This window comes from Miscanthus floridulus, chromosome 5, assembly GCF_019320115.1.
Source record: "Miscanthus floridulus cultivar M001 chromosome 5, ASM1932011v1, whole genome shotgun sequence".
NCBI classification, from domain to species: domain Eukaryota; kingdom Viridiplantae; phylum Streptophyta; class Magnoliopsida; order Poales; family Poaceae; genus Miscanthus; species Miscanthus floridulus.
Window position 1 is genome coordinate 129,711,276 of NC_089584.1, and position 113,032 is coordinate 129,824,307.

General features: G+C 46.4%; 7 protein-coding genes and 1 pseudogene across 10 annotated transcripts; 4 read left to right on the top strand and 4 right to left on the bottom strand.

The window, feature by feature from the left end:
• Positions 1 to 4,752: 4,752 nt before the first annotated feature.
• On the top strand, positions 4,753 to 7,631 carry LOC136455334 (nuclear pore complex protein NUP62-like; annotated as a pseudogene).
• Positions 7,632 to 16,731: 9,100 nt separating this feature from the next.
• Positions 16,732 to 17,484, top strand: LOC136453578 (pleckstrin homology domain-containing protein 1-like). Its single transcript, XM_066454137.1, has one exon. It carries the CDS (start codon positions 16,864 to 16,866, stop codon positions 17,320 to 17,322), a length of 459 nt encoding a protein of 152 aa, XP_066310234.1. The 5' UTR covers positions 16,732 to 16,863; the 3' UTR covers positions 17,323 to 17,484.
• A 7,413-nt stretch (positions 17,485 to 24,897) lies between these two features.
• Positions 24,898 to 30,546, top strand: LOC136450756 (uncharacterized). The gene is made up of 3 exons (XM_066451349.1): positions 24,898 to 25,529; positions 29,091 to 29,379; positions 29,465 to 30,546. Exons 1-3 carry the CDS (start codon positions 25,052 to 25,054, stop codon positions 30,147 to 30,149), a joined length of 1,452 nt encoding a protein of 483 aa, XP_066307446.1. The 5' UTR covers positions 24,898 to 25,051; the 3' UTR covers positions 30,150 to 30,546.
• A 1,627-nt stretch (positions 30,547 to 32,173) lies between these two features.
• Positions 32,174 to 35,371, top strand: LOC136455335 (uncharacterized). The gene is made up of 6 exons (XM_066455408.1): positions 32,174 to 32,365; positions 33,642 to 33,983; positions 34,096 to 34,177; positions 34,312 to 34,471; positions 34,556 to 34,895; positions 34,971 to 35,371. Exons 1-5 carry the CDS (start codon positions 32,174 to 32,176, stop codon positions 34,755 to 34,757), a joined length of 978 nt encoding a protein of 325 aa, XP_066311505.1. The 3' UTR covers positions 34,758 to 34,895; positions 34,971 to 35,371.
• Positions 35,372 to 43,263: 7,892 nt separating this feature from the next.
• On the bottom strand, positions 43,264 to 57,722 carry LOC136450759 (RNA polymerase II C-terminal domain phosphatase-like 2). The gene is made up of 16 exons (XM_066451351.1): positions 57,217 to 57,722; positions 56,293 to 56,763; positions 55,788 to 55,998; positions 51,919 to 52,076; positions 51,765 to 51,835; positions 51,570 to 51,675; positions 51,403 to 51,492; positions 51,039 to 51,096; positions 49,755 to 49,885; positions 49,620 to 49,673; positions 48,926 to 49,022; positions 47,712 to 47,920; positions 47,513 to 47,593; positions 47,018 to 47,083; positions 45,797 to 45,870; positions 43,264 to 43,753 (listed from the first exon to the last, which is right to left on the bottom strand). The coding sequence occupies exons 1-16, from the start codon at positions 57,571 to 57,573 to the stop codon at positions 43,741 to 43,743; spliced, it is 2,247 nt and encodes a 748-aa protein (XP_066307448.1). The 5' UTR covers positions 57,574 to 57,722; the 3' UTR covers positions 43,264 to 43,740.
• Positions 57,723 to 59,426: 1,704 nt separating this feature from the next.
• On the bottom strand, positions 59,427 to 60,988 carry LOC136450764 (uncharacterized). Its single transcript, XM_066451358.1, has 3 exons — positions 60,611 to 60,988; positions 60,461 to 60,528; positions 59,427 to 60,240 (listed from the first exon to the last, which is right to left on the bottom strand). The coding sequence occupies exons 1-3, from the start codon at positions 60,986 to 60,988 to the stop codon at positions 59,787 to 59,789; spliced, it is 900 nt and encodes a 299-aa protein (XP_066307455.1). The 3' UTR covers positions 59,427 to 59,786.
• Positions 60,989 to 61,842: 854 nt separating this feature from the next.
• Positions 61,843 to 66,784, bottom strand: LOC136450763 (probable 3-deoxy-D-manno-octulosonic acid transferase, mitochondrial). 4 transcript variants are annotated; one of them, XM_066451357.1, is made up of 12 exons: positions 66,374 to 66,628; positions 66,242 to 66,284; positions 65,668 to 65,755; positions 65,316 to 65,435; positions 65,158 to 65,236; positions 64,892 to 65,008; positions 64,017 to 64,114; positions 63,469 to 63,559; positions 62,978 to 63,097; positions 62,815 to 62,885; positions 62,309 to 62,526; positions 61,843 to 62,225 (listed from the first exon to the last, which is right to left on the bottom strand). In XM_066451357.1, exons 1-11 carry the CDS (start codon positions 66,480 to 66,482, stop codon positions 62,341 to 62,343), a joined length of 1,122 nt encoding a protein of 373 aa, XP_066307454.1. In that variant the 5' UTR covers positions 66,483 to 66,628; the 3' UTR covers positions 61,843 to 62,225; positions 62,309 to 62,340. The 4 variants fall into 4 exon arrangements, with proteins under 4 accessions (XP_066307454.1, XP_066307452.1, XP_066307451.1 ...); XM_066451354.1 differs by having other exon boundaries at positions 62,087 to 62,225; positions 65,668 to 65,790; positions 66,374 to 66,784; XM_066451355.1 differs by lacking the exon at positions 64,892 to 65,008 and having other exon boundaries at positions 61,844 to 62,225; positions 65,668 to 65,790; positions 66,374 to 66,784.
• Positions 66,785 to 100,106: 33,322 nt separating this feature from the next.
• LOC136453579 (GABA transporter 1-like) lies at positions 100,107 to 105,836 on the bottom strand. The gene is made up of 6 exons (XM_066454138.1): positions 105,440 to 105,836; positions 103,496 to 103,726; positions 101,523 to 101,620; positions 101,213 to 101,399; positions 100,983 to 101,113; positions 100,107 to 100,849 (listed from the first exon to the last, which is right to left on the bottom strand). Exons 1-6 carry the CDS (start codon positions 105,558 to 105,560, stop codon positions 100,235 to 100,237), a joined length of 1,383 nt encoding a protein of 460 aa, XP_066310235.1. The 5' UTR covers positions 105,561 to 105,836; the 3' UTR covers positions 100,107 to 100,234.
• Between the last annotated feature and the right edge of the window lie 7,196 nt (positions 105,837 to 113,032).

Here is a 113,032-nt window from a genome sequence, read left to right on the forward strand (position 1 = left end):
CCAGCATGAGGAAGATGGGCATGCGGATCGGATAACTCATTAGGAAGCATTAATATTTATGACACCGAAGAGGTAGAAAATAAATTTTATTCCATAATTAATCTAATAGTACTTTATTTAGTAACATAAAGATTAGTAACTTTTTTTGTATGAGTTTAGTCAACTTGAAATAGTTTAACTTAGGACAAACTTATTTTGGGATAGAGGGAGAAAAAAAGATAGACAAAACCTAAATAATTTGAAAATAGTTTATCCTTCTCAATGCAAAGTATTTCATTATTTTTTTTATCTTCTATCTAAAAAGATCAAACTGTCCTTGATGTGGGCAAAATTGTTCAAAAATGTGGCAAAAATTTATAGGCACCGTGCAACGTACGGGCATATATCTAGTATTATATATATTACTCGTCACTAGTCGTTGATGATGGTTTAATTTTTTCCCCTCGAAATTAATAGCTTATCTTCCATTACCAGGTATTCTAAATCTATATCTTATTTCAAACTCAATCCAAATCTCGATTCATATGATTTAAAACGTGCCCACTTTGCTCAGGTCGGAATTATTTTGATCTGCCCTACCACGACCACAACCCCTTTTGTTCACCCAACATCTTCATGAGTCTTCTAAATCTCATTTTAAATCTTCATTTGGAAGAGTCATTTGAATAAAATCGTTTTCTATGTCTTTTCACTCTCTAACATTTTTTTTTCTATCTCATGCGTACTCTAGAGTCATTCTCGTCTTCTATATTTGGCTGACGAAAAATTCAGAATAAAGATGGCTATATTTGATAACCATTTAGAAAGCTGTTAGAGGGTAGTTTTTCATCAAAATCTCTATTCCTAACATTTAAAAATATATAGAGTCTCTCGAAGATGCTCTAAGAACCTATTGTTATCTCATTGTTATAACCCAAGGGCAGAGCTACGCCTCTTTTATTGGTTAGCTGACCCCCTATGGTTTTTGTCAAAATCAGCGAGAAATCACTATAGCACTGTGTATAAAACATAAAAAAATCCGAGACTACAACGTTGAAGACCTCGGTGGAGCTTTTGTTGGTTTCGCCTCTGGTTATATCCTTTCACATGCAACGTGTTATAACTCGTGTGCACCTACTTCTTGATTATGATTACCACGAGGATTTGCATCTAGAAACTCATATTTGTAAAGCTATACGTGTATGCAACTGCTGAAATTGGATTTTTTTGGACTAGCGGATATTCCTCACGAGCTGTCCGGACGACCCGGGAGCGTCTCTTTCATTGAAAGCTGAGTTTGAATTTTGTTTGCTAACGGGCATCCTACATGGACCACAAATAGTGCACTAATTTACGCCTTGCCCCCACATTCATCATGACCTAGCGCTTAGACTACCACACACGTTGGGATTTGCGATGCTGAAAGAGGAGAGAGAGCGTTGGAGCATCAGTGCCGATCATTGTGGCTATTAATACCGAGTTCAATTTTTGTCTACCTGAGGCTGTTCCTTTCCCCCAGTGCTGAAAGAGTAAAAAATTTTTCAACCGACCCGTTTGTCCTCCGCACGCTGAGCAATGAGCACTGAGCACTCACCTTCTTCACCTATCCACCAACATCATTCAGCCGTACTGCGTCATCGAGAGCTAGGCAAGCCCTGCATATAGGCGACAATGGTCTCCACGGCTACTTGAAAGGTCCTAATGGCTAGAGGGGGCGAATAGCCTAATAAATTTCTATAACAACATTAATAAAAGTAGTTAGATAATTATGAGGCGAAGCAAGTGCTCTGCTAGCCTACTCAAAATGCAGTCACCTACCACAATTCTAGTTTAGAGAGTATCTATTCACACCAATAGCTATGGTACTACTCTATGTTAGGGTGCTCTCAAAGGCTAACTAAAGAGCCACACCAACCAAGCGATCAAGCGCTCACAACTAGTTATACTAAAGAGCTTGATAACTAGTTTACGATAATGTAATGAGAGTGATCAAGAAGGTTATACCGCCGTATATGAAGGAACCAATCAATCACAAGGATGAATAATAATGAAGACCAATCACCTCGGAATCAATGATGAACATAATGATTTTTACCGAGGTTCATTTGCTTGCCGACAAGCTAGTCCTCGTTGTGGCGATTCACTCACTTGGAGGTTCATGCGCTAATTGGCTTCACACGCCAAACCCTCAATAGGTGTTGCCAACCAACATAAGATGAGGATCACACAAGCCACGAGCAATCCACTAAAGTACCTTTTGGCTCTCCGCCGAGGAAAGGTCAAGAACCCCTCAAATCACCACGATCGGAGCCGGAGATAATCACCACCTCCGCTCGACATCCTCGCTGCTCCAAGCCATCTAGGTGGCGGCAACCACCAAGAGTAACAAGCGAAATCCGCAGCGAAACACGAACACTAAGTGCCTCTAGATGCAATCACTCAAATGCACTTGGATTCACTCCCAATCTCACAAAGATGATGAATTAATAATGAAGATGAGTGGAAGGGCTTTGGCTAAGCTCACAAGGTTGCTATGTCAATAAAAATTGCCAAAGGTATGAGCTTCAACTGGCCATGGGGCTTAAATAGAAGCCCCCACGAAATAGAGCTGGTGTACCCCTTCACTAGGCACAACACGGGCAGACCGGACGCTCCGGTCGCCCGACGACAGCCACGTGTCCTGACTTCAACGGTCACTTGAGTTGACCGGACGCTGCGCTATAACTGACCGGACGCTGATCCTCCAGCTCCGGTAGTTTCCAGTAAGGTTCCAGAAACGCTTTTCGCCCACCGGATGTGTCCGGTCAAGCACGACCGGACCCTTCCATCGTCCGGTCAAAGACCCTAGCCTCTGAGCACTGCCCGACAACAGGACCGGACACACCTCATCAGCGTCCGATCGCTGAGCGACCCAGCGTCCGGTCGTTTGGTCAACGCCAGCATCTTCGTTGTAACAATGAACCGGACACGCCGGTTCCTCTAGGACCAGCATCCGGTCACCTTGTGACCAGCGAGACTAACTCCTTTTCACCTCTAACTTCTTTACCCTTGCTCAAATGTGCCAACCACCAAGTGTATCACCTTGTGCATATGTGTTAGCATATTTTCACAAACATTTCAAGGGTGTTAGCATTCCACTAGATCCTAAATGCACATGCAATGAGTTTAAGCATCTAGTGGCACTTTGATAACCGCATTTCATATGAGTTTCATCCCTCTTAATAGTACGGCTATCAAACCTAAATGTGATCACACTCTCTAAGTGTCTTGATCACCAAAACAAAATAGCTCCTATGGTTTATACCTTTGCCTTGAGTTTTTTATTTTCTCTTTCTTCTTTTCAAGTCCAAGCACTTGATCATCACCATGGTATCATCATCATTATGCTATGATCTTCATTTACTTCATCACTTGGAATGTGCTACCTATCTCATGATCACTTGATAAATTAGATTAACACTTAGGGTTTCATCAATTCACCAAAACCAACTAGAGCTTTCATGCATACACGCGCACCGTGACGGTAGCCCCACAACACGGTGCATAGGCGCGGCGGCGGCGGCCTCCGTGGCTCGGAGTAGGTGCATAGTCTATAGGCGTGGCGCGACGGCAGCCCCGTGTCACGGCATATAGGCGCGGATGACGGTGGGCTCCGTGGCTCGGCATAGCGAGGGTGACCATGACCCCCGCGGTGTGGTGTAGAGAGAAGAAGTCTCCGATGTTTATCCTTCTATGCATGTGCGAAGTGGTCATTCCCGGGGTCGATTTCGAGCAGATCCACCTAGGAGTAGTATGTATTCAAGATTTGGAGGAGGGCCTTGATTTGTGGATGGAGATCAATTTGGGCGGATTTTACTAGGGCGTCGGTGTTGACGGCAAGGGAAAGGTCAAGTGCGCGAAGAACTTCGAAAGGAAGGAGATGGTTTTTGAAACTTTGGGTCCCACCTACAGTAAAGCATTGATGTTGACCTGTGGCCATATATGGTTTGGGGCATCGATATGAGGTGGCATACCGAGATGTTTTTTCAGCACCGGTAACGTTGTAGCTAGTCTTATTCACCACACCATAGGGATGTGAGTGGATTGAATGAGGTACGAGTACAACAACTATCCACACGTGAGAATACCCAACACATCAGACCTCACCTTCCCACAAAAGCCTATTGGGTAGAATTTATTGGATTTCGTAAGGTAATCAACAGTTACCCCTACTTTGATAGCATAATTTTGTAAGGTACTCAACGCTTAACCCGTTACAAATTCTAATTGGTTTGCTATTAGGTGCATGTACAAAATTCTCCCCACAAATCCATAAAGAGGTAATATCTCCCATATACTCATTGGTTTGATATTTTTAATATAAAAATATTATTGCTAAGAAAATTATCTATTATTTTTTATGCGATTACTCTTCGTTGTCCTTTCTTTGTAGAAGTGATGACTGACTAAAAATGTTTCAAACATCACGTTTAAATTAATTTTCCAATAGTATCACACAAGTTCAAACTTGAATTGCTGTAATATTACATGAGCATAATCTTGCTAAATTAATACTAAGCCACCAGCCATAACATTTGCCCTCAGATCCTCTCTTACCTCTGCTAAGTAGTAACCCTATTTCAAAGGATTTCAAAAGGCGCCACAAAAAGGCAACCAAAGCGAGGAGCCCTCCTGCCCGCAAGACGACCCAAGCCCCGCAAGCCGCTTGGCCGTGGAGCCAGAGCGCGGCAAAACCACGCTAAAATCTCGCCCAAATCACCCCCTGCCCCAGCCATGGCGACCTCCTTCGGTTTTCGGCGGCTCCGCGGCCGCGGGCTCCACGGCCTCCTCCCCCTCCCCTCTCTCCTCCCACCCCATCCGCCTTCTCCTTCTCCAGCCGGCGGCTGCCTCCTCCCCTGCCCCCACCTTCGGCTCCTCCCTCTTTTCATCATCCTCCGCCGCCGCTTCCTCTGCCCCCACTTTCGGGTCCTCCCTGTTCGGGGCCTCGTCCGCCGCCGCGCCCGCCTCCTCCCCCACTTTCGGCTTTGGATCCACCCCCTTCTCGTTCGGTCAGTCCACGGCGGCCGCCTCATCGTCTGCGTCCTCGCCATCCCTCTTCGGCCAACGCCCGCATCCTCCGCCGGAACAACACCTAGCTTATTCGTCGCTGCTACCTCCGCCACAAGCAGCCCTGGCCTCTTCGGTGCCGCCTCCGCTGCCGCAAGCAGCCCCGGCCTCTTCGGTGCGTCCGCCACCGGCTCTGCAGCGACCTCCTCGGGTCTGTTCGGTGGTACCGCCTCCGCGGCGACCACCCCGGGCCTATTCGGCGGGACTTCCTCCGCAGCGACCACACCGAGCCCATTCGGGCCACCTCCTCCGCGTCGGCGACATCTAGTCGTTTCGTCGCCGCCTCTTCTGCTGCGTCCACCCCAAGCCTCTTCTCTGGAGCCGCCAGGGCTTTAACTTTGGCCGTCGTCGTCCGGTTCCACCACTACCACGGCCCGCCGCCCCGGCACCATCATTCGGCTTCTCGTTCAACTCGGGGGCGGCCGCGTCAAGCACTGCCTCCACCGCGACATCAGCACCGGCTTTAGGGTTTGGCGGCTCCACTGGCTCGTCACTGTTCGGATCCACCACCTCCGCGCCCCTCTTCAGCACCACCACCGCCTCTTCTCCAGCGCCTGCTGCGACCACCACGCCATCCTTTGGGGTTCTCTTCCTCGCCAGCAAAACCGCTTCCGCCCATCGTTTTGGCTTTACACCGTCAGTCAGGGAAGCCCGACTACGGGAACACGGCTCCTTCCTTGTTCTCATCTGCTTCCTCGAGCCCTGCCTTCACTTTCGCCAAGAGCACATCCACCACCACAGTAACCACACCGGCGTCCTCGCCCTCCACTGGCTTGTCCTTGGCCACTTTGCAGGCTGCACCTGCTCCCTCATTGTTCTCTAATACCAGTGCAGCAGGTAGCTCGTCCGCCACTACGCCTGAATTCTCGTTTGGTTCATCTTCGGCAGCTTCTACACAAACACAACTTTAGCTTCCGTTGTCTGCAACTGGTGCCTCCACTGTGCCATCAGCTGCTGCAGCTTCGCAACATCTGGGTCATTGTTCCCAACGCTGCTTCTACCATAGTTTCAGTTTTTTGCAGTGGCGCCATCATCGTCATCAGCAGCGGCAGCTACTGCCACTACCACCACTGTCCAAGTGCATCTACATCTGCAGGCATGACAACCACGGCTCCTTTGACTGGAACAACGGGGTTTCCAAATTTTTAATCTTCAAACAACTACACACAGCTTCTGGATGGTGTATAACCATGTTTTTCAACACTACACCATCTTCTGGATGAATAACCATGTAAGCTCACACTGGCATTTGGTGAGCTTACATGGTTATTCATCCAGAAGCTGGTGTAGTTGTTTGAATAAACATGGTTATACACCATCCAGAAGCTGGTGTAGTTGTTTGAAGATTAAAATTTGGAAACCCTGTTGTTCCAGTCAAAGGAGCCGTGGTTGTCATGCCTGCAGATGTAGATGCACTTGTGACAGTGGTGGTAGTGGCAGTAGCTGCCGCTGCTGATGACGATGATGGCGCCACTACAAAACTGAAACTACTGGTAGAAGCAGTTGGGAACAATGACCCAGATGTTGCAGAAGCTGCAGCAGCTGATGGCACAGTGGAGGCACCAGTTGCAGACACGGAAGCTAAAGTTGGTGTAGAAGCTGCCGAAGATGAACCAAACGAGAATCCAGGCGTAGTGGCGGACGAGCTACCTGCTGCACTGGTATTAGAGAACAATGAGGGAGCAGGTGCAGCCTGCAAAGTGGCCAAGGACAAGCCAGTGGAGGGCGAGGACGCCGGTGTGGTTACTGTGGTGGTGGATGTGCTCTTGGCGAAAGCGAAGGCAGGGCTCGAGGAAGCAGATGAGAACAAGGAAGGAGCCGTGTTCCCCGTAGTCGGGCTTCCTGCTGACGGTGTAAAGCCAAACGATGGGGCGGAAGCGGTTTTTGCTGGCGAGGAAGAGAACCCAAAGGATGGCGTGGTGGTCGCAGCAGGCGCTGGAGAAGAGGCGGTGGTGGTGCTGAAGAGGGGCGCGGAGGTGGTGGATCCGAACAGTGACGAGCCAGTGGAGCCGCCAAACCCTAAAGCCGGTGCTGATGTCGCGGTGGAGGCAGTGCTTGACGCGGCCGCCCCCGAGTTGAACGAGAAGCCGAATGATGGTGCCGGGGCGGCGGCCGTGGTAGTGGTGGAACCGGACGACGACGAGCCAAAGTTAAAGCCCGTGGCGGCTCCAGAGAAGAGGCTTGGGGTGGACGCAGCAGAAGAGGCGGCGCCGAACAGACTAGATGTCGCCGACGCGGAGGAGGTGGCCCCGAATGGGCTCGGTGTGGTCGCTGCGGAGGAAGTCCCGCCGAATAGGCCCGGGGTGGTCGCCGCGGAGGCGGTACCACCGAACAGACCCGAGGAGGTCGCTGCAGAGCCGGTGGCGGACGCACCGAAGAGGCCGGGGCTGCTTGCGGCAGCGGAGGCGGCACCGAAGAGGCCAGGGCTGCTTGTGGCGGAGGTAGCAGCGACGAATAAGCTAGGTGTTGTTCCGGCGGAGGATGCGGGCGTTGCGCCGAAGAGGGATGGCGAGGACGCAGACGATGAGGCGGCCGCCGTGGACTGACCGAACGAGAAGGGGGTGGATCCAAAGCCGAAAGTGGGGGAGGAGGCGGGCGCGGCGGCGGACGAGGCCCCGAACAGGGAGGACCCGAAAGTGGGGGCAGAGGAAGCGGCGGCGGAGGATGATGAAAAGAGGGAGGAGCCGAAGGTGGGGGCAGGGGAGGAGGCAGCCGCCGGCTGGGAGAAGGAGAAGGCGGATGGGGTGGAGGAGAAGGGGGAGGGGGAGGAGGCCGTGGAGCCCGCGGCCGCGGAGCCGCCGAAACCGAAGGAGGTCGCCATGGCTGGGGCAGGGGGTGATTTGGGCGAGATTTTAGCGTGGTTTTGCCGCCGCTGGCTCCACGGCCAAGCGGCTTGCGGGGCTTGGGTCGTCTTGCAGGGCAGGAGGGCTCCTCGCTTTGGTTGCCTTTTTGTGGCGCCTTTTGAAATCCTTTGAAATAGGGTTACTACTTAGCAGAGGTAAGAGAGGATCTGAGGGCAAATGTTATGGCTGGTGGCTTAGTATTAATTTAGCAAGATTATGCTCATGTAATATTACAGCAATTCAAGTTTGAACTTGTGTGATACTATTGGAAAATTAATTTAAACGTGATGTTTGAAACATTTTTAGTCAGTCATCACTTCTACAAAGAAAGGACAACGAAGAGTAATCGCATAAAAAATAATAGACTAATTTTCTTAGCAATAATATTTTTATATTAAAAATATCAAACCAATGAGATATATGGGAGATATTACCTCTTTATGGATTTGTGGGGAGAATTTTGTACATGCACCTAATAGCAAACCAATTAGAATTTTGTAACGGGTATAAGCGTTGAGTACCTTACAAAATTATGCTATCAAAGTAGTGGGTAACTGTTGATTACCTTACGAAATCCAATAAATTCTACCCAATAGGCTTTTGTGGGGAAGGTGAGGTCTGATGTGTTGGGTATTCTCACGTGTGGATAGTTGTTGTACTCGTACCTCATTCAATCCACTCACATCCCTATGGTGTGGTGAATAAGACTAGCTACAACGTTACCGGTGCTGAAAAAACATCTCGGTATGCCACCTCATATCGATGCCCCAAACCATATATGGCCACAGTGTCAACATCAATGCTTTACTGTAGGTGGGACCCAAAGTTTCAAAACCATCTCCTTCCTTTCGAAGTTCTTCGCGCACTTGACCTTTCCCTTGCCGTCAACACCGACGCCCTAGTAAAATCCGCCCAAATTGATCTCCATCCACAAATCAAGGCCCTCCTCCAAATCTTGAATACATACTACTCCTAGGTGGATCTGCTCGAAATCGACCCCGGGAATGACCACTTCGCACATGCATAGAAGGATAAACATCGGAGACTTCTTCTCCTCTACACCACACCGCGGGGGTCATGGTCACCCTCGCTATGCCGAGCCACGGAGCCCACCGTCATCCGCGCCTATATGCCGTGACACGGGGCTGCCGTCGCGCCACGCCTATAGACTATGCACCTACTCCGAGCCACGGAGGCCGCCGCCGCCGCGCCTATGCACCGTGTTGTGGGGCTACCGTCACGGTGCGCGTGTATGCATGAAAGCTCTAGTTTGGTTTTGGTGAATTGATGAAACCCTAAGTGTTAATCTAATTTATCAAGTGATCATGAGATAGGTAGCACATTCCAAGTGATGAAGTAAATGAAGATCATAGCATAATGATGATGATACCATGGTGATGATCAAGTGCTTGGACTTGAAAAGAAGAAAGAGAAAAATAAAAAACTCAAGGCAAAGGTATAAACCATAGGAGCTATTTTGTTTTGGTGATCAAGACACTTAGAGAGTGTGATCACATTTAGGTTTGATAGCCGTACTATTAAGAGGGATGAAACTCATATTGAAATGCGGTTATCAAAGTGCCACTAGATGCTTAAACTCATTGCATGTGCATTTAGGATCTAGTGGAATGCTAACACCCTTGAAATGTTTGTGAAAATATGCTAACACATATGCACAAGGTGATACACTTGGTGGTTGGCACATTTGAGCAAGGGTAAAGAAGTTAGAGGTGAAAAGGAGTTAGTCTCGCTGGTCACAAGGTGACCGGATGCTGGTCCTAGAGGAACCGGCGTGTCCGGTCAATTGTTACAACGAAGATGCTGGCGTTGACCAAACGACCGGACGCTGGGTCGCTCAGCGATCGGACGCTGATGAGGTGTGTCCGGTCCTGTTGTCGGGCAGTGCTCAGAGGCTAGGGTCTTTGACCGGACGATGGAAGGGTCCGGTCGTGCTTGACCGGACACATCCGGTGGGCGAAAAGCGTTTCTGGAACCTTACTGGAAACTACCGGACGCTGGAGGATCAGCGTCCGGTCAGTTATAGCGCAGCGTCCGGTCAACTCAAGTGACCGTTGAAGTCAGGACACGTGGCTGTCGTCGGGCGACCGGAGCGTCCGGTCTGCCCGTGTTGTGCCTAGTGAAGGGGTACACCAGCTCTATTTCGTGGGGGCTTCTATTTAAGCCCCATGGCCAGTTGAAGCTCATACCTTTGGCAATTTTTATTGACATAGCAACCTTGTGAGCTTAGCCAAAGCCCTTCCACTCATCTTCATTATTAATTCATCATCTTTGTGAGATTGGGAGTGAATCCAAGTGCATTGCTTGAGTGATTGCATCTAGAGGCACTTAGTGTTCGTGTTTCGCTGCGGATTTCGCTTGTTACTCTTGGTGGTTGCCGCCACCTAGATGGCTTGGAGCAGCGAGGATTGTCGAGCGGAGGTTGGTGATTATCTCCGGCTCCGATCGTGGTGATTGTGAGGGGTTCTTGACCTTTCCTCGGCGGAGAGCCAAAAGGTACTTTAGTGGATTGCTCGTGGCTTGTGTGATCCTCATCTTATGTTGGTTGTGCAACACCCTATTGAGGGTTTGGCGTGTGAAGCCAATTAGCGCATGAACCTCCAAGTGAGTGAATCGCCACAACGAGGACTAGCTTGTCGGCAAGCAAATGAACCTCGGTAAAAATCATTATGTTCATCATTGATTCCGAGGTGATTGGTCTTCATTATTATTCATCCTTGTGATTGATTGGTTCCTTCATCTATACGGCGGTATAACCTTCTTGATCACTCTCATTACATTATCGTAAACTAGTTATCAAGCTCTTTAGTATAACTAGTTGTGAGCGCTTGATCGCTTGGTTGGTGTGGCTCTTTAGTTAGCCTTTGAGAGCACCCTAACATAGAGTAGTACCATAGCTATTGTGTGAATAGATACTATCTAAACTAGAATTGTGGTAGGTGACTTGCATTTTGAGTAGGCTAGCGCAGCACTTGCTTCGCCTCATAATTATCTAACTACTTTTATTAAGTGTTGTTATAGAAATTTTATTAGGCTATTCGCCCCCTCTAGCCATTAGGACCTTTCAACGTAGCCGTGGAGACCATTGTCGCCTATATGCAGGGCTTGCCTAGCTCTCGATGACGCAGTACGGCTGAATGATGTTGGTGGATAGGTGAAGAAGGTGAGTGCTCAGTGCTCATTGCTCAGCGTGCGGAGGACAAACGGTCGGTTGAAAAAATTTTTTACTCTTTCAGCACTGGGAAAGGAACATGCCTCAGGTAGACAAAAATTGAACTCGGTATTAATAGCCACAATGATCGGCACTGATGCTCCAACGCTCTCTCTCCTCTTTCAGCATCGCAAATCCCAACGTTGTGGGTAGTCTAAGCGCTAGGTCATGATGAAATGTGGGGCCAAGGCGTAAATTAGTGCACTATCTTGTGTCCATGTAGGATTGCCCGTTAGCAAACAAATTCAACTCAGCTTTCAAATTGAAAGAGACGCTCCCGGGTCGTCCGGACAGCTCGTGAGGACTATCCGCTAGTCCAAAAAAATCCAATTTCAGCAGTGCATACATACGTATAGCTTTACAAATATGAGTTTCTATGATGCAAATCCTCGTGGTAATCATAATCAAGAAGTAGGTGCACACGAGTTATAACACGTTGCATGTGAAAGGATATAACCAGAGGCGAAACCAACAAAAAGCTCCACCGAGGTCTTCAACGTTGTAGTCTCGGATTTTTTTTATGTTTATACACAGTGCTATAGTGATTTCTCGCTGATTTTGACAAAAACCATAGGGGTCAGCTAACTCCAATAAAGAGGCGTAGCTCTGCCCTTGGGTATAACAATGAGATAACAATAGGTTCTTAGAGCATCTTCGAGAGACTCTATATATTATTTTTAAATGTTAGGAATAGAGATTTTGATGAAAAACTACCCTCTAACAGCTTTTCTAAATGGTTATCAAATATAGCCATCTTCTATTCTGAATTTTTCGTCAGCCAAATATAGAAGACGAGAATGACTCTCTAGAGTACGCATGAGATAGAAAAAAAATGTTAGAGAGTGAAAAGACATAGAAAACGATTTTTATTCAAATGACTCTTCAAATGAAGATTTATAAAATGAGATTTAGAAAGACTCATGAAGATGTTGTTGGGTGAACAAAAGGGGTTGTGGTCGTGGTAGGGCAGATCAAAATAATTCCGTACCTGAGCAACGTGGGCACGTTTATAAATCATTATGAATCGAGCATTTGGATTGAGTTTGAAATAAGATATAGACTATTAGAATACCTGGTAATGGAAGATTAAGCTATTAATTTCGAGGAAAAAATTAAACCATCATCAACGACTAGTGACGAGTAATATATTATAATACTAGATATATGCCCGTACGTTGCACGGTGCTATAAATTTTTGCCCACATTTTTTGAACAATTTTTGCCCACATCAGGACAGTTTTGATCTTTTTAGATAGAAGATAAAAAAAATAATGAACTACTTTGCATTGAGAAGGATAAACTATTTTCAAATTTATTTAGGTTTTGTCTATCTTTTTTTCTCCCTCTATCCCAAAATAAGTTTGTCCTAAGTTAAACTATTTCAAGTTTGACTAAACTCATACAAAAAAAAGTACTAATCTTTATGTTACTAAATAAGTACTATTAGATTAATTATGGAATAAAATTTTATTTTCTACCTATTCGGTGTCATAAATATTAATGCTTCCTAATGAGCTTATCCGATCCGCATGCCCATCTTCCTCATGCTGGCATATTTTTTGTTTGAACATGTGTTTTTTAAGAGACGGGTGAGCGCGGCACAAGGCGAGGGACAAGGAGGGCGCAGACGATAACCCTTTCTATTTTTTAATGTATATAAAGATGTGTCAATTGTAGAAGTCGGATACAGTAACCTCATAGATCAGATATCCAGCACAACAGAGAAAAATTAAGATATGTTAATAAATAAAGTCTTGCTGAATGTATAAATCGACAAAGATCATGACATAAAAAAATGACAAGTTTGGTTATTCATGCAACAATGGCCCCGTTCGCTTCGCTGAAAAAACAAACCGAAACACTGTTCTGACTGATTTGTTATAAGAGAAAAACATTGTTTCAGCTAAAAAATTAAGTTGAAAAGTACGGATTATAAGACAAATGAATAGGACTAATAGTTACCAGGTTCCTCACACACTAGCACTCTACAGCGAACACTGTCAATCTTGGGGCGTCACGTGGACATATGTAACGTCACCTCGCGTGCTTCTCCGAGGCGTCGTCCCTCTGGATTTCGCTGGGCTGGAGATCCGTTCGTCCAACTTGAGTCGATTTTTGCTCGTTCCCTTTAGCGTAGCTTTTACTGATTTTTTAACGAGCTTTCGTCGAGTTTGAGGGGGCGATGTGTGGGGGTATGCCCATGGGCTGCACCCCCAGGGATGACCCGGCCCACAAGGTTAAGGCATGCACAGCGCTGCTCGGTGTGTACCGCAATATATTGTATAGTACCAAATAGGCTACTTTATTTGTAACTCTACCTCCTCCAGACTATATAAGGAGAGGTAAGGGTCCCCTAGCAGATATGATCTATCAGATCGGATCTACATATAGATCAATACAATACACCAAAGACACATGACGTAGGGTATTACGTCGATCAGACGGCCCGAACCTGTCTAAATCGCTATCTCTGCGTCTTGTGTCACTATCCGGTTCCTGATTACGTGCACCCCCACCGATAAATCTACCATCGCGGGATACCCCTCGGTGGACTGCCGAGCATATTCTGTCGACAGTTGGCGCGCCAGGTAGGGGTGTGCGCTTGATCCATAGCGAGCCAGATGGACCTCAAATCAACAACGCATTCTCGTCATCAATCTCGTAGAGATCCATGCCGGTCGACGACAACGATTCATCGCTGCTACACCAGCACTCGCTACAGCAGATCCGATCTCGGAACCACCTCCGAGGTTGCCTTCATCAACAACTCACCGCCCGCCAGGTGTTCGTCGTCAACGCCGACCAGATAACGCCATACGCCGCCGACCAGACGCTCCGTCCAAAGCTAAGTCACGCTTTAATATTTTCCTAAATATTCTCCAATCTCCGTATATCGTCATGATGTTTCTCCGAACTGTTTTCTCCATGTTTGCTCTCCAAACGATTTTCCAAATCCCTGAACAGTCTTGTTGATGCTCGGACGCCTCCAGAGACGGTCCTGTCTCCGGCTCCTCCCTACACGTGCTACGGGCTCCGTGCTCTGTGTTATGGGTGGTCGGCAGCGACTCCTTGGTCACGCCTGTTCCTCCTACACGTGCACGGGCTCCGCGCTCGATGTTATGGACTATGGGCTAGCTAGGGCTGGAGACTCAGCTACACACTAACTGTTCGGGTGGTTTATATTAAACATAAATAAATTTTCGCTCCAACTGATCGCCGAGCTACATACGCCGTTTCATCACCATTACTGATTTTTCTCCAGAGTTCATATATTTTTACATCATGTACTACCTGTTCTATATGTTTGTATTGCAGGATCATCGTCCAGGTGATCGGATCACCTGGTGTTCGGACTTCTCCACCGATCAACTGGTCAGACCGTTTGGTTCATGGACTCCGTTGCCGACCAGTTGATCGGACTATTCGCCGGTCGTTTCTACTCAATATTCACTTCGCCGCCGACCAGACGACCAGACCGTTCGTCGCTCGTGCTTCATCGCCAGCGACGCCGGTTACTCCTCGGCCCTCGGATTCTTCGTGCTCGAGGACTAAGTGGGCACACTTCACCGTACGGACGTTGTCAGCTACGTCGGTGCTCAGACCTCGCCGCCTACGCGGGGCACTCCTCGGTGCTCGGACCTCGCCGTCTACGCCAAGGACTCCTCGGTGCTCGGACATCGCCGCCTACGCCGGGGACTCCTCGGCGCTCGGACCTCGCCGCCTACGCCGGGGACTCCTCGCTCCTCGGTGCTCAGACATCACCAACGACGCCGGAGACTTCTCGCTCCTCGGTGCTCGGACATCGCCAGCGATGTCGGGGACTCCTCGCTCCTCGGTGCTCGGTCATCGCCAGCAACGCCGGGGACTCCTCGCTCCTCGGTGCTCGGACATCGCCAGCGACGCCGGGGACTCCTCGCTCCTCGGTGCTCGGTCATCGTCGCCTACGCCGAGGACTCCTCACTCCTCGGTGCTCGGTCATCGCCGCCTACGCCGGGGACTCCTCGTGCTCAGTCATCACCAGCGACGCCGGGGACTCTTCGCTCCTCGGTGCTCGGTCATCGCCGCCTATGCTGGGGACTCCTCGGTGCTCGGTCATCGCCAGCGACGCCAGAGACTCCTCGCTCCTTAGTGCTCGGTCATCGCCAGCGACGCCGGAGACTCCTCGCTCCTCGGCGCTCGAACATCGCCGCCTACGCCGGGGACTCCTCGCCCCTCGGTGCTCGGACATCGCCAGCGACGCCGGGGACCCCTCGCTCCTCGGTGCTCGGTCATCGCCAGCGACGCCGGGGACTCCTCGCTCCTCGGTGCTCGGTCATTGTCAGCGACGCCGTGGACTCCTCGGTGCTCGAATCTTGCTACGTCTCGTCGGTGTGCTATCAAGCTGCTCCATGCTGTTCGAATCAGGGTGCTGATCTTGGACAGCACGTCTGGGGTCTTGATACGCGCATGTCAGACGACGTCGGCAAGCTTTCAGGCTTCTTTGATCCTGCTACAAGATTCATTCTTCATCTTTCAGCAGGCTCGGGGACTAAGTGGGCACACTTCACCTTGCGGTGAATGTGCTTGTTCTCATCTCGAGGCTACGCCCGGGGACTGGTTGTCTGCTTGGCTGGTTTTCTACTTTCTGACCCTGGCATCACGTGACTACGTCACCTACTGTCAGGCTCGGGAACTAGCTGTGGGGGTATGGCACCCAAGACATGGGCTGCGCCCCCAAGGGTGGCCCAGCCCACAAGGTTAAGGTATGCACCGCAAGACATTATATAGTACCAAATATGATAATTTACTTGTAACATTACCTCCTCCAGAGTATATAAGGAGAGGTAGGGATCCCCTAGCGGATAGAATCTATCAGATTGGATCTACATACAGATCAATACAATACACCAAAGACACAGGACGTAGGGTATTACATCGATCAGACGGCCCGAACCTGTCTAAATCGCTGTCTCTGCGCCTTGTGTCACCATCCGGTTCCTGATCACGCGCACCCTCACCGATAAATCTACCATCACGGGATACCCCTCGGTGGACTGCCGAGCATATTCTGTCGACACGATGAGAACGAGATCAAGTTAGGACACGGGGATTGACCGATGTCCGAGAGGAGCGATACGGAGGGGCGATGGTTTTTTCTTTGGTATCAGGTTGACGATTACTTTAGAGTTTTTCATGCTTACTCGTATGAATACACGTATGAAAACATTATCAAAGGACTGAGCCGACAGATCTCGAGATTCACGAAGTCACCAATGATGTCTCGCTGTTGACAGAGACGTCGCCTAACACTAAAAGTATAGCCCCGTTAAATTCAGAAATAAATCTAAAAAAATATAAGCACATGTAACAAATCGAGGACTTAAAACCCGGATAGACATGTTCCACCTTTATCTTTGATCAGTTCGGTGTAGAGATATAATTTTATTTGTACCTGACGATATATTCAGCAATTTAAATTCTAAAATAACTCGATTTAAATAAATAAAATTCTACAAGGAAACTTGTCTCGGGTCAGATCTCTGAACGCTGATCGCTCAGTCGCAGCTTGCAACCAATCGCCCTCTCTCGGCTAGATTATAGGGTTAGATTATAACGCGGACAATAATCCAGGCGACCAGGCGTCCAAAACCAACTCCCTTAATTCGCGAAAAAAAAGGGAAGGTCAGTCGCCCACCCGATCCGATCCCCAAATTCTCCACAACCCCCATGGCGGCGAGCTTGTGGCGGGCGGTGATGGGCACCGGCGCGGCGTCCACGGACGCCACCGACTCCGCGGGCGGCGGCGTCGAGTTCTGGCGCGCCCCGGAGCGCGTGGGTTGGCTGACCAAGCAGGGCGAGTACATCAAGACGTGGCGGCGGCGGTGGTTCGTGCTCAAGCAGGGGCGGCTCTTCTGGTTCAAGGAGTCGACCGTCACGCGCGCCTCCGTGCCCCGCGGTGTCATCCCTGTCGCCTCCTGCCTCACCGTCAAGGGCGCCGAGGACGTGCTCAACCGACCCTACGCCTTCGAGCTCTCCACCCCGCGCGAGACCATGTACTTCATTGCTGACACCGAGAAGGAGAAGGAGGAGTGGATCAACTCCATCGGGCGCTCCATCGTCCAGAACTCCCTCTCCGTCACCGACGCCGAGGTCGTCGACTACGACAGCCGCCCTGGCGACAAATGATTGATTTGTGAGCAAAAGGACCCGTTACACCTGTAACTCTGCAGCGTCTCTATGCTACTTTAACTTTGCAGCGTTTCTATGCTACTTAGTTTCGCACTTGTTATTGTTGTTTTGTGGATATGATCTGTGCATTTGTATAATATTTTGGTCATTGGGGAATAAGTTCGGGATCATGTACAGCGTGCTATCTGATACAGCACCGCAGATCGGTTCTCTACATTCAAATTTGTGCACTGCCGTTTGATTTGTTTGGTCAATTGTTTATAGTATTTGGTTACACCTCTGGACGTGTGAACTTACAGCGATCCAACAAGAAAATTTTCATGCTGCTTTTAATTTGCACCTTTGAGTGTCATATTAGCTTAGATCCATGATATTACTTGATTGCCCCTGTTGTCTTTGAACCATACTTGAATTGTATCTCATTTAGTTGATGAATTCTTGGTTTGCCTATTCTAGCAACTATGTTTCCTTGGCCATGATGATCTCAGAGCAATTATCTGCTTATTCAGGAAAGACCTCTAAGATTCTGTTGCCTTCTGCGCGAGCATATGAAATGCACCGGGCATTGGCTTCCTATACTGAAGGTCTAGACTTCAGTGTTACTTGTGATCTCATATGCTCGATTTGTGTTTTGAAAGCCATGTTGATGAAAATGGATTAAACTGTTGTGGTTATCTGTTCATCAAAACAGCTAGAAACACCGATCTTATAGCTTATTTGCAGATGATTTGGTAAGTCAGCGGATTGTCTTCCTCATCTTTAGGTTGTATAATGTGCTAATGACCTCAGCCTTATTATGTCAAAGGTGGATGCTATCATGCTATAACCCAGTGATCAACAACCCACTCTAATTTGCATGGTTGTGCTTAATTCACATTTAACTTATGCATCAAATATGTTCGCAATGAATCTTGCAATTCTTGTCCGTAGTGACTTAGTGTATCAGTTATTATTATTATCTCTGTTTATTTTGTTCTGAAATGCTATTTATATTCTTATGTATGACTCAAGGATACCTTTTGCATTGCATGTCTGTAAGACTATTGTCTTACCTGTGACTGCAACATTGAATTCAAAGTGTCGAATATTAAGACACATTCATCCTCATATTTGCAACAGTTTAGAATGGGGACCAAAGATGATAATAGATACTCTCTCCAGGCCTCTAGTATGAGTAAAAATACTTTGTCATTTTGGGCATGGCATATAACCTTTGACCATTGTTTTGTACTCGAATATATTTACAATCTAATTAATATATGAAATTATATAAGTAAATATCAAGGAAGACCTGTATGTATGACTTATATTTCCAAGCTACATATTTTAAAAGGTTGTTGATAGTCAAAGTTTCACATATTTGACTGGGTATTGTCCAAAAGGCCAAGTATTTGTGACTGAAACGGAGTATTATTTGATATTAAAGCATGTAAAGAAAGTTGTCAGCAAACCAAATGGTCTGTATCCAGATGGAGAATGCAAAGATAAGTATAATAGCTAAGTCATTATCTAATTGCAAACTTCTGCTGAGTTAGACTAGTTAGACCGCTGAAGTATGGTGGCAATGACACCCAGGTTCGAAGTCTGGCACAATCTTCTTAAGAACAGAATCAGGACGATGTTTCTCCTGGTCAAGTTTTTAAGGCTATTATCAAATTTTGATGCTTGTATCATGTGAACCTATTAACATAGGTTTATAACTCTTATCCAGGCATACTTGTGGTTGCCCCTTTTGTGAATTCTGTCAAATATGTAAGTTTTTTCATTCCTTGTGGAGATTTGTGTCCTCCTGTATACCCAGGGTTTCTTCATACAATTTAAAATCCAGTGTTGTTTCTGCTGTATACCATGTTACAAGTTAGCTGCCACATGTATCCAACAATACATTTGCCTCCAGAATCTCAAGGTTTTTGGGCTGGTACTTATGTAGCTGTTGCTATGCTATCGCATGTCTTGCTTTATAATATTTGTCCCGAATCATATTGTCCTTATTGAAATTTAAGTCGTGAAGCTTGTGAGAAACATTTGGAAATCTGCTGTTGATGCTATCTTAATTCCTCAGAGTTGGCCGTTTTCCGTTTCAGATCCCTTCAACTTCCAAGTGAACTCAGTAAGCACCAACATCATGTCTTATCTTCCCTGGACTTGATCAGATAGTCTACCTCTTCTTCATTGTTTCGTCATGCATCATCCTAATATAAATCTTGGTTCGTCAGACTGGAGCCGCTCATGGATACAGCATGTGGCAGAGCTCACGTTCATTTGCTCTGGTTTCTTGTCCTCTGGTTCCATCCTGCCCGTATTGAAGTGCAAGCATGCCTAAGTATCCTTGTGTCCGCGCGCAGCGCGTGTGTTTGCGGAGCACAAGCGCTATCGCACGCACGGATGACATTTTGGATGGCTAAAACCACGTACGCCCATCGTTAAGCCATAATGCGTACCCAACATACAAGGATCATACATGATTCATTAAAGGCTTAAAGTCATAATGCGTAGGTAAAGTACAAGGATCATACAGGATTTAGAACGCCTCACGCTAACTCTTTGCTCGTCCTCGAATAAAAATAAACGTAATTATGAAACAAAACTTCAAGGAGTAGGTACGATGCTAGTATAAAAGTTACTCCAAGTTGAATTTTAAAGTGACTGCCATGTTGCCTTGAGCGATTGAAAAGTGGAATTGGTCTGATACCAAGTCATCACTATCCCTCTATAAAGCGTTCTTAGAGTTTTTATATATTTTGCAAGAGAAAACATAGCTTGTACTTCTCCTTAAATGGTACTCTGTCACTCTGGTGTTTGAATTCTCATCAAGGCATTGATGCTTTACCTTTCTTTCTACTTTTAATAGGTGTATGTAGAGCTTCAGGTAGGATAAGAATAATACATACTTGCATTGCATATATTGCTAAGTCAAATAATAGATCCATAGAGAAATATGTCATACCCCTAGATCAAGATCTGCATGTGTTTGGTATATGATAAGAACTTTGGTGATACTCGTTGTCATGTATGATCTCTCTACGATTATTATACCTAAGACATGCCTATCTTTTCTTTTTCTTCTTTCCTTCTAATGCATGGGCCTCTATGTGCTCATATATCTTTCTTTTTCTATGTATAGACTTTCATGTACCCATTATTTTTCCAATACTTTTTGCATAACTCATGTCTCTTTTACAAAACTATTGGAGAGAGATTATACTTTGAACTTAGAGTATTTAAATGTGGGAATGAAAGGCATGCTTTTGTATACTTTCAGTGCAGAAGCAGCAAGTGTATGTGGCGTGTACGCGATCTTGATCATGGGGCCATGAAAATTTTCTCCAGAGCTCAATACAAAAAACTAATTCAACTCGCTTTTGCAAGCTAGACTAAGATGCCCTATGGGACATGCAATTACCCAAAAGCCTAGGAACATTTCGGGGATACGAGCTAGGTGCAAATTGTAAGGGCCTGTTTGGAACGAAGGAATCCAAAACACAGGAATAGGAAAAAATGCAGGAATAATGTATGATAAAAAGTGAAAAACTACGGGATTTCAAAACACAGGAACATAAAATTTAGGCTATTTGGAATACAGGAATTTATAACATAGGAATTGTAACATGTTAGGCAAATATGAGTACTTAGAAAGTATTAAAAGCACCTAACCTCATGTGAACAAGAATCTACTTTGCGCTGGCTGCTGCTTCTCTCTGTAGGTCAGCGCTTTGTCTCGGACTTCACGATAGGAAGAGAAACCAAGAGATCAGAGTGGATCTTCTGATTCCTACGTTTTGAGATGGGAAGCAAACCTTTCCTTAGGAAAAGGAAGTTGTAATCCTCCATTCCAAACGGACGGTGACGTCAGCAAAACAAATGAATGCTATTCCTTTGAAGTTCCTACGAGAAACCTGCAATCCAAACAGGCCCTAATTGGGGAGACAACCCCTCGGCTCCCTTTATTTGAATACAGACAACACCATAACTAATGGAATAACTGAGAATAAAACCCTAATTCCTATCTTTCCTTGTGCATTGGCTTCTCTTAACTACTATGTTGCAAGCAAAGTTCTCTAGCTCTCTTGCATTGAAGAGAGTTTTGTGAGCAAAGTCCTCCGGCTCTCTTACATTGAAGAGGGTTTGTGGGCTTCATGATCCTAATCAGTGCTATATCAGTCTCTTTTGGAATGTTCTATTACACATTTATGCAACATATCATGTAGGCCATGTATGTTTCTATGTTTCTTTGTTCACAGGCTGAGAGTTTAATGAATAATTGCATCAATTTCGGGCATTTTTAGCTTGATGATATATTTTTTTTGTTGGGATGGTTTGTATGGTTAAAAAAGTAAACTAAGATATTTTTTTATTTTACTTATGTGTTCCAAGAATACAAGGATGATGCAATCTTGGAATTTTGATTTGACTTTTTTTTGGGGCTATTGCTTTTTTGCCCCTATTTTGAACCCCAATTGTGATTTTACCCTCATTTTCTTCCACTTTGTGTTTTTACCCCTGCTTTTCCAAAATGAAGGTTCAGTTTACCCCTACTCCGTGAAAAGCAGGTAACGGTGTTAAAAAAGTTGAAAGATGACAAGTTTGCCCTTCCGAATATTGCGTTTTTGCTCCTATTTCAAACCCTAATTGTGATTTTACCCCCCACTTTTCTTCCACTTTGTGTTTTTACCCCTACTTTTTCAAAACGAAGGCTCCGTTTACCCCAATTCTTAACTCAGTTATCTACATCCGGATCAAAGCAATTAAAAATTAACAAAAACCCCGTGAAAAGACAAACTTACCCCTTATCTCTCGGTCGTCTCTCTCAGGGTCGTCCCTCTCAACGCTAGCAGGCAGCGGGTGGCTGGGTGCGACGGCAGTGGCGGCGGAAGGGCAGCGTCAGGCTGTTGAGCGGGCGCAGCGAGCGGGCGTGTGCGACCAGGCGGAGGAAGCGGCGTGGGCGCACGCGACTTAGCCTGATGTGGGTGCACAGCTAGGCACGCGACTCTGCTTGGCGCGGGCGCGCACAGCCAGGCACGCGGCTCTACTTGGCGCGGGCGCGCGTGGCTTGGCCGGCGTCGCGAGCGCGCGGCTCATGAAAGCAGCCGAGCATGGAGCCGAAGACCCGCCTCTCTCTCTCAACTCTAGCGGATGGCTGGGTGCGACGCTCGTGGAAGGAAGCGTGAGTCCATGCTCCCTTCCACGAGCGTCGCACCCAGCCATCCGTTAGAGTTGAGAGAGAGAGGCGGGTCTTTGGCTCCATGGTCGGCTGCTTTCATGAGACGCGCGCTCACGACGCCGGCCAAGCCGCGCACGGCCGTGCCAAGCAGAGCCGCGTGCCTGGCTGCGCGCCCACGTCAGGCTAAGCCGCGCGCGCCCGCGCCGGTTCCTCCATCTGGCCGCACGCGCTCGCTCGACGGCCCGAGGCTGCCCTTCCATCGCCACCGCCGCCGCACCCAGCCGTCCGCTGTCTGCTAGCGTTGAGAGGGACGACCCTGAGAGAGATGACCGAGAGATAAGAGGTAAGTTTGTCTTTTCACAGGGCTTTTGTTAATTTTTAATTGTTTTGATTCGGATGTAGATAACTGAGTTAAGAATTGGGGTAAACGGAGCCTTCGTTTTAGAAAAATATGGGTAAAAACACAAAGTGAAAGAAAGTGGGGGTAAAATCACAATTGGGGTTTGAAATAGGGGCAAAAACGTAATATTCGGAAGGGCAAACTTGTCATCTTTTAACTTTTTTAACACCGTTACCTGCTGTTCACGGAGTAGGGGTAAACTGAATCTTCATTTTGGAAAAGCAGGGGTAAAAACACAAAGTGAAAGAAAATGGGGGTAAAATCACAACTGGAGTTCAAAATAGGGGCAAGAACGCAATAGCCTTTTTTTGCGAGACCCAGTTACAAACATAGATGTTTACATAAATGAGCGCACACTCACCCCTATAAATACACGCATGCACACCTTACCCCTATGTGCACCTTCGAAGAACTGAGTTGGACCATCACACCGTGATTAAAGGGTTAATAGGCATATGGCTTATAGATTATTTTGGTATGCATATTTCATTGCAAGTAACAATATTATATACGTCCATTACATATATTTTTTTATAAACATGTTCACGATGCGCGTGCATATGAGATAAATGCACTATTTAAAATATTTTTTTAATTAACCTAATTAATCTAATTTAATGATGTGAATGATTATGTATTTTTTTAATAAACTTTGTCAAAACTAGATTAGTTCGATTTAGAATAAAACTAGGATGACTTGTAGTTTAAAATGGAGGGAGTAGGTTTGTAGTGCGTATCAAATGAATATAATTATGATCCATTTTTTACTGTTTAGTGTCGATGATTTCTTTATTAGATTTTTAATATGTTTATGGATTTATGGATTTTACGATGCTTTCCTTTTCATTCTTGTAATCCTGATGCATTACCTTTAAATTACATCATAATATGTTGCCTTCTATATTGACTTAGCACCTATAAAGAAAGCAATTTTTAGGCGATAACATACTAGCAACTTCCATAGACACGTGCGCGAGCATGTCTACTAGTTATATAAAAATGATAACGGTTTTAGTACAAAATAGGTACAATTAACCGATTGCAAAATATATATTTTTTAGCAAACACAATTTAAAATATAAATTTTAATACTATTTACTATAGATTGATCAAAGTTAAGCTAATTTGACTTTTTATAAATTTTATGATAATTATGTTCTTATATAAACGGAGGGATCCGTTCTAATTTATATATTGTTTTGATATTTTTAGATACATATTTTATCATGTAATTAGACATATTGTATATTTACACATGTATCTAGAAAAATTAAAACAACCTATAAATTTTATAGGTAACGACTTCAAAACGGCAGGCCATTTTAAACCCTGTTTGCACGGCCACCGCCCCCGTCTCCCTCCCTAGCGCATCACACGTGGTCCCACCAGTCTAGTACTGTTCATCTTCCCCAGCGCAACACACGCTCTCTCTCCTCCCTCTGGCAGCTACCGTTGTCGTCATCTTCCCTAACATCGATGGCCATGTGCCCACGCTCGCCCCACTCTCTTCTTCCCTAACTCCGGCTGGCTTAGAAGAGAAGGGGTTTTGGGGAGGCAGGCCGACCATGTGGTGGGGACGACTGGAGGGCGTCTTAGGGTCCTAGTGGCGGTGGAGACGGTCGGGCCAGGTCGGTGCGGGGGCGACATGGCGGCGTGACGAGGGATGGGGAGGGGAAGAAAAAGAGACCGCCATAGGCGCGCTAGGATTTTGTTAGAGATGAGGAGGGGCGCCGGAGAAGAAGGCGTTGGCGCGAGAAAGAAATACGTTAGTAGTAACCTAATTTAAAATATAATACAAACAACTCATCAATCCCCGTAATTAGTAATATAACTAATCAATCCCTGTATATTAGTAATATCCTAATTCATAGTACAATGCAAGCAACTAATCAATCTCGAAGTGACGAATTCTTTTCCTTCTCACCAGACACCCGAGGCCCCGAGCAGTAAACGGCGGACTCCAGCCGGACTTCAAAACCGCGTTGGATAGCCTCCGAAACCGCGGCTTGACTTGACTTGGGGGCTTGGGGCCTTGCTGTAACGTTGTTTGGTGAAGCCGCGACGCGCAATCCTCTCTCCCTCCCCCATCTCACCGTACCCCAACCCCAAACCCTAGGACGCAGCTACGCCGCCGCCGCCGCCGCAGCACCTCCACCGGCAGCAAGATGAGGCCGCGCGGCAGGGGCGACGACGTCGAAGACGACGATGACGAGGACGAGTACGAGGACATCACGCCGCCTCGAAGAACGCCAGAGCCCGAGGCCGACCCCGCCCCCGCCTCATCGCCCTCGCCCTCGCCCTCGCCTGCCCCGCCGCAGCGCGCGCGTGCCCCGCTCAGTAGCCTCGTCGTCAGGCCGCCGCCGCCGCCGCAGGAGAACGGCGGTGGATCCTCCCCGCCCTCACCCTCCGCCCGCTCGCCCTCTCCCAGCGCCGTCGGACACCGAGGCCGCGGGGCCTCGCCCCTGCGGCGACGGCGGGACTTCTCACCGCCGCCTCCCCGTGGTTGGGAGAGGCGCCGGTCGCCTCAGCCTCCGCCGCCGGAGAGGCGGCGTCCTGGGAGCCCGCCGCCCCAGCGCCGACGCTTCACTCCACCGCCCCGGTTCCAGCCACCGCGGCATCCGCGCTTCCACGATGAGCAGCAAGGTTTGTTGGAAACCCTCCAATCTTTCTATTTTCTTGTATAATGTCTCTTTATAAATTATATGGGAAGTTCGAACCAATTTAGTCGATTTGTAGTTTTCCGTTTGTACTATATTGCTGGATTCGCACACCAGTATTTACTTTACTTTATTTTTATTTGATTCTGATTAATATGCATTCTGTTCGATGCTGATGATTCCTTACCTTGAAGGATATACTTCTCTCTTTTTTTTTTTTATCGTTTTTGAAGGATGGATCTTCTTTATTGCAACTAAATGTACGGTTGTATTCCTTGTCGTGATATTGATTGGAAGTTATGTGATTAGGCATACTGACATAGTTGTGTGGCAATATATGTGGATGAAGTGTTACTTGTTTTAGGCTATGCAACACACGCATTTAAATTGCTATCCGCATGGCTGTTTCAATAGCAGCACCTTTTTATTCTTTTAGGGCTTCTGTATTGTGTTCAGATTTCATCGAGTGAAAGTTGTGCAATAGTGGTGTAGTGGATTAAAGTTATGTAGTTGCTCACATATATGTTTTTGTCTAGAGATGATTTTGGTTCCAGTACTTCAACTGTCATTTTGATTGCAAAGTTTACAAACAACACTGGCTGTTACTTGTTCTTGGTATCACATATTGGAAATCTAATGACATGAAAAGTTTTTGTCTGTCGGAATGTACTAATATTGTATGGGACGAATATAAATACTTTTGTGTGCATTAGTATTTAGTAGCTGAAGTTTGAAAAGATCAACTGCTTGGACCAGGAGCAAAAGAGAACAGATATGACATAGTTTCGCTGACCAATTTTTATATGTTTGAGGTTGTTGTTGTAAGTACTTCTGTTGCTTCTAATGGGTTGAAGCAGCTAGCAAATGCTATCTGAGTAATCTTTAATATTGGTCTAAAACTCAGAACGATATTTGTGGTTCATGTTGCTTGCTAGATTTAATATCAAATTACCATGACTCTTAGATGTGTTTTCCCCTTTCTGGATTATTGCATGATTCATTTACAAGAAGCCATGGAAGACATGTATCATGTAGCTGGCTTCATGTTTCATATTAATGATATCCAAGCTTGTTTCAACAAGCTTTGCTTGCATGATATGTTGTTGTCCTTGTATTATGCATGATTCCTCATATCTTAGGTGCTAATGTGTTGTGCAATTTGCATCACTCAAGCAGTGAACCCACGAGTAAATTGTTTTACCTGTTTCTCTCTTCTGTTTGATTTTATTTTATTGTAAATGTAGAACTGTGTTTTTTTTTCCGTTTGAACTGTTCACTAAACGGACTGCTCATCATCTTTGAAGTATAGTATGCATGAATAGACTGCTCATTATCTTGGAAGTGCGTACGCAAGATCTAGCATTTGAGGAACTGTGATGGAATACAGTTAAGATCTGTATAATTTAATAGTATATTAGTATTGTGTTACCATCATGATAATTTCATGGATAGTTGACATTATATTACTAATTACTAGTTCAGTTCATCCTTAACTTTCCAGCTTCCTACATTTACCAAATATAAGATGCCTTGTACCATGATTTCATCATGTTACACATTATGTCTCTCGAGTTCTAGCAGTATCCTGCCAGCTATCTAACTGCTAAATGGTTTATTTCATATAAGCTAATATATTATTGTTAAAGAACCATAATTCTAGGAAAACGTTTCACACAGTGTGAATGTCTGAAACCACCTGATATGCTTGAAAAATTGTAAATATCTTCTAATACTTTGCTGGCTTGGATGTCCAGTGTAATGGCCAAGCATTGCAAGCTCCAGTAAAATATCAAATGAAGTATGGAGTTTGCTGTTCTACTGGAACACTTTCCAACTTGAGTTGCTTGGATGCCATTCCTTTTCAAGATGGACATTATTGTTGATGCTTTGGTATTGTGCTGCCTGATGATTTGATTAAATTTGCCAGCATAGTGCTGTGGAAGTATTCTGCCTTGCTGACACATTTTGTGAAAAGGCAGACATATGTGCATGTGCAGTATGTTGTGCTCTGAAAAGGTTAGAAGTTTTGAGAATTGAGATAACATGGAATGAAGGAACGAGATGGACTTGAGGTCATTGTATTAACACAACTTGGGTATGCTAGTGTTTAGGCAATGCCTAGCAACATAATGAGTGGAATTAGCTTTGGGCATGGATATGTAGAAACTTGAGGAGAACATCATCAGTTGGTCCTTACTGTCATCAATATTTCAACTGTTGAGTTTTGGAGATCAGGGCAGAATTCAGGAAGCCGTGGAAGTGCTTATGTGAACTATAAATCGTGAGTTTGATGACGTTAATATGGAACTTGGATAATAGACATTTATATAATATGAATTCAAAAATGAACCCACCCTTTTGAGTTCTTTTTGGTAATTTGTGTTTTCTGCACAATGAGCCAAGTCATCAGGTATATTTTTAGACATAGGATTATGCCATTTTGTTTGCCGGTCTTTTGAGCAACTTGTTAGAGGCTTCAGAGACTGGGACAATGATGTTGGGAGAAGAAAGTAACTGGCTGCTCTAGAGGCTTGTTTGCAAGTGAATTGCTGGGCACATTCACATCTCCATGTTTGAAGCCTCAAGGGATGTTCATATAGCATCGATATTGGAGCTGTCTCTTGTGCAGTGTGGGACATTCCAACAACTACTTAGTATGCTTGTAAGCTGAAGTTGCTTTTACGGTTGAGAAACAGAACCAAGGTGATTGGTATGGAACACCACTTTGTAGCATTCACAGTGATATAACATGCCTGGTGCTTGACCTTTTCCCTGTTCAAGTTGGAATTCTTTGAGTAGGTCCCAGTCGGATTAGCTTCATGATACTTGATGCTTGCTTAATCTTGTGCAATCATGTGGAGGGAGAAGTATTTGGTCATTGGAGCGACCTGCTTGATTCTAGGTTGAGAAACAGAACCAAGGTGATTGCTATGGAACACCACTTTGTAGCATTCACAGTGACATAGCATACCTGGTGCTTGACCTTTTCCCTGTTCAAGTTGGAATTCTTTGAGTAGGTCCCAATGGGGATTAGCTTCGTGATACTTGATGCTTGCTTAATCTTGTGCAATCATGCGGAGGGAGAAGTATTTGGTCACTGGAGCGACCTGCTTGATTCTAATATTTGAGATGCCATCAAGAAGCTGTTGCAGTGGTCTATATGTCACATAGTTATTGACCTGTCAAATATTTGTTTAACTTGCAAATGGAAACGGGATCCTATATTGGCTAGAGGAACTAAGATTTTCTTAGCAACATCAACTCCACTCTTTGGACACGTAGCTACTAACTACATTGTGAATCACCAGAAGGCTGCTAGTTTCATTCAGTTGTGCTGCAGTGACAATGGTATTTCCTTCTCAGAAATTGTGGGCCTTCGCAATTATAACTTCGTTCAGCATATGAAGAGTAGCTCTTTTGAAAGTAGTTCTCATGAAGTGGTTGCCTGTTTCAGTTCCATGTGGCTGGTGTAAGCATTTCTTGCTAAACGTTAGTTGACTTTATCTTTTAGTGCTTATTTGGAATTTTTTTTATACTTGCTTTTCAGGATATGGGATGCATGCAGGCCCTTCGCCACCACGCCCACGCAGAGCAGAAGCCAGCAAATTTGATGATGATGTTGGTCCACGTTACACCCATGGATATCAAGGGGGTGGTAGAGGAGGTGCAAGGTTCCGAGAGGGTTCTCCACCATATGCAAGAGGAGGCCGATCATATGGGAGAGGCTATGGTGCTCCACATGGAAAGGATTTCATTAATATTGATGGGCAATATGTTCACCGAAATGACCCAAATCTGTCGCCAAGAGAAGGTGATTGGATATGCCAGAACCCTAAGTAAGTTGCTTTGTAGCCTGTCAAGTATGCTTTATTAGTTACTTAAATCTTGGTTTTCTGATTTTCTTCTTGCATTCTGTGTCAGCTGTGGAAATCTCAATTTTGCTCGGCGCACTCACTGCAACAACTGCAACAAGTTCCGCTATTCAGCACGTGAAGCATATGAGCCTAGGCGCAGTCCCCCCTTCAGGAGTTACCCCAGCCCTCCACGAGGGCCTCCAAGGATGGTTGGTCCACCTGGTGATCGTGCCCCTGCAAAAGAGATGACCAGGTACAGATCACCACCTCATGGTTGGGGAGCAAGTGATCCTAGGGCATATGCAGCTCGATCCCCTCCAGAACGTGCAGGACGGTTTACAGATCCATCACCTAAGGAAAGAATGGGCTTCCGTGGTGAGCGCGACCCAAGGGACCGTGTGAAATTTGAGTGGTCTGCAGCTGATGACTACATTCAGAGGGAGCGCCTACATGATGGTTATCTTGACAGGAGTCGGCGTCACTCAGGATCTCCTCGTGGTAACTGGGGAAATGATCTGCGTGACAGAAGCCGCTCTCCTCCACGGAACAGGCCTATGAAGAGTTCCTTCCCCGGCAGAGGTCGGCCTGACGACTATGCTGCTGATCTATATGCCAGCCGAGGGAGACCCAATGGTATGGAGGCTGGCCGTGGGCGTGGGCATGTTTACAGATCAGGCAGTGGCCCGTACCCTGGTGAGGGTCGAGGTGACCGACGTGCTGCTCCACGTGCTAGGAACGAAGATGGTTATTAAATCATCTTGATGAAGCTGTTGAGTGACGTCATTTTGTCTTAGTTGGTCAGGAAAGGAAAACCTTAGTCAAGCTGGAGTTGAGAATATCTGCAGCTTTTAATTTTTAAAGATCGTGCATTGTGTCCCTAAACCATGGTAACTGTGTTCCTGCATGTTGTTAAGTTATGATTGGTTTTTGTCATCCTCAGGAGCGGATCTTGTAAAGGGACGTAGACCCAACATTTTCTTCCAAAGGTTAGAAATTAGTAATAACTAGAAAGACGCGCGGCGTTGCCGCGCTCTTCGGTGAAGGGGCCAGCTTGTATGTGCTAGCTCTGATTCTGTTATCCTGTGGCTGTCACTTTTCGGTAATATACTATGCATAACAGCTACGTAACCTGAATAGAAAAGCTAAATTTTCTGGCAATTTCGGAGGAAATGATAGAACAATGCGGCTTGTGCAGTACAGAGGTTAGCAATGGTGTCACCCACCTCTTTTTTCCTTTATTCACTTTTTATTCTGGTGGCTGGTGCTTGCTATATATTTAGTTTTGTTCATGGTGTCACCCACCTCTTTTTTCCTTTATTCACTTTTTATTCTGGTGGCTGGTGCTTGCTATATATTTAGTTTTGTTCATGGCTAAATAGATGCTCTAGCTGAGTAGTTTAAGAATAGAGGGGAGGCGGATGATTTGCAACTTCTGGTAGTGATTTTCAGGCCTCAAATTAGATGATCTAGCCAAGTAAATTAAGAACAAAGGGGATGTCGATGGTTTAAAACAACTGAAATCTGGCTTATTTATAAACCCAATTAAATAGATCAAGAGTAGAAGTTGAATGAGGATTGTTTACCTTCTGGTTTCCCACACTCCTCTCTCACCCACGGGAGCCTCTGTAATCGGCAGTAAAACTGGTGGTGGGTTAAGGGTCAGGATTAGGCTTCTAAGCTCGCCCTGCACTTGTAGTTCTATCTTATAAAATACATGTAAGATTCTGCAAGTGCAATAAAGAAACAGAGAGGCCAAGAGGGTCATGGAATTAGAATTAGGAGGGAGCACTCTGCAATGAGACCAAATTAGGATTTTACAAAAAATGCAGTTGAAACAATTAAGATCCAAGAATATACTTGAGGTGTGGAGCAAGTGGTAGCTCAGCATATACACAGTAAAGAAAAGAAACTTGAAAGCAACATGTACTTTGAAATTATAATAAGATTAATGTGATTAATGCATTGGGCAGTTTGACAATTAATTGACAAGCAGCCGCACAATTCATAATAAAAGATACAATTTTCAGTGAATAATAACACATTGATGTTAATGGAATTTACAAATTGACATATGCAAAGTATCATGCAATCAAAAACAGATTTTATCGATGAGCTCCTTATCTGTGTATGATTGGCCTAAAAATTCATCATTTATTCCAGCATTTTGATTTTCCGCTTCTCAAATCCATATCATGTAAATGAAGGAAGTTTATTGTTATATGCATGTTGGAATTTAAGTAAGGGAAGTGTTTGAGCTAGCAACTCTGATGCATTTCTTTCCTTCAGTTGTTTGCGTACCTGTGTTATAGAGATGCTTGTTCAGAGGGATCGTCGTTGTCCACCACCAGCTAGGGAAGGTCTCAAGGTACAACAAGACGTAGTTGGCGTCAATGCTCTCCTTCTCCTCGTCGCTTTCCATATCTATTAGGTGAAGGACCATAGGGGTGCATGCTTGCTATGGCAGCGTGGACAATCCCACAAATTGCATTTCATCAAGCAGGCAGCGTGCACGACAGCTGCTGGCACTGGCACCATGCCCGGTCATCCGTGAACTGTCGTCGATAGGCGTTGTGCAAACCCAGCCACGACCGTGCGCCAATGCAGGCTTGCTTCACGACACGACCCACGGGAGCCGGGCTACGGTGGCGGCAGCCACGCACAGAAGCTTTGCGGTGAGGTCGGTTGTGTTGCGTGTGTTTCCTCGGCCTGCAGCCTGCAGCTAGACGTGGTCGCTGGCGGCGGCGGGGAGACGAGGCGCGCCCGCAGCCGGGCTGCGATGGCCCCTGGTCGCCTGGCCACGCGCGGCGGCCGGTACCTGCGCCTGCCGGGATGGCTTCGGGGTGGCCAGAGCCGCCACGCCCGCGTGGGACCGGGCCGGGGTCGCTGGGGCCTCCGCTCGCGCTGGGATGGCCACGACCGGAGCGGGTGGGACCGCTGCGCTCGCACCCCGCCTACGCCAGGATTGCCGGTGCCTCTGGGGCCCCCACCCACGCCAGGATGGCCGGGCGCCCCGTAGTCACGGCCGCAAGGCAGCAGTCGTAGGCGGAGGGGACGAGTCCACAGTCCACGGGTACGCGAGCATTCGCGATGGCCCGATTTTGCGGCGTAACAGGTAGATACCCACGAAGACCTTGATCCGACGGTCGATTTTACTTGTTTGCCAGATCGAACGGTTGATGGGTTAGCGGGTGACGTGGCACTATCGGGTGCCCGCTTTTGGAAGAAGGATTCCTATACAGTGATTTGTGTAAAAAGTTTGAAATTAGTGTTATCAAATAGCCAAATAGCTTGATGTTAGAGTTTGAGAACTCTCTAAGCATATGTAGCTTGTGTAAGCCACAGTGACAACTGCAGAGCATATCCGATCCTACATGCATCTTGGGGCTACTGCACGATGGGCCTTAGTAGGGCACTCAATCACTCGGTCCCCCAGTCACATATGACATGATCACTCAGTCACAGCCATCTGTTCACTCAGTCACTCATGTAACTCAAGAATTCATGTAATCCAGGTACTCGGTCAAAATCCGCATACATTTATTCATGAATGCCAAGAATATTTGGGTAGGTACTGCATCGGGAGGTAGCAAGACAATGAAAATTGTGTACTCCATACAAAAAAAAAAAAAGAGAGTTAAACATCCTGTTAAAGAGAACCATTCTCACCTCATGATTCATCAGGCTGGATTCGGTTAAGAGAATGATGAAAAGAGCAATATATGTTTTTATTTCTCATGTCAGAATACATATATACATAAGGATTAATTTGCATACCTGGTCAATATCAGCAGACTGATCATTAATCATCTCCATATGCTTTTTCTATCGTTTCATTTTCGTAGCTCAATCAATTTCCATTAAAAAACGATATTTTGTCGGCCGAACAATCAACACCACCTTATACATGTTCTTCTCGCTAATAATGTAAGCAACTGGTTCAGTTTATGAGTCTTTAAAATCATGCTGCAAAACAGCAAAACCATGTAAACTCATCTGAACTGGCACGTCGACATCTGGTTGGACACGTGGGCCGCCTGTCCCACATCCATCTTTCCCATCACCAGCAATTAGTAGCAACGTATCGCTTTCGTTTCGTCTGGGACAGGAAGCTAGGACCGTCCGTAGCTGGTGGGCACCGCCGTGCTGCTGAGCTAACTGCCAGTCACCACGACCACACAGCCACACAGCCTGACAGACACCCCGCGATCTGCGTGCCACTGCCACACACGTAAAAGCCACTCCAGAAGTGGCCAAAGCGCAGTGGCCGCCCGCAGCCCGCTTGCGTTGCGGAGGTGCACTGGCACTGCGCAGCTGACGACGACCCGGCACGGCACGCCGCCTCTTTCCGCGTAGGCTGGCCGCCACCACCACCATGCATCCGCCGAGCTCGAAACCGATGGAAGTCGCGGGCGTGGCGTGCCGCGCGGGCCCGTCCAGGCAGCAGGGCGCGCACGCGGGCGTGGGAACACGGCGTTGCCGTCGGCCCCGCCCCGTTCGCCGCTCGAAGAAGGCTGCTCGTCGCGTCGCTCGGGGTCGGGGAGCCACTCCCGGCGCAATCCCTGGGCGAGGAGGCCGTGGCGCTGGAGGTAATCCGATGTTGTCTTGCTGTAGGTCGTTGGCTTGTCACCACAAGCTTCGATCGCGAATTCGCGATCACACATTCACACAACTATATGAAGTCCATTGATTTTGGTGCAGGTGGGTGAGGATGATGATCTGGACTCCCTTGTTTCTGCCGAAAACCTCTTGCCTCCCGCTGCTGCTGCTGCTGCTGCTGACGGTATGAGCTCTACTCCCAGTCGTCGTGCGAATAGCCGTTTAAGAACAAGAGGTTCATGTCAGTGGTGTGGTTTATACGGACGACAAAAAACACTAAACTAACGTTGGCACGTCTCGTGAATCTGACCTTGCCAGTTCCTGAGGCCAGGACAGTGCGCGTCAAGTTCGTGCTGAGGAAGCAGTGCGCCTTTGGCCAGCAGTTCCTCGTCGTCGGCGACGACGCGGCGCTCGGACTTTGGGATCCGGCTAAGGCGACTTGGTTTGGTCAGAAGGCCACGTCTGGACGGCGAACACGGTGAGCTCTCCGGTCACGTGCGTAAGTGCGTTCCTTCAGCGACCCTGGGCCATGTGAGTCTGACTCGATCGTTTGTCTGACCAGGATTTGCCGGCGAACAGGTCGATCGAGTTCAAGTTCCTGCTGCGAGATGCCTCGGGGCATGTCCGTTGGCAGCATGGCACTAACAGAACTCTGCAAATTACTGAAACCCCAAACACCATGGTTGTCCACGAAGACTGGGATCACGGCAACAAACAGAAAGTATCAGAGGAGGAAGAGCTCTCCATCGGGGAAGAAGATGTGATGTTTTCAGAGGATCTTGCAGGAACAAATGGCGCACCAAAAGCATCAGAATCTGGAGACCGACAGGTCGGCTGCGGTGGTTGCAGATGCTCCTCTGCAGGGGGAAATGGTAGCAGCAAATGGAACGGACCAACCACAGGTAACCACAACCACGCATCACATCTTGTTTCGTATAGAAGCATATACCTGACAATTCTTCTCTTTACTGAATCAGCTGATGGTGGACAAACACCAGACGATTCTTGAAGAGGTCCCCGGAGCCAAAACGGTGTTAGTCGTTGAATTCTCACTCTTAGAAGTAGTAGAATTCTTACTCTCATCGAGAGAGGATGACACTAGGAGTTGGGATAATTTTCTGGTTTATTTCTCAATGCCATACCAACCCGAGGGGTTGGGGATACATATTTATAGGCTGCTAGCCAGTCAAGCATATGCCAAGATGCTAGTCTAAGATGCTAGTCTAAGATGCTGTCCTAGATGCTAAGATACTGTCCTCTAGATGCTAGTCTAAGATGCTGTCCTAGATGCTGTCCTCTAGTTTAAGATGCTATCCTATGCTGTCCTAAAAACACAAAACCACAACAGCCCCACAAAGACCACAACAGTCAGACTCATCCATCATTCTCCCCCTAAGTCTTGTGCGTCGTCTTGTGGGAAAGTTGAACCATCCCGGTCCTGGAGCAGAACTCAAGAAACTTAATCCTCCCAAGGGGTTTGGTGAGCAGGTCCGTAAGCTGGTCCTTGGTGTTGATGTAGCTCGCCTTGATGCTCCCTTCCTCAAGACAGCTTCGGATGAAGTGGTACCTCACCCGGATATGCTTGATGTGTTCATGGAAGACGGGGTTCTTTGCCAGGACCAGAGCGGACTTGCTGTCCACCCTAAGCTCCACCGCTCTAGTGTCTCTGCCGAGAAGATCACCAAGCAGCCGAGCGAGCCAGAGCGTCTGAGTCGAAGCGGTGGAGGCCGCTATGTACTCGGCCTCGCAGCTGGACAGGGCCACCACCTGCTGCTTGACCGACTGCCAGCTAACGAGGCACTTATCGAGGAAGAAGAGGATCTCGCTCGCGCTTTTGCTGGTATCGATGTCGCCGGCGTGGTCGCTGTCGCTGTACCCGACGAAGTGTGCCGCCCCAGGGCACCTAGGGTAGTAGAGGCCGTGGTCGAGAGTCCCCGCAACGTAGCGGATGATCCTCTTCACAGCCTGCTGGTGCTCCGTTGTCGGTCGCTGCATGAACCGACTAACATAGTCGACGGAGAATGCCAGGTCCGGCCGTGTGTGGGCGAGGTAGCGAAGGCTCCCCATAAGACGCCGGTACTGCGTAGCGTCCACCTCCTCCATCGTGCTGTCACGGCTCAGCTTCAGCCCCTCCTCCATCGGAGTGAGAGCTGGGTTGTAGTCGGTGAGCCCAGCTAGCTCAACGACGCGCTTGGCGTAGGCGGTCTGTCGAAGCGTGATCCCGGAGTCATCCTGGTGCACCTCGATTCCCAGATAGAATGAGAGAGGTCCCAGGTCACTCATCTGGAAGGTGGCATTCACCTCTTCCTTGAATGCCGCCACCTCCGCATTCTTGGTGCTGGTGATCACCAAGTCGTCGACGTAGACACCCACCAGCAGAGCATTACCTCCACTGCCCCGTCGGTAGATGGCCGCCTCGTGCGGGCTTTGCTTGAAGCCCATCCCCTTTAGCGTGGAATCCAACTTGGCATTCCACGCCCTCGGTGCCTGCCGCAAGCCATAGAGGGCCTTGCGTAGGCGGAGCACCTTGCCCTCCTTGCCGGGGATCGCAAATCCCGGCAGCTGGTGCATGTAGACCTCCTCCTTTAAGTCGTCGTTAAGGAACGCCGACTTGATGTCCATGTGATGAACACGCCAGCTCTCTTGGGCAGCTAGCGCAAGGAGGAGTCGCACGGACTCCATCCGTGCCACGGGAGCAAAGGTGTCATCGAAGTCGACCCCCTCCTACTGCACGAAACCTCGTGCCACCAAGCGAGCCTTGTGCTTGACGATGGCACCAGCTTCATCCCTCTTCAGCTTGTACACCCACTTAAGGGTGATCGCGCGGTGACCACGAGGAAGGTCAACAAGCTCCCAGGTGAAAGGTCCTAATATGGCTAGAAAGGGGGTGAATAACCTATTAAAAATCTACAAATCAACTAGAGCAATTTGATTAGTATGACAAATAGCGTAATGTAAACTTGCTCTAGCTCTACAAGGGTTATAAGCCACCTATCCAACAATTCTAGTTGCAAAGATTACTAAGGCACCCAAACTTGTTACTCTAAAGAGCTCAACTAGATGAATGTAAAAGATAAAGCAAGCTCTCAATTCTAATTACACTAAAGAGCTTGTATCAACTAGTTTGCAAGAATGTAAATATGTGAGTGGGGTGATTATACCACCGTGTAGGGGATGAACCAATCACAAGATGAATGTATAGCCAATCACCGGGAGAATGTCAAAGACAAGAGACAATCGATTTTCTCCCGAGGTTCACGTGCTTGTCAACACGCTACGTCCCCGTTGTGTCGACCAACATTTGGTGGTTCGGCGGCTAAGAGGTGTTTCACAAACCTCGTCCACACGATAGGACACCACAAGAACCAACCCACAAGTGAGGTAACTCAATGACACGAGCAATTTACTAGAGTTACCTTTCGGTACTCCGCCGAAGAAGGTACAACTCCTCTCACAATCACCGAAGATGGCCACAAACAATCACCAACTTGTGCCAATCCTCTACCGCTGCTCGAACCATCTAGGTGGTGGCAACCACCAAGAGTAACAAGCGAAATCCGCAGCGCAACACGAATACCAAGTGCCTCTAGATGCAATCACTCAAGCAATGCACTTGGATTCTCTCCTAATCTCACAATGATGATGGATCAATGATGGAGATGAGTGGGAGGGCTTTGGCTAAGCTCACAAGGTTGCTATGTTAATGAAAATGTGTAATAATTATGGCTTGAGCCGGCCAAGGGGCTTTAAATAGAAGCCCCCATCAAATAGAGCCGTTGGCTCAAAAAAACGGGCTGACTGCGCGTCGACCGGACTCTCTGGTCACACTGCACCAGACGCAGCACCGGACGCTCCGGTCGTGTATACCGGACGCGTCCGGTCAGCATACCGGACGTGTCCGGTAGCCCCAGACTGCCACGTGTCCAGTTCAAATCAAACTTAGCCGTTGCTGCCCCTTCTGCTGACAACTGGACGCTCACACCGGACGCAGAGTCACAAATGACCGGACGCTGAGCCGCAGCGTCCGGTGGAGTACAATAAGCAACCACACACGACCGAACACGTCCGGTCCACCATGACCGGACACAGTCCAGCGTCCGGTGGTATACCCTAGCTAATGTACCACCAAGTCAGCGCGATCGGACGCAGGCAGTCAGCGTACGGTGCATTTAGATCCAGCGTCCGGTCACTTGATCGACGCTGGCATCTCCTCTGTCTTCTTCACCATTGCTCAAATGTGCTAACCACCAAGTGTATCACCTTGTGCACATACGTTAGCATATTTTCACAAACATTTTCAAGGGTGTTAGCACTCCACTAGATCATAAATGCATATGCAATGAATTAGAGCATCTAGTGGCACTTTGATAACCGTATTTTGATACGAGTTTCACTCATCTTAATAGTATGGCTATCTATCTTAAATGTGATCACACTCACTAAGTGTCTTGATCACTAAAACAAAATAGCTCCTATATTTTATACCTTTGCCTTGAGCCTTTTGTTTTTCTCTTTCTTCTTTTTCAAGTTTAAGCTTTTGACCATCACCATGCCATCACCATTGTCATGATCTTCGCCATTGCTTCATCACTTGGAGTAGTGCTACCTATCTCATAATCATCTTGATAAACTAGGTTAGTACTTAGGGTTTCATCAATTAACCAAAACCAAACTAGAGCTTTCACCAGGTGTGGTTCTTCTCAACCGCATCCATCTCCAACTGCATCGTGGCGCGCCATGCCGTGTGTCTCTCGGCCTCTGTAAACGACCGAGGCTTGCCGTCGTCACACGCAAGGTGCAACTGCGCCTCCAGGTCGTGAGGCACCGTTCTTGGCACCGGCTGGTCGCCGAGAAGGTTCTCCATCGTACGGTACCGCAACAACTCGCCGTCGTGGTACACGTCGACGCGCTCCTCGTTGTGAGAGAGCGGAGTAGCGAGCTCAACTGGGCCATGCTCGACACAAGCTGGTGGTGGAGTATATGTGCCCGGAGTGGTGCCTATCGGTGCTGGAGTGCGTGGCGTTGCCGACTGTGGTGGAGCCGGTGAAGAACTCATCATAGCTGAGGTCCTGGCTGGAGAGCGTGGTGCTGTCGGAGTAGCAGGCGTCGGGGTCAGTGGAGGCTCGGGGACTGGGGTAGACGCGCTCGCCAAAGAAGAGCCGCCTACTCCCCCAGCTCCCTCGAAGTGGACGTACTCGACAGTGAAGTCGTCGTACGTCGAAGCCGAGCCGTCGTCCACCGCCTTGTCCCATGCCCATCCTCGCCCTTCGTCGAACACAACGTCGCACGCCGTGCGCACACGCTGTGTCTTTGGGTCGAGGATGCGGTAGGCCTTCGAGCCCTCCGCGTAGCCGATGAACACTCCCGGAGTGCTCCTGTCGTCGAGCTTGCTGATGTGGCCAAGCTCCTTGGCGAACGCGAGGCAACCGAAGACCCGCAAGTGGGAGACCGCCGGCTTGCGCCCATGCCAAGCCTCGTACGACGTCCTACCGTCGAGCGCCTTGGTAGACGAGCGGTTGAGGATGTAGACGGTCGTCACCACCGCCTCTCCCCAGAAGACAGCCGGCATCCCCCTCTGCTTGAGGAGGGCCTGAGCCATCCCCACAACCGTCTGGTTGCGCCGCTCGACGACGTCGTTCTGCTGCGGGCTGTACGACGCGGAGTAGTGGCGCTAATTGCCCTTGTCAGCGTAGTACGACGCGAATTCAGCCACCGTGAATCCGCCGTCGTTGTCGGTGTGCAGCACGCGCAGCTTGCGGCCGCACTCCACCTTTGCAGCAGCCTGCACGTGCCTGATGGCGTCCGTAGCCTCTCCCTTGTTGCCGAGGACCATCACCCACATGTAGCAGGAGAGGTCATCGACGAGCAGCAGGAAGTAGCGTCGTTCTCCCAGTGTGGCTGGTGTCACCGGGCCACACAAGTCCCCGTGCACAAGCTCGAGCCTCTCCTTGGCTCAAAAGCTAGCCTACCGTGGAAAGGGGAGCCGCCTCTGCTTCGTCAACACACAGACGTCGCAGAGCTGCTCCACATGGTTGAGGCATGGCAGGCCTCGCACCATCTCCGTGGCACTGAGCCACTTTAGGGCCTCAAAGTGAAGGTGCCCGAAACGCTCGTGCCACTGCCACGCCTCGTCGTCCCGACGAGCAGCGAGACATAGGGGTTGTGCCACCTGCACGTTAAGGACGTAGAGTCGATTCGCGCTTCTGGATACCTTGGCAAGAAGGCGACGACGACGATCCCAAATCCTCATGACTCTGTCCTCAACCACCACGCGCAAACTGTTCTCATCCAGTTGTCCCAAGCTGATGATGGAGTTTCTCAACGCGGGGATCTAGTAGACTCCGGTGAGCAGCATGTGCTCACCAGACACGGTGGTGAAGATGACGGAGCCGATGCCCTTGATCTCTACGCCGGAGGCATCCCCAAACTTGACAGAGCCTCGGACGCTAGAGTTAAGCTCGGTGAAGAACTCCCGTCGACCGGTCATGTGATGGGTGGCGCCTATGTCGAGGCACCACCCGTCAGTCTTGTCGTTGCCGGAGCTGTCGCCGAGGAGGGCGTGTGCTTTTGGCTTGTCGAGGTGGAGGAGAGCCGCTGCGGCCGGTGCCGCTGGAGGTAGCTCAATGCTTGCATGTGCCATGAACAGAGCCGGCTCCTCCTCCTCCACCTGTGCGATGTGGGCCGGGCCGCGTCGTGGCTGTCGGCAGTCCTTGGCCCAATGGTCGAGCTGGCCGCAGTTGCGGCAGGCGTCGTCTCATGCCGGCGGCGCCACCTTGGGCGCCTCCGCGGGCATCACCCTCGGCACGTCCTCGCGCCTCGGCCTGGGCGTCTCTGCGCGCCTTGCGTGGCTTGCCACGCTTGCGGCCACCTATCGCGGAAGAAGGCTCCCCCTTCTTCCGGTCACCTTGGCTGGCAAGCCACTGCTCCCAAGTGAGAAGGAGCTTCCCGCTAGTGGTGATGGGCCCCGAGAGAGACTGTGGCTCATCACTGTCGACGACCTTGAGGCGACCTATCGCCTCCTCGATCGACATCGTGGAGAGATCCAGCAGGGACTCGATCGAGCGAGCCGTCTGCATGTATTTCTCGGGGACGCAGCGAAAGAGCTTTTCGACAGCTCTCTCCTCGCCATAGGTGTTATCGCCGAACTGCACCATCTTCTGCACACAGAGTGTTGAGACGGAGAGCAAAGTCATCAACGTCCTCACCTGGCTTGAAGGCCAGGTTCTCCCACTCCTTGCGAAGTGCCTGCAGTGTGGACTTGCGGGTGCGGTCGCTACCGATGCGTGCCGCAGCGATGGCATCCCAAGCCTCCTTGGCAGTCCGCTTATTGGTAAGCGAGAACTGCATCTCAGGCGGGACTACAACGATGAGGGCATCCCGCGCCCGTCGATCTAGATCGTAGTCGACGTCGCCGTATCGGACTGCCTCCCACATGTGCCGCGCCTAGAGCTTTACCCTCATCACCGCAGCCCACTCGACGTAGTTGGTCTTGATGAGGGTAGGCCACCCACCGCCGGGACCAACGTCCCTGACAACAGCCTCGAGCCCGTGGTAACCACGGTACCGATCCGGGGAGAGAGAGCCACGCTGCCTGTGAAGGCCGCGCTCTCCATCGACCCGTCCGTCACCGTTGTCGTGCGTGCCTCCTCCAGGAGCGTCGCCGCCGTGCGCGCCTCCTCCAAGAGCGCCGCCGCCATGCGCGCCTCCTCCAGGAGCGCCTCCGGCGCGTCCGCGCCTGTCTGGGCTGCCGCCATGCTCGTGGGCGCGCGCGGCTGCCCCAGGAGTGCCACCGCCATGCGTGCCTCCTCCAGGAGCGCCGCCCGCGCGTCCGCGCCTGTCTGGGCTGCCGCCACGCTCGTGGGCATGCGCGGCTGCCCACTGCGCCGCCCGCGCTCGCGCTGCCTCCCTCTCTAGCAGCTCGAGGTCCGCGTCGGCGGTGTCGTCAGCGGAAATGGAGCTGTCGATGCTGCCGCGCAGAGCCTCGACCTCCGCTGCCGCCGCACGCGCTGCATTCGCCGCCGCCATTGCCTCCGCCTCCCTCTGGCTGCTGCCAGCTCCGCCGCTGCCGGCCTCGACGCCCTTGCCGCCGCCGCAGCGATCTCTGCCGCCGCTCGCTCGCGTTCCTCTGCCACGACAAGTTCGGCCTCCTGCCAACGCCGAGTGCTCGAGGCGACCGAGCACTGAGACTGTCCTGCGGACATAACACGCTACCAGGGGGCTGCTGCGTGGGGAGAGGGCTGCTTCAGACGAGCTGCGCGGGGGGAGGAGTGAGCAGAAGCAGCCGAAGCTGCTGCTCGCAGCTAGGGTTGTTGTGTGGCTGGGAGAGAAGATGAGCAGGAGATGCTCAGGCAACAGGATAATACGGCTCTGATACCACTTGTTAGTCGTTGAATTCTCACTTTTGGAAGTAGCATAATTCTTACTCTCATAGAGGGTTAGGGATACATATTTATAGGCTGCTAGCCAGCCAAGCATATGCCAAGATGCTAGTCTAAGATACTGTCCTAGATGCTAAGATGTTATCCTCTAGATGCTAGTCTAAGATGCTGTCCTAGATACTGTCCTCTAGTCTAAGATACTGTCTAAAAACACAAAGACCACAACAGCCCCACAAAAACCACAGCAGCCAGCCTTATCCATCAAACGGCACCCCTTCTGCCGGATGATTATGCTGGCAATGGCAACGACAACACTACCTTGTATCAGGGAGGTGATCTGCTGCCGAATAGGCCGACAAGTATATTTGAGAACGACTTGGCCTGGGCCGGGAAAGCCATGCAGCAGCTGCTCCGGATCCTCGGTTTCCAGATCGGCACAACAAGAACATGATATTCAGCTTCAGCTACCGTTGTGTGTATGTTGCAAACCTGCTGTTTTGAAGGATCACCAATGCATTCAACTCACTTCTGTACGCTGAAAGAAACGTCAGCGCTGAGGATTGTAACTGAAACTCCAGTAACAGCAGCAAACATCAGCCGTCTTCCCCTGCACTGTGTTGCATATAGCAATTACTAGGAGATAAGTAACTAGTACTGCAAGTATGTTCAGTTTAGAAATAGTGACTAATAAGGTGAGAATCATCCACTTCTTATCCGCTTGTTGTTAAGGCAGACTCCATCTGTACAATATGGCAAATCTCAGTTCCATGAGAAGTCGAATCTGTGGTGGTAACTCCAAAAGAGGAATAGATGAGAGTGTATAACTCAACAAATATTAGCACTCGAATGTATTCATGGTTGAAATAAGTTTGTAAAGGATTTAGCACTATTTATAATAGACATGTAAACATGACAACTGGTACAAGCATTCCATTTTTAACGATCCATAACTGTTAATGAGTCACCACACCCTTCAGAACAGTTTAGAATTTTAGATCCACATCTACTCTCCTACTTGTTTACAGCCAACTACGCACTATCCTAAACAAGACAGAACATCTATACTTGTATGGGAACAAGTTGTACATGGGAAGATTCTTTGATGAAGATGGTCAAAAGAATCCATAAAGCACCATGTCCGCTTTCTATGTGGTCCTTCAAAGCCAGGCTTTCCAGAACAAGACATGTGCTTACAGTTTGAGACACATCATGTGCTCGAGGTGAGATGCCAACCATACTCACAGAAAGGGTGATGCACTTCTGCGAAATCAATGACATCTGTAACGGTGAAATGAGCTGTTGCCCTCACATTCCATCCTTCTTGAATATTAAGCTCATTTGGTTGTGGAGCTCAGAGCGTTGAAGGAAATCAGCCATTGCATCTGAAATAGACAGGACAAAAGGAAACCGTAAGACACCACACGACAAACATTTAATATTCCACCCAAAATGTCCAAAGATGACGATTTTCTACGAAGGATACAAAATACACCACAATAATAAACAGATTCAAGCTATTCTGTACTATACAGAAGTTACAAAATAAACTGAAGAGCGAAAACATCCTACAACAACAACAACAACAACAACAAAGCCTTTAAGTCCCAAACAAGTTGGGGTAGGCTAGAGTTGAAACCCAACAGAAGCAATCAAGGTTCAGGCACGTGAATAGCTGTCTTCCAAGCACTCCTATCTAAGGCTAAGTCTTTGGGTATATTCCATCCTTTCAAGTCTCTTTTTATTGCCTCTACCCAAGTCAACTTCGGTCTTCCTCGGCCTCTCTTCACGTTACTATCCTGACTTAGGATTCCACTACGCACCGGTGCATCTGGAGGTCTCCGTTGCACATGTCCAAACCATCTCAACCGGTGTTGGACAAGCTTTTCTTCAATTGGTGCTACCCCTAATCTCTCACGTATATCATCGTTCCGAACTCGATCCCTTCTTGTATGACCGCAAATCCAACGCAACATACGCATTTCCGCGACACTTAGCTGTTGAATATGTCGTCTTTTCGTAGGCCAACATTCTGCACCATACAACATAGCAGGTCTAATCGCCGTCCTATAAAACTTGCCTTTTAGCTTCTGTGGTACCCTTTTGTCACATAGGACACCAGACGCTTGCCGCCACTTCATCCACCCTGCTTTGATTCTATGGCTAACATCTTCATCAATATCCCCGTCCCTCTGTAGCATTGATCCTAAATATCGAAAGGTATCCTTCCTAGGCACTACTTGACCTTCCAAACTAACATCTTCCTCCTCCCGAGTAGTAGTGCCGAAGTCACATCTCATATACTCAGTTTTAGTTCTACTAAGTCTAAAACCCTTGGACTCCAAGGTCTCCCGCCATAACTCCAGTTTCTGATTCACTCCTGTCCGGGTTTCATCAACTAGCACTACATCGTCCGCGAAAAGCATACACCAAGGGATGTCCCCTTGTATATCCCTTGTGACCTCATCCATCACTAAAGCAAACAAATAAGGGCTCAAAGCTGACCCTTGATGTAGTCCTATCTTAATCGGGAAGTCATCCGTGTCTCCATCGCTTGTTCGAACTCTAGTCACAACATTGCTGTACATGTCCTTAATGAGCCCGACGTACTTCGTTGGGACTTTATGTTTGTCCAAAGCCCACCACATAACATTCCTTGGTATTTTATCATAAGCCTTCTCCAAGTCAATAAAAACCATATGTAGGTCCTTCTTCTTCTCCCTATACCGCTCCATAACTTGTCTTATTAAGAAAATGGCTTCCATGGTTGACCTTCCGGGCATGAAACCAAATTGGTTCATAGAGACCCGCGTTATTGCTCTTAAGCGATGCTCGATAACTCTCTCCCATAGCTTCATAGTATGGCTCATCAACTTAATTCTCCGGTAATTTGTACAACTTTGAATATCTCCTTTATTCTTGTAGATCGGTACCAATATACTTCTCCTCCACTCATCAGGCATCTTGTTCGATCGAAAAATATGGTTGAACAGCTTGGTTAACCATACTACAGCTATGTCCCCGAGGCATCTCCACACCTCGATTGGGATACCATCCAGTCCCATCGCCTTACCTCCTTTCATCCTTTTCAACGCCTCTCTGACCTCAGATTCTTGGATTCTCCGCACAAAGCGCCTATTGGTGTCATCAAAAGAGTCATCCAACTGAAAGGTTGTGTCCATATTCTCACCATTGAACAATTTGTCAAAATACTCTTGCCATCGATGTCGGATCTCATCCTCCTTTACCAAGAGATGCTCTCTTTCATCCTTAATGCACTTAACTTGGTTGAAGTCCCGTGTCTTTCTCTCACGAACCCTAGCCATCCTATAAATGTCCTTCTCTCCTTCCTTCGTACTCAAATGTTGGTAAAGATCCTCGTACGAAAACATCCTAAAAGCAAAAAAGTGGAACAGTCAAATTATTACCTTACAGGTCTCAGATACTTCCTAATTTGTGGGTCAGTGGTTGATTTTAAGGTCTTCAGTGCCTCCTCTGCAGCCTGCAACCAAAAGAGGTGGGACAAGAATAACTGAGTACAAAAGTAAAATATAGTGCTTGATACACGTCAGCCTTCCACAACAAAGTGACATATCACCATGTAATTATGCTAACAATTATTTGTGTATTTAAGGGTAATTACATTTGTCACGATCCTAGCTACATAGTAAATTAACGAATACTATATTTTTCAGAGGAAAGAAACACATATAGCATGCATCATCGTTTGAAGGTAGGTGTCCCGCAAGACTATACATTCCACTATGGGTCAAGTAGCCAATTTGACTGGTAACTGGCATGGCATAAACCCTGAACAAACTGCTCAAATGAGATTTCTTATTTTGATTAAATTTTCAGTTGAAACGATTACTGTTTAAACCATGCTGCAGTAATTTGTTTCCAAAGATACAAGCGCTGATGAAAGAAATCTTTCCATTGCTGCTCTGCAGGTATAGTTTGTTTCTTTGTAAATCATATGCATAATTTGTTCCCATTTTCCACATCTGAAGTTTTGGTTTGGGCACCCAAGAAATGACCTAGTGCAGAGAAATTTTCAAGGCTAATTGTTTTGACATGTAAAGAGACAACCATCTCCCAATAGAAACATGAAAGTAAGTTTGAGAACTTGTCATGACTCTATATCAAATTTGAGATCTCGAGTCCTATAAAACTGTACCATGCTGAGTTTTTGCCAGAACAAAATAGCACATTCTTTTGAATAATGAATGCAGCACGTTAGACAGTTCACTCAATTTATTTTTGCTTTTCCAGTTAGTAACGATTTGGGTAATCAATTACCTGCAGAAGTGCATGTAGAATATGGAAACAATTTGAAATTCATTACTACTTAGGTGAAAATGAATTTCAATTCTAAAAAAAGGTACATAATATGTTCACCATTCTATCTAACTTTGTTTCCCCATTTTGATAACGGTTTACATACAGTAACAGAAGACTACTTTCACCTAAACCTGTGTACTAATCTCCTCTAGACCGGATAGTTGTTGGTTGGTTACCAATGCAATTCTGAATTGTGATCCCATCTGCATAAAATTTAGTGCACTTCCAGATGCAAAAAAACAATTTAATGTGGCAATGAATGCATATATACAAGATTTTAAAAAGGGAAGCACTAGAAAACACAGTACCAGAAGCTTCGCAGCTTCTCTGTCCGAACCAACGCCCCTCCCGAGAATCAATCCTGCTAGTTCAACCTTCAAAAAGAGAATATAGCGGCTGATTAACAAGCCAGCGAAAGGTGCTGGGGCCAAGCCATCCAAATCAGATTAGTTTCTTAAAAACTGCCGGCAAGTTAAATTTGAATGCAAATATTAAATTCTGAACAGCCGTCAATAGTCAAGAAAACAGGTGGTAGCCAGCCAGTTCCAAATAATGGTTAGGTTGTTTCATCTTTTGAAGAAAAACAAAACAACTGTTTTTCAATTAGCAAAACCTGGCTGCTCTTATATTTGTTCATACACTTATAAGCAGTAGAGACAAAAGCCAGTAACAGTCACAGGTGCGACTCAAATCTGTTTTTTCAAGTTTAGAACTACAACACCTTAATGCATTACAATATAAGGTCGCCACAAGGGCCAGAACTATCAGGTTTAAGAAAAAAGTAAGCATGAACAGTAACTAACCTGGAAATGATATTCTTCATTTCTGGCTGGGCTAGAATTCTGGACTTGATCTCGAAATACTACATGTTGGTCCTCCAAGCACTACAATATTAGATGCAAATTAGCATTTAATGAAGGAAACAAAATTTGGAAAAAAAGGTACAGCGCATCAAAATAGTATATGGACAAAAATAATGGCATGTGCAACATAGTCTCTTACATGTTCTCTAATAAGACTCATAATAGACGACAACTTATCCATATTATTTGAATCATCCAGTTTCAATGTACTTCCAGAAGGTTCTCGCATAGAGATATCATTGTCTGAACAAGGAGTGTCCTCCAGAAAGCCATTACCACTCCCCGGGGACTTCCTTGAATCTTTCTTAGGAACTCCGGCAACTGGAGCAACAGATGACAAATAACTGCCTGCAATTCAATCCATTAAGTTATTAGTGCACATAAAACTAGCCGCCAAGTGCTCCCAAACAAGAAAAATTTGGAAAGAAGTTCACAAAGGTAAGTAAGCTTATTATTATTTACAAACTTGTACACAGATAGTAAGGCAAAGCTGAAAACTCCCAAACATGCCCAGTAAAGAATGATCGATTGTTCTTTCGATGTAAAAGAGTTATCCTCTGTTTCTAAGAAACCAGTGTTTTCCTAAACGGTAAATGGTAACAGTCGGTCACCTATTGTTTAGTCATTATTCAGGCTAAACGATCAATTAACAGGAAAAACGGCTATTTAAACAGGATAACGGTCAATTAAACAGAAATGGTGGACAGCCGTATAGCATTTAAACGGGTTTAAACAGGCCAAACAACCGTTTAGGCGAATAGTGAAGAAAACCTACCCACAAGTTACTTTACTTTTCAAATAAAATTTCTTAAGAGGATATTGAATGAAGTGCTGTTTCCAGATTCATAGGAGTAACATCTATTACTGGAACGTCCACCAGAGTGGTATTGAGAAGTATGCAAATTAGTGAATGAGTTATTTCAAATATACTGCGTTATTAAGCACTCCCGGTCAGCTGCTATTCTTATTGATGCTAACTGCCACCACAAATTTCACATTGCAATGGGGACCCAGCTGTAATATTTGGTTTGCATTTCCGTGGACAAGGTGATCTGTATGCCCATTAATCAGACATGATATAACCAGCTTATGTTATGTGCCTACAGCTAGTCTGACAAACAGTACCAGTCATGAAAAATCATAGGCTGCCAAAAACATAAAACACAATGATAGTAAAGCATATACAGATCATCTTCAGATAGTTTACCGACACTTAAAAGGACGTTTTCTATAAAACTACATGAAAGCATTTTAGTGCTTCCAGGATGCTCAGTTGCTCAGGTGTATCTATTACAACTTTTTAAGTACATAGCAAAGCCTGGTGTACACAAGATGTAGAGGATATATACTCACTCTCCAAATTTTGGAGAGCTTTTTCAGCAGCTTGAACTTGAGCTTCATCTCTTGTTTTTCCGATTCCTATTCCAATTTTTTCATTACTAAACAGAACCTGGAACACAAAATAGATAAGGTGAATGTGAAATGATTAAGCAAAAATTCGGTAGTATCACTATATAAATCTAAGAGTAAAATGCACCTGGAGACCTTAAACTTTTCCTGGATTCTCACCTAGGCCCATAAGCTCTCAAAATGAGGATTTAGGTCGTTAAACCTTTTAGGTGGTTCACCCCAAGCGAAAACCAGGTGCATATCGAGCGCACTCAAAAAGTTGAAGGACCTATAATCCTCTCTTTGAGAGTTTATGTACCTATGTGCAAATCCGGGTAAAGTTAAGGACCTTGAGTGCATTTTACTCTAAACCTAAAAATGCATAACTAAGCTACCACATAAATTTAACCTATAGCAGCTTTACTGCTTTCAAGGCTTGTTACATCTAGAGCAGCTGTAGACACTGAGGCTACATGCTTTTTGTCAAGTGTGAAATATTTTACCAATCACTACAAAACAAAACTTCTAGAATGAAGATGTTGTTGATGTGCACTCAGGCGGTATGGTAACATAGCTCTTTCAATTCAAAATGGATACAATTGTTGACAAGAGAATATATACTATAAATACTGATAAGTCACAAATTCAAAATACTAACCTCTACAGAAAATAGCATACTTTTGCCATTGCTTACAGTAGATCTGAATTCCACCTGTACGAGAAAGGGTTTAGGATTACTTCAAGGCCAAATAGGAAAACAAATATAAGCTAAAACAATAAGATGCTAGAATACCTTGGAGTCACATAGCCGCCCGATTTCTTGCAACACTGTGACATATACCGAGGGGGTTATTGCTAGTGATCCCCCATTTGGCTGGATAGTCCTAACTCCTCCAGTACCTCGGATAGGCATTCCCTCGTCATCTAGATCGAAGATTCCAGTTAGTTAAACCACCAGGTCTTGATTCTTATACAGCATATGCAAGGTTGAAAGGAATAAGAATCCTAGGCAGAAATGCATTCAGGATGGCATTATTAAGATCATATGATAACTGGCCTCAAATGAGAAAGGCCATATGGTCCACCAAGTCAGGACTGGAGAATCTGGTATCTCGTAATTACATATCTATCCCTAATATTAAAGAGCAAAAGGTTTCTTCATCGTTCATCGCTCACAGCTGTCTGATGGTGAACAGATCGACTAAATCTCTTCCGTGCATGTACAAGTTAGAGTAGTGTGTCCAAGCACGGTATGGGCTCCAATTCTGAAACGAATTGGAATACGAAATGTTTCCATGGTCGGCTACTCTCTCCCATACCCGTACGAGTTAAGTGTTTGGGCATGATGCAAAGTCCAATGCCAAAACAAATTGGAACTTGGAACGCATGACACGACATTGATAAATCTCTAAACATCTCGTACCCATACGAGTTAGATCAACATGGGTCCAGGCATAGTACAAAGTTCGATTCCCAGACGAATTGAAGCACATGACGTGATATAGCTAAATAAATCTCCAAGCCGCAAGTCATCTAGGTAACCATGCAACAAGCTGAACATCCAGTTGCAAAGTATGGGTATGTTTGCTAGTGAGATAATAAAAATAGGATCTGAGATCCAGACAACCTTGGATAAAAGCCTTAGTACTGATTTAAAAATGAATAACAAATCATGGGGTAATGGGGGTAAATGAAAGAGCAGCACAATTCCTTCATATGTTCAAAGCATGGCCAAGTGACAAAAGAGAACAGACTATTAATAATATTAAGTAAATACGAACCAAGTGCAATGTTCTATCAAGCATCAGACAAGAAAATTTCTTCTCATGCGAAATGGCTCAAGATAAAGTTCACCATGAATAACACAGTAACATTTCTTTGATAAAGGAAAATGGCAGAAAAAAGGCCCGATCCTCTTAGCAAATAAACACAAGAATCCAATCAATGGAATTTTTTGAGCTAATAGACACAATAAATATATCTGGAGATGCCTAATATACTAACATAAAAGGTAGCAGGAATTGCCAGAAAGAGAAACCAAAAGATAGCTAACCAACTTTATGAAATTGAGAGGTACCTGGTGAACGGGTTGAGGATGACATTTTCTGTCCTTCCCTTTGCTCCCACCGATATGACTGATAAGGAAAATAATTGAAAACCCATCCTCTTGAGTTTATTTCGAACATTAAGAGATTAATAACAACAATTAGTCAAGTGAACGGACTAGAGTGCTTGGGGCCCTAAACTTTGTAGAGGTGCAGATCCATTCTCAAGAAGAGCAATGTAGTAAATAAAAAGGCATATAGTTATAAATGGCTAAAAGCAGACTGCATGAACCATATGTTGCCATTTAAACAGTGCTTGCTAATATATTCCAAAGGAAATAGGGCACTATTAGTCTGCATCCTAGATCCAAGTAACACGAAGATATAAAAATTCACCTGCCCATTTAATCTCTTCTCTACTTCAGTTCCCCTCATGCCCTCAGGTATAGGAGCCTGATCTTTGTTGGCTGGTACAAAATTGGTATCCTGTAGAGAAATCGGAAGGTAGCATAAAGTTTCAGAAAAAATAAACTGGAGGGAGAACATATCCAGAATATTAATACCTCGCAGACTAAATAGTCACCAACATCTGGAGCATATGGAAGATCCAGTAACCCATTTTCATAGTATAGTTCAAACACTTTCCTCAGTAGATTCTCATCAAACTCTCTGCATGAAGAAGAAAAACAGGCCCAATATTGAAGAAGTAAGAAATATATAATTACAATACAGAAATTTCATAACACACATTTACCAACCTGAAAAACCCACCACGAACATTGCAAGCAACATTCCTTGCAACACATAGAACTGGAACAGCATTGGCCATCTAAAATTTATAGAAAACACACATATCATTCCACAATGGGTATATGTTCAACACAAAATACAGAGTAATTAAATAATAAGTACCTCTGCCTGTGGAGCATAGTATGGAGTATATGCAGGGACAACATGAACTCTGTGTTGATCTTTATCATCCCAAACATTAAGTCGGTCATCAATTACCATGGCCATCTTTGGATGGCATCCTCTGTCTCGGAAAACATTCTGCAGGGACTTTCTGGAACCTGCCATGCAATAAAGAGAAAGGATGCAATAGATGGTTAACCCAGAAAAAATCTGGAGGAAGATCAAACCAGAGTGATAGGAAGGTTCCAAATGCACTGTTCCATCCAACTACAACAACACAACAACAACAACAAAGCCTTTAAGTCCCAAACAAGTTGGGGTAGGCTAGAGTTGAAACCCAACAGAAGTAATCAAGGTTCAGGCACGTGAATAGCTGTCTTCCAAGCACTCCTATCTAAGGCTAAGTCTTTCGGTATATTCCATCCTTTCAAGTCTCCTTTTATTGCCTCTACCCAAGTCAACTTCGGTCTTCCTCGGCCTCTCTTCACGTTACTATCCTGACTTAGGATTCCACTACGCACCGGTGCATCTGGAGGTCTCCGTTGCACATGTCCAAACCATCTCAACCGGTGTTGGACAAGCTTTTCTTCAATTGGTGCTACCCCTAATCTCTCACGTATATCATCGTTCCGAACTCGATCCCTTCTTGTATGACCGCAAATCCAACGCAACATACGCATTTCCGCGACACTTAGCTGTTGAATATGTCGTCTTTTCGTAGGCCAACATTCTGCACCATACAACATAGCAGGTCTAATCGCCGTCCTATAAAACTTGCCTTTTAGCTTCTGTGGTACCCTTTTGTCACATAGGACACCAGACGCTTGCCGCCACTTCATCCACCCTGCTTTGATTCTATGGCTAACATCTTCATCAATATCCCCGTCCCTCTGTAGCATTGATCCTAAATATCGAAAGGTATCCTTCCTAGGCACTACTTGACCTTCCAAACTAACATCTTCCTCCTCCCGAGTAGTAGTGCCGAAGTCACATCTCATATACTCAGTTTTAGTTCTACTAAGTCTAAAACCTTTGGACTCCAAGGTCTCCCGCCATAACTCCAGTTTCTGATTCACTCCTGTCCGGCTTTCATCAACTAGCACTACATCGTCCGCGAAAAGCATACACCAAGGGATGTCTCCTTGTATGTCCCTTGTGACCTCATCCATCACTAAAGCAAACAAATAAGGGCTCAAAGCTGACCCTTGATGTAGTCCTATCTTAATCGGGAAGTCATCCGTGTCTCCATCGCTTGTTCGAACTCTAGTCACAACATTGTTGTACATGTCCTTAATGAGCCCGACGTACTTTGTTGGGACTTTATGTTTGTCCAAAGCCCACCACATAACATTCCTTGGTATTTTATCATAAGCCTTCTCCAAGTCAATAAAAACCATATGTAGGTCCTTCTTCTTCTCCCTATACCGCTCCATAACTTGTCTTATTAAGAAAATGGCTTCCATGGTTGACCTTCCGGGCATGAAACCAAATTGGTTCATAGAGACCCGCGTTATTGCTCTTAAGCGATGCTCGATAACTCTCTCCCATAGCTTCATAGTATGGCTCATTAACTTAATTCCCCGGTAATTTGTACAACTTTGAATATCTCCTTTATTCTTGTAGATCGGTACCAATATACTTCTCCTCCACTCATCAGGCATCTTGTTCGATCGAAAAATATGGTTGAACAGCTTGGTTAACCATACTACAGCTATGTCCCCGAGGCATCTCCACACCTCGATTGGGATACCATCCGGTCCCATCGCCTTACCTCCTTTCATCCTTTTCAACGCCTCTCTGACCTCCGATTCTTGGATTCTCCGCACAAAGCGCCTATTGGTGTCATCAAAAGAGTCATCCAACTGAAAGGTTGTGTCCATATTCTCACCATTGAATAATTTGTCAAAATACTCTTGCCATCGATGTCGGATCTCATCCTCCTTTACCAAGAGATGCTCTCTTTCATCCTTAATGCACTTAACTTGGTTGAAGTCCCGTGTCTTTCTCTCACGAACCCTAGCCATCCTATAAATGTCCTTCTCTCCTTCCTTCGTACTCAAATGTTGGTAAAGATCCTCGTACGCTCTACCCTTTGCCACACTTACAGCTCGCTTTGCAGTCTTCTTTGCCACCTTGTACTTCTCTATGTTGTCCACACTCCTGTCATAGTACAAGCGTCTATAGCATTCTTTCTTCTCCTTAATAGCCCTTTGGACTTCCTCGTTCCACCACCAAGTATCTTTAGCCTCGCGTCCCCTTCCTTTGGTTACTCCACACACCTCTGAGGCTACCTTCCGAATGTTGGTTGCCATCTTGTCCCACATATTGTTTATGTCGTCTTCTTCCTTCCAAGAGCCCTCTTTGATAACCCTTTCCCTAAATACCTCTGACGTCTCCCCTTTCAGTTTCCACCACTTTGTTCTTTCAATCTTAGCTTGTTTATCCCTACGGGCACGCACCTGAAAACGAAAATCTGCCACCAAAAGCTTATGTTGAGAAACAACACACTCCCCTGGTATCACCTTGCAATCCAAGCATGCTCGTTTGTCCTTTCTTCTTGCGAGGACAAAGTCAATCTGACTACAGTGTTGTCCGCTACTGAAGGTCACTAGATGAGATTCTCTCTTTCTAAAGAAAGTGTTGGCTATCATCAAGTCAAAAGCTACCGCGAAGTCCAGAACTTCCTCCCCCTCCTGATTCCTACTACCATACCCAAAACCTCCATGAACTGCCTCAAAACCTGCACTTGTAGTACCTACATGCCCATTAAGATCTCCTCCTATAAAAAGCTTCTCACTACTAGGTATAGCTCTAACCAGACCATCTAAGTCTTCCCAGAACTGTCTCTTAGCACTCTCGTCGAGGCCTACTTGGGGGGCATACGCACTAATTACGTTCAAGACCATATCACCAACGACAAGCTTGACTAAGATAATCCTATCTCCTTGCCTTCTCACTCCCACCACACCATTCTTGAGGCTCTTATCAATCAAAACTCCTACTCCATTTCTATTCGCAACTGTCCCTGTGTACCAAAGCTTGAAACCTGTATTGTCCACCTCCTTCGCCTTCTGACCCTTCCATTTAGTCTCTTGAACGCATAATATATTTACACGCCTCCTAGTCGCGGTATCAACTAATTCTCTTAACTTACCTGTAAGTGACCCTACATTCCAACTACCTAAACGGATCCTAGTTGGTTCGACTAGCTTCCTTACCCTTCGCACCCGTCGACTCTGATGCAAAGACCCTTGCTCATTTTTCACTACACCCGGGCGCCGATGTAGCGCGCCACTAAGGAAGCGACGACCCGATCCTTGGTTACTTGACACCATGCCCAGATCACGACACGGCGCGTCACGGGGGTGACGACCCGGCCCTTGCCCATTTAACACCATACCCGGGTTCCGATATGGCGCGTCGCTAAGAGGGTTACGCCCCAACGATTTTCTTTCGGGTTTCATCTCCATTTAAGTGGCTAGGTTTTTACATTGGCTCGCCACGCCTAACACAACCCTCCTCCTTTACCAGGGCTTGGGACCTGCTATGCTGGGACACCAGTACGCTATTTCCCTATATATTACTACATATATTACAGCAGTTTCACTGGGAACAAGTTATTTAGGAATACAAAGGATGCTGTATAAATAAACTGGAGCTAAATACCTTACTCATAAGTGTATGCATAATGACAAGATGTTCCAATAAAAGGAGGGCATCGTAATATTAGGAAAGAAAAGCAAAAACAAAAAGAACATTTGGAATATAAAGTTTTTGGCAAAAAGGTGTTGCTGGTGAGTTTGTCAGGATAAACGAAACAAAACAGATACAGGAAATCATTGCACAATAATTGAAACAAGTTCACTTGCCTGACTTTACACAATTTACACGTTCTGAGAGCTGTTGTGGACTTATTAAGTTGCCTTCTGGATCAAGAAGTCTCCACATTTCAAGAGCATAATCTCTCTCAGCCATTGTACATACATAAACCTCAAATCTTTTTCGTCCTTTTGCAGTTAGGTAACTCCTCAATTCTTCCCAAGCAGGCCTTAGCTTTACGAAAACACTGGTATCACGAATCTGAAAAGAATATATCATGTAAATGGGTAAGATGATACTAAGCATGAAAAAGGTAGAGTAATCACAGAACAGTAAGTTAAATGAAAGAATTAAATCTCTAGATATCCAAAATTCTGTCACCTTCCAAACATAAAAGAATTTATGCTGAGTGCCTCAGTCCAATAGTTTTGTATTAAATCTCGAAAAGCTTAGTAGGGTCAATAAATCATGTCCCCAAAGTAGACAAGGCTCTATTGCAGCCCACGAAAAGCCAACAACAATATCATGGAATTCATTCTACTAATTGAAACATACCTCTGGATTGATGCGAGTCAAAATTGCATTCCTGTCAGGCAGTCTGATAACTGGACGAAGAACACGCTCCTGACCACCAGACATAGGTTGAACCTCCTCTTTCTGGGTTCCAACTATTTTGCCATTGTCCGTAACTGTATCCGTGTCAATGAATTCTTTGAGGAGCTCTTTGTCCTCAATATACCGTTTGATTTCTGCAGACATCCCTGCTATTCTGATAGGATCATCTTCGACATCCATTCTGCGGGAAAGCATCTCAATCCGATCCTCGAAGGACTTCATTGTGTTAGCAACAATAAGGGTCTCATCAAGATCAAACACAATGGCAAGACAGCGCAAGTTGAGCATGCCAACGGACGCTGCATAGAGCCCAGAGCGTGCTGAGCAGCACCAAAAGCATGGCACCTTCCCTGATTTGGTCGGCATTGCCACCAGGTGCAGCTCCTCATCCCCAACTACTACCACAGCGCTCTACACAGACAAATGAGAGAACGTGTTAAACAAATCTTAATGTTCTGTGTAAAGTTCTATCAAGAGAAACAGTCCCTGAATCTAACTACATGGAACTTACAACCCATGAAAGACCCGAAATGAAATGTACAAAATGCTTCAGCATATGAAACTTGTCTCACGAAGTACAAGTACCACCTCAGTAAGTTATGTTTTCCGCTTCAACTTCAAATAAATATGGCAATGATATAAGCACATCGAGCCAAGACACCTATGATAGACCCAGAATGAAATGTGCAAAATGCTAACTCCTGATACTTCTTCGACGAATTACAAATACAGTGAATAGAAATTCCTAAGAGGCCACACTCTTAAATATGTATATTCCTTCGATTTCAAATGAGCATAGAAACTACAGTCACATGAAGACAAAACCACATATTCGCGGTTGTCCAAAAAAAATTGGGGACAAACCTTGAACTCATTGAAACAAGTAAGATACAAGCGCTGGAGGCTCGGGTTGGGAGGCATCAGCTTGGTCTGCAGCTTGCATCGCACGGAGAAGGGCGCGATGGTCTGCAGGATGGCGAGGGGCGGGCACCTCTCGCTCGCCGGCGACAGGTGGCTGACGCGGATCTCGTTGCTCGGGAACGGGAGGCCCCCCTCGCCCCCCTGCTTCATCGGGAACACCTCCATCTCGCCGAGGTACACCTCGCCGTGGAACATCCGCATGCTGACTCCGGCGGGCGCCCCGGCGGCGGGGGCGGCGCCACCACTGCCACCGACCCCGACTCCAAGGGCCCCCGGCGGCGGGGGTCGAGGCGCGGCCATCGCGAGTGGGGAATCGGAGTGAGAAAAGAGAGGGAGGGGGAGTGTAATTTCACACAGTGGGAGGCAGGTGCTTGCCCCCGCCCGCCTCCCGTTTCGGCGGAGACGCGGAGCCGCGGGTTTTTGGTGTTTGGGGAATGAGGGGGCGGCGAAGGGGGCTTGCGGAAGCGGGGCTCGGCTGCGTTTATATAGAACTTTGGGGCCGGGCGCCGGGGTGGATGGTTCCGATTGTTCGGTCCGGTCACCGGTCTGGCTGCGGACGCGCGGACCAGACGCAAGTCGAGTCCCGAACCGGGGCCGAGGCGTGATTCTGACTATCTTTCCGTGTCGCTCGGTGCGCCGCGTGGGCACGTCTGGGGCATGGCTGTGCGTGTCGCGTGTGATTCGTGAGTGAGAGTGGGTTCAAGCGTTCAAAGATTGATTTCAGCCGAGGCTGCCCTGAATTCTCCTGCGAGCTACGGGATCAAGTACTCTGGTTTGATGCTAAAAAGACATTAGCCACCAGGGTGAAGAGGACATCAATTAAACAGCCGGTTCATTAGTTGATTTCTGGACTGATAACCTTGGCTGATGCTGATTTATTGTGAGAGAAAAACACTATTGGCTGACTGATAAGCCCTGGCTGAAACCAACAAGCGAACATGCTGCGAGATTTAAGATTGCGAAGGGCCATAACGTCGATGACGAAATATGTTATCCTTAGCATAGCAGCAAAGCACTAAAGTCAGCGGTGGACTCTATCCCATCCCTCGTGTTCTTCTGTCCACCGCCCCAATGGCCATGCCCACTACCCCATATGATTAGCTGGTTTTCGTTGCGTTCGAATTCGCTTAGCTAACATTAGCTACGTTAGTCGGAAGAAATCAGCCAATACTTTTTTTTTCAGTTGGGTGGCAAGTAAAATACTAGTTGATCTATCTATTAGCTGAGGATCCAAATAGAGTCTTTGCTATATTTTTAGCAATTAACTATAGTTGTATGGGAACCAAACAAGTTTAACGATGGGTAGAATTAACGATATAGAGTTTTTTTTATAAAACGAAAATTTGACGATACAGTAAGCATTGTATCAGCCACATTACGAGGGTGTTTGATTCATGGACTAAAGTTTAGGAGGTGTCATATGGGGGTGTCGCATGAGGTGTTCGGATACTGATAAAAAAACAAATTACAGAATCCGTCAGTAATCCATGAGACGAATTTATTAAGCCTAATCAATTCATCATTAGCATGTGTTTACTGTAGCACCACATTGACAAATCATGAACTAATTAGGCTTAAAAAATCTGTATCACAAAATAGTCTCAATTTATGCATTTAGTTTCGTAAATAGTCTATATTTAATATTTCATACATGCGTCAAACATCCGATGAGACAACGAATAAAGCTCGAGAGTCAGAACCAAACACCCCGGTGAACCACCACCTTGCACTCCGTAGAACTTATGGGTCCGTTCAGCTCTCATTAAGAGCCGCTGCTGGCGGTTGTAGCCAGTACTGTTCTACAGTAACTCGTGTCGTGAGTGAGAACGCAACCTGCAACAATGGCAGCGGCTCTGCCGAAGAGACCCTGTATATACCAAGTACATTGCCGATCTTTCGTGACAGGATATGTAGCTGCCTAACTGCCCGTACAAAGGACATTTCAGCAAAAACCGTACACCACGGCTGTCAGGTTATCTCAGCCCCTGGCTCACCATGTTGGCCCCGTTAGCTTATGTTATAATCCGTTTTTTTCAGCTTATTTTTTCAGTCAGAACGATGTTTTTTCAGTTAAAATAGTATTTTTCTCTCACAGCAAATCAGTCGGAACATGCTTTTTTCAACGAAATGAACGGGCCGTTTGCATGAATCAAACAATATATACAGGATATTTTTTATTGTTGCTGCTCCTTCAGCAGCTGTCTGATTGAATCTATTCAATCAAAATGAAAGATGCAGCTTGATCTCTAGTACCATCTTGAGTTTATTTCCTACTCTTACAAGTCACAAGAATTAATTGACTGCATACCACCATAAAAAACGGCCATCTTTAATACTCCATCTACGCATCTTGGTCTCCAGGAGCCCCAAGCACCATTTGTGAGTTGTAGCAAAACACAGCCGCATCATGCGAATACAATGGGCCCCAAACCATTATCATCCACCGACCAACGCTTAGTACCTGCTATTGACAGTTCAAGCACGCCTTCCACATGGCGCTGCCTGCCTCTGCGCTACAATTTCCTCCGGCCGAACCGCCTGTCTCTGCTCTGGAAGGAGACCAGTGCCTCGAAGTAGTCGGCCTCTCCGAAGTCGGGCCACAGCGTGTCCGTGAAGAAGAGCTCCGCGTACGCAGACTGCCACAGCAGGAAGTTGCTCAGCCGCAGCTCGCCGCTGGTTCTGATTAGCAGGTCAGGGTAATCAGGGAGCTCGTTGGCATGGCTCGTCTCGAGCTCATCCGCCAACAGCGACTCGTCGATGTCCTCCGGCTTGAGCAGCTTGTCGTGCACCTTCTGGGCGAGGTTCCGGCATGCTTGCACTATGTCCCTCCGCCCGCTGTAGCCGATTGCCAGTGTCAGGTCGAGCTGCGAGTTGCTCCGTGTGGCCTCCTCGGCTTCTCTCGCGGTCTTCTGAAGAGAAACGGGCAGTCTTGAGGAGTCGCCGATCACACGTAGCCGAATTCCTTCCCTGTAAAATATGAAGCGCAAAAGCTCTTGAGATATCATCACGGGGTAGCAATTCAGAATATATCGAGGACAACAAAGCTTCCGTCGTATCTACTACAGTAGCAACTTTAGTTGTGAGGTTTACTGCCAGCTCCATAGAGTGTTCGAATGCATCTGCATCTTATCAGGAATGCAAGTACAGACCAAGTGTGAGGCTATTAACTGACGGCGCAACTGCATACCTCAGAAATTCAGCTACACTTTCGCGGATAGCTCGCTCAAACTGCCCCATCAAGAATTCCACTTCCACCTGCGAATTGGCAAAAAGAACCGTCAAGCTCGTCGGTGACAATGACAAAGAAGGCGAGGGCGCCTGGGGGTGGGAAGCATACCTTGGGCCGGCTCCAGTTCTCGTGGGAGAAGGCGAAGGCGGTGAGCGCACGGACGCCCCAGGCGCGGGAGAGCCGCACCACCTCCTCCAGCGCGCGCCGCCCGGCCTCGTGCCCGGCCGCGGACGGCAGCCCGCGCGCGCGTGCCCACCGCGAGTTCCCGTCCATCACCACAGCCACGTGCCGCGGCAGCGACTCCGCTCGCAGCCCGCCCGGTAGGAGCGCAGCCTCGGCCGCCGGTGCCGGTGCCGCCGCCGGGGTCGCGCCGGCTCGCGGGCATGGTAATGGCAATAGGAGCGTGCGGCGGGAAGGGGCGAGTAGCTGACTTGTAGCAGCTGGGGAGTGGTGGGAGAACAGCATGGGAGCTCTCGATTTGGGCATCCTGGTGGTGTCGGGTTGGGTCTTCTTGGCTCAAACTTCTCCAACACCACAGCTCAAAAATCAACCGCGGAAGCGCTGCTAAGCCTTTCCTAGTGCGCCGAACGACTTGGAGACTTCAGAAAAAAAAAACGAGAATACAATAAACAATATAAACATAGATTAAGAACCTACAAAAACAAGCAGCGCTCTACCCGGAAAGGGAGCTGCTTCCAAGAAAGCGATGCGTCAATACCTATTTTTTAAAGACCTCCATGCCGCCTTTCAAAAAAAAAAAGAAGAAATCCATGCCAGTAATCCACAGCCAAAAAATTCAGCAGCACTGCCACTGCTACAGCAGCAAGCCTCATCCCGTTCGTCAGCCGGCACAGCCATTTGAAAAGGGCAGCCGAGCAGGAAGACAAAACAGCGTCAGCCGACTTATCAACTATGCTATAACGTTTTTCTCTCACAGCAAAACAGCATCAGCCGGCTTTTCAGTCGAGTGCCATGTATTCCGTTCAAAGATATTTACCATGTATTCACTGTTCAGAGATATTTACCGCAACGCACGCAAGATGACACAGACAAAATAGTCTCTCCTTCACGCTCATAACAGCAAACACAGGATTTGGTATATATTTAGTTAAATTTGAGATTAATTGACTCCTCACCCAATGCATTTCTTTTGGTACATAAAGGGAGTACTTCTCTACCACGTGTGCACTGTTGAACGAGGTGGGGGAAAGAAGAGCTACCTTGGCTACCTCATGTCTATGGCATACTGTACTTCTCATCCCCCCTTTCCTTTCCCCAAAACTGTACTTTGCCAAGATAGAAAAGGACATCAATCACATAAATCACGCTTGAAAAATCATATGCATTTAACAGTTCACATCTAACACTACAATTGACATGGTCCTTGAAATTCCTGGAGTCTTTGAATGTGCAAATTTTACAAAGGAAAAGGCACTGCAAATGATCATCTACTGGCTGGCACTAGGGAATGACAAAATATATCGCATCCATGCCACAAGGAAATGAAAGGATGACAGACATCCCAGAGGATTTTTTTTTATGGAATATATTTAAATTTCCGACAGGAGCAAGTCGAGCAGATGACGTGGATATACGTTCTTTCATGTGAGCTTAGTGTCCTTTAATTTGAGATTCGTGTCCTTCGTCACCACTCACCAGGTCGCCAGCATGCCACAATCACCGGTGTCAGTCTCCCTGTGCATTTCCACTACTCCAACAGTCCCTGCAATAAATCAGCAGCTGTTAATGTGCCGTGAAAGCTTATTATCAGAGATTATCAGGGAAATTTTGGTTTCATGAGCGTACCACAGAGATTACAAGAAGAGGCCTCCACTAAGTCAACTGTTCCACGTATCTGTTTGGAAGTCAATGGCGAACCTGCTGACTAAATTCCATACACGGTTCACAACTCCATCTGACATAATGGAAAATGCATTTTTTGCAGCTCTTTGATGTGCTCCCAGAGTGCTGGCATCACCAAGCAGTTCTTTTAGTGTTTGCAGAAGTTTGAATTCTCCTGACACCTGAATGAAAAAAGAACACTCTGTGAAAGAATTTTCAGGCCCAATTCCCTCTGTTAAACATGAATTTTATCATGCCCAACTAATTTCAGTAAGCAGTAGGAAAAGAGGTAAGTCTAGAACCAAAAAAATAAAAAATATCACTCATCATACGACCGACCTGACTGATTACTTTTATGGAGGAGCAACTGAGCTGGTGATCAAATTTACTATGCAATGGTGTGCTAGTCACAGAATGGTGTTTTGTTTAGGTAGCAAAATATCAGAAAAATAATTTTGTGAATTTGTCACCTGCTTGACAGCTAAAGGATTTATTTGCCACATTTCAACCAGCATATGGTAGAAGTGTCCAACGTGGGGTCCTGCATGCCAGAGTTCACTTTACAAACAACAAATATTGTGACTTTTCACAAAGAGATGTCAAACATAAAGTATGCCAATACCTTTGACTCACCAGTCACAACAGCACAACCAGCTGCAGCAGCCTCAGAAATATTATGGCCGGCTAAGCCAGGTAGAAATGAACCGCCAATAACTGCAACTGGGGTGACCCTGTAAAGCATTCTTAATTCCCCTGTTTTTCATGGTATTTATGCCGTTAGCCAATACTCCCTCTATCTCAGAAGGATAAGCATATTTTATACAAGAGAAGGCCAAATTTTACAAACTTTGACCAACAATTATTCAAATTATGTGCAAGTTTAGAACATAAAACTTGCATCAATAGATTTGTATTCAAAGTGCCTTTGCGAATTGCGATGATGCTGATTCTTTAGCAAATGACAACATACTGTGATAAGAGAAATTAAGAGTCAAAATATATTTTGCGTGACTTTTCCTTAATCAAAATATGCTTATTATTTCAGAATGGAGGGAGGAGTTCCAATATGGCATACACAATTTGTGCAGCAATATATCAACTTTCAGAAGGAGATGTTCACAAACCTAAAGTATCAACCATGTATACCCTAGTGGTTGAAGACACCACTTCCCTAGTTGACCTCAGCACAAAATTGATCTTTTGTTTCTTTAGTGCCTACAACAACATACACAAATATATGTGTTCAGATATATTATCCTACCATAATGAATAGCATCTCATACCAGAACAAAGCTGGAATCCTAAATTCAAATGCATGATAATCTCTTCATGCTGAAGAAATTCAAATTCTAAACAGTGAAGTCGGTCACCAGTAACTTACCTTTGTGTGTTCAGGTACACGTTTGGTTCCTTAGGGCTTTTAAAAATCTAGATAAAAAAATCTCATGTGTTTTATTGGATTCTGTGCATGTATGTTAAAATCCCCTAGAATCTAGTATGTTTGGATGAGATTCTAAGATTTTTTATCCTGATTCTTAAAATCTTCTAGGATCCAAATGGAACCTTAATTGTTTTGACTTGAGTACCCGCCAAGATATGATACTATATAATACTGGTAAGAAACAAGTAGTCAAATGACTTAAAAAGGGTAAGAAAGGCAATGTCATCGTACCAAGGAAATATTCTTGCAGTCTTCAGGATGTCTTGGCACAAGAATTAGTAGTAGAGCGGGATACATCTTGACCAACTCATCATGAACGCGGAGGATGACTGAAAAAATAAAGCAAGAAAATCGAGATGGCTTGTGAAAACTGAAAACCATTTCCTTCATGTTGATAACGCAAGAATAATAAGTCAGGAATGTAATTCCTCCATGTCACTCCACATTGAAAAATGTAAAAATGATGAATAAATGAGATATACTTTCACAAAGGCTACTGCATTTTTCCTGATCAGAGTACAAACAGAAATACAAATAATGAAGCAGAATAATGATATGACAGAAGATCATTCATAAGAAACTACATGAATATTGTTCAGGGAAAAAAATAAAACTACATGAATGAAACTATGGCAGAGGTGATTCTCTAAAACAAAGACAATTTTAGTATTAAGTCATTCCAAGTTTGAGGATATAGAAGCATCCATTGACACAGTACTCCTATACATCTTGAACAAATATTCCATTAGTATGACAATTTACGAATATACAGTATTTAACTATCTTAATTGAATGTAAGTCAAACTTTCAATCCTGACCACATTATGTAATGACATCATATATCTGTCACTGAAAGTATTTTTCTTGGTATAAGATTCTAACAGCATTTTCAGCAATAAATTGTTGCGGGAGTGGTAATCAAAGTTGTTCTTGGAGAACTCGAAGGAGTCAACAAAGGTTAGGGATAGCAGGAGTTATCATTATTATGAAAATGTGAAATGCTAACAGTTTTTTTTGTACAGCTTACTGGAAGTGAAGTGAGTAAGTGATATAATACATTTTATTAGTCCAGGAATCAGCAAAAGTTGCAGCTCCTGAGTTCTTACCTTCTTCTTCACCTCTGTGAATAGAAGCAGCCATCCAGAGGGGCCTATCGCTAAACTGCTGTTGTAGATCTTTTATTTCGTTGACCTGATTCTCCCCGGCATTAACATCTCCAACAGCTATGTGAATTACATGAATCCTCTAATAAATCATTTGACTTGTAAACCTGGTTATCTTTCAAGCTCCCAAGACAACCTTTAAAACTAAATCACTCATATGATCACTTAAAATCTATTCTCAGGAAAGACTAGACAAAACTTGAGTATACCATATTTTAAATCGCCAGCAAAATGTATGATCCCTGGTGGTGTATGTAGCAGCTGAAAACGAACAGCCTGAATAGTACTCTGCAACGATAAGGAATGAATGATGGCAGCAGTAATGGATGAACATAAAAATAAAGTCAGCATTACCATGAGTACTTACCAATGGGACAACAAGTGATAGTTTAGAGAGCATCAGAGCAACTAATGGGAACCCTACAGGCATCGACCAGTGGTTGAAAGATTTCAATGATAGGCGAGCATTTAAAAGCGCCACTGCAATCTGCAGATAAGTAGACAATTCATAAAAGTAAGTAACTACAACCTACAGCATGAATGCATGATGCAGAAACTATGAATAGTCCAGATAAAAGTTCTGCTCTTGCAGTATGGAAAACTAAAGAGAAGGATGAACACTAGGAACTAGAAAATGAAGGATGAACACTAGGAACTAGAAAATAAGCATGATCATGAACAGTGATCTCATGCTCCAGAATTATGAGAAAGCCACTTACCCCTTTTGCTGCTGCAGACATAATGAGGTTTGGCCAGAGTTCACTTTCCAGAAGAAGTACCAAACTTGGCTTCCAGTATCCAATAAAACTGTCTATTGCATTAGGACAGTCAAGAGGAGCAAACTACACGCATAGAAAACTGAGGTTGGAAGGGAGAAATAAACATAGCATGCAAAAATTGCGCATGAATCTGCTTCCAATGTAGATTTCCGAAATCCTTAAGGCAGCTAGTCCCAGCATCTGAACAATCTTCTACACTTTCCCTCCCAATTTTCACTCGAAGTTTACTATTACAACCTAATAGCTGCAGTTAGGTAAATACCCTGCAACATTTTTAGGGCAATAATCCTGTGAAATTTAAGTGATAGTACAACTGTACTGTATCAATGTATGGTTATCTCATTATAGACAGCAGTACTCGGGCATGGAGAAGCATCAACAGATGACCAAAACCAAACCAATTCGAATTATCAAATGATAGTACTTGCCAAGAAAACACACTGTTCATCCTCACTAAACTAAATCCAGCACAGCCACAAGGGTCTGAAGCTACGCGAGCAATCTGCAAACGCACCTGATATATGACACCATCAGGGAGTAGATCCTTGATAACTTCGCTGCATACAATCCGAATAGCGGTATTTAGGGGACGACAACGCAATATGAATTTTGAAAATGGCACTCGCCGTTGAGAACGGTAGCTTACAACGAGGAGAGAGTGGTGGTGGTGAGTAGCACGGGGAGGCCGGGATGGAGGCGGACGCAGTGGCGGACAACGGGGAGCGCGGCCATTCCCTCCCCGAGGGATACGGCATGAAACCACACGAGCGGAGAGCCCGGCCGAGGCCGCGCCGCAGACGGCCGGCCTAGCCGCTCCGGCCACCGCATCGGGTGCTCCAGCCCTTGCAGTCGCCGCCACAATAGCACCGCCGGCGCCGCCGCGCGGCTCGCTGCCCTGTACAGCTCGTATAACGCCCATCCCCCGCGCGACGCTGGTGACGCCGCGCGGGCCGGCCGCATCGAGAGTTCGAGACTGATGACTGATGGAACGAAGCGTTGTTTTGGCGGCGGAGATGACGGAGGCCACTTCCGAGCAGACGACCGAAGAGGAGAAGGCGAAAACAAAGCAATGCGCGTACTCAAGGACGGGAGACTACAGTAGTAAATACACTTTTTTTTTATCATTACAGTAGTAAATACTGGTAGTATGTTATCCGTATCAATAACTATTGGGCCCGAGCGCGAACGGCGAGTGGATGTAAAAGTGGGTGCTTAAAAGCAACCTCCTGTTAATCGGTAACTCCAAAAGTCCAAAAAACCAACACGACCAAGAGGAACATCTCCTCCCAACCACCAGCGACAACGTGCGTTCGCTTCGTTTGGACTTATTTGACTGATAAGTTATGGTTAAAAGTACTGTTAGCTGATTTGGTGTGAGAGAAAAATATTATTTATTAGCTGATAAATCATGACTTATAAGTTAAATACGACCAAACAAACAAGCTGATGTGTGACAAGTGATATGACTATACGAGAGACACCTATTCTCGATGTCTTCTATGGGTGGGTGATTTGAGCCTCGAATCATAATTCTCAGTGTTGACAGAGCCAAATGGGCTCATCCTAGAACTAACTTTAATTCCATCTAATTGAGTTGAAGGGACGATCGGTCCGTTTGCTGGTTGGTTTCTGTACTGATAAGCTCGGCTGATACTGGTTTGTTGTGAGAGAAAAATATTGTTGATTGGCTGAAAAGCCCGGGCTAAAACCAATAAGCAAACAGGCTGGATATAAACAGATTGATGTTGTTCTCGTCACTTGTACTCCATCCGTCCCAAAACATACCATGATATGATACGTGTCGATACAGAAAGTGACCAACACGTAAATATTTGTAGTTTTAATATACGTTGTGATCGGATGTGGCCTAACACTTAATGATACATGATTTATACCGGTTCAGGCAACATGCCCTACGTCCAGTTTGAATCGGTCGATGACTTTATTTCTAAGCCTAGGTGCTCGAAGTTTGTTGTGGGGTTATAAACGGAAGGGAGAAAGATGAGGGTATAAGAGATTCGGTCGGACTCTAGTCTGAAAGGCCAAGAGTGACGGGAGCTCCGCTATGTGCTAAGTGTTTGAGCGTGTGCTCGAGGTTTGAACCTAACGGTTCTACTGTTGTGTGCGAGTGAACTCTGGGATCCCCTTATTGGGAGAGCGTATCCCCTTCTACAAATGGAGGGGATGGCCTTACAAACGAGAGCGAGAGTACGTATGCTACTAAGTCGTGTTGCCCACGCCGTCGGATACAAGAGGATTATAGACGTCCATAACATTATTAATGTCATATACATGTGGGAGGTTGCGTCGTCTTCTTCTGGTATGGCAGACGTCAGTGTCTGCTATACTGTTGATGTCTAGAGGCATGCAAGAGGTTTTACCATGCTCATCTGGTATGGGAGTTTACGGACGCCCACAACACTGTAGGGCAAATGTCGACGCCCACAACACTGTTTGGGTTCTGACATACCTAGAAGGTTGTAGGACACTCTTCTGACATGTCCTGTCGGTACTGTCCTACAGGTGTATAGAGGTACGATCCTCGATATTGTGGTTGACTTGAGTGCCCTACCTTACTCGCTCCGTCCGTTTCCTGGTCCTCACCGAGCGAGCGTCCTCGGTCGGTTGGTTCCAGTCGGTTCTGATTGCGCCAGTCAGAGAAGAGCTATAAGCAGGGGTTCGATGCATCCCTGGTTGGAGACGCGGGTCGAAGTTAAAAAGCGGTGTTTGGCTAGGCCTTCCGGTTGGAGAGGCGGGCCAGAGTCAAAAGCGAGCGTTGTTCCTCCTTGGCCAGGCCTTTCGGTCGAAGAGGCGGGCCGGAGTCGCTTCCGGTTGAAGAGACGGGCCAGAGCCGAAAGCGAGCGTTGTTCCTCCTTGGCCATGCCTTCCGGTCGGAGAAGCGGGCCGGAGTTGGAAGTGAGCGCTATTCCTCCTTGGCCAGGCCTTCCGGTCGGAGAAGTGGGCTAGAGTCAGAAGCGAGCGTTATTCTTCCTTAGTGAGGCCTTCTGGTCGGAGATAGGATCGCCCTTCTGACCTGCTGTTTAGGTGTTTGGGCTGGCCTAGGAGTTTGTGCGTCGTTCGCACATCGTCTGCTAGGTCGAGTCTTTGTTTGGAAGCCGATCCATGAAGGACCCTAGGTTTATGAACCCGATAGGAGCCCCCGAGCCCCCAGACGATTTGGGTAGAATCATCTAGGGGATTTTTTTTTCTTGACGGCGGGTGCGCGCGAGCACATCCACTGGTGTAGCCCTTGAGCCTATAACACCTGGTGTTACGATCTCGTTTAGCACCGTGATTTAGGCCTAAGTAAAACTTTTGAAATGATTTTCTCGGATTTAAAAATTTTAAAAACTAGCTTTTCACGTCAACGATAAAAATCGGAAATTATATTTAAAGCGTTGTTGTGGCGATTTGTTTTGCGCGAAATAATTACATAATGCTTTAATATTTTGTTCCATGGCTAGGTACGAGTATGAGCTATCGCGTCCGATATTTTTATGCGAGCGGCAGTCGTACCGAGTATTCTGGCAGCAGCGGGTTCTTTTTCTTTTTCCCGCTCTACCTCGCACGCCTGCTTTTCAATGCCTCTATTCGTCTACCTCTTCCTTATCTCTATGCTGCTGAAAGTTGACCGAACACTCTTGTTATCCTCTGTTTCTATTTTGGTGGCTTGCCTTGCTTGTATCTGTCCGCTCCATTGCATCATTCCATAGCAATCATTATCTCTGTCTGCCTCGGCGTTCGGCCAAGCGAAGTCGTCTCGTTCCTGCCTCTGCTGCTCGGGTCTTATCCTTGCTTACCTCATCTCTGCGTCCCCCGGTCTTGTTCATGCCTAATCCTGCCGGCCATGCTTAGGCCAAATCAGTCCTCGCCATGTCTGGTCCGCGGTCGCCATAGCCCCCAGCGCTAGCCCCTATTTTCCCCCTCCTTGCGAGCGCTCCTCCTCCTCCCTCTCTCTCACGTGTGTTGCTCTTGCCTCCGTCTTCTCCCTCTCTTTGCCGAGCATCTGTGGAGGCAACGCTCTTGGTCGCTGGCCGTCGCGTGTGCACCCGCGCACGTGAGTCCCCATGGCCCGTGTTGGATCCTGCCACAACTCCACCAGCGCCCTCCTCGTTTCTCCTCCCGCGTTGCGGCCGTGCACCACACCGTTACCGCGCCTCCCTTCGCCGTCGTGGGTGTGCACGAGCACGCGTGCCCCCACGACCTCGCCGGACCTCCGTCTCCTCGACGCCCGCGCTCCCTCCTCTGGGTTGCGCCGTCCACCCGCACCACCGGCGCCTCCCCTTTTCCCCCACGCGCGCAGGCGCAACCGAGCCGCCATGGCTGCGCCTCCCACCACTGTCGTGACCACACCACCTCCTCGTCTCTACTCCAGCACCGTAGCCGCCAGGTCCTGCCTCCTGGTGCACGTTGCCTGGCCACGGTGGCCTTGGTCGAGCCTAGGCCGCTGAAAGCTCTCGTCGCTCCTTCCGTGCTCGTGCGCCCGGGCCGAGCTCGGTCGGTTTCGCCGCTCTCCTTCTCCTTCCCAGTCCTCGGATGCCGCCAGCCGCTCCATCGCCGTTGCCCTCCTGAAAGGTCCTAATGGCTAGAGGAGGGTGAATAGCCTAATAAAATTTCTACAACAACACTTAACAAAGGTTAGACAATTATGAGGCGAAGCAAGTGTTATGCTAGTCTACTCAAAATACAAGCCACCTACCATAATTCTAGTTTAGATAGTGTCGATTCACACAAAAGCTATGAAACTACCCTATGTTAGTGTGCTCTCAAAGGCTAACTAAAGAGCCACACCAACCAACCAACCAAGCTCTCACAACTAGCTACACTAAAGAGCCTGTCAACTAGTTTGCGGTAAAGTAGAGAGAGTGATCAAGAAAGTTATACCACCATGTAGATGAAGGTACCAATCAATCAGAAAGATGAATAACAATGAAGACCAATCACCTCAGAATCAATGATGAACACAATGATTTTTTATCGAGGTTCACTTGCTTGCCGGCAAGCTAGTCCTCGTTATGGCGATTCACTCACTTGGAGGTTCATGCGCTAATTGGCATCACACGCTAAACTCTCAATAGGGTGCCACACAACCAACACAAGATGAGGATCACACAAGCCATGAGCAATCCACTAGAGTACCTTTTGGCGCTCAGCCGGGGAAAGGTCAAGAACCCCTCACAATCACTATGATCGAAGCCAGAGACAATCACCACCCTCCCCTCAACGATCCTCGCTGCTCCAAGCTATCTAGGTGGCGGCAACCACCAAGAGTAACAAGCGAAATCCACAGCAAAACACGAACACTAAGTGCCTCTAGATGCAAACACTTAAGCAATGCACTTGGATCACTCCCAATCTCACTATGATGATGAATCAATGATGGAGATAAGTGGGAGGACTTTGGCTAAGCTCACAAGGTTGCCATGTCAATGAAAATGGCCAAAGATATGAGCCATAGCCGGCCATGGGGCTTAAATAGAAGCCTCCATGAAATAGAGCTGTTGTACCCCTTCACTGGGCACACTGCGCTCTGACCGGACCCTAGACTCAGTGTCCGGTCCACAAATTTATGCCATGTGTCACTCTGAGTTAAAATTGAATCGTCAGATCACAACGGCTAAGTGTTGATCGGACACTCCGACAACACTGACCGGACGCTGGAGCCACAGCGTCCGGTCGAGTACAGTAAGAGTCCAAAACCATTTTTCCTCGACTGGACATAGCCTAGCGTCCGGTGGAGTACCCTAGCCACTGTATCGCCAGGTCAGCGTGACTGGACGTAGGCAGTCAGCGTCCGGTGCATTCAGATCCAGCGTCCGGTCACTTGATCGACGCTGGCATCTCCTCTGTCTTCTTCACCCTTGCTCAAATGTGCTAACCACCAAGTGTATCACCTTGTGCACATGTGTTAGCATATTTTCACAAATGTTTTCAAGGGTGTTAGCACTCCACTAGATCCTAAATGCATATGCAATGCGTTAGAGCATCTAGTGATACTTTGATAACTGCATTCCAATACAAGTTTCACCCCTCTTAATAGTATGGCTATCAAACCTAAATATGATCACACTCTTTATGTGTCTTGATCACCAAAAAAATAGCTCCTACAAGTTATACCTTTGCCTTGAGCTTTTTATTTTTCTATTTCTTCTTTTCAAGTTTAAGCCCTTGATCATCGCCATGCCATCACCATTGTCATGTTATGATCTTCATTAGCTTCTCCACTTGACAGGTGCTACCTATCTCATGATCACTTAATAAACTAGGTTAGCACTTAGGGTTTCATCAATTCACCAAAACCAAACTAGAGCTTTCAATCTCCCTCTTTTTGGTAATTGATGACAACCCTTATACAAAGATATGAATTGAAATTCAATTGAATCCATGTTGCTTGCCCAAGCATATTTACCATATGTAAAAGGATATGGACAAGTTTCATGAACCCCAAATGGTAGCAATTGCTCCCCCTACATATGTGCTAAGAGTTTGGATTATAGCTTGCACATATGCATAGATAGGAAATATAGGAGACAATGTCTACCAAATGATGCTAAGGTATAAAAGATAGACCTTTGAAGCATGATACCAATTGGAGTGCACTAATATACCATCCTTAGCACCATGGTTAAATCTATATCACTTGGAAACATACTTTGAAAAGATACCACTTGTAAAAACTTGCTTGAAAATGAAAGTTATCTAGTGATTTCATTTCATCATTCAATCTTACAACTAACATTCATCACACAAGCATGGATGTTTAAATTTAATACTTGTGCCATGCAAGCAAACATATGAAATGCACATTTAAATGCACCATACAAGTTCATGAGCTTGCTCCCCCTACTTGTGTGCTCAAAATTTTAGTTGATCCCTTTCCTTTGTCATATATCTCCCCCTATGTCATATATCAAGATATCATATGTTTCTTTCCCTTTATGATATTTCTTCCTCTTTTTCACTATCTTTGCTACTATCTTTGTTTCTCTCTCCCTTTGTCATCAATGACTACAAAGGTTCTAAATATAGATAGTATTACTTGTAGGGTCGAGATTATCAATGTCAATTAATGGGGTGAGGATTATTTTCCTAAAATTGGTCTAGTCTAGATCATTTACCAAATATATTTAACTCGGTTTGATCCAAGGACAAGCTTCTTCACACCTCCAAATAAGGGTTATCTTGTACCATGTTGAGTTAAACACTTAGAGCTCATTTTCTAGATCAAACACTAGGTTTATAAGCCCATAAACATGTCATATGCTATCACTAGATCAAATCAAGCATAGAAGCAATAGTGATACCATATAAACATCAAATTCATTTGATTTTCATGAATTAGCCTAATAAAATAGAACCATTTGAAATGTCCTAATACGATTAAAAATATGACTAGATGCACTAAACATGTCCTTAGCAAGGATGTATGCCATGCCAATCAATTTTTACCTTGGATTGCTCAAAGGAGAGGCATGTCATATGAGTGAGGGTGCATCAACACATATTTGAGAAATCCAATATATTCAACTCATTCCTTAGCTTGCAAAACCTTTTCTCATCCAATGGCTTGGTGAATATGTCGGCAAGTTAATCTTCGGTGCCTACACTCTCAATGCAAATGTCTCCTTTTTTGTTGGTGATCTCTTATGAAATGGTGGCGGACATCAATGTGCTTTGTTCTTGCATGTAGAACCGAATTGTTGGTTAACTTGATTGCACTCTCATTGTCACATAGCAATGGCACTTTCTTGAACTTGATTCTAAAGTCACTCAAAGTGGCCTTCATCCAAAGTATTTGTGCATAATAACTACCAGCGGATATGTATTCGGCTTCGGAGGTTGATAGTGCAACACTATTTTGCTTCTTTGAAGACCATGAAACAAGTGATCTTCCCAACAATTGACATGTGCCCGAGGTACTCTTCCTTTCAACTTTGCATCCCGCATAATCCGAGTCAAAGTAACCAACTAGCTCAAACTTTGCTCCTTTGGGATACCATAAACCAACATTTAGTGTATGCTTCAAGTACCTCAATATCCTCTTTGTAGCCTTCAAATGACTTTCTCTTGGTGAGGCTTGAAATCTTGCACACATGCATACACTAAACATGACATCCGGTCATGATTCGGTCACATAGAGTAGGCTTCCAATCATAGATCGATACAACTTTTGATCCACCATGTTTCCACTTGCATCACTATCCAAGTTGTCATTGGTTCCCATTGGTGTGCTAATGACTTTGCTATCAATCATGCCAAACTTTTTGATCATGTCCTTGATGTACTTGCCTTGACTCACAAAAGTACTATTCTTTAATTGCTTGATTTGAAGACCAAGGAAGTAACTTAATTCTCCAATCATGGACATTTCAAACTCATTAGCCATCATCTTTCCAAACTTATCATAAAATTCTTGATTTATTGATTCAAATATGATGTCATCTACATAGATTTACAAAATAAATAGATCTTTTCCAATCTTCTTGATGAATAAAGTGGTGTCAACCTTGCCCATTGTGAACCCTTTAGAGAGGAGAAAGTCCCTCAATCTCTCATACCATACTCTAGGTGCTTGCTTCAAGCCATACAAAGCCTTCTTCAACTTGTACACATGGTTGGGCTTCTTGTCATCTTCAAAACCGGGAGGTTGCTCAACATATACTTCTTCATTGATATAACCATTGAGAAATGCACTCTTGACATCCATTTGATAGAGCTTGATGTTGTGAGCACAAGCATAGGCTAGCAAAATTCTTATTGCTTCCAATCTAGCAACCGGGGCATATATTTCTCCAAAATCAAGACCTTCAACTTGTGTATAGCCTTGTGCTACCAATCTTGCTTTGTTCCTTACTACTATCACATCTTGATCTTGCTTGTTTCTAAAGATCCATTTGGTTTCAATCACATTATGTCCCTTTGGTCTTTCTATCAACTCCCATACTTGATTTCTTGTGAAGTTGTTTAGCTCTTCATACATAGCATTGACCCAATCAACATCCTTTAAAGCTTCATCTATCTTTTTTGGTTCAATGGATGACACAAATGAGAAGTGTTCACAAAATGAAGGCAATCTTGATCTTGTTTGAACACCTCTAGAAATATCACCAATAATAGTGTCCAATGGATGATCTCTTGCAATATTTGTTGGTTGAAGCATTGGAACTTGATTGCTTGCACTTACTTGATCATTGGATTGAGATGATGTACTAGCCACTTGATCTTATTCATTGTTATGAGAGCCACTTGCACTAACTTGAATTGTATCATCTTGCACATTTGAGTTAGAGAGCACTTGCACTTGATCATCTTCATCATCATTCACTTGCCTAGGCCTCAATTCACCAATATCCATGTTCTTCATGGCATTTAAAAGTTGAATGCCTCTAACATCTTCCAAGTTCTCATTCTCTACTTGTGAACCCTTGGTTTCATCAAATTCAACATCATGAACTTCCTCAAGAGTACCACTATCTAAATTCCAAACTCTATATGCTTTGTTTGTAGTGGAATAGCCAAGTAGGAATCCTTCGTCACATTTCTTGTCAAACTTGCCCAATCTAGTGCCTTTCTTCAAGATATAGCATTTACAACCAAAGATCCAAAAATATGCAATGTTGAGCTTTCTACCATTCAAGAGCTCATATGGTGTCTTCTCTTTCAATCAGTGACAATAGAGGCGGTTGCTACAATAGCAAGTCGTGTTAATAGCTTTGGCCCAAAAAGATTAACTCACATTGTACTCACTAAGCATAGACCTTGCCATATCATTGAGTGTTCTATTCTTCCTCTCAACAAGGTCATTTGATTGAGGAGTGTACTTGGCCGAGAATTGATGTCTAATTCTAAATTCATCACACAACTCATCAATTCTAGTGTTCTTGAACTCACTACCATTGTCATTTCTAACTTTCTTGATGGTTATTTCAAATTCGTTGTGAATGCCTTTGACAAAAGATTTGAATGTTGCAAACACATCGCTTTTGTCCACTAGAAAGAATACCCATGCGTATCTAGTGTAGTCATCTACTATCACAAAGCCATATTTGTTTCCACCGATACTAGTATATTGTGTTGGTTCAAATAAATCCATGTGCAATAACTCAAATACTTTACTAGTGCTCATCATGCTTTTCTTAGGATGGGTGTTTTCAACTTGTTTTTCGGCTTGACAAGAGCTACAAAGCTTATCCTTTTCAAACACAACATCTTTCAAGCCTTTAACTAAGTCATGCTTAACCAATCTATTCAATTGTTTCATTCCAATATGACCAAGCCTTCTATGCCATAACCAACCCATGCAAGACTTAGTGAACAAGCATGTAGATAATCTAGCTTCACTAGCATTGAAATCAATCAAGTATAGATTCTCATATCTAAAGCCTTTGAAGATCAAATTAGAGCCATCTACACTTATGATTTCTACATCATCTACTCCAAATATGCATTTGAATCCAAGATCACACAATTGTGCCATGGATAGCAAATTGAAATTCAACCTCTCTACTAGCAATACATTGGATATGCTCATGTCATTGGATATTGCAATCTTACCAATTCCTTTGACCTTGCCTTTGCCATTGTCACCAAATGTGATACTATCATAACCATCATTGCCATTAATGTTGATTGAGTTGAACATTCTTGCATCACCGGTCATGTGTTGAGTGCACCCACTATCAAGAACCTAATGCCTTCTTCCGGCTTTGTAATTGACCTACAAGAAAAGATCAATTTCTTTTAGGTGTCCAAACTTGCTTGGGTTCTCGAAGGTTAGTCACTAGGCTCTTTGGTACCCAAATGGCTTTCTTCTTTGAGCCCATCCATGATTTACCAATGAACTTAGCCTTTACACCATTTGTACCCTTAGTAAGCATATAGCATGAATCAAACTTAATGAAGGATACATTAGCATTTTTGCTCTTGTTTTTGCATTCTTGCTCTTTATGACCGACTTGCTTGCAACTAGTGTAAAACCGACCATTGTTCTTCACAAAACTAGTCTTGTGAGGAGCAAAGGTCACCTTGCCTTTCTTGAGGGTATAGCATAATCCCTCTTTATAGAGAGAAGCTCTTTGGCTATCCAAGCACATAAGCAAGCGGTCCTCACCACCATAAGCCTTAGCTAAGGTGTGAGTGAGCTTAGTGACCTCCTTCTTGAGGTTCTCATTCTCAACCACTAGTAAGGCATCACAAGTGAGACCATCACTATTAGATGAGGTAGAAGTGGAAGTGCTATAAGAAGGGTTAGTAGTAGCAACAATGATAGGCATAGATAGTGATGTTTCAATTAAATCACAAGTTACACCTACATCATAAGTTTCAACATGCTTCTTTTTATCTTGTTCATTAAGCAAAATGGAATGAGCTTTTTAAGCTTTTTGTGAGCATTGCCAAGCTTTTCATGGGCTACCTCTAGCTTCTCATGAGTTGCTTTGAGCTCATTAAGGGCTTGCTCAAGGGCTTTTACCTCCTTATTCAAGCTCTTGCATTCCTTTCTCTTAATGTCAAAGTGTTCTTTAACATCTTCTAGCATGTCAAATAATTAGTCCTTAGTAGGTTCATCCTCATCACTATCACTATCATTTTCATTTTCATGTTCATTATCATCAACATGTTCTTCATCACTTTCATCATCACAAGATTGTACCTTAGTGGCCTTAGCCATGAAGCATGATGAAGATTCGAAGAGAGAAGGCTTCTCATTGATAGCAATGCTTGCAAGAACCTTCTTCTTGGTGGTCTTGTGATCATCACTATCATCATCATCATCACTTGAGGAAGCATCACTATCCCAAGTGACTACATATGAACCATCCTTCTTCTTCTTGAATGCCATCTTGTCCTTCTTCTCTTTCTTTTCCTTCTTGTCCTTCTTCTTGTTGTCATCATCATTGTCGCTATTGTATGGGTATTGAGCAATAAGATGATCTTTGCTTCCACATTTGAAGCACCTTCTTGACTCTTCTTTTTTCTTGAATGAAGATTTCTTTCTTCTTTCATAGTAGCCTTTCTTCACCATGAACTTGCCAATTCTTTTGACAAAAAGAGCCATCTTCTCATCATCATTATCATCCTAAGATTCATCTTCTTCACTTGATGTCTCTTGCTTAGCTTTGCCCTTTGATGATGTGGCTTTGAATGCCATGCTCTTCTTTTTCTCATCTTTCTTCTCTCTCTTTTCTTCCTTCTCATCATCATCTCTATAAGCATCATCGGTTATGATATCTCCTAAGATTTGATTTGGTGTCATTGTATCCAAACCAGACCTCACTAGAATAGTGACCAATATACCAAATCTTGAGGGTAAGCATCTCAAGAACTTATTTGAGAACTCCTTGTCCTCTATCTTCTCACCAAGTGCCTTGAGATCATTTACAATCACTTCCATCTGATGAAACATGTCCGGCACACTTTCATCTTCCTTCATCTTAAAACTAGCAAATTTATCCTTGAGAATGTATGCCTTTGCACCCTTGATTGCCTTGGTGCCCTCAAATGATTCTTCTAATTTCTTCCATGCCTCATGAGCTCTCTGAATGTTCTTGATTTGCTCAAATGTTCTCTCATCCAAAGCATCATGGATGACACTAAGAGCAATGTCATTGTTTTGGAGTAGCAATTCTTCAGCGGCGGTGAGAGTCTCTTCATCTTCAATCTCAATTTTTGTTTCTACCACCTTCTAAATCTTCCTATTGATTGACTTGATATATGTTGTCATCTTAGCCTTCTAATAGGGATAATTTGTGCCATCAATTTAGGGTGGCTTCTTGGTGTTGTTGATTTGAGCCATTTTTACACCGAAGGTTGTTAAGCCTCAAATCACGGTGACCTCAGCTCTGATACCACTTGAAAGGTCCTAATGGCTAGAGGGGGAGTGAATAGCCTAATAAAATTTCTACAACAACACTTAACAAAGGTTAGACAATTATGAGGTGAAGCAAGTGTTGTGCTAGCCTACTCAAAATGCAAGCCACCTACCACAATTCTAGTTTAGATAGTGTCGATTCACACAAAAGCTATGAAACTACCCTATGTTAGTGTGCTCTCAAAGGATAACTAAAGAGCCACACCAACCAAGCAAGCAAGCTCTCACAACTAGCTACACTAAAGAGCTTGTCAACTAGTTTGCGGTAAAGTAGAGAGAGTGATCAAGAAAGTTATACCACCATGTAGATGAAGGTACTAATCAATCACAAAGATGAATAACAATGAAGACCAATCACCTCGGAATCAATGATGAACACAATGATTTTTTACCGAGGTTCACTTGCTTGCCGGTAAGCTAGTCCTCATTATGGCGATTCACTCACTTGGAGGTTCACGCGCTAATTAGCATCACACGCCAAACCCTTAATAGGGTGCCACACAACCAACACAAGATGAGGATCACACAAGCCATGAGCAATCCACTAGAGTACATTTTGGCGCTCAGCCGGGGAAAGGTCAAGAACCCCTCACAATCACCACGATCGGAGCCGAAGACAATCACCACCCTCCGCTCAACGATCCTCGCTACTCCAAGCCGTCTAGGTGGCAGCCACCACCAAGAGTAACAAGCGAAATCCACAGCGAAACACGAACACCAAGTGCCTCTAGATGCAAACACTCAAGCAATGCACTTGGATCACTCCCAATCTCACTATGATGATGAATCAATGATGGAGATGAGTGGAAGGACTTTGGCTAAGCTCACAAGGTTGCTATGTCAATGAAAATGGCCAAAGATATGAGCCATAGCTGGCCATGGGGCTTAAATAGAAGCATCCACGAAATAGAGCCGTTGTACCCCTTCATTAGGCACACTACGCTCTGATTGGATGCTCCGGTCATACTGACCGGACCCTGGACTCAGCGTCCAGTCCATAGATTTATGCCACGTGTCACTCTGAGTTAAAATTGAATCGTCAGATCACAACGGCTAAGTGTCGACCGGACGCTAGAGCCACAACGTTCGGTCGAGTACAGTAAGAGTCCAAAACCGTTTTTCCTCGACCGGACGCGTCCGGTCCACCTCGACCGGACACAGCCCAGCATTCGGTGGAGTACCCTAGCCACTGTACCGCTAGGTCAGCGTGACCAGACGCAGGCAGTTAGCGTCCGGTGCATTCAGATCCAGCGTCCGGTCACTTGATCGACGCTGGCATCTCCTCTATCTTCTTCACCCTTGCTCAAATGTGCCAACCACCAAGTGTATCACCTTGTGCACATGTGTTAGCATATTTTCATAAATGTTTTCAAGGGTGTTAGCACTCCACTAGATCCTAAATGCATATGTAATGAGTTAGAGCATCTAGTGGTACTTTGATAACCGCATTCCGATATAAGTTTCACCCCTCTTAATAGTACGGCTATCAAACCTAAATGTGATCACACTCTCTAAGTGTCTTGATCACCAAAACAAAATAGCTCCTACAAGTTATACCTTTGCCTTGAGCTTTTTGTTTTTCTCTTTCTTCTTTTCAAGTTTAAGCCCTTGATCATCGCCATGCCATCATCATTGTCATGTTATGATCTTCATTAGCTTCTCCACTTGAAGTGTGATACCTATCTCATGATCACTTGATAAACTAGGTTAGCACTTAGGGTTTCATCAATTCACCAAAACCAAACTAGAGCTTTCACCTCCACTCCATAGCTTTCGATGTAGCCCTATTTCCTCGCGTCGAGCCCTGCTACGCCCCGGCATCACAGCCACCGTGACCTGTGCTCCACCGTGCCGAGGCCACCCATGCCTGGGCGCTGTGCCGCGTGCAGCACCGCCTTGGCTCACCATAGCCTGAGGGCTAGCCACAGTGCCCTAGTGCGCCACCGCCAATTTCCCCCTCGTGGGCGCATGCGCACCCCATGGCTCCGCATTGGAGCTGCAGCTGCACCACATCCCTGTCGCCTCACGCCGAGTTCTCGAGCTCCAGGATGTTCCACATTGACCTCGCAAGGAATGCGCTCGCTGGGGGCTACCGCCGCTGCTGGCCACATTGCGGTACTTCTCCACCGCGTCTCCTTCCGCGCTCACGCGCCCGAGCCACCTCGCCAGCCATAACTACCATGCCCTGGAGCGCTGTCGTGCTCCTCTCGCTCGTCGAACCACGCATGGCTCCGCCACGCCTTGCCAGTCCATCCACGCCAAGCTTGGCCACCACCTCGCCGTCGGCGAGCCCTCTTGTGGTCGGTGGAATGCTACCTCGGCTGGTGCTCTGTTTTGGAGACGAGGAAGGGTATGGATCCAAGAAGCAGTGCTATACAAGGTTCTCATTGCAAACTACGTCACTCACATAAATAGTGCGTTGTACCGCGGTTCGATTTAGAGAAAGTGCAGGGATCATTTTGCAATTGTGCAGCACCATCAGCCGCCTGGGCCAGCCTGGTGCCTTCTGGGCCACACACCCTCATTTGGCTTGGCTGGGCCACTACCCCGCGCCACGCCTGGGTAGGCCGCACTAGGCCTTTTTCGCTGTCCGCGCTCTGGGCCGTCGGCCGCGCCCCTGCTAGGCCGGCCTGCTTCCACACATGGGCTGGCCACTCAGTCGCCTAGGTTGTGCATGCGCAGATTTCCAAGTTGGGCCTAATGAATAGCTGCTGGCCCTTTTTAATTTCTAAGGCATTTGTCAATTTAGTTGATGAAATAACTTGTAAAAATTGTAGTAAATCATAGAAAAATCATAAAAATGCCAAACTAATTTTGTTAGTCCCCTAAAATCATGCTCTATCTGTTAGTATATTTTGTTCACAAAGTTTGGCAATATTTTTGGGAGCTATATAATTATTTTAAAATGCTTAATATTGTTAAAAGGTGAACTTGTATGAATTTTTGGGATAAATTGGTAATAGTATTGACTCTAAAAATTTGACAGTAAACTACTAATATTATTATCTACTCACTATAATTTTTGTAGCTCAATAATAATTAGTTTGCTAGGTAGATAATGCTGCTCTATTTTGAATAACGATTAAATCGATAGAATGAAATAATGAAATCACTCCGAATTATATAACTAAAATAATTATTGGGAAATAACATCTTATTTGACAACCTGGATATGTAGTCTACTTATGGTCATCGTTAAAACTAGCCGTTAACTTGAGAGGCGTACGTCATATTTTACGAGTCACGATTGCAATTGATTAATTATATCTTTGCATTGCATCGCTTGCATATCATATAGGTACGATGATGAATCGATGGATCGATTGAAGGATAATTGGAAATCCAAAGGTGATGCAATGGACTTTCTATCCAGATGATGTGGATGATCTGAGAATGCAGATACTAACTTTTAAATATATCTTACCCAGGCAAGCTCCGGTGCATAACCCCTACTTTTCTACAGTTTAAATTATATTTGTGCATTAAGTTTCAAGGAGTTGAATGAAACCACTTGCATATATATCTTTATCCTATGAGTCTTACAAGTATGACAGGATCATGTAGATTGCTATGCTACAGGACTCCGGTAGAAGTCGAGTGATTGCCTGTCACTCGTGAGATATAGGAGATCTGTTACTATATGATTATCACTTGGAATATATAAAATGGTGGAAAGAAAAAATAGTGACCGGGTAGGGATATGGTTTCGGTATTAGTGGGTGTAAGAAGTTGTGTCATCGCGGAGGCGGGTCATAGCTTGGTTACACCGTTGTTCTCTGTCTGGTCGATTAAGGACCGTTCGTTGCATAAGAATCTAGGCAGATTACAGACTTATTATCCCAAGCACATACTTGTGTATGGGCACTTGGAAGACTTGTTGCTCTCTTGTCATGGATCTAGCTCTTTCCGGACCGCCTATCAGAGTTTTATTTTGGTGGAGGAGGTCCTTGCACCGCACTGAGTCCGAGACTTAGGGGCGGGGGCTTGGAGTCCTAGTTTGGATGGGGACCTAGACACCCAGGACAGGAGAGTGATGGGTTGGTCCTGCTTGTGTCTAGGATACAAGCAGGGTGTATGTTTTTGGGGTACCCAGCTGGGGGCATTGATTCACGAATCGCCGGGCGATCCGGTACGGCTTGTCTATGGTTTAGCATCGTAGTAAGAACTAAAAGATGAAAGGTGTAAGATGGACAAAGGAAATCTGATTGCTTACCACCTGCTTGAAAGTAGCATATGTGCTTACATAGAATGGTTAGTTAATAAACCAATGCAGCTATTAATAAAAAAATTGAATATAAGGACGCACGCTTAGTAATGCTTCCCGCAAATGCAACCCACAGCCAGATAGCCTTACATATCCTTGGAGTCTTTTCTTTCCTCCTGTCAGGTAAGTCTGCTGAGTATAATTGAGTACTTAGGGTTTTATTCTCCCTGTTGCAGGTGACAGGTGGATGCTAGAGCTGACTCTTATGTGTGGATACCTCCTGGTGGGCTCAGAGAGGATTTCCTTTACGTTGTGATCGTAATTGCTATTTATAACTCTCACCAGATGCTTTTATAAATGAAAGTTTCATAATCTATTGTCGTAGTGTATATATCAATACTTCATCATGTCATTAATAGATGTTTATTTCTGCTGTAACTCTGTTCACATGCTTAAATTCTGCTGTATATTAAATTATTCATAACTCTGATAATATGATTACATTCTGCTATTATAATAATAAATGTTATACTCTGATGTACATATAAAGTAATGTAAGAAATTGTTAAGAATGATGGAAGCTTTATTCTCTCATTTATGATCCTAATGGCAAAAATATGGATTTTTGGGTTCTCCCCTGGGGTGTGCCCGACGAACCGAGTAATTTAGTGTTCTCCTTCGAGTGCTTAGTGTCTAATGGAAGACAAGCACTCCTGTGAGGCATTAGATTAGGCGGTTCTGCCACAGGTGGTATCAGAGTGCAAATAAGCAAATACAGCTTCGAAAACCTTTTATAAACTAAAATTTGACAACAAATTCTTTCAAAAAGTTAGGATGTTTGTATGTGAAGTTATATAAGTAGCCCTATTACTATGGTTATGTATCTAGGATTGGTGGCACTCAACTGACTTAGATAGGATTAATCAAGTTTCTGTAGGTACACTGACTCGAGCATAGTCCAATAGTATCGCCTAGTTACAGGGAGAGAACGATGTGCCAAAAATCTGAGAATGGTTGCCCTATATGTTGGCAATAGTGAAAGGACATATAGGATATGCATTCATGCATATCTTGTTTGTGCATTGTAGTGCTCGTATTGCTAGTAGATACGCCATCCATAGGTGTCACGCGCGTCGTATTGTGCACGAATGACTCGTTCCTATTCTAGACTTAGGTCTGCACTGTGGCTTTGTGTTTCACGTTTGCTCATGGTTCGCGTCGGTTGTGACCCACATCTCCCCATACCCCTTTTCTACACTCTTGTTGGACCCTTGCCCTGTAGTCGTACTAGTCAGTAATGGCATCGCACGTCGCTCGCCTTGAACGCGCGGAATTTGGTCGATTCATCATAGTGATCTTGCGCGGGACCCCTAGTGGACCGCACTAGGACCATTGAGCGTTCTGCCTTTATAAGTAGAGCTTGGCTTAGCCATTGGCACCACCACTCAGCGCACTTTAGCTCACTTAGCTTTTCCTTGAGCCAGCTTTTCGCTCAGCCTTCCTTGCAACCACCGCCAAAGATGGCAGGAACCCGGGTTAGTACCTACTGCCTGAATGTTGAGGGTTTCCCAAAATCCTACATGCCACCCTACAAAAGCTTAGAGTCAAAGATCACCCTGAGTATGAGGGCCAGGAGTATGAGGAACATGGCACCGAGTGATGTGAGGTTACCGTCTACATCGGGAAGAGTGAAGAGTTCCCTGAGCTCACTGAAGCCTAGAGTGTGACCACGACCGGGTTTCGCTTCGTCGACACCTACCAGGTTGTGGCCCGCAAAGCCTTGCAGTACCTCTGCCAGATCTATGAGGAGCCCATTGCCCATACCCCCATGCAGTTCTTTCCTCCTTTGGACAAGAATCGGTGGGCATGGAAGGTCCGCATGGAGACTTTGCAAGGACAGGATGTGCAAGAGGACAGTCCCACCATGGTGCACTTGACCATGTACCTGCTCGCTTTGGATAAGCAGTACGACCATCAAGCCCTGGAACTGGGGGTGTGCCTTCGGCACGCCGAGGAAGCCGAGATCTTCAACCGGATGCTCCAGGTGCAGCTCGCCGAAGCGCATGCTAGCGTTGTAGCTGCTGAGAGCTGAGAGGCTGCCATGGAGGAAGCTCTAAAGGAGGCCGAAGATCGGCATGCTCATCAGCTGTGGGTGACCTATCTTGTTACCAGGGCCGAGTGGAGGACGCTGGTTGCTAAAAGGCAGAATGCCCCGATCTTGGAAGGGATCCCTATCCACCCACCCGAGAGAAGAAGAACCGATGTTGCAGCACCACCGGCACCTCCACCCTCTGAAGTGTTAGAAGAAGAGCCCTTGATTCCTCTCGCTCAGCCGTTGCCTCGTGAGGATGTAGACTAGTTGCCTTAGGACACTGTACCCGTAGTAGTAGTGTTTTTCATTGCTGTCCCCAATATTGTACCCTTGCCTGTTGTTCATCATCCGTAGTTGTTGAGATCGTCCGACCATAGGTGAATGCTATGTCATGAATGTGAGCCTGAATGCCCATATGTTGTACCCATATAAGATCGTTGGAACATGCATTTTATTTATTTCGCTGTGTTTATTGCGTTCATCTACCTTAAGTTCGTTAGATGTGCTTAAGAGTTTGCGTGGGTGATATTAAGCGGGTTACAAGAGAAGTTGACATTCAGATGCCAACAGATCAACCGTGATGGGATAATATTGGACACTGTATCGACTAATTATGGATGTCCTAGTAGAACACTTGAATCTCTTTAAAACAAATCTATTGGTGGATTTGAATTCCTTGTCCCTTGTTGTAAAGGGAACCCTTGTTATTTGAATTTTCCCTTGCAATACTCTCCTTACTCTGTGGTCTATGACCCCACCGCCTTCATGGCGTGTAAGTTGGTAATAGTTGCCTGGTTAAAAGCTTATGGTGCCACGATGAAATTGAGGGCTCTCTGTGGAACAGCTGCCACATGTGACGCTGCTCAGCATGTGCTGGTATTGAGGTTGTTGACCAAGTACCTTTACCAAGTTACACCGCTGTACCATTTTGTGTTAAAAATTTTCTCCTTGGAAATGTTTAGGTGTTCAAACGAGAAATCCACAATGGGTTGATGCAAAAGTGATCTCTCTAGTAACCAAGAGGAGATGGTTTTGGAGGAAGAAAGTATGACATGGTCTCAGTCTACATGAAAGACGGATGTGGTCGAGTAAAGGAAAGAAAAAGAAGAGTAGTAAAGGAAAGTTAGCCTCGGGTAGTCGGGAGTGATTGTGAAAGTCTATGTGGATGTCATGTCACAATCCTTATGTTTAGTTGACCACGCTACGCATGTTGGGTCATTTTGCTACGTGCCATGCGAACGCCGTCGGTGTCGGGTCCATTATCGCCCCGTTTTCGCGTGGCCGCGGCATCGTGCCGTGCTCGCCGTCCTTGTGCACTGTGCACTTTTCCTTTTTCCTAGTGTCCGGTCGGCTCTCTATCGCACACCGTCGTTTCCCGTATCGGACCCCCCATTTCTCCTTCCCTTTCCTTCTTCTTTTGGTAACACGACCACCCGCACGCCTGCCTCGTCGAGCAGACCCCCTCTCCTCTCCTTTATTTCCCCCTCCACCGCTCACGCAAGGAGCACAACATGTCCAATCTTATCTCCACTACTGGTGTGTTGCGCCCTCCATTAACTCGAGAGGCGTACGTCATATTTTACGAGTCACGATTGTAGTTGATTAATTACATCTTTGCATTACATCGCATGCATATCATATAGGTATGATGATGGATCGATGGATCGATTGAAGGATGATTGGAAATCCGAAGGTGATGCAATGGCCTTTCTATCCAGATGATGTGGATGATCTGAGGATGTAGATACTAACTTTTAAATATATCTTACCCAGGCAAGCCCCGGTGCATAACCTCTACTTTTCTATAGTTTAAATTATATTTATGCATTAAGTTTCAAGGAGTTGAATGAAACCACTTGCATATATATCTTTATCCTATGAGTCTTACTAGTATGACAGGATCGTGTAGATTGCTATGCTATAGGACTCCAGTAGAAGTTGAGTGATTGCGTGTCACTCGTGAGATATAAGAGATCTGTTACTATATGATTATCACTTGGAATATATAAAATGGTGGAAAGGAAAATGGTGACCGGGCAGGGATATGGTTTGGGTATTGGTGGTGTAAGAAGTTGTGTCGCCGCGGGGGCAGGTTATAGCTTGATTACACCATTGTTCCCTGTCTAGTCGATTAAGGACCGTTCATTGCATAAGACTCTAGGCGGGTCACAGACTTATTATCCCGAGCATATACTTGTGTATGGGCACTTGGAAGACTTATTGCTCTCTTGTCACGGACCTGGCTCTTTCTGGACCGACTGTCAGGGTTTTATTTTGGTGGAGGAGGTCCTTGCACCGCACTGAGTCCAAGACTCAGGGGCGGGGGCTTGGAGTCCTAGTTTGGACAGGGACTAGGACACCCGAGACAGGAGAGTGATGGGTTGGTCCTGCTTATGCCTGGGATACAAGCAGGGCATGTGTTTTCGGGGTACCTAGCTGGGGGCATTGATTCGCGAATCGCCAGGCGATCTGGTACGGCTTGTCTATGGTTTAGCATCGTAGTAAGAACTGAAAGATGAAAGATGAAAGATGGACAAAGGAAATATGATTGCTTACCACCTGCTTGAAAGTAGCACATGTGCTTATATAGAATGGTTAGTTAATGAACCAATGTGGCTATTAATAAAAAAATTGAATATAAGAACGCACGCTTAGTAATGCTTCCCACAAATGCAACCTATAGCCAGATAGCCTTGCATATCCTTGGAGTCTTTTCTTTCCTCCTGTCGAGTAAGTCTTGCTGAGTATAGTTGAGTACTCAGGGTTTTATTCCTCCTATTGCAGGTGACAGGTGGATGCTAGAGCTGCCTCTTGTGTGTGGATACCTCCTGGTGGGCTCAGAGAGGATTTCCTTTACGCTGTGATCGTAATTGCTATTTATAACTCTCACCAGATGCTTTTATAAATGAAAGTTTCATAATATATTGTCGTAGTGTATATATCAATACTTCATCATGTCATTAATAGATATTTATTTCCGCTGTAACTCTGTTCACATGTTTAAATTCTGCTGTATATTAAATTGTTCATAACTCTGATAATATGATTACATTCTGCTGTTATAATAATAAATGTTATACTCTGATGTACATGTAAAGTGATGTAAGAAATTGTTAAGAATGATGTAAGCTTTATTCTCTCATTTGTGATCCTAATGGCAAAAATATAGATTTTCGCGTTCTCCCCTAGGGTGTGCCCATCGGAACCGAGTAATTTAGTGTTCTCCTTCGAGTGCTTAGTGTCTAATGGAAGACGAGCACTCCTGTGAGGTATTAGATTAGGCGGTTCTGCCACAGAGCCCTTGAGTGATTCGAGTAGAATCGCCTAGGAGGTTTTTGTCAGCGTGCGTGCGTGAGGCATTTTTAGGGACCGGGCAGCCGAGGCAGTTTTAGGGATTGGGCAAGATGGAGCTCGTAGATCCTAGCGTCGGGCGTAGCTAAGGCAGTTTAGGGATCGGGCGAGACGCAGCTCGCGGATTCTAGCGTTGGGCGCAGCCGAGGCAGTTTTAGGGATCGAGCGAGATGGAGCTCATGGATCCTAGCGTTGGGCATGACCGAGGCAGCTTAGGGATCGGGTGAGATGGAGTCACGGATCTTAGCATCAGATGTGTCGAGGTAGTTTAGGGTTCGGGTGAGTCGGAGTCACAGATCCTGGCGTCGGACATGCCGGTGCAGTTTAGGGATCGGGCGAGAGAGAGTTCACGGATCCTGACGTTAGGCACAACCGAGCAGTTTAGGGATCGGGTGAGATAGAGTCATAGACCCTAGCATCACATGCAGTCGACACAGTTTAGGGATCGGGCGAGACAAAGTCACGGATCTAGGCGTCGGATGTGTGAGGCAGCTTAGGGATCGGGCGAGACAAAGTTCGTGGATCCTGGCATCAGATGCAGTCGAGGCATTTAGGTGTCTTGAGCCCCTAAGCCATGTTGGGCTTGGTAGGGGTTGGTTGAGTTTTGTGTGTTACCCCGTCCGTGGTTTCTCATAACCGGAGGGGCTAAGCTAACATCGCTTGCCTTGATGGCTCGAGTGACATGCTCAGTGAGCTCGCTAATGGGCATGTTCGAGTGAAATCTGGGTCTGTTGTTCTTGAAGGGGTTGGCATAGCCCTCATGTGATATTCCACTACTCCTTAACCTACAACCCGGCAGATGCCTGGGTCGTTCCGTAGATTGACCTAGGTGGCCCGCTGGCCTTTCCTCGATGGAGATTCTATGGGTTTGGCTGATGTTAGGATTGAACAAGAAGGTTGAGATGACCCTGTCTGCTTCAGGGCAGACTGGGTGAGGGCCACTCAGGGCTCATCTGTGTTTTCTCCCCTAGCTCTATTTGACGCAAGGTAGCCTCGAGCCCTTCATGGGCCGGCCTTCGAACCCCGATCGGTCATTGCTCATATTGAACGAGGCAACTGCCGCTTCATGACGCAAGATAGAGCGTTGTGATGCATTTAACTACATATGCGATGCCTCGGATGTATGGAATAAATGAATGTATGTATAGATGAATGAATGATTATATAAAGAAATAGTGAGGGGTGGTAATGTTACCTTGATGACTCGGGTGACGGGGTTTGAGGAGCTCCAATCAGAAATGTCTGATAGGGATCTACGCTCGTCGTTCATGACGGAGTTAGCATGGCCCACATGGGGCATCCCTTTGCTCCTTACCTGTCCCTCGATGTTTGCCTAAGTCATTCGATTGACTTAGGAAGCCCAATAGTCTCTCCTGGGCAGAGATCGCGTAGTTGGGCCTTTCCAAGTCTCGCCTGGGAAGGCAGAGGGCCACCTACGCATGGTGGTGCTTTGTTTCTCGTGCCTGGTGTGTGGTAGTGGTGGGCCATACCTAGTCCACATCCCGTCTGACCAGGCACCGTTTTGTCGGGCAGGGTGTGTCCCATCGGTCAGGGCACATCCCATCGTTTCCCATCCACATTGAATGGGGGAAGGGAGAGGGTTTTTCGCTCCAATCATTTGCCCTTCTTCAACTACTACATCTCCTCCTTAAATAGGGGAAGGGAAAGGGAAAGGAGAACTCATAGACCTATTCATGATTTTCAAAGCGCAATGTTGAGCTACAGGTCATCCAGCGTAGATGAGGTGGTGCTGGCCGCCTTCGCCGAGAAGGGGCTGCTTCCATTGAAGGAGGTGGCGCATTGGAGGGTATTGCATGTCACCAGCTTCATCACCATCTGCAAGGCTTTCATTGGGATGGAGCCGCCATGGACTCCTTCCAACGAATCTTCTCTGGGCGAGTCTTATCAGAGAGGAAGACGCTCAGGACTCGACGAGCAGTGTCCCTGCCCAGGAGTCGCCTCGACTGCATGAGAAGGTTAGGAGCTCCATGCTCTTCTGCTGAGTATCTATGGGTGCGACACCCTTAAGGTACCCATTGCGCTCGCCGAAGTCGAGGGAGTGAAACCGGGCAGGGCCCTTGTGGTGGTGGTTATATCCGGTGGCATGTGTTGTGGCCTCACCTTTGACATCAGTTGATGCCACCGAGTGGCCACAATAGCATTTGGAGTAGAAGTAGTTAGGAAATATAATCGTTAAGTTTATGTGGGAGCCCTCATGTGAATAGTTTTTTATATCAATGAATACATCAATTCTGCTTTGTGATAGAATCACTATTCATTCCTTGTTTTTTATCCTAGCATAGCTTTGTTTTTATCCTTTTTTCGCACCTGACTGTTTGTTCCATAGGCTGCAACTTTAAGAACCTAGGCATGGCCTGTGATGCTCGACTGCTTATAACCATAGGTTGTGGTGGGGTGCGCTCGGTCAGGAGTAAAAACAAAGTCACATAGGGTAATCAAAGGAATGGAATGCCCTTTTGTTCAGGCAAAAAGTTTTTACCATGTGATAGTAAAAAAGAGAGGTAGTATTTAGTATTGTACCCTCATGGAGCCCCTGAGCGACCCAGGCTAAAAGTGTTCAGGTTGGGGTGCTTTACAGGAGCAAGTGTTGAATAAAAGCTATAAGACCGAATTTAGGGGAAAAACAACGTAGCTGTTCAATGTTCGAAGTGTTGGTGAGAACGTTGTCATTGTCGTCCTTCATTTGGTAAGCGCCCAGTCAGATCACCTCGGTCATCGTATAGGGACCTTCCTATGGTAAAGAGAGTTTGTGTTTCTCCTTCATTAATTGGGTCCTCCAGAGTACAAGATCACTGACTTCGAGGATTGTCCCCTTAATCTTCCTTTTGTGGTACCTGCGGAGAGTTTGCTAGTAGCAAGCGAAGTAAATGACGGTCATCTCATGGGCCTCCTTGAGCAGGTCGACTGTGTCTTGCTGAGCCTCTGTGGTTTGGTCATGGTCGAAAGCCTTCACTCTTGGGGCACCATGGTCGAGGTCAAAGGGCAGCACTGCTTTAGCTCCATAGGCTATGAAGAAGGGTGTGAACCCTATGGATCGGTTTGGGGTCATTCTTAGTCCCTAGAGGATTGCTAGGACCTTTGCAACCCATCGCTCAACGTACTTGTTGAGTCGGTCAAAGATGCGTGGCTTAAGTCCTTGGAGGACCATGCCATTGGCACGCTCGACCTGACCGTTAGTACGTAGATGTCCGACTGAGGCCCAGTCGATCCTGATGTCATATCCATCACTGAAGTCTAAGAACTTCTTCTCAATAAAGTTAGTCCCATGGTCAGTGATGATACAGTTAGGAACACCGAACCGGTAGATGATGTCGAGGAAGAATTTGACCGCCTCTTCTGAGCGGATGTTGGTGATGGGCATGGCCTCTATCCACTTAGTGAACTTGTTGACCACTACGAGTAGGTGATGGGGATGGTTTGAAGCTCCTGTGCCAGCAAATGAGTTTGTTGAGCGTAGAATTGGCATCCCTCACACCTGCGAATGACCTTCTCTGCATCTCGTAGTGCGGTGGGCTAGTAAAAACCTTGGTGAAAGGCTTTTTCAACTAGCGACCTTGGGGCCATGTGATGTTCGTAGATCCCAGCATGGACCTCGAGGAGGAGCTGCTTCCCCTGGTTGGTAGGGATGCACTTCATGAGCACCCCCGATGGACTCTGTTTGTAGAGTTCATCACCGAGCATGATGAAGGTCTTGGCGTGTTGAGCGATCCATCAGGCTTCAGTCCTTTTGGGTGGGAGAACCTCCTCAAGGAGGTAGGCGAGTAGCAGTGCTCGCCAGTCGGTTTGATCAAGTGCCAAAACAGCGATGTCTACGGGTGACGTCGTCATGGAGGCACTAGGGTCAGAGCCCCCGAGTGCCGGCTTCACATTGGGGATAGAATCAGAGCCCTCAGGTGCCGGCTGGGCATCATGGTTTGTCTAGATCAAACCTTTTGAGACATAGGTGGACGGCTCATGGAGATCATTAATGAAGATCACGCTCAGAGATGGATCCTGTCTGGCAGCTAATTTTGTGAGAAAATCAACGACATCATTGTCCTTTTAGGGGACGTGATGCAGCTCAATCCCCTAGAATTTGTCCTCGAGCTTGCGCACCTCCTGGTAGTATGCTGTCATGAGGGGGGTTTTATAGGAGGACTCCTTCATGACTTGGTCAACGACCAACTCTGAGTCGTCGTGAATGTAGAGTCACATAGCGCCAAGCTTAATGGCGATGCACAGCCCATTGATGAGGGCATCATATTCCTCTACATTTTTTGAGGCTAAGAAATGGAGGCAGATGGCGTAGCGGAGCCTGCTCCCGTCTGGGGAGATTATAACCACTCCAATCCCTGAGCCGGGCACCATTACAGACCCATTGAAGTACATTGTCTAGTACTCATGGGTGATATCTGGGGTCGGTAGCTGGACCTTCGTCCATTCGACAACAAAATCCATGAGAGCCTAAGATTTAATAGTGGTATAAGGGATATACCTAATGTCGTGGCCCATGAGTTTGAGTGCCCACTTGGAGATCTGTCCCACGATGTCGCGGTTGTGGATGGTGTCCCCGAGCGATTATGAAGTGACGACTACGACTTCATGGTCGGTGAAGTAGTGCAGAAGCTTTTGGGTCGCCATCAGTATGACGTATAGGAGTTTCTACACCTGGGGGTACCAGACCTTGGGGTCGGTGAGTACCTCCCCAACGAAGTAGACGGGTCACTGGACCTTAAGGTGGTGTCTCGGATCCTCCCTTTCGATGACCAGGGCAGCGCTCACCACATGGTTGCTTGCTGCAACGTAAAGGAGGAGGGGTTCTCCCCTTTTGGGAGCAACTAGGATTAGGGCCGATGTTAGTGATGCTTTGAGGCTCTCTAGAGGCTGTTGAGCTTCCTTAGTCTAGATGAAGGCGTCTGTCTTTTTAAGGAGCTTGTAGAGTGGCATTCCCCATTCACCGAGCTAGGAGATGAATCGGCTCAGGGTAGCCAGATAGCCGATGAGCCTTTATACGCCCTTGACATTGCGTATAGGGCCCATGTTGGAGATGGGCATGATCTTTTTGGGGTTGGCCTTGATGTCGTGCTCAGACATAATGTATCCAAGCAGCTTCCCCTTCGAAACCCCCAAAACACATTTCTTGAGATTTAATCTGATGTTGAACCTTCGATGGTTCACGAATGTTGCGGCCAAGTTTGTGATCAGGTCGCAAGCTTGAGCCGTTTTGACCACTATGTCATCAACACAGACGATGATTGTTGGTTTTAGCCGCTCGGCTTGATCACGCTAATCGAGCAGGTTGCTTTGGTCGGTGAAACATTGTTGTATGCACCTTTGGTAGGTGGTGCTAGCGTTCTTTGGACCGAAAGGCATGGTTACATAATAGTATGAACCATATGGGGTGATGAATGAGGTTGTGAGTTGATTAGACTCTTTCATCGCAATCTGGTGATAGCCTGAGTAGGCATCTAGAAAGGAGAGGATCTCACATCTCAAGGTGGAGTCGACTATCTGGTCTATGCGTGGCAAAGAAAAGTGATCCTTTAGACACGCTTTGTTGAGGCTAGTATAATCAAAGCACATTCTCTATTTCTCGGTCTTCTTTTTAACAAGAATAGGATTAGCAAGTCAGTTGGAGTGGGATACCTCTCTGATGAATCCGGCTGCTAGGAGTTTGGTGATCTCTTTGCCTATGGCCCTGTGCCTCTCATCGTCGAAGCTACCCAAGTGTTGCTTGGCGGGCTTCGAGCCCGAGATGAGATGCGGCTCATGCTCGGTGACCCCCCACAGTATGCCCGGCATGTCAGAAGGCTTCCATGCAAAGACATCATGATTGGCGTGCAAGAAGTCAACAAGCTCGCATTCCTATTTGGCTGGGAGCTGGGTCTCGATCCGCACCGTGTTAGTTGGGTTAGTGGGGTCGATTCCCACCGCCTTGGTTTCCTCGAGTGGGCAGAAGACCATCGAGGAGGTTGGTTTGTTGCAGTCTAGGACTGCTGGGATCGATGACTCCCCAAGTTGCGGGAGCTCGGACGAGTTGATGACCGCAGTGGCAAGCTCGAAATACTCACGGTCGCGCGTGAAGGCATGTGTGTAGGCACTGCCCACGGTGATGACATCGTTCGGTCCTGGCATCTTCAACTTGAGGCATGTGTAGTTGGGGATTGCCATAAATTTGGCGTAGCATGGCCGCCCCAAGATGGCATGGTAGGACCCTAGGAAGTCCACTTCGAAGGTGAGGACCTCTGAGGGAAAGTTAGCTCAGTTGCCAAACATGATGGGTAGGTCGATCTACCCGAGTGGGTACACTTGTGTTTCTGGGATCACGCCATGAAAGGGAGAGCCCGCTGGGCGGAGTTAAGAACCGGGGGATGCGCATGGCGTCGAGGGTGTCGACGTAGAGGATGTTGAGGCCGCTGCCTTAGTCCATCGGCACCTTGGTGAGGCACTTCTTAAGGATGATGGGGTCGATGACAAGCGGGTAGCATCCTAGTCTTGCGATGTGAGAGGGATGGTCCCTCTAATCAAAGGTGATCGGAGATTCCGACCAGCTAAGGAAGGAGGGGACAGTCGTCTCAGCGGCGCATGACTCCTGGTAGCGTATCTTGTGCTATCACTTAGAGTAGATGGCGTCAGATCCCCCAAAGATCATGATGCATTCCTCAGGGTCAGGGAAGCTGTCCTCATCCTTGCCCCCTATGCCTCCCTTTTTGGCTAGCGCATCTTTGTCATCTCCTTCTTTTGGCCCGTCGACCTATCGTAGGAAACATGAGGAGCTCGCAGTCCTTGTAGAGGTGTTTGATGGGGTAGGCGTGGTTGATGCATCGACTATCCATGAGCTTATTGAAGTGGTCAGGTAGGCCCTACTAGGGCTGCTTGCCCGCGCGATCAGCTACGGTGACCAACATGGTGTTGGCCGGTCGGCGCCGATTCTTTTTGTTCTTCTTGCCCTCTACGTGGAGGGCCCCTTGTCATGGTCCTCACGCTTGGCCTTGCCTTCGTCCCGGCCTCCATTGAAGACCGCTTTGACCGCCTCCTTGCTGAAGGCGTGGTTTGTGGTGACATCGAGCAGGTCGTAGGTGGTATGGGGCTTCAGGCAGCCAAGCTTGTAGATTAGGGAATCACAGGTTATTCTAGAGAGGAATGCACTGATGACGTCCACATCGACAACATCTGGGAGGGAGTTACATCATTGGGAGAACCTACGGATGTAATCCCATAGGGACTCGCTGGGCTACTGCTGGCAGCTCTTGAGGTCCCAGGAGTTTCCAGGGTGGACATACGTCCCCTAGAAATTTCCAACAAAGATCCTCTTGAGGTCCGCCCAGTCGTGGATGCTGTCGTGTGAGAGGAATTCAATCCATGCCTGAACATGTTCCCCCGCGCAGATAGGGAGATATTGGATGATGAAATAGTCATCATCCACCCCTCTAACTCGATAGGTGAGCCGAAAATCTTCGAGCCAAATACCAATGTTTGTCTCTCTGGTGTACTTGGCGATGTTGGGGGCGGTCAAAAGCGCCATGGGAATGACACTCTCCAAATGCCTAGGGTCCTAGGGCATCTGGGCTAGGACTCTGGTCATCTGGCCGGCGACCATGCCTAGGGCGCGTTTCACCGCTCCCCTCGATGGTTCAACTAGGGCCCATGTTGCCTTCCCTCACCGCCGCCTAATAGACGTCATCATCATGCCAAGCCTAATGTTAGTTGCTGATGACGCTACGAGCATCTTGGTCCAGACCAAGCCGTTCGCATACCGGTGGTCGGTGTAGGGCAGGCGCTAGGTCAGACAACGGCGTAGCTACAGCCTCCTATGCCGTGCTTGGCATCTATAGCGATGAGCGGACAGAGCGATCCATCTGGTGCATCCCCACTCCCTTGGTGGGGAGAGAGGCCATGAGTTAGAGTCACGATGTGGAGCTTTCCGCCTATTAAACGGTGGCGACTTCCACCAGTGCCTGGAGGTTCTAGTGGACCTCCTGCTCCTAGGGGTCAATGGGCTCGGGAATGCTGCACCGAAGCATTACCGCAACGGCGATGTTCTAGCTAGCCTGAGCGAAATGTGGGGTGTCATTCCCCTCATCCATGATGTCGCGCTTGACCTGGTGGGCATGACCCTAGGTGCCGCTCGCTAGGTTATGTGCATGGGGCGCAACGTGCTGCACCGAGCACGCCGACACAGGTGGTGGCTGGTTCTACCACCGTCGTCGTAGCTCCTCAACGTGCTCTTGTGCGAGCGCGAGGGCCCCTGTATGAGGGTCCATAGGGGTGTGAGTCTACAAGGACTTCGCTGCCATCGGCGGCTGTCCCGGAGCATCCGCCATAGCGCACTCCTAGGATGGACGGTGGCTAGGTGCCACATCGCTGATGCTGGAGCCGTTGCTCTCAACCCCATTATCCAGGAGTTTGTGGAAAGTGGCAGGAGCATAGCTCGCCATTCCCACAAATTCGGATGTAAGAGGAGGCGGCACTAGTGTCCTTTAGAGCCCCTAAGCGTACGTGTCCTTGGGGGATGCAAGGTCATAGGGGAACCAGTCGAACGGTGGTTGCAGTGCGAACAATGTGGTCCCTTCGGATAATCGGCGGAAGATAGTAAATAGCGAGTAAATAACATCATATACATTACTCACAGCGGGGTTTGAGCAGAGCGTTTGCTCGGAATAAAGCGTAGGCGCCTTGTCGTTGAAGTCATCGTGTGTCCCAGAGCCAATGGAGGGCGCCCCTCTGACGGGAGCCAGAACAAGTGCCTCCTCGTGGAGGTGTAGTATGCCGAGCTGGTCGGTGATGAAGTCCAGGCTTCCAAAGAGGAAGGCCTAGGATGGCTCGAAGATGGGTGGAACCCACATCCCAATAGGTGGGAGTGCGAGAAAACCCAGCGAGCCAAAGCGAGTCATATCGCTCGAGCCCGCCATAGCGAAGGTGGCGGAAAAGTGGTCCATCTGATGACCAAAAGTGTGAACATACAACGTCTTCCCTATGGACGGCACCAACTGTCGGTATAGAAAGTGACCAGCACGTAAATTTTTGTAGTTTTATTGTACGTTGTGATCGGATGTGGACTAGCACTCAATGACACAGGGTTTATACTGGTTCAGGCAACGTGCCCTACGTCTAGTTTGAGTCGGTCGATGACTTTATTCCTGAGTTCAGGTGCTCAAAGTTTGCTGTGGGGTTACAAACGGAAGGGAGAAAGATGGGGGTACAAGAGGTCCGGTCGGACTTTGGTCTGAACGGCCGAGAGTGACGGGAGCTTCGCTATGTACTAAGTGTTTGAGCATGTGCTCGAGGTTTAAACCTAGCGGTTCTACTGTTGTGTGCGAGTGAACTCTAGGATCCCCTTGTTGGGAGAGAGCACATTCCCTTTTATAGATGAAAGGGACGACCTTACAAATAAGAGAGGGAGTACGTATGCTACTAAGTCTTGTTGCCTACGCCGTCGGGTACAAGAGGATTGTAGGTGCCCATAACACTGGTAATGTCAGATGCATGTGGAAGGTTGCGTCGTCTTCTTCTAATATGGCAGACGTCGGTACCTGCCATACTGTTGATGCCCAGAGACATGCAAGGGGTTTTACCATGCTCGTCTGGTATGGGAGTTTGCGGGTGCCCACAACACTATAGGCAAATGTCGGTGCCTACAATATTGCTTGGGTTCTGATATGCCTGAAAGGTTGCATGGCACTCTTCTAACATGTCTTATCGGTACTGTCCTGAGTTGTACAGGGTACAATCCTCGGTATTGTGGTTGACTTGAGTGCCCTACCTTACTTGCTCTGTCTATTTCCTGGTCCTCACCGAGCGGGCATCCCCGGTAGGTTAATTCCAGTCGGTTCTCACTGCGTTAATCGGAGAAGAGCTGTAAGCAGGGGTTTGGTGCATCCCCGGTTGGAGACGCGGGTCGGAGTTTAAAAGCGGTGTTTGGCCAGGCCTTTTGGTTGGAGAGACGGGCCGAAGTCAGAAGCGAGCGATGTTTCTCCTTGGCCAGGCCTTCTGGTCGGAGAGGCGGGCCGGAGTCGAAAGCGAGTGCTGTTCTTTCTTAGCGAGGCCTTTTGGTCAGAGATTGGATTATCCTTCTGGCTTATCATTTAGGTGTTTGGGCCGGCCCAGGAGTTTGCGCGTCGTTCGCACGTCGTCTGCTGGGTCGAACCTTTGTTGGGAAGCCGATCCATGAGGAACTCCGGGTTTATGAACCCGACAATACGTGATGGTCAAACTTTCTTAGATTTGATTAGTTTTGTAGAAACGATAATGATAAGGTCAAAGCGTCTCCCCGTCCGGATGCGCTCACCTGGGCCTACGGGGCCAGCTCAGCTCCTCCGCACTGTCCATATAAAAAAATAACAAACACATTTCTCTTTACCCTCACCTCATTGCGTAATTTCTTCACTGCAACTGTGATGCCCGCATCGACCGCCACACTCTCTGTGGCCTTCCTCTGCGTCTCATCCACGCTCCTCTCAATACCGCTCCCCGACGCCGCACTCTCCGCCTCCCCCGCACTCTCCTCCATCCTCTATCTCCACCGCATCCGCGTCGGTGGCTGCCTTCCTCCCTATCCACCGCGCTCACTGACCGTCGCATAGGAGATGGGGACGTCGATGGCCGGGCCCAAGTCAGGCGCAGGTGCTACTAGCCACTGCTAGGTCGCGCCACCATCCTTGGGCGCCGACTGGCTGGAACCAACCGTTCCCCACTCTGTTCTTCGTTGTTCGGAAAAAGAAGGGTGAAAAACACGTGTTGCAAGCGTATGCTTCATGTGTTTCAGATGTTTGATAGATATGTTGTAAGTATTTTATACGGATGTTGCAAAAGTAGATCATGATGTTCTCATATGTTGCAATGATTGTACACCTAAGTTACAATCTTCCATTTTCAATGTTTGATCTATTTTTTAGATGTATGTTGCAAGTGTGGTTATCTGGATGTTGCATACGTTTTCACACATATGTTGCGAGTGTTTTATATAGATGTTGTGTATGTTTGTAATTGTTTTCAAGTGTTTTCATGTGTTTTTGTAAATGTTTTAGATGCATGTTTTAAGTGTTTTATCTGGCTTCAGACGTATGTTTCAAACGCTACATCTAGATGTTTCAAAAGTATACGGGTGCTATACATGTTGCAATGAGACCCACCTTCCGCAGCCACCAGCTGTAGCTGCTGGGGCGCCGCCGAGCGGGCGCAGACGGCGAAGGGGGCGCCCAAGCAGTCCCGCGCGTGGTCTAGCAGCGCGGGCGACATCAGGGCGGCGCGGGCACCGCGTGGACACGTGAAATGCAGACGGGCGGGGCGTGCTGGCATAGACAAGGGCGTGTTGGCGCGGGACGCATAGTGCAAGTGTGCGCGGAAACGAAGTCAAACCGTGGGCATCTGGATGCACAGGTCCGTTTGGACATCCATACGCTACTAGTGCCGTTATAGAAAATATTAGTAACATTTATATCTCCAAACAAGTCTATCGTAAAAATATATTTAATGAAGTGAGAATGACACTGGTTTTATGATGAAGTGAGAAATATACTTCTCTTATGACATTAATTATATATTATAAATATTAATATTATATATATATATTTAATTAAAGTTAAAAATGTTTTACTTATCGAGGAATCAAAATGGCACTTGTTCTGATACGAGAGGGGAGAAGTTAGTGCGAATGACTTGTACTCATCGATAATCGACCATTCCCAGACTAAATTCTTGGCACTTGCGAGCTTCCTTAGCCAAGCAGGAAAACACATTTTTAGCGTGTTTATACCATCGTAGATGCACTGATACAAAACGCTCACGAGCCTATTCGATTGACTGGTTCGTATCGTTGCTGGTTCGTGAAGAAGTACTGCTGATTAGTTTATGTGAGAGAAAAATATTGTTCCAGTTGAAAATTTATGATCGTTTACGATAAGTCACGGGTAAACAAACATCGAGGCCTTTACAGCTGCGTCAGTTTTGGGAAACATCGAGGCCTTTACAGCTGCGTCAGTTTTGGGTCTCCTCACACGTTGGCGAAAAGCTTGTAAGTTTTGGCGTCCAAGGCAATCTGCCGCACCGCCGCGACGGACGCGATCACGGCGAGCCCCGAGAAGACGACGGCGATAGTCGTGTTGAGCCAGAACACGATCCCCTTCTTGGACGGCTTGAACGTGACGTTGTAGAACAGCGCTGGAACGGCGAAGTCGAGCGGCAGGAAGCCGAATGCGCCGATGAGCGAGTTCAGGTCCCCGAAGAAGGGCAGCATGGCCGCGACGGTGGTGGCCAGCGCGACGGCCACCGTGCGCGACACGAGCCGCGGCACCACGTTCCGCGGCGCGTACTGCCCCAGCTTGGCGTCCGAGAAGAGGCCCTCCAGGACCTCGTTGGTGGGCTGCAGGTACACCACGCCCACCGCCGAGAGCTGCAGCAGCGTGAAGAGCTGGGTGACGAGGAGGAGCCCCTTGGGGATCACGGCCGCGCCGTCCACCATGAAGTTGCTCAGCAGGGTGCTCTGCGCCTGGTTGCCGACCGCCCAGTACCCCGAGATGGCCACGCTGAAGAAGGTCGTCACCACCACCGCGTAGCACAGGCACAGCCCCCGGAACATCTTCCCCGTCACCGGCGCCGCCACGGTTGCCTGAGCGCACACATTACATGGCAAAGTCGATGGTTACAGGAATCTGTTACGACTGCGACCATCATTGTCCACAGCTAATGACTACTACTAGTAGATTATTTGATTCAGAGCTAGCTTCGGATGACCAGGGCACCTGTATCTCAGGGATGATGCCGTTGCCATACGTGGTGGCGATGATGGCGATGGCGTTGAAGACGCCGAACACACGGTTCTGGGCGTCACCTGAGATGGAGTAGTCCTTGGGCGGTGCCTTATCGGAGTTTCCTGTCATGTGCATCGTCGAACCGATCGATTACTACTGGTCACTGGATTTTTTTCCCCTTTGAGCTGCTGAAGTGCTGGTCCAGGAGCTACTATCAGTACCTAGGTATATGGAGCCGGCGACGGCGCAGAAGCTGTAGGCGAGGCAGAGCAGGAGGGAGATGAGGTTGACGTGCCGGAGCGAATGGAAAGACGGCAGCTGCGCCAGGATCATCATGAAGACGCCGAAGATGGCTACGAACACGTACAGCTTGATCGTGCCGCCGGGGCTGGCCAGCAGGTATATTGCCTGAAAGTGAAGTAGGAACACGCCTACGTGCTCAGGCGTATTTACGAAAAAAGTAGGAACGCATGTGATGAACCATGCTCGATCCATCTCTTTGCCATAACTTGCTGTGGGTAGCAGCGGTACCTTCAGGCTCTGTCCGGCCAGGAGAGTGCACCCGATGACTGCTCCGAAACACACCAGGAACTGGATCGGTCCAATGTAGTATTTTCCCCATCCAGGACCTTTAGCATAACAAAGTTTATCACATATCAGTGAACGGGTTAGCCGAAAATCTTACACGTGTGATTTTTTCTTGGCAACTGATGATATTTTTTTTTCCAACACGTATATTTGACAGTCGTCCTATCTTATCATCTGGTAGCACGTGATGGGAAATCAGTTTTGGATGCATGACTAAAGTTTAGTGTCTAATTATGCTTAATAGATTCGTTTCGTAAATTAGTCTTAATTTATGTAATTAGTTTTATAATTAGTCTACTTTTAATACTCCATGTCCTTTAGTCCTATCACATCGGATGTTTGACACTAATTTGAAGTATTAAACATAGAATAATTACAAAACTAATTACACATATTGAAACTAATTTACGAGACGAATCTATTAACCCTAGTTAGGCTCATATTTAATCTTTCTGATGTATCAATACCCCATATGACATCTACTAAACTATAGTCCACGAATCCAAACATCTCCATCGACGAGTTCAGATCTGAACTCTGAAGTGGTACGTTCCATAGGACCCCGGCCCGGACAAAACTGTCAGCGTTGGGCCTTGTCCTATTACTGTTTTCAGAGGAACTGCGCTGGTCCTGCGCACATAACGTGCCCTGTCTTGTGGAAACAGTTGAGTTTTCTCTGATGGGCACACGTCCTGGCGTTTATCTACTAGTACTCGTACTAATCAACATGAGCACTAGTAGTAGCTCGCAGATGGCCTTCTACCTTGAGTCCTTGACCGATATGCTGTCCTAGTCGTTGACCACGTGCTTTGAAGTTTAAAGTCTGAAAACCCCACTAAAACAGCGGCTAACAACGTATGGCTGGACAAACTGGCATCAGGATGATTGGTTAAGAAAGAGATGCAGTACGCGTATTAATGCTACCAAAGTGCCTATATATAGTATAATATAGTACAAGGTCATGTTTAGGTGGACTAGGGCTAGTCATGGTTAAAAAATAGCCAATTAAAAATTAGCTGACTAGTCGTTAATAATCTAAACCTGATTGGATCCTGAACTGATTGATAGATTCTATAGACTAACTAGTATAGTTGAGTTCCATGGACTACAGCTAATTAGGACTTTGGCTAAACTTTAGCCCATTCATTAGTCCTATTTAAATCCTCGAGGGCTAAATTTTAGTCAACTAGTTGTTAGTCTAAGATCCAAACCAAACCTGTATGCATAATTGCAATGGGATATGGGCAGCACATAGGGGCAGATAAGCTCTTGATTCAGTGGACGCGCCAATAGGTGTTTTCAAAATGCTCAGTTGTGCAATTTTGCTACTCCTTGATGCGTCCGTCCTTCCGTCGGATGCACACCTTATTAGCACAAGTATCTACGCTAAGTGCATCTATCAACCACCAATGCTAGCTGTCTGATGACCGACAATTGGCATCTTGGACCCTCTAATTAATTCAGGCTGCCAATGCACGCGGCGAGGACGATACAAGCTGTTCGGACGATGGTTTTTACGGTTGATAAGGCGGCTGCGGCTGTTTTGTTACGAGGGAAAAGCACTGAACCATGACTGATAAGCCGGGTTGATGGCTCTGTTCACTTGAACTTATCAGCCGTACCATTTCAGCGAAATAACAGTGTTTTTTTCTCACAACAAATCAGCATTAGCATCAGCCGTTTTTACAATCAGCCCAACAGGGCGGATAAGTTGAAGCGAATAGGGCGACAGTGTATGGTTAGTCCAACGCAGTCGTCATCATCATACATTATTTGCCCCACCCCAACTGCGGTTACCATTCAACGAAAAGCTCTCTTTGAGAGGTGTCAGCTCTCTACTACAATGCCGCCGCGACTCGCGAGGAGTAGGAACCGGTAAAGCGGAAAGAACTTAGTTTTTGGTAGAGTTAACTGACCTAGTATGTCCGTGGCCATGTCCCTGAAGCGGAGCTGTCGGCGGCCCTGCGCCGCGTGGTGCTCCAGGACGAGGGAGATGAGGTTGTAGGAGTAGAAGGTGACGGCCGCGCCGATGACGAGACAGATGATCCCCGCCGCCCACCCCAGCGCCGCGAACGCGAACGGCAGGCTCAGCAGCGCCGGGGCCACGATCGACGTCGTCAGGTGGTACCCGCAGTGCAGCCACGAACCTGCATGCGGCATGTATAAAGCTCAATATTTACCACCCCAAATAAACCTTCAAACTGAACATCATCCAAATTCAAAAGTCTTCATTTATGAAACAAGTACGCATAGAGAGTTTGGATGTGCTTCCGTCAAGTACGTGTGTGTGTGCTATACTGCTATCCACGTGTATACACGTGCACCATGTATAAATCATATAAAATATACATCATCTTTGAACCGATACATTCGCCAAGTTTTCAAATGTGCACGTCACGGCTTATCAGGTCCCTTCAAGATTCAGAAAAGTAGAAGATACCGAAGCGGCGATGTGCCTAGTCCAGGGGTCAAAAGACGCGACTTCGGGAGAAGGAGAAACTTGCTTCGTCAAGTGGATACCTCATCGTCGGCAAGCAACTCAACCTGTACATATCTGCATTTGATTCGTTCTTAATTTTCTTCTGTGAAGTGCAGCGAACATGATTAAGCCGAGCCTGACGCATATTGCCAAGCACTTGGCCAACCTCCCGGCCTATTTCTGCCACAATTGTTGCTCCTCGAGTGTGTATGCAACATGGGCGCATGATGCTTGTAAGTCAACGAGGTGATGATGGCCCGAACTAGCACACGTGACCAAGTTTTTCCAAACAAAATAAGATCAAATATAATGGTCGTCGGATCCTCCGTCAAATAAAAGTATAAAGCCCACATATTTGACTAAATCAACTGAATTTGGTCAAAGATGTTTTCTTAAATGGATGAGTGCTGTTGTGTGTTAGTTGGTCCTGTTTCAACTGCAATAACTAAATACAAATATGCGCTATTCCATGGAGCATCAAATTCCTTCACTCGTGGTGGTTTAGTAGTTGTGTGATGGGGGGCCAGGCTAGTTTAGGGGACAGATAGTATGGCACGCACATGTTGGAGACTGGAGCATTCATCGCTGAGGCATCGGCGGCAGGGATCGGAGAGACACCCGCAAGTACACCTTGTTTTGTCTCTTCTTTCTCGGTTGCAAAACGGCAGGCGATACGTGCCGCCATGACCATGAGCCATGAGCGGGGGATGGACAGAGACGAAAAGTCAGGGAAGTGATAAAAGCAAGGAGACGAACGCATCCCGGCCACTACCGTAAAGTGAAACTGTGGAAGGAAAAACTTGGACGACCGAGCCAAGGTAGATTGGCGAGAGCATTGAAACATGCATTCACTCTCCGAGATCTTTTGATCAGGAGGTGGTCTGTGGTCAGAGGAGGAACAGTAGCATCAGCTGGCCAGGTCATTTGCCAAGCACCATTCAATCAATGAAGTTTCATCGGCTTCTCTTTTTTTTTTTTTTGAAGGAAAAAATGTTGAGTCATCGTCTTCTCCATCTTTCTTCTGCCAGCAGCACGTATGATAGCTGGGGTATGCAACCGGGCCGTGAGTTCACTACTGGCTAGTTCTTGGTAATTAGGACTGTAATCATCTCCAGATGAATTAAGCAGAACAGCAGCAGAATCGCTAAGGTCGTGTTTACTGTTTAGCAATAACCACCAGTTATTCTGCTGGTTACTTGCAACAAGGGGAGAGGGGGGGACCCAGAGGTCTCACCGTGAAGCTTGCTGGTGCTCAAGAAACACAAAGATGCATGCATGGTTGCAGGTTGATAAGCACACATGCATGCGCTTGGCGTGCAGCACGGAAAATATGGCGAGAACGGAAGAAGCGCCGCGGTAATTAATTAATTAATTAAATCACCTTTGGACTGGAGCACGAAGAGCGCGCCGGCGTCGAGCTTCTGGCCGACGGTGTCGTCGCCGGCCTCCATCTTCTTCGCCTCCTCATCCTCCCGGGTCGCAGCCACAGCTCCCATCCCCATGTCGTCGTCACCCCTACCGCTGGAGCCTGGAACGAAGGGTGTCTAGCTAGCGTAGCTAGTTTTTGCCGAGCTGCGAGCTGCACGTTGGAGCTGGGCTGGCTGAGACGACCCCCGGCGGCTTTGTGTGCTGTATCGGCAAGCTGGGTTTGCGCATATCGCAGAGCTCGCGAGAGCTAGGCGGCTAGCTTGCCTAGCTATATGGACGGAGCTGGGGGCTGGTGCGAACTGTAACGAGCGCGGACGAAAGGGGCAGGCAGCTCCGTGCCGCGATCTTTGTTTTGGGGTGTGACTGGTTGAACGGCAGCGACGATAAACAAATGGTGACCTCAGCTAATAGGACAAGCCGAAACACTGTTCACTTCGCCGTTGGTTCCGTTCACGTCGCTGAAAAAACAAACCAAAATACTGTTTCGACTAATTTATTATGAGAAAAAAACAGTGTTCTAATTAAAAAAATAAGTTAAAAAGTACAGATAGCATGAGAAGCGAATATGGCGATACTGATGGCATCGATTGGAGTCTACGACAAACGGTGTCCTTTTTTTTTTTGAGTGAACGAAAAATGGTGTTCATTTCGGTGTGGTACAAAAACTAAGCCTACTGTACAACGTCTTTGCTCTGTTTGGTTCAAGTACTTTTAATGGACGCTTGCGTTGCTCGCATCAACGTTGATGGATATGGACCAACGGAGACATATGCGGCGCATCTTGTGGCTCCGGGCTCCCCTGGTGTATTTCACCAGACCAACTCCATGGGTGTTGTTCGGGATGAAAACGGGATGGGAAATTCCTGTACCGATCGACACCGTATACCGTATTAACCGATCGCATACCGTTTTTATAGGAAAAACAAGAAACGGGAAACCGACGCCGTATTTTAGACAGGAACAGGATCGAAATCGGTTAAGGAGTTTTCCCAACCGTTTTCACGGTTCCCGTATTCAAGCAGGAAAATTTCCGCCGGTATTTCCGTATTCAAGCAGGACGAGAAAGATATGCTTTGGTCTGCCGCCCTAGGTCTCCTTATGTAGCGAGTGCGCGCCTCCGCGTTGCTTGGCTGGGCGAGGTGGGACTAAACAAATGAACTAGCTGTGGCATCCTGGATTGCTTTCGATGCTTCTAGCCGGATAGCGTCGACTTCCGCGATTTGTTGCTTATCCTCTTTGGCTGATCCAGGAATATCCTCAAGGCTGCTATAGATGGCCCTGCCTTCGCTGACCTTGGCCAACAATTCTTGTTTGGGGCTATTGCGTTTTTGCCCCTATTTTGACGTTCAATTATGATTTTACCTCTGTTTTTATCATCGTTGTGATTTTACCCCTGTTTTTTTAAAACAAAGCTTAAGTTTACCCCTACTCTGGTAGCAGCAAGTAACGGTGTTAAATAGGCTCAGTAAGGACAAGTTTGTCCATGCGAAATTGCCCCTACTTATTTGAATACATTGTGATTTTACCCTTGTTTTCTAAAAAATTTGGCAGCATAATTACACAACTTGTTACCTATGATTCCACACAGCATACAAATATAGATAGATAATATCACATCAAATGAAAGTGTAGCAAAAGTATCCATACAGTACAAAGCCTTATCCAACATACAAGTCTAACAAAAGCGGTAGCTAATAGTGAGATATTACATGTTTAGTGTCATACATCACATTCATGCATCTATTCCCAACAATGCACCCAACCTCCCTCCTCTTCCTCTTCCTCTTCCTCTTCCTTCTGTTCCAGCACCTTCTGCTCCTTCTGTTCCAGGTCCTACACTTGCACTTCCCCTTCCCCTTCCCCTTGCACTTGCAGTTGCACTTCACATGAATGGAGAAAAATGGTTCAGTAAACAAGTTGACTAAATAAGCATTTTTTTTCAAACAATAATAACCTTCTAATAGAAATTCTCTACTATGAAACTTTGTAAAACACTGAAACATCAAAACAAGCACAAGTTACAAATGACATAGAAACAACCTAAAGATATGACATGGTAAACCATCAACATTTAGAGCACTGAATGATCACTTCAAAACAATCATAGGCACTGAAGGTAGCTCGGTGTGGCAATTTGACTGTCAGGCCTTGTATCAAGGCAGTCCAGCGACAACTGAGGACCAGGGCCAGACGGGTTTGGCCCAAATCTTGCAGCCTAGGAAACGGTCAAGAATAGCATCATGTGCTTCATGGATGCCTTTCACAAAGAAGAAGTGCAACTAGAAAGGGTGAAAAGATCATACATGGTATTGTTGCCAAAAAAACCTAGAGCAACAACAGTCTCTTCACCAACGTCGCATAAATTCATCTCGCCGGGCTCACTGCTCCTATCCTCGCGTGGCGTAGCGCCTGGAGGCCTACCCGCTCGGGGCACCTACCACCCGACCACGCTGTGGCATGCCAGAGTGCCCACGGTCAGGCGTAGGTGCACTCTCAATTCAGTGATTCACACAGCCATACATGCAGTGCATTGCAATGCAGTTGTAGTGCAGTGCAGTATAGTGCACAGCTCCACGACGCCAAGTCAAGATAACAGCAAAAACAACTCGAGGAATCAGAATTCAGAATGATGGCCCCAAAAGATATGGTTTTTTGCAGGATTAGTTTCTTGACCATTCACTATACGTCCTCTCATGACTGCCTAAACAAGCTTTGCTTTCAATTCCAATCATCCTGTCCCGATCTCTTCTTCCTCCCTCTCCTCTCTGGTCACATCGTGCACACAGATGCCATCTCTCTCGTCTCTCTCTCCATTGATGGGTTGCAGGCGTATATCACTAGCTAAGCAAGCAATCAAAGCACTACTACTGCCTGTCGCAAGTAAAGAGCTATCGGAGACGACGACCAACACAGTGAACTGGCAGCTACCTACATGCACCAACTCGTCTTCTTCCTCCTCTTCCTCTTCCTCCCTGAAGCAACCTTCTCCGCACCCGCCGGGTCGTGCAACCGACAGTGCAGCAGCACCACGGTGTCGTACCCTCCAGATCTGAATATGAATACTATGTTAGGGAATGGGTGCATGGTTTCGCACATCAGGAAGAGAAGACCAAGGGGAGGGCGTACCTAGTGATGCTCATCGTCGACGAAGGGGCCGAAGTAGTAGCGACGGCCGGCCTAGTCGTCTGTGGATGGGGGGTTGCATGCTCACCACCGCCTGCCGCCTAGCCCTCGTGCCGCGTACTCACCAAATGGCGTCCCGTGCCGCCCGCCCACATGCGCGCTCGTGCACCCACGCACCAGGTGCCCTGCTGCTGTCCAACGAGAGGGAGAGGGAGAGAGATGTGACGGGAGCTAAAGGCTGCTGGCCGACGGGAGGGAGAGATGGGAATGGGATGGCAGGAAGAGAAGAGTGAATAGCGAGAGAGAGCAAGCTACCCGTGCCTTTGTTTTCTTCTGAACAGATGACGAAGAGAACAAAGAGATAAGGGGCAATTTAGTCTTTTGCCTTTGTGTTTAGATATTTTGATTTTTTTAATTTATTTTTTTCCAAGTGCATTTAACGATCATCCAAAACAGGGGTAAACGGAGCTTTCATTTCATAAAAGTGAGGGCAAAATCACAATGTTACAAAAAATAGGGGTAAAATTACAATTAGACTCCTGAATAAGGGTAAGAACACAATTTCCCCTTCTTGTTTCTTCTGCTTAATGGCATCGAGTATTTGAGCCAGATTGGACTTGTGGCAATCAACGGCAGACTTCACACTCTCCAATTCCTTCTCAAGCTCTACACGCCTGGCTTCTAATTGGGTTAGCTTTGGATTGATCCTAAGAGAAGAGTTCTTCAAATCATCGATCAGCTGTGTCAACTCTTTGGCCTCTTGTCTGTTGGAGTTCTTCTTGGCCAATAAAGCTTCACAGTTAAATAGGTTCCTCTAGGCCTTTTCACCTTTGGGGCTTGATCTTCGATGACAGACAAAGATGACAAGGCCTTAGTAAGAACCGAGGATGAATTATCCTTAAAGGCCAAGGAGACTCTCTGCATTGAATCTGCATCTAGGACCAAATCGGCTATATTCTTCTTAAGCAATGGCAATATATCCCTTAGCCGATTTTGGCCTCTTCTGATAAAGCTTCCTTAGAAGAGATGGCTGATGAACTAATTTCGTCTTCATCTAGATACTCTTCAAGGTTGAATGAGTAACTCGGAGTTGGAAGATTAAGTACCTATATAGGTAAATCTTACTAAGAGGATTGAATTAGTTGATAATAAGATAAAAGATGAAGCAAGTACAGTACTTTTTTGGGATAACTTCTATCTAAGAAGAAGGAACGGCTGATGATGCACCAATGGTATCTGGTTGAATCGGCTCTAAACTCTCAACATTGGTATCTGCAAATATCAAGGAAGATTTTTAGTTCGTGATTGTTGTAGAAGGATAAAATGAATATATGATTTTCTTACCATCAGTTGTGTGCTGAACTGGGGAATCGACAGTTTGAACATAGACAACAGTAGGATCATCTTTAATGCTAATAGGATCATTTTCAATAAGGAGACTGTCAAACCCCTGCTCTTGCATGGATGTTTCCTCAGAAAGTATCTAGCGTGATAAATAGTCAGATGGAGGGTGAAAATTTAATAAAATTAGAGGTTTTGAGAAAATACCTTGGCAGCATCAGGGGGTGAAATGGAAGGACTCACATCTTCTATTGTCTTGGAAGCATCGGTTGTTTCAACCAAAATTGACTCTTTTTGAGGATCGGCCGATGAAGGTCTCGTTGATGCTGACTTGAACACCTGGGACAACAGTTCCGCACCCAGTGCAGGTTGAGATGTAATGGTTGATAAATGTAAAGAAAGGAACGAGATTAGAAGTTGAATATCACTTTGAGAAGAGGAGTAATTGTTTTACCTAGGCAGTCGATGGTCTTGTTCTGCGAAATCTTTTCCCAGTAACAGTTTTCTGGGTTGTCCCTTCAGCCACCTTACGCTTTGAAGATTGATACATTACAATTGTGGAGGCAGCATGAGTTTTCATCAGCTTTTTCAGTGGAGGTGCAGCTGATCCTATTCCTGAAACCGGGCATAGTGGCTGATAATCTATAGGATACCCCTTTCTATCCAAGCTTGGGGGTTGAATTCATCGGATATTTTTTTTGAAAAAGGAATGGTAAGTTACCTCACTGTCAGAAGCAAACTCTCTATCTTGAGCTATGCATCTAGGATGGACCAGCCCACAGAAGAGATGGGAGTGCCATTCTTGCCACCAAGAGTTAAAAAAGTTAGAAGAGTAGTTGACTCTTGTCCAGTCATGCAAGCAAGAGGAAGGAAGATATGATCCTAGTTGGAAGACTCTAGAAGATTCTAGCACTTCACTAATACCCTCTCTTGGCTTCAACATATCCATGAAGAGCAGTTGAGGAGGCAGTTGACCAAGACCAAACTAATGAGCTACAAAAGAAGGGTTGTAAAACTCATAGGTTGGAAGGTTGCCTAGAAGGAAGGAACCTGTAGACATTTTGCTATGGTCATGATGAAATTCGGTTGGAAGAACAAAGGGCTTGATGAAGGAATTGAAGATTGCAGCCACCGTTTCATCTGAACAGCCTGATTCAAATCGAAATTTGAATGGGAAGACCAGCTCATTGTTCTCATCCTCATTATAGGGTAGCCAAGTTAGGATATCTGCATCAAACCCTCTATAAAACTTTTTAAAAAAATGGCCAACATCGACATCAATTGTTATGGCTGATGCAGCTTCACCATAGCTCATGCACTGATGGGTCCTCCCTTCCTCGCCTCTATATTCCTCATCAAAGTTGGAGGAAGGAAAGCTTAGGTTTCTGAGATTAGGTCTTACAATCTTATGCATATACAGGTTCTACCATAGCTGTATCAACCATCAAGGGCCACTGATAGTATGCACTGGTTAATTCTTCAATAACTGGGCAACTACCTAGTGCATCAGATGATAAGTAGCTCCTAACAGATACTTTCCAAGAGGAATACCAACACCTCCTGCTAGATGCTCTACCATAAGTTTGTGATTATAAATCGGATCATAAGATGACCCATAGAAGATGAATCTCTCTAGCCATATGTTCATAAAGGCCATATATTCTCTTTCACTAACAATTGATCCGTCTCCAATGTGGTTCAAAATGTAGCTTACCCATCCTGTGCAGTCTGATATTTTGGCTAATTTTTTAGATCCAACACTTAAGAAGTCATAAGGCTGCATCGATCCTGTTATTTTAAGGCCGATCAATATATGAATATCGGCCAAAGTGATGATCATTGGGCCATGACAAAAACAAAAGCATTTAAGGTGTTAGACCAGAAATAAGATGCAGAAATCAAGAGTGAATCATTCCTCTCCATCCCAGAAAACGAGAGTGGCAAGCATTGATTAAAATCATAAAGCTCCCAATCTCCAGCCTTTTTCTCAGATACCCTACGAAACCAGTCTCTCCATCCCCTAGGTATTTCGGGCTAGTTTCTGAAGGGAGTTTTGGTGTTATAGGAAGACAAATCCACTATAAATTGTTTGAAGAGAATTTGGTTGGTTTCTTGACGGATAAAATCAGATGGATCAGGGTCACCCATAGGCCCAGGAAAATAGACATTAGGGGCAATAGCCGATGGAATTAAGATTTCATTCCTCATTTCCTAGAAATCAGATAAAATAAATTTGAGAAGAAGAGAAATGCAAGGTAGCGGCCGATACTTGGAGAGTGGAAACTTGAAAGCATACCTCAGGGACGTGGTCGCTGGTCGCCATTGTAGCCGAAATAGATTTAAATCTAAGGAAGATCGCTTGAGTAAAAGCTTGATAGGGTAGAGGATTTGCTAGGGTTCAGGCTTTGGCGATGGCGGCATTGGCTGTTAAGATTTACTCAAGAAAGAAGGGGAAAGCAAATGGGCCGAGTGAGTTGGAAAATGTATTATTGGGATATTATATAAGACTCGGACTAAGAAATCAGGAGTCACGCATGTATCTCAGAATAAAATGGTTGCGATGTGGTAAACAGGTGAATAGGAATTTTGGAATAAAATCATTTTGTCGACACATAATTTTGTCCCATGCCGAGGATACACGCAGCAAGTCGGAAGGGTCCGCTTGATGGAGCAGATCCACCTAGCTTCAGCGCAGGGGTGGTCGATCCTACGCAATCCTCCTGAGGCATGCCAGTCAATTTGACCCTATAATTGACAAGGAGAGAAAGTTCATCAGTAATTAAGGGCGGAACTTACCGGTGTTGCCAGAATGTTCTGAAAGTACAGCTGTGAGAGCCGATATAGAAGAAAATCGGCTAAATAGCCGATCCCAGTATATTCATGAGAATAAGTTAGTTAAAGCTTATGGGGTTATGTAAGAAGAATCGGTTATCATTCAGAATAAATATTATTTAAGCAAATATTAATCAATGATAATAAGATATCGATGATGGTCGGTTTATACTGAACCAATGATTACAAGTAACCGAACTCCTGTTTATGTAAAGAAATAATTCAACACCACTCAACCATCTAATAAAGA

What these genes read in the sequence shown, in the direction of transcription:
- LOC136450756 (XM_066451349.1), top strand. Translation starts at nt 25,052, where the DNA reads ATGAGGCCGCGCGGCAGGGGCGACGACGTCGAAGACGACGATGACGAG. An exon ending in CTTCCACGATGAGCAGCAAG is followed by an intron (nt 25,530 to 29,090) that starts GTTTGTTGGAAA and finishes CTTGCTTTTCAG; the next exon opens with GATATGGGATGCATGCAGGC. An exon ending in TGGATATGCCAGAACCCTAA is followed by an intron (nt 29,380 to 29,464) that starts GTAAGTTGCTTT and finishes ATTCTGTGTCAG; the next exon opens with CTGTGGAAATCTCAATTTTG.
- LOC136450759 (XM_066451351.1), bottom strand. Translation starts at nt 57,573, where the DNA reads ATGGCCGCGCCTCGACCCCCGCCGCCGGGGGCCCTTGGAGTCGGGGTC. An exon ending in CTTGTTTCAATGAGTTCAAG is followed by an intron (nt 56,764 to 57,216) that starts GTTTGTCCCCAA and finishes TTGTCTGTGTAG; the next exon opens with AGCGCTGTGGTAGTAGTTGG. An exon ending in TGAGTCTTATTAGAGAACAT is followed by an intron (nt 47,594 to 47,711) that starts GTAAGAGACTAT and finishes CTAATATTGTAG; the next exon opens with TGCTTGGAGGACCAACATGT.
- LOC136453579 (XM_066454138.1), bottom strand. Translation starts at nt 105,560, where the DNA reads ATGGGGATGGGAGCTGTGGCTGCGACCCGGGAGGATGAGGAGGCGAAG. An exon ending in TGGCCGGACAGAGCCTGAAG is followed by an intron (nt 101,400 to 101,522) that starts GTACCGCTGCTA and finishes CTTCACTTTCAG; the next exon opens with GCAATATACCTGCTGGCCAG. An exon ending in GCATCATCCCTGAGATACAG is followed by an intron (nt 100,850 to 100,982) that starts GTGCCCTGGTCA and finishes GTGTGCGCTCAG; the next exon opens with GCAACCGTGGCGGCGCCGGT.
- LOC136450764 (XM_066451358.1), bottom strand. Translation starts at nt 60,988, where the DNA reads ATGCCCAAATCGAGAGCTCCCATGCTGTTCTCCCACCACTCCCCAGCT. An exon ending in AGAACTGGAGCCGGCCCAAG is followed by an intron (nt 60,529 to 60,610) that starts GTATGCTTCCCA and finishes GCCAATTCGCAG; the next exon opens with GTGGAAGTGGAATTCTTGAT. An exon ending in AGTGTAGCTGAATTTCTGAG is followed by an intron (nt 60,241 to 60,460) that starts GTATGCAGTTGC and finishes CATATTTTACAG; the next exon opens with GGAAGGAATTCGGCTACGTG.
- LOC136450763 (XM_066451354.1), bottom strand. Translation starts at nt 66,687, where the DNA reads ATGCGGCCGGCCCGCGCGGCGTCACCAGCGTCGCGCGGGGGATGGGCG. An exon ending in ACCACCACTCTCTCCTCGTT is followed by an intron (nt 66,285 to 66,373) that starts GTAAGCTACCGT and finishes GATTGTATGCAG; the next exon opens with CGAAGTTATCAAGGATCTAC. An exon ending in CTGATGGTGTCATATATCAG is followed by an intron (nt 65,791 to 66,241) that starts GTGCGTTTGCAG and finishes CTATGCGTGTAG; the next exon opens with TTTGCTCCTCTTGACTGTCC.
- LOC136453578 (XM_066454137.1), top strand. Translation starts at nt 16,864, where the DNA reads ATGGCGGCGAGCTTGTGGCGGGCGGTGATGGGCACCGGCGCGGCGTCC.
- LOC136455335 (XM_066455408.1), top strand. Translation starts at nt 32,174, where the DNA reads ATGGCCCCTGGTCGCCTGGCCACGCGCGGCGGCCGGTACCTGCGCCTG. An exon ending in AGGAGGCCGTGGCGCTGGAG is followed by an intron (nt 33,984 to 34,095) that starts GTAATCCGATGT and finishes ATTTTGGTGCAG; the next exon opens with GTGGGTGAGGATGATGATCT. An exon ending in ACGTCTGGACGGCGAACACG is followed by an intron (nt 34,472 to 34,555) that starts GTGAGCTCTCCG and finishes TTGTCTGACCAG; the next exon opens with GATTTGCCGGCGAACAGGTC.